The 116,881-nt window shown below is 38.3% G+C and overlaps 2 protein-coding genes across 2 annotated transcripts; one reads left to right on the top strand and one right to left on the bottom strand.

Moving 5' to 3' along the window:
• Positions 1-797: 797 nt before the first annotated feature.
• CIAO2A (cytosolic iron-sulfur assembly component 2A) lies at positions 798-22,420 on the bottom strand. The gene is made up of 5 exons (XM_003755630.4): positions 21,732-22,420; positions 11,375-11,539; positions 3,834-3,883; positions 2,942-2,987; positions 798-1,311 (listed from the first exon to the last, which is right to left on the bottom strand). Exons 1-5 carry the CDS (start codon positions 21,853-21,855, stop codon positions 1,214-1,216), a joined length of 483 nt encoding a protein of 160 aa, XP_003755678.1. The 5' UTR covers positions 21,856-22,420; the 3' UTR covers positions 798-1,213.
• Positions 22,421-24,799: 2,379 nt separating this feature from the next.
• On the top strand, positions 24,800-83,287 carry SNX1 (sorting nexin 1). The gene is made up of 15 exons (XM_031955410.1): positions 24,800-25,119; positions 54,202-54,310; positions 59,523-59,656; positions 60,227-60,293; positions 62,229-62,272; positions 63,361-63,502; positions 64,204-64,282; positions 64,932-65,007; positions 67,316-67,429; positions 68,802-68,895; positions 70,366-70,571; positions 80,715-80,858; positions 81,650-81,730; positions 82,091-82,162; positions 82,846-83,287. Exons 1-15 carry the CDS (start codon positions 24,952-24,954, stop codon positions 82,894-82,896), a joined length of 1,581 nt encoding a protein of 526 aa, XP_031811270.1. The 5' UTR covers positions 24,800-24,951; the 3' UTR covers positions 82,897-83,287.
• Positions 83,288-116,881: the final 33,594 nt, after the last annotated feature.

Here is a 116,881-nt window from a genome sequence, read left to right as displayed (position 1 = left end):
AAAGTTCTGAAAGCAGTAGATTAGAAGGAATAAAGGATATGGAGATTGACGGAATGATGTGAGGAAGGATCTGAAATCTGTACTGAGAAAAAATGGTTACTTTGGCAATCACATCTTCAGTTTTGTGGAGAAAAGGGAAAATAGCAAGCATTTGATTATTCAGTTGGGTTTGACTTTTCCACTTCATGGACTGTAAGTCCTTCTACCCTCCATTATCTCCTGAAGTCTGTCCAAGCCCATGTTCATCGCTTCCATGATGCTATTTCATCCTCTGCTATTTTTTGCCTTCAATTTTTCTCAGCAGCAGGCTCTTTTCCAATGAGTCTCATCTTCTCATTATGTAGCCAAAGTATTTAAGCTTCAGCTTCAGCATTTGTCCTTCCAATAAATAGTCTGAATTAATTTAAGTATTGACTGATTAAGGATACGATAATTAAGAATTCTCCAAACTGTGAATAAAAGGAGCTCAAAGGGAAACACTAGTGATATCACCCAAAGCAATGAATTGTGAGACATAGGAGACATGGAGAAAGATGAGGTGAGAGAGGAAGAATCTGAATACTAGAATGAGAAAAACTGGTCACTTTGAAGATGCTCTCCATTCCTCTGAGATATCAAATGTGCTAAAGTCAAATGCAGATCTCATTGACTCGTTTGTTTTTAACTACAATCACTGCTGCTACTTTGAGGAACTGATTGCTGGATTCTAACTTCCTGAATCATAAATAAACAAATCAGCAGAGCCACCATTTTAGAAATATCTTCTGATTGTTAATATTAAAATTATTGTTCAAAAATTCAATAAACATTGAAATGATACAACAGTTTTATTATAAGAATCATCTATATTTTATTTCTATTTTTACAGAGTAATGATTAAAGCCTGATTTGTTTGTGTATAGTAGGGATAGTTGATCTGTCAAAGAAGAGTGTGGTGTCAGAATGGTCATCTGAAAAATAGTCATGTGTCTTTTCCACAGTAACTAGAAAATATTCTTCTGTTTGATCAGCAAATGTGATAAAACCTGAGAATGTTACATACATTAACATAATAGGTGCCACCTTATAATTAAGTCTTGTTTGGGAAATGATCTTTTAAAAAAGTAATTGGAGGTACAAATTGTCCAAGTAATAAACAAAAGGGTATTCTATTTAACAACAAGTTAAACAAATGTATCAAATGATTACAATTTGATAACTTTCAGAAAAGCTGCTAATCAGGCTCAATGACGCACTGTTCAACAATTTCCCGTAAGTTGGGGTTCTCCATTGCAGCTGCTACTCTCTCTTTGTCATTGATTTGTTTATTTACTGTAAAAAACAAAACAAAACAAAACAAATAAAGTTAACAGATAACCTCAACAAGCTGAGGCAATCAACATTGTTTATACTCATGGAATCAGAAATCTTAACTATCTGGACATTTATAATTTAACTGTTGACTTCAGTTTTTACTACATCATGCAATTGCTATAGAAAGTCTTCTTGATGGAGTAGTCTAAGTAGAATTACTCCTTTTCTTTTTTTTTGCTTTAGACAACCAGTTCACAGGCATTTATTAAACACCTACTATGTGCCAGATACTTGACAAGATCTGCCATTCCAGCAGGTACGTGATTTCATTGGTTCAGGAATTTAATCAATAGTTTTCCTATCATTGATTGGATTTCATGGATTTGTGGTAAAAGTGAAACAAAATGTAAGAGCATCTAGGTGGTGCAGTGGATAGCACACCAGCCTGAATTCAAATCTGCCCTCCTAGCTCTGTGACCCTGGGCAAGTCACTTAACCCCAATTACCTCAGCAAAAACAAAACAAAAAAAAAAAAAACCAGCAACAAACCAAAGTATAACCAACCCATCCAGCTAAAAGATTATCATACACACTGTAGCCCCAAAGGCAGACTAAGTGGAGAGAACAGCAGGAGAGGACAGCAGACCTGGATTCCAATACTGGCTCCAACATATCGTGGCTGTGAAGACCACTGTAAAATCATTTAACCGTAACCTTTTGAAGTCTAGTCCTTTCTTTTTTGCAAAATGGAGATAGAACTGGCTCTATTTATTTCATAAGGTCATTGTAAAGAAAATTATTTGCAAATCTTAAAATGACATGAATACAGGTGGTTATTCTTACTATCACAAATGTGGTATTTAAAAAAAGGTACATTCTAGTATATTCTGGGCCTGAGTCACATGGATTCACTTTACTACTGTACTGTTATCAGATTTTCTGTAAGATTAAATTAAAAAAAACAAAAAACACATAACAGCCTGAATGGACAATGGAAAACCTGAATTCTAACAAGGCCCCTTAGTTTCTCTAATAAAGGGAAAGGAACCACTTCATCCTGGCATTGGTGCCTCCCAATTTACCTATGTCATTATTGAATTTAAAGGTTTCATACCAATCCTCTTTTTTTTTTTTTTTTGGAGGCAATTGGGGTTAATTGAATTGCCAGGATCGCACAGCTAGGAAGCATGAAGTGTCTGGGCTGGATTTGAACACAGATCATCCTGAATTGGGGCCAGTGTTCTATTCACTGCACCATCTAGCTGTCCCACTAAGTTTCATACCAATGTTGTAAGAAAATTGAAATTCAGAGATAAGTGATTTTCCCAGGGTCTCACAATGCATGGTACACCTCCCACTCATTAACCCCAGGACCTTCAAATTTAGCTCTCTTTCCATTCATGTCACATACCTCCTATTTGCTACAGAACTACCCAAAATTCAATTCAATCTGAGACCAGACTTAAGTCAGTCTCTAAGTTATCATGGATAAAATCCCAACTCCGCAAGTCTCTCCATCAGTGAAAAAGTAACTACTATATGCCTCTTTATTTCATGCACATAACTATCCAGTAAACATTTGCTAGTTAACTGTATGATTCAAAAGACTAAAATGTCTATTTTCATAATGTTTTACTTGTTCACTTACTATCTTCTTCTGTGGAATGGGTTCCTTCAGAAATGTAGATTTCCAACTAGAAATTAAAAAAAAATACAAATATTAAAACATTTAGGGACAATATGGCAAGGTAGGGCAAGTGATGAACTAAGAATCTGGGGATATGAATTCTATTTATGCCAATTAAGAATTATGCAATATTGGATTGCTTGTTGTATGGGGGAGGGGGGAAGGGGGAAGGATAGGGAGAAAAATTTGGAAAACACAGTTTTGCAAGGGTGAATGTTGAAAACGATCTTTGCATATATTTTGGAAATAAAAAGCTATTATTAAAAAAAAATTATGTAGTTTTAAGTTAAACTCAAATTTTTAGTACTACAATTCTTTTCTGGAAATTAATTTTTTTTAAAAAGCCAGATTTCACATAGCAATCAAGAATAATTCATTAAAATAATACAAATTCTTTGGCAAATAACAAGACAAACTGAACATGATAAACAAAAGGAATTTCTAACATGCAGAAAATCTGAGAATCTATTATTTACTTCTTGGTAAAGAATGAAAATGATTATATAAATACATGCTTTTTACCTGAGAGAGAACTACATCACCAAAGAATATTAGTGTTGGAGAGGACCCATAGGGAATGAATCTCTGGCTCAAACTTCTCTTTTTATAAGGGCTATAAGAATCTAAATGCCTTTATTGATATAACACTTGCCTTATCTCATCTTGGAGCATGGTGCACCAGATGCATAATCACTGCCCTACATGACCGATAAAAGTTCAAACTCCACCAGCTCACAAGTCACTCACATGACTGCACAACACGAGCTTTCTCTTCTCAGTTATGTAGAAGTAAACAAGACCTGACAACCTGGATGCCATTTAGAATGGTTGGTCAAAAAAAGATCTTCCTTACCTTATGTTTGAAAGGTAAACATCTCTGAAGTTTTACTCGTAAGCAAAGCCCTGCAAAAAAAGGGAATGGCTGTAGTAAATTGTACTGACAATTTACTTTTAATCTTTTAAAAAAGCAGTTAGTGATGACTTTGTGAAAGCAATTATTGTTACATGTCCCACTATCCTTATGTGATGGGGGCTGTCCCTTGAAGGACTAAAAGGAGACATGCTGTGTGGGAGCATTGGTAGTGACTAATCCCAAACGGCTTGATAAATTGAGTACATAAAAGTTAGAGACAAACAAGTAGTTTCCATGTGCTATAGAAAATAGCAAGAAATCTGTGAAAGCTGGTGTTCCCTGTGGCTACAGAGGACAAATCCAGAATTAATGCCTTCTCTACTGGATGTTCTTATGGCAAATGTTTAAAAATAAAACTCAACATTTATCTAATAAATCTAATAAAATTTTCTAAATCACATAAGGTTACTCAATGAAACAACTTTTATCAACTAAACTGCTCAAATCATGAACGGAGATGTTCAGATTGCAGAAATTTAAAGTAGATGACATGTATACAGTAACATGTATACAGACTGAGTGAAAAGGTCTCACATATCAGGCATCTGAATAGCACAGCTGATAAACCACTGAACTGCTAGTCAGGAAAAGCCGAGTTCAAATCTGCTCTCAGACACTTAGTAGCAGTGTGACCCTAAGCAAATCACTTAAGCTCTGTCAATTTCAGTTTCGTCATCTGTGAAATAGGGGAATCACAGCCACTATTGTCTAGGATTGCTGTGGTGATCAAATGGGATAAAGCAACGAGATAAAGCACATTATAAACTTTAAGGTGTTACATAAATGTGAGATTATTATACTAGCAAAGATGACTTGTAAATGAGAAGGGATGTCAAGGATACCATCACGGGACGGGGACTAGAAAAGGAAGTGGATGAGGCATTTCTGAGAATGAGAGTGTGGATCAGAGGTGGGCAGTATAGAGTATTTGTGAAATATTAAAGGAGCCAGAAAAAAAGCCTCCCGGGCACTGAGAAGATCCTTTATGGAGGATTTTTTTGTTAAATTCTTAAATAAGAATCGCGCAAGATGAGAAGGTACAAAAGAGTGGTAACCAGAGTCCTCATAATGAGATCATGCCTGATCATGAGGAGGATCAACAATAATATTACACCAGTTTCCCTTTCCCAGTCTTGTTTCTCATACATTCTTGTACTTAACAGGTGGTAGTGTTGGGATATTGTTAACCTGCTAAGAAAATTTCCAGGATTCAAACAAGCAATAAATAACCATGATAAATCCACACTGTCCTAATTCTAGGCCTGCTACTTTATAGCATCATGAAATCAATGTATATATGGTTTAATTACCATTAGCTATGCTACCAGAATCATTTAAAACAAAATGGGGAAATGAGAAAGATGAGAGCAGAGACCAACTCGGCAGAGAAATATCATTTTATGGAGGATACACATGATTAGTCTTAAAGAATGTCTATACAAGCTATTCCTTCTCCTATGTACCCTTTCCCAAATTAGTTATCCTCAGATGACATATTTTGATCATAAGTAGATTTCAACTATAGTATTTTTTTGTACAGAATATGATGAAGTTATCTTCCAATCCAAATGAATCTGTCCCGATTTTTAGCAGTTTCAAAGCAATCCTGCTCTGGTGATGTCTCCTTGGATAGCTCCCTCTTTCGAATTACTCATTAGAGTGATTACAGGAAGGCATTAACATCTACTTCCAACTCCAAAGGGCTAATCTAGAACATCAGTCATTTAAAGACAATATTCACAGCATCAAATTTCACCAGTAACCATATTACCTCACACTAAGACCCTTGAAGTACATTCAAGGACTTTACAAATATAGTCAGGGTTTAAAGGCATGTTGAAAGTGCCAACAAAAGTAACTGCACTGCTCTTTGCCTAAGTGTAAGAAGCCAAAATAGCATCTCCTTCCCAATGGTTGGTATATATGGGACTTTATCCAAGCTATGGTTTAGTGGCCTGCAGAAAGGTTTCTGATGGTTCTCACTATTCCCTTTCTCTCTTCTCCTTCCTCAGTTTCACTTCCTGCTGAAGAATTCTGATATAAATGATGATAAGAAGGAAAAGTGAAAGGACAGTCAAGAAACTATAACTATAGAGGGAACAAGAATAAAATATCAATTTGGTAAGTGCTTGTATAGACTATGTTGAAATACCAAAATTGGACCCAAAGGCACCTGTGGTCCACTCAACTATCTCACAACCTGCAACATGGCCTACTGTAGCGGAGATCACTCACCTGGGTCAATTTGTATTTGAAACAGTATATGTGATCACCTAGTCATCCATACAATTCAGACTGACCACTTCTAATGTCCTGACATGTACTCATACATCTGGATAAATCAGGGAGGCTCCTGGTTACACCCCGATCGAGGCCATAGCTTTTCCAAATTGAAGACTGACCATGGACACTACTCAAAATTTAACATTTTGAGTTGAAAAAGCCTTCTGAGGTCATCTGGTTTAACTTCATCTTATAAAAGAGAAAACTAAGACCCAGAAAGGCTAAGTGACTTAGGAACAGAGAAACATTTAGAACTCGAAGGAATCTTTGAGATCCTCCCAAGTGTACATAGGAAAATGCAGCCCAGAGAAGGGAAGAGAGGTGCCCAAAGGCGCGTGATGGCAACTACGCTGCAGCAAGACCACAGAAGTGACCCTTGGATCTCTGATCCAGTGCTCCTTGCCCCGTCCCCCCATGAGCCCCAGTGCTAGAGACTTCCCAGGGTGGTCTTACACCCCACCAATCTCTATTCACTTCTACACTGTGCAGTTTTTTCATCACATTGCCTCCCTTTCTTATTTAAGCACTTACATAACTAACACCAGAGACTGTTAGATAACAAGGGAAATACTGGTGAGCAGCTGACTGATGCAGAGCTCAAAATTTCTTTCTTCTTTCTCTGCTTCACATTCTAAGAACCTTTCTAATGAAACGAGGTGATAGACTCAAGTTGCAGAAAGACAAACATTTCTGAATCCAGTCAATGTGAGAATTTGTTTTGCTTAACTATGCATGTTTTTTTTTTTTTTTTTTTACAAGGGTTTTGTCAGGAGAGAGGGTGGGGTGGGACAATGAGAAGAGAGAGGAAAGCTACAGATAGGACTGTCAAAACCAGAAAGAAAAAGGAAAAAGGGTTATGAAAACATGTTTTTTAATGCTTTAGAAGAGAACAGAAGGAAAGCCAAAAGAAACCACAATCAAGACAGTATTTTAAATAACACATAGGATTTATTATGTAATTTTTTTTTTAAAGGAAGCTGTACATAATAGAGATGAGCAATTTCATGTATTACCCTCACTTCCAGTATTACTATTTATATACAAATGCCCATTTTAGTTACTATTTGTTAAGTTCATAATAAAAAACTTTTTTTAAACTACAGAACATTCTATAGAATAATAAGGAAGAATGCTTTAGAGAGTTGTTGATTTTGAACAGCTAAATATAACACCAGTGCAACTAAATCTGTTTAATTTTCTGTTCTAATTCTATTTAAAGTGTACAGTAGTAATTAAGCAATAGCTTAATTCTTTAAAGCTTTAGTGGCAGTTTATAATATGACAGGTGCCAAGGGCTATCAATAAAGAATATCAGCAAGTCAGGGTTGATAAGTAACTATCTACATTATATGCCGAATTAAGATATAAATAAGGGGGAGGGAAAAGCCAAAAATCTGACCCTTGGGTCTAGGAGCATAAGCTCTGACAAGTCCCACCAACCCTAAAAAACTCAGCAGGAGGGCCTGGAGATGTCTTGTAAGTCTGCTACCCAATGACCAGTCTTGCTAAAGGATAAAGAGGGTTGGTCATTACCAAAAAAGGAAGGGTACCACAGGTGATAAGTTGTTTTGGTTTTTTTTTAGTTGCAGAAACCTCCAAAAGAGGTTTTTTGGAAGTCTGCTTCCAAAGAAATCCTATTAAGGTATGAAGAGACTTAAAGTCTTTAAGGGCAAAGATGCCCTTGAAGTTAGGAGAGCATCTTAAAAAGGGTGAGAAAGAAAAAGAAAAAGCCTAGAAGCATCCCCTAGCCTGGATAAGAAAAAAACATTTCTGGGATAGAGGAAAAGAAAGCAAGAGAGGCATAAATAAAGACATAAGTAAAATAAAAAATATTTTTGTTATGGAGAAATTTCCTTAGAAAGAAACAAACCATGTAAGAGTCTAATTCTTCCTTACTCCTGCAAGCTATGCCTCTTTTAATGGCACCCAAGATTGAATTAGCTTTTGTTTTGAAAGAAAACAAGTTTAGTCTTGCTATCTTTAGTCTGATTATTACCTCTATTTTTCAATATATTCTTTCCATCTCCTCCCTTAAAAATAAAGACAAAAAGAAAAAAGAAAAAAACACAATTCATTTGGTTCTGCTCACTTTACTCTGAATCACTCCATAGACATCTTCCTATGATTCTCTATATTTGTGATTCCCTATATTCTTCCAAGTCATCATTTCTTGGAGACCAGTAATATCCCATTACATTCACATCCTGAAATCAATGGTTATCATTATCCTTTCTGGCTGCCACATTATACATTATACACTGAGCTTCCCCCAACTCAGATCCTTGACAGAAAAATTGCCATTAAAACATACCATTGACATCTCTACTTGGACTCCAAGCATAAGGCTTCACATTTCTCTCCATGAAGTTTCATGGGAAGGGCAGCTAGATGGCACAGTGGATACCAGTCCTGGAGTCAGGAGGACCCAAGTTCAAATCTGGCCTCACACACTTAACACTTAATATCTTGTAACCCTGGACAAACCACCTAATCCCAATTGCCTTGCATAACAAGACAAAAAAAAATGCCACAGGATTCGTTTCAGTCTAGATTTCAGACTAGATTTTCTAGTCCATCAAGATTTTTAAAGATACTGACTTTGTCATTCAGAGGATTGACCACACCTCCCAGCTTCATGTTCTCTGCCCACCAGCTATACCTTTAGCCAAGACATTAACATATTAAACTGCAGAGGTCAGAGACGCCAGTCAGGCTGACACTGAAGCATTTAAAACTATTCTGAACTGAGCCATTCAGCCATTCTCTATTCATCTAATTGTACAATTACATTCTCTTCATCTCTTCAATTTTTCCACAAGAATAACATAAGATGTATTATGAGAAGCTTTATAAATAATTTCTCCAGCACTACACACCTACAAGCTCAGTAAGCCTATCAAAAAAGAAAATAAGATCAGGTTTTCATGACGTCTTCTTGATAAAGTCTTTATAATTATAGTTTCTTTATCTTGATATTCACATCCTTTTAATGATTCGTTAGAATTTTCCTAGGAATTGAAATCCAGGTCACTGGCTTTTATCCTATAAATTCTGTTGTCTTTCCTTTTTTTTTTTTTTTTTTTGGAAAATCAAATTCTTAAATGTTACTTACCTCCTGAGAGAGAGCTAATGAACTCTGAGTGCAGATTTTTTTAAACTTTCTTTTTTCTTGAGGCTTGTGTGTGTTCCTTTACAAAAAAAGCTAATATGGAAATGCTACATATGACTTCACATGTAAATTTGATATCATATTCTTTGCCTTCTCAAGGGATAAGGAGGGAGAGAATATAGAACTAAACATTTAAAAATGAATATTAAAACTTTTATATGTAATTGGAAAATATTCAACAAAATAAAAATATATTTTAAAAAAGAAACTCAAGCTATTTGCTCTTCTCCAATGTTATGATATCTTTCCCATTTTCCATCACCTTCCAAAAACCACTGTCAATGATTCAGCTATTATACCTACTAGTTCTTTCAGGGACATGTAACTTGAATTTATCAAAGGTAATTAGATGTTCTATTGCTGTTTCCTTAATTATCTTGGGTGTTAATTCCCTATTAGCTATCTTTGTTCTATTATTTCAAGTCAAAGGTCTTTCTCTTTGGCAGAAAACTGAAATGGAAATAAGAAATGACCAGCGTGGTCATCTTTGTTGTTGATTTTCATTATCCCATTTATCTTCCAAGCAGAAGTCTTATCCTCTTTCTCTCCAAATAGCTGTTAAAAAAATATTTTTTTGTTGTCCTGTCCTTATGTTTCCTTGGTAGCCTCTCAACTCATTCTGTGCTTTAGCACTCCTGAGACTATTTTTGCAGGATTTTGCTATGCTTACTTATATTAATCCCATTAACTGCCCTTGCATCCATCTTCTGTATATCTTAAAAATACAATTTGGTTAGTGGCTTCCTTGTCCATAACATATCTTAAAAAAAATTTTTGTTTTTCCCTTCACAATGGAATTGCTTCCCCTTTTGTCTTCAGAATTTCATTTTCAAGAGTTTTATCTCATCTGGACTAACTTCCTATGTAGAATTTATTTCATGGGATCCTGTCTATCCTTTCTATGAATTTTCTGAAATCTACTTGCCCAAAATTTCTGATCATGGGATTACAAATTTAGAATCATAAAGAACCATAAAATTCTGATCATAAAGATGATCAGAAATCATCTAGTCCAACCAGTTAATAAGTAGCTTAAATAATCTCATACCCAGGTTTTATAACTTCAAAAAGAATATTTTTAACACGATACCAGGATCTCTCAATACTGTTACAAAGATGATTCCCTAAATCAAAATACCCTTAGCATAAGATAAAGGACAAGTGCCAATCAAGAGAAGCTTTTGATTCAAAGTAAAGTTGGCGATTAAAAGGAGCCTAAAACTGCATTTATTAAGTTGGCAACAGGTATAAAAGAAAATAACTAGGAATAACCATTAAACAGACAATGGAGAAAAACTCTGAATTGAGTCTTAGATTGTAGTTAATTTAAAAATTTGTTTGCAAAATATGCACTATGACATTTATTTACATTTAACTGCATTAATCAAAATATTTATTTTTAACACAAAACACAGAAATCCATAGTCATAAATCTGTGGCAGCTCCAATGGGCACCACCTGAGTTTTGGGAAAAGTAAATTCTTTACAATTATTCAGGGCTAGTTAGCAGGATACCTAAAGTATATGGTCAGTTATCTGAAAAATAAATGAACTCCTGGAAGCTAAATCTGCAAAATTAAAATTATAAACAACAGTTCTGACATAATGTACGACAGAAAAACTATTTGAACATCAGCTCAGAAGAGATGTTCTATTATCATAAAACTTGCTACACAATTCCATTAATAACTAACCTTAAATAAGGAAATATAGCCTTGAGATAAGAAAACATACCACAATAACACAATCTGCCTTGTCATTTCTGTCCACAACTACTCTATGAAATGTAACTCTTCCCTGATAAGAGTTTACATAGTGAGAAATGGCAAGAAGGGACAGTGGTAGCAACAGTGGCAGGCTCTAGAAAAGAAAAAACACTTTTGTCTCCACTCCAACATTCAGAACTAAGAAGGGTAGATGACTCATCTCCATTTATAGGTTACTGGGTCCCCTGAGTCCAGGATGGCAGGAGGAGTATTAGCAAGGCTGTTCTGCTGCTTTAATGGACTGAGAAGGACCATAAGCTTACCAATAAGGGTGGCCAGCGAGCAATGAGGTACTGTGGGGGTGAACCTGATAATAACCAGATAATCTTCTTCATGTATCTCCTTAACTTCCACACAACTTTCTGTTACCACTTCCAGTTCTTCTAAAGTATTGGGCTTTTCTGGGTCCCGGATGGTTCGAATTAGATCTGAAAAATGTACCAAAGAAAGCATATCACATACTGACAAAAATGCTCTAAATCAAGTAACAGCTTTTTAGTTTCTGTACTGGCTTCTTCCCTGTTCTCTTAAGCAACAAATGTAATAACTAACCAGGTTTCTGGCATGCACTTTCACTGCTAATTAATTTTTAGAAGTTTGTGTTTTTTTTTTTGTTTGTTTTGTTTTGTTTTGTTTTTGCTGTTGTTGCTAAAAGTCACATTGTTTTCTTGGGCTGTTAAATTATGCCAAGTTTTTTGGTCCTTAAATTTCAGAAGGCCTTTCATCTTTAAGCTAAAAATGAAAAAATACACAGATAAGCAAAGTGTGGTTATTTCCGAGTTGTCTCAGTTTACAAAGGTACTTGACAAAACAGCAGTTTGCCATTTCTTTTTCCAGCTCATTTTACAAAGAAGACCAACAGAGTTAAGTGGCTTGCCCAGGAATATGAGACTGGATTTGAACTCATGAACATGAGTCTTCCTGACTCCAGGCCCAGCGCGCTATCTATTTTACCAATAATTGCTCAAGAGGAAATATACAATGCTAAGGATGACCAGATAATTCAAATTTAAAGGAAAGATCACTTATATCTGATGAAAAATTAAGATTTTCTACTTAGGTATAGAATTCATGGGGATCACAAATTTAGAGCTAGACAAGACCTCTCAAAAATCATCTAGTTCAGGATCTTCATGTTATAAATGAAGATAACAAAGCTCAGAAAAAAATAGTTTGCCTATAGTCAAATAAAAAGTGGAAGGGCTAGAATTCAAAAACAAGATCTCTGACCCTCAATCCAGTGTTCTACTGAAACATGATTTTTATTACACATAACTCTGTTGCCAGCTGCATAATCAAGGAACGAAGTTATGAAGTTCTCCGTGTAATAAACAAGTGTGTCAAGGAAATCTGCCTTGAGAGCTCTCTTCTTTGTAAAAAAGACTAAGAACTTTGGTCCAGGATCTGTAATATATAAAGACAATTTTACCTTGTCCTAGGAAAAGTGTTATATGGTATGCTTTCTTTTCCTGCCAATGCCAACAAAACAACTAATCAAAAAATATGGACACTTACTCTGGGTCAGTTATCTTATTAGGTACTATGGATACAAGTGCCCAGAATGAAATAATCTCTACTTGCAAGAAGCTTAATAGAGAACATAATACATATATAAACATAAAAAGAATAAATATAAACATAAACAAAGTAGTTAAGGACAAGGTAGTTGGAAAGGGAAAGCACCAACGATTGGGGGTGAATCAGGAAAGGTTTTGTATAGAAGACAATGCTTGAAGTGTTTCTTAAAAGAAGAGAGGGACTTCATGAGCCAGAGGTAAGGAGGGAGTACATCGTGGAAGTTGGCCAATGCAAAGGCATGGGAGTTGGAGTGTTATATATGAGGAAGAGTGGGAAGGCCATTGTGGGCAGATTACAGAGCACGGGAGGGAGACTAATGTCTGCTGAAGCTATAAAGATAGGTTTAGGCCAAGTTGTGTAGGGTTTTAAAAGATAAGAGGAATCTATATTTTACCTTAGTGGCAACAAGTAAAAAGCATTAATTTTTTTCAAAGAATTTGGCAGAGAAAGGGAAGAGCGACTGAAAACAGCTTGAGGGGATGGTAGAATCTCATAAAAGTTTTTTAAGGATATAGATTTGACTTGTGTTTGAAAGCAGTAAGAAAAGAACCAGGAGACAAGGAGAGATTAAAGATTTGAAAGACTGAGGATTGGGAGCAGCTAGTTAGTACAATAGAGCACCAGCCCTGAAGTCAGGAGGACTTGAGTCCAAATCTGGCCTCAGACACTTAACACTTCCTAGCTGTGTGACCCTGGGCAAGTCACTTAACCCCAACTGCCTCAGGGGGGGAAAAAAAAGAGACTGAGGATTGTTGAAGATGGCTTCAAATGCCTCTGCACAAATGTACCAAATTTATGGGCTACAAAGGTAAACTATAGCTCATAAGGCAAGGAGACAAATTTTACCTTACTGAGACCTAGCAGAATATGGCTATGGAACAATCTACCTTATTCAAAAAAATCAAACACAAAAAGCTGGAGGGGAAGAACTGTACAGGAAGAAGTATGCTTATGTAAGACAATTCAGAAATATGGTGAAAAATTTTCAGGTTAAGATCAGAGGAGGGGGAAGGGAAGCATTATCATCATGAAAATATACCACCAGGACTCGGAAGAGAAGAAATTCAGGAAACAGATCACAAGTCAGATACAAATAACTGACAGTAGTGATGAGGGGCTTCATTTATTCAGACATTTGCTAAAGCTCATTCTCTGTCAAAAGTGAAATAGGTCCAGGGATATGATTCAGGAAGTTCTGTAAGAAGTTTTTTGTTTTTAATCAATGTGAATTGGCTCCTGTTCTGCAACTTAAAAGTCTTAGAGAACTTAATATACATTCTTTACTTGTTTTAATGATAATTTCATTCTTCAGAAAAAAAGGGGACCCATTCTGAGAAATAAGGAGAAAGTGGTTGCTGAAGTGTAGATAGTAGGAAACTTGAGGGAAAATTACCACCTATGATAGAATTCATTGATGAAAACTGTTGTTCAGTCACATAGATTTCTCATGATCCCATTTGGAGTTTTCTTGGAAAAATACTTGAGTAGTTTGTCATTTACTTCTCCAACTCATTTTGCAGATAAGGAAACTGAGGCAGATGGGGTTATGTGCTGTTGGAATACACGGGAGAGCTGCTGAAATACACGGAGCCACTGAACAGTGGCTGCTTGGAAATCCAACCCAGAATGGATCTCCTCTTGTGAGAGGATGTGAGAGGATGATACGAGGAGACTGAGAGGCAGTTGCTGTTCTCTGACCTTTCTCCTCTTTCCTCTGCCTCCAATTTATCTCATTCCCAATCCCCAGCACCTGTGTCAGCAAAGGCTGCCTTGCCACTCCTTCAGATGTTTTGATCCACAGCTGTGGAGGCTCTCAGAGAATTAACCTGATAACAATTCCCTTTTTTTTGCTGTTATTTTCTCCCCACAGCAAGGTCTGCACACTGAGGAATGCAAGCAGCACTATCACTTCTGGATGGTCGTGGCAGGTGTCTATCGAGGCAAACTTTCCAGTGGAGAAGAGGACTATAGTCAGAACAGGCATTTAAGTCTCTCATCAGTCTCCTGGCTCGGTCCTTTGACATGCTGGCCCATTTAATTACCCCGATTAAAAACTCTTACGGGGCTCTTCTTCCTTAACTCTGGAAGGATCCTTCTCACGAACAGCTTTGGTTCTTCTTGTAATTTTTCTTATCTTCCACCTCATACTCGGGCACCGTATGTTGGAATACACTGGAGCCACCTGACAGTGACTGCTGGAGATCCAACCCAGAATGGATCTCCTCTTGTGAGAGGATGACACAAGGAGACTGAGAGGCAGTTGCTATTCTCTGACCTCTCTGACTGAGAGGCTGTTGTGTTGTCTGACCTCCCTCCTCTTTCCTCTGCCTCCAATTTATCTCATTCCCAGTCTGCAACACCTGTGTCAGCAAGGCTGCCCTGAAGCTCCTTCAGATGTTATGATCCACAGCTGTTGAGGCTCTCAGAGAATTGACCTGTGCCTTAACAAAGTGGCCTGCCCAGTGTCACACAGCTCTGTATCTGAAGCCAGATCTGAACTCAGGAAGGTGAGTCTTCCTGACTCCAGGCCCAGCACTGCATATACTATGCAATCTAGCTGCCCAGAGGGGAAGAAAACCAGTATACTGCCCGACAAATATATTACCTTTTAGCAAAGAAGATTTCAAAGGACTTAGAGGAAAGACAGCTAAAACCACCAGTGTAAAAACCTGCAGAAATCAATCCCTCAAAACCAATAGCCCTCAAGAGTGAAATTCTGAAGATACAAAGAGAAATAACTCAAGAGAGAAAGAAAAGTTGAGACGTTTAGCAAGACTAACATACAAGGAACTCAGCAACTAACTTGGGTCTTTAAAAAATAAGCACAGAACAGAAAAAGCAAGGATAAGTAATGGAGGATAAGGACAACAGTGTGCCACAAACAGGCACAGAACAATGTTAGGAGCAATATACTTCAGACTGAGTGGAGGGGGTGGAGAAATGTTTGCTGATTGGCTGCTGTTTTCCTTCCTTCTCCAAGAGGACCGAGATGACTTCACCCCATTAGAGTGAGTTACAGTCCATATGACTGTGACTGACAGACCAACATGAGCTCAGAAGGCTCCACCACAGATCGAGCCCAGTCCATGGGAACTCTTGGGGCAGACCCTCTTAATCTGCAGGGCCCATGTTCTTTCTGAGCTCTTCCGAGCACACCGCCTTCTGATGAGGACATGACCCGCTGGCCAGTCCTGTACCAGTGTTTCCCACATCTCCCAATCAATTCCAAAATTCTTAGGAAAGACTTAAATAGAGAAAAGGTGGATCCAACCATGGAAGGGCTGCACTGACACATTAGTGGAGGGGTGTATTACTGTACCACAAGAATCAAAGAATATGAATAAGTCAGAGAAACCTAGGATGAGCTCTGATTGCTATTTTAGTACTGGAAACAATTATATTAGTTCATAGTGTGAAACCACTCATCCAATTGTTCCTTAGGATCTTTAGATCGGGTTCTAATAAAATGAATTAACACCTTATGCTTTGCATGTACAGATGTATGTATAAAGAGACACGATTCATCACATCATTTCATCTAACTCTCTTCTTTTCCAGATGTGGGAACAAATACTAAAAAGATGAAGCAAACTTCAATTTAACAAGTATATGGGAAGCACTTACAGTATGATAAGTAATGGCCTCGAGGCTGAAGATGCAAAGACAAAAAGAAAATGAAATGGCTCCTGCCCTCAAGGAGCTTATAGTCTGCTGAAAGGAAATGATGTGCATAGAGGACATTATCTTTTGGAAGACTATAAGCATGGAAGGAAGTATGGCATAGTCAGACAGGGTCAACGTGTCGATTCACTTTTCTTAAATATAATTATTATGACAGAACAGTGCGGAAGAATCAGTTAGAATCAAAAAAAAAAAAAAAAAAAATTTAAGAGCTAAGGATGACCCAAAAAAAGCCTTTGAGACAATTTTGAGGAAATGGAAAAAAAAATATGGGAAAGTTCAGGGTAAATAAGAGGATAAGTAAGTAGGGACTATTTGAAGATGGAGCTCCATAACTGGACTCCAAGGACTGGAAAAGGACAAATGTCCGAATTTTTTAAAAAAGGGAAGAGAATGAAATATGCAAACCATAGGAAAGTGAGCATGACTTTGCTTCCTGGACAAATTCTAGAATGTATTATTAGAAGGTTAGTTTGTGAAGATTTAGAAAAGGAAATTTCAACCAACCTCATTTCCGTTTTTGACAGTCATCAGATTGGTAAATCAGAAGAATGGCAGCTTATGGATATAGACAGAGTATACTTAGATTTTAGCAAGCATCTAATGCTGTCTTTGTGGACAAGATCTCTAGAAAGCTGCAAGTCAGAAGACAATACAATTAAGAGCATTTAAAATGAATTGAAAAAATAAATCAAAAGAATAGTCATTAATGGATTGATATCAGACGATTCCAGATCCCATGCTCTACCCATTGGTATTTTGTTGATTCCAAACATGATTTATATGTTTTCTCCTTCATGAGACTGTGAGCTCTTTCACAGTAGGGAGTGGTTGGGGCTTTTTTGCCTTTTGTTATATTCCCAACACTTAACACCGTGCTTATCCTACAGTAGGCACTTAATAAATGCTTGTGGATTTACTATCCTTCCACTTAATTGCTCTCAAATCTAGTCTTCATCCTTATCACAATCTCTAGGCCCTCTCTACTCTTCATCATTGTTTCCCAACATGTCTGCTTCAGCCTCAGTACCCTCCCACTGATCCTATGACTGACTAAATCACTACACATGTATTTATTCTTGATCCCCTTACTCAATCACAAATTTCACCTTACTAACACTCATCCCTAGTTTGCTACCCTTCCATTCCATCCCTTTTTACTATTCCTAATCAACTATTGCCCAATGATGCTGGAGAACATTATACAACAATGCATCTGGGTTCACTACAATTTTGTTTTGTATGGACCTGGGATTTCATTGCTATAGGGAAGTGCCTAGGTTATAAACCCCATTTGTCAACAGAAATCAATAATTCACCTTACAGAGTTGCCTGAAATACTGAGAGGTTGCAAACTAATCTCAACTGGGTGATCATTGCTGCATTATTCTTGAATGACCCTCCATTATATTCTCCACAGCAGCTGTTCCAAATCTTCTTCCTCTCTCCCTTGGAGCTACTGACCACTGCTTCTTCCTGTGTTACAGAACTTTTTCTTCGGCTGCTGTGATACTGCTATAACTTGGTTTGCCTTTTTTTGAATGATCCTTCTCAGGTTCTTTTGCCAAGTCTTCATCCTTATCTCAATCCCTTCTTAGGGGTATTCCTCAAGATTCTATCTATCCTCTTTTTTTTTTTCTCTCTACAACCTTCCCTCTGGTGATTTCATCAGTTCACATGGGTTCAATTATCCTTTCCATAAAGGTGACTTCAAAATCTATGTATCTAGACCAACTCTTTCTCCCAAGTCTGATTTTGCATCACTAACCCTCCTCCTGCCAAAATGTTTCCAAAGAAAATAATCCCATCTTTCCTCAAAAAGTCCCTCCTCCATCCTTCCCCTTATTCAGGTTTAGTACCTTGAAACATTTGACTCTTCTCAGCCTCTGGATCTAATCAGTTACCAACTTTTTTTGATTTAATCTCCACAATTTCTCTAAAATTCATCTCTTCACTCAAATAGCAGCTCCTCTAGCTAGCTATTTCTCCCTTGAACTATACAGATGACTCATAGTCACCATCCTCTTTCCAACTTGTCTTCCCTATGGCTGCCAAACTACAATGAATAAAACAAAGATTTTACCATGTAAATCCCCTACTTGAATAATTTCAGTGACTCCCTAGTGCCTCTAGGACAAAGTCTTAGCCTGGCATGTAAGGTACTTCACATTAAAACTCCCAACTACCTTTCCAAACTAATTCCATATCACTTTCTTCAATAAATGTTTGGTTTCAAACTGGCATCCCCCTTCTTCTCTGTACCTGACGTTCCATCTTCTGTCTCAGTGCCTCAGGTTGCTCTGTAGCTACATTCTAGCTGGAATGCTTTGCTTCCTCTCTTCTATCTTGAAGAATCTCTACTTTCCTTCTAAGATGTCATCTTCTATAGAAGAAATTCAAAATCCTACCAGCTGCTAATTCTTTCTTCCTGAAATCTCTTTAACTTACTTTTCTGTATATATGTGGTATCCCTTCCAGTAAACTGTAATCTTCTTGAGAGCAGGACTTTCTTGTCTTTTATTTCCAATGTCTAGCAGTGCCTTCCTTATAGCATGTGGTTATTAAGTGTTTGTTGAATTGAAAATCACAAGTCAGAGCAATTTAGACTAGACAACAGATTATATGAAAAAACATCTAGAAATTTTAATGAGCTGCAATTCTATCCAGTCTTCTAGCGGCCTCCAAAGAAACTAATGCAATCAGGCTGCATTAACAAACCAATAACATGATAGTACTCTTCAAGTTTCCAAAGGCCTGTCACTTGGAAAAGGGAAAAGATTTGTTCACTTAGCCCTACAGGACAGGAGCAGAAGCAATTAGCAAATCCAAAGAACAGAACTTGGAGCAAAGGAATGTGGGGAATTGAATCAGGAAAATTTCCTTACCATTAAAAATAGGATGGATTTTTATATGACTGGTAGTATGTATTTTCGTCTCAGTTTCAATACTGTCTAGGTGTATGACCTAGAGCAAGTCACTTAACCTCAATATTTTCCCAGTAGGGGTCTTATTATTTTATCAACTAATCAATTATTATGCATCGGGTGCTCCTATGTGTCCAAGAGTTTTGTGCTGAGGGAATACAATGAAGAATTAGATATAGTTCCTGCTTTCATGGAACTTACCATGTAGTTTGGAAAATAAGACAAACACAGAAAATTAACAATTGAAGGCATGATATGCCCTAATATTAGATAAGTTAAATTAGAGTTTAAGGAAGGAGGGAGCACTTTATGTGATAAATTGATTTACAAAAGTATTCTGAAAGTGAAAAGTACTATTATTTTTAAGAGATTCTAAATTACAAAACAGTGGGGATTTGACTAGATGAATCTCTACTCTCTTACCTCCTCACCCCTTTCTAGGTCCCTTCTAGCTTAGCATTTATGATCCTATAATTAGTCACTTTCTCACATAAAATACTCTCCTGCCCTCAACTTCCAGTGGTGCTTTCCAGCATTCGAATCCTAGAATTTACAATTCTTAGCTAAGATAAAACAACATTATTTTCACTGAAGATAAAAGGAAGCTGTTGGATTCACTATAGGCTATAAACATCAAATCTCACCTAGATCACAGGTCCAGAGAAATTAAGTGACTTACTTGTCCAAAGTCATTCAAAATAAGGAACAAAACCAGGATTTGGATTCCAAATCTGGGATTTTTTCTACTGGACTACACTGCCTGCTCACTTCAAGTCTCTTCTCTCACTTGCTAAATAAAATAAGCTTCCTAAAGCACTGGTGTTGGGCCAGGTCAGTGACTTAGAGCTGGAAGGGCCTACAGAAGTTATTTAGTTCAGTCGCTTCACTTTGTAGGTGAAGAAATGGAAGCCCAGAGAGGTGAAGAACAAGCAACTACTAAGTGGCAAGGGCCAGGATTTAAGCCCAGCTCATGACTCCATGACTCCTACTACCCACTGCACTCCCAAACGACTAAATCTCTCCTCTGTTCAAAAAGCTTAAATGGTGATGGTTTCCAGCACTGATATTCAAGCCTAGCCACCTTTCTACCTTAAATCCCTCCACGTTTCTGTCAACCCGGCCTACTTTTGGCTCAGAGGATTTGGCAATATATCTCATGCCTACACACCTTTTGAAAAGGCTGTTATGAATCCCTGGAATGGAATCCTCCCGGCCACCTTTTAGAAACCTTAACTTCCTTCAAAATCCATTTCCAACTAAAATGATGACAGAGTTACAGGTTGCACTCCCCTGCAGAATGTAGCTTGTTTGGGCAAAGACTTTTTATCATTTCTGTCTTGGTACCCTTAAGCACATCTGACCATCTCATTCTCTCCCTCTCCCTCCCTCTCTCTGTCTCTCTTTCCTTCTCCCTCTCTCTGTCTCTATATATCTATATCTATATATCTATGTATATATAGAGAGAGAGACAGAGAGAGAGAATAAGAGAGAGAAAGAGACAGAGAGACAGAGACAGAGACAGAGAGACAGAGACAGAGAGAATAAGAGAGAAGAGAGATAGAAAGAGAGAGAGAGAGAGAGAGAGAATAAGAGAGAGAGAGAGAGAGAGACAGAGAGACAGAGAAAGACAGAGACAGAGACAGAGAGAGAGACAGAGAGAATAAGAGAGAAGAGAGATAGTGAGAGAGAGAGAATGAGAGAGAGAGAGCGAGCGCGAGAGCGAGCAAAAATAAAATGCTCTCCTTGGCATTCAAAGCCGCTCTCCTTGGCATTCAAAGCCTCTCTCCACCTGGCCCTCCTCACCTAATCAGAGGCGGGGACTCTGCCCTCCCGGCTGCCTCTCCACAGCTCTGCCGCATTTTCACCGACTCTCTCATGCCTTGACTTCTTTCCTTCCTGTCTCCACCTTGTGCTTTCCTTCAAGTCCCGGCTAAAAGCCCCCTTTCCAAGAGAAGCCCCAGCTAGCACCGACAGCGCCTTCCCTCTGCCGATTATCCCAATGCATCCGGTCTCTATAACTTTCTATTTATTTTATTTTGGGGAAATTATTTTCCCATGACAAAGTGAGCGCCTAGAAGGCCAGGAATCTTTGCTTTTCTTCGTTTCCCTTGACGCTTAACTCGGCACACAGCAGGCCCTTAATAAATCTTGTTGCCCGAGAGCGCATTGCCCATAGTAGGAGCTTAAACGTGGTTGGAGTTCAACGGAACGCCAGAGAATGCGCCTGACCCCAGGAGACCCCCAGCTGTGGATTTGGTGGCTGGGGACCCCTCCCCCCCAGCCCAGGGCGGCTGGCGTTCTGCGCCCCTAAGCACCCGGGCAGAGCTGGGGGAAGGGACTTCCCGGCCCCTGCCCCCACCCTCCCCCTTCTTTCTCTGTCCCCCCCAACCCCGAAGGGCTCAATCCCGCCCAGCGCAGCCCGGGAGGAGAGAGTTACCGTAAACCTCTAGCGCTTTCTCTTCCATGATCCGGGGCTGCCGGGCAGCTCCCCGCTCAGAGCGACCCGAGAGCCACAGGACTCTGCTCAGCGCCCAGGAAAGCAGCCCGGACACTTGCTCCATCCTCCCGCTCCGCCATCCCTGGCGTCGGTCCCTCCCGAGCCACCGTCTTCCCGCTACCCCAGACCAGATCTTTCAATTTCCTGGTCCCAGTGCGGTGAAGCGTGGAAGCCTAAGGGTCGTGAGGAGGGGAGTATGGAGGTTCGGGCGCGCTAAGGACATAGGGAACAGTTCTACGGGGGACTACAGATCCCAACATGCTTTTCTTCATTTCAGCGGGGACCCCGGGAGGGAGGGAAGTGGGAGAGGGAAGGTTCCTATCAGGAGCAAAGCGTGACGGGGAAGCGCGAGGCTCTTCCGGAGGCGCCGGCCGAAGCGGTGTATTCTGGGACTTGTTGTTTCCACCCTGAATAAAATTTAGCTTTTTTTCTATTCCTATCATCAGCTCTCAAATTCCAGGATTCCAAGCGCCTACACACCATTATCAAAGGCCGAAAGTACTGTAAAAAAGGATGCACGCTGCTCTCACTCTATTTCATGGATCCTAGGAATCTCACTTCCAAGCCAACAATAGGAGACAAGCATCCGCTGTGGAACTTCGAGGAAGCCAGCCGCTCCATCTCTGAGAGCCATTTCCGGGAATCTTTTTACTCAGTTCCTGGCGGGGCCGGAAGTGGGTTTCCGTTGCTAGGCTAACTAAATCTTTTGGGAGCCAAGCTAGCCAACCGGAAAGAGGAAGATTTGAGAGCATCTCTTTGTCTTTGTCCTCCTTTAGTCTCTGGATCTCTGCCACCCTACTCCGTGGGTCCCTTGCTATTTCCTTGAGCCTCCTCATCTAATCATCCGGATTGCAAAAATAAACAAAATGCCCTTCCTACCCCCAGCCCCTGAGACCTAACATTTTAACTTATGTAGTCTCAATAGCTATTTTAACCATTATTAGAAGATTTTGCGATTGGGAACATATGCAACATTTCAAAAATTCATTTCAGTAAGAATTTGTCAAGAGCTGGGGAGACAAAAACCAAAATGAAAACAGTCCCTGCCCTCAAGAATGTGACATTCTCCTAGATTTTCCCCCTATGATGGTGCAACTCTCCTGTTATTTTTGCTTCTTTAATTACAAGGCAAGCTGGAGCCATGTATCAAATTCTACTGGATTTCCCATCTTGGGGCTGCAATCTGTCTCTTAATTTTGCTTATTTTGGTCACAAGTAGATTATGCAAAGAGGATACTGGAGTATCTTTAACATGGGGAATGCAAAGAATAGATTAAGTGTAATAAAATTACAAATTACAATAAAATTAAAAATAAATAACTTTACCCCCAATTCATGGTATTCCAATTACACTTGAAAAAAAGTTTAAAGATAAATATATTTCATTATGAAACTATTCTAAACTGTTCTTTTAAGCAGAAATGAGATGCTGATTATTAATTTTATAGAGAACCATTAAATACATATTAAAAGTCTACTTTATGCTGCACTTTAAAAAAAAAGTAGAATAATAATTAAAGGACTGGCTTTTCTGGATTCAAATCCTGCCCTTAACACATAATAGTTTTGTGATTCTGGAAAGTTACTGTTCTACATAACTTGCTAAGACTAAGTTGTAGAGAAGGTATAGACCTGTTTCAGTAGCTTTTTCATCATCTCGAATTCCCTTTCTTTCGGAAATCATAACTCTAATTCCTATTCTAACTAGTATATAGGTTTGGTGAAAAGGCACTAAAGTAGGAGTTTGGCAGAACAACTTTTAGAATAAAATGAACTTTTATTAAGTGCCTGTTATGTGCCAGACACTGCTAAATGCATTATACATATTTGGTCCTCACAACAGCACTTTAGGTGCTATTACAAAAACTTTTTGCAGATCAGGAAACATAACCGATTCCCTCGGGACTCATACAGTTAGTCTGAAGTTTGATATGAACTCAGGTCTTCCTGATTTCAAGCCCAAAATTTAAGCCACCGTGCCACTTAGCTGCCTCCATTAACTAGTTATACAAACTTGTGCCAATCAATTCTTTTGTGATTCAGTTTCCTCGTCTACAAAATAATGCAGTTAGACTAGGCTAGATGTTCTCCAAGATCCCTTCCATTTCTGAAAATATAAGCCCCCGTGGAACTTAGAATTTACTGACTTGATTTGCTAAAGGCTTTCAGCAGTTTTGGTTCCTTTTTCCGCTTGCCCCACCTTTTCCTTGAGACAAGATCCAGTGACTTCACGCCCCCACAAACTTCCCCCACACGTGTGCTCGCGGTTCCGGGGGGGGGTTGCGCTTCTCTACAAAGAAGCTCTGCCCTTCTCTGGGGTCTTAACAGTGTCAGCAAACGGGAAGCTTTCCCCAATTCTTCAACCTAGTTTCTTGCGTCTGCTAATGACGTCCTATTTATCCCGTATATACCTTACACCTTTGTTTGCACATTTCTCTTTGCATGCTGAGACTCGGCTTCTGAACGCAGACCCTGCTTCAAATACTTCCTAGCTCTGCGGCCCTGGGCAAGCCACGCAACCCCTCTGCCTCAGTTTCCTCATCTGTAAAACGAGCTGGACGAGAAAACCACGCCGGCAGCTTTGTCAGGAAGATCCCAAATGGGACTCCGAGTGCGGCAGGACTCGCCGCCACCACCGGTTGCGCACATAGTTCCTCATACATGCTTATTGTCGGAATCTTCATTGTGGTGCCCTCCCTCTGGGAGTTATTCCTTTCTTCTGTCTACGGCTTGTTTGTACTTGTCTCCCTCCACTAGATTTTGAGCTCCTTGAAGGCAGGGATAGTTTTTTCCTCTTTTTGTATCTTCAGCACAGAACCCGGCGCATAGTACGACTTAATAAAGATTTATCAGCGAAGGCTAGCTCCCGCAAAGCCGCTTCCGCTGCAAACTCAGTTTCCTCCTTCGCGACTCCGACCTCCCCACCCAACTAGAGGACGCGAGTCTCTCGCCCCGCCTCCTTGGCTAGGCCCCGCCCCTCCGGCCCAGGCCCCGCCCCTAGGCTCTGGGCTCCTCCCTGGCCGCCCGCCCCTCCGCCAGGCTCGGCGGTTCGTGCCGGGGTCCTTGCCTCGCTCTCCCTCCACTCTGGAGCGGGCACTCGCTGCTGCTCCCGGGGCTTCCTCCCTAAAGTTGTTGTGGCTTCCGCCGCCGGTGCGAGAAGATGGCGTCGGGCGGCGGCGGCGGCGGCTGTAGTGCCTCGGAGCGTCTCCCCCCACCCTTCCCGATCCCGGAGCCCCCGGGGCCCGAGGGGGCGGCCGGCGGGGGCGGCTCGGAGCTCGAGGCCGGGGACAGCGACGCCGAGGGCGAGGACATCTTCCTGGGCGCCGCCGTGAGTCACGGGGCCTGCGGGGCCTGGCCGTAGTCCCCGGGCTGAGGCAGGGGAGGGTCGGGGTCGGGCGCAGGGAGCCCGAGGCCTCGCTGGGGTCCCCAGAGGCCCGGCCCCGCCCCTCCCGGAAGCGGGCTGCGAGAGCCTTTGGACTAGCCTGGCCGGCTCGGGGGGCGGGCGCCGGGCCCCTCGGAGGAGCCGCAACTTTGTAGGGGATGCCCCAAGTTGTCTCCGGTCCGAGGCCGGAGGAGAGGCTAGCGGGGGCCCAGCACGGGAGCCGCTGGGCCGCTTCCCTCCCTCCTTCTGCCTGGTCTTTTTTAACCCTTCCTTAAAACTGTGTGGGGGAGGGGCGCGGAGCCGCCGAGTCCGTGCTGGGGACGGAACCGGATCTGGGTTTTGTTCGGGATTCCCCGTGTGGAAACGCCCTCCATCCTTAATGTGCCATTTAGAGGATTGCTTAGAGCCCTCAGCATTTATTAAGCGCTCGCTGGGTGCCTCCGAACACTCTTCAGAGTTCTGAGAGGTGAAGTCTTATACAGTCAACAAACCGTTCACTAATGGGAAAAGACGGCACATAAAAGGGGAGCGGGGAGTAACTTGCTGGCTAACTGAAGAATAACGAATGGGGTGGGCCCTGCTCCGCACCAGGTCCTGGCAACGAAGCGGGGAGGAGGGCCCCTAAGAGTTGAGCAGGGGGGCAGCCGAGGCACAGTGGCCAAGGGCGGCGAGGGGTGCAGGGACGACAGCCTCTGTGTGTCCGATGCGGGACTGGAACTCGCTGCCTCCTGCTTGGAAGCCAGGCTGAGCTCTCTGCAGTGTTGCTGCCGCTCATGCATGACATTCGCGAGCAGGCGGAGAGGCTTGAAATAGGCAACAGAAATGGGGCTCATGAGTTGGGACGGTGCGATGTTCCATAGTAGACAGCCCTCCGAAAGCAGCATCTGCCTTGACATACTTCCTGTAGTGCCTGACACAGTCCCTCTTACACCGAAAGAAAACAATAAATACGTTTTTGTTGGATGAACTGTTAGGAAAAGGCTCAGTCCTAGTCTTCGTTTTTGGTCAGGCTTATAATCGGTGTAATTCTAATTACAAAAAATACCCACTAATATTTGGTATTATCCCAGGATTTAATAACCGGGAAGTTAGATTTCCTGAAACACATACACTCATCAATACTATTTTTCTTGATGATTTTAAAACTTGGCTTGTATGAAAGTTTTAAAAATAAATTTACTTTTATCCTCCCAGAGACGTGTGGGAAAGGAAAATCTTCCAATGGCAGCATATTAATGGTTTGAAGCATTGTATGCTTGGAAAATTGAGGCAGTTTGGCAATAAACGAATGGAATTTATCCAGTTACCATTTCCCATACACTTTTACCAAAGTACCCTACATCTAGAGGAATCTTCTAGTTTGGGCCTCTGCTCTAAATGGAATCTCTATTACACAGGTACCATGATTACACAGGCCAAACTAGACCAAGGTACCATGTTAGCTGTCTCTTGACAGATGGTAACAATCCTTGGGCTAATCTCAGACTAGAACTGGGGGCGTTGGGATGACCTTATTCTACCACAGCTTAACTAAATTTATTTAGAACTTTGATTCAGGGGAAATGAGTTGCTAAGGTAACTAAGATGCCACCTACAAGTCATTTTCAGAGTTTTCTACTTCAGTTTTAATTTGTAGGAAGCCACCACCTCATCTGCTTCCTGGCTTCCTTTAAGTGCCAACTACAAGTCTGCCTTTTATAAGAAGCTTTCCCCAACCCCTCTTAATTCTAGTGCCTTCTCACTGCTAATCATGACCTATTTAAATAGTATATAGTTTGTTTGGATATTGTCTCCTCCATAAGATTACAAACTCCTTTGGAGCAGCAACTTTTGCCTCTTTGTGTCCCGAGCATGTATGTAACACAGTACCGGTGGTCACATAGTAGGCATTTAATAAGTTTTTATTGACTGATGATACCTAATCCTAATTACTTGAGCTATGTAAGCCTGTAAGTACAAATGGTACCCATGTGAAGGCAGGAGATTGTGGAACTTCTGTTTTCCTTGTTTAGTTAGCTCCCAGACTTTTTTCAGCACAGTGGTGAACTCTGTAGAAAATTTCACATACCTGATGTGTTCGTGAATGTTCTATGATGCTGGCATCACAAACTTAGCTAATAAATCACATTTCTAATTCAAGCTTCTTACCACTTCCTCATATTCAACATGTCTTGTCTGAATTGATTAGCTCTCATTCTTTCTAATTTTGATGTTGAATATGAAGTACACAGAAACTAAAAAAAAACAGGCTAAATTACTAAGGGTTAGTTTTAGGAGGGATTTCTTTTGCCTCCAAATTAACTTTGGGTGTTTCTGGGGGGAAAATTATATTCCATATGTTTAGCATTTTGATCTAAATTTAGGAATATTTAACTATATGCTCTTCTATCCTTAAAAAACCCTACTCTTTTGCCTCTGCTCTCTTAAGACAGTGGTGTCAAACTCATTTGGAAATGGAGCCCTGTAGCCCACACATTGACTTAGAAAACCACATTAATTTTTATTTATTTTGTCAAATATTTCCAATTACAATTTAATGTGGTTTGAGCCGCATTCTGGAATGGTCTTTTGTGACCCCTCTATCTTAAGACTTTTTTCTGGGTTATAGAAATGGAAGGGACTAGATCAAAGGCTCTTTTTTTTAACTCTCTAAGGAGTCTATGTATAGATTTCAGAGGACCATGAACTTGAGTATATATAACATTTTTATAACTGTATCCTATTTTATTGTGTTCATTTAAAATGCTATGAAGTAGTTGATAGACTTCCCCCTATGCTAAAAAAGGTCCATTACACCGGAAAGGTTAACCATGAAGAAACTTGAGTCCCAAATAGATTTGAGCCTAGATTCTCTTTTGATTCCAGAGCATTCTGTTCACTATTATTACTTCCTGTAGTTTCCCCATTTCCTCTTCTTCACTTCCAATCTAAAGTCATTTTCAGCCTGATTTCTCTCTACCATCCTTTTGAAATTGCTCTCTTTGGAGTCCTCTGTGGCCCCTTTAGCCAAACCTAATCCAGTGGTCTCTTATCTGTCCTTAAGCTTGGTCTCTCTTTGGCATTCACCATTTTCTTCTTGATACTGTTCTCCCAGGAATTCCTATTGTACTCTGGTGGTTCTCCTACCCCTCTCTTTTCTGCCTCCTCTACTGTATACTCCTAGTCTGTATTTGCTGATGTCCTCCAACTGCCCTTCAGTTATTATCTTTAGGCACCTCCTTGTTTTTAATCTCTACTCCAGTCTTTTATTGTCCCCTGGAGGCATTTGGAAACTACCACTTTGCTATCCCAAACCAAACTACTTTTTCTTCGGTTGCTGCTTCTGACAATTTTTCTGTTTAGGATCAGAGATCAGGAGTTGGAAAGAACCTTAAAGTCATCTAGTCCAGGATTCTTCTGTTAGGGATTAAGACCTAGAGAGGGTATAATAAACCCCCACCCCCAAGATCATAAAGGGAGATAACATTTTTATAACTGTATCCTATTTTATTGTGCTCATTTAAAATGCTATGAAGTAGTTGATGGACTTCCCCCTATGCTAAAAAGATCCATTACACCAGAAAGGTTAACCATGAAGAAACTTGAGTCCTAGATTCCCTAACTCCAAATCCAGTATTCTTTCCAATGTACTATGTGATGTTTTTTAGACTCTTCCTTGATTTTTCTTTCTCCTAAACAACCCTATTTTCTGTCAATGACCATACCTCTTGAATTTTCAAGACCTTGAAAATGTGTCTCCTCACTGCAACCAACCTAAGTTTTTGTTAACTCTTTTCTTTACCTGGATTATTATAATAATCTAATAAATTATCTTGCTTCTCTCTATAACCAATCCTTCACACTGCTCTTTGAGCAATATTTCTAATTAAGCTGTCTGATAGCCTACTCAAAGGCATAATATTGTAGCATTAAAGACCTTTCATGATTTGGCTCCAGTCTGGCATTCCAGCTTTACTTGAAACTACAAACTATACTAACTACCCACTGCCATTTGTTCTCTCCTTCTTTGTTGTTCTTTTGACTTTTTAGTTCATCTATTTATGTTATCCCTCCTGCCTGGAATGAAGCTGCTATCATCAGTCTATTAAAATTCCCTCCTTCCAGGCCTGGATTTAGTTTCTACTCATCCTCTCCCTATTTGAAAATGATCTCTTCTCAACGTTCTCAAATCATTTTATTCCTGCTTTTCTTTGCATTTATTACATTTTGCCATGTATTTATGTACATTTCTCTTTCTGTCTTATTTCATAGTAGGTACTTTAATAAGTGTTGGTTGAATTGTATTCACCTTAAACAAATTTATCTATGTTAAGTTTGTTTGGTTATTTTTTTAGCTAGTAGGCATATCCCAGTTAGGCCAGAGTATTAGAAAGGTGAGTTGATAAAAGATAATGCAGCTCAAACTTGTACAATTTTCATACTATCAGTATATATGTCATTTCCATTCCATTGATGCAGCAGTTGTTGGTATTAATCACCACATCTAGGAAATAGGTTTGGAGGGATTGTAGAAATATCTTCATACTAATTCACTGCTAGTGGAGTTGTCAGTCCATCCAGTCTAGAAAGAAATTTATAGTTATTAAAGGAAGTCACAAAAATGCAATAGCTTTTGACCTGCAAATTTCCAATATTGGTGTATACCCCAAGGAGGTTAATATTAAAAAAGAAGGGTCCCATCTGTACTAAAATATTTATAGCTTCCCTTTTTTGTAGTAGCAAAGAACTAGAAACAAAGCAGGTATCCATCATTTTAGTGACTCAGTAATTTGTGGTATATGTAATATCACTGTGCTGAAGATATGGTGCCCATTATGAATACAAAGGAGGAAGACTTAGATAAACTAATACGAAATGAAATAAACATATCCAGGAAACAGTATACATGACTACCATGGTGTAAATGGAAAGAACAACAAAACAAATGAAAGCTATGAAATGTATGACCAAACCTGATCCCAAAGAGGAGAATTATATAAGAAAACCCCTTCTTCCTATCTTTATAGAAGTGTGTATGTACACAAACACACACACACTAAAAGGTATACATACGACTCACTGTGTGGCTCACAGAGGTGAGTGACCACTATATAATTGAGGGAAAAAAATCTGGAGATCTCTCTAGGAGCAAGACTCAGGTTTATTCTAAGTTCTTTAAGAAACAGGCATCACTCCAGTCTGAGCAAGCAATCCAAGGGAGGAAGCACCTTAGGGACAGAACAGCAGATGAAATAGTTCTTAACACAAAAACCCCTCTGGCCACTGACCCTCATCATCCTTGGCTGAGGGTCTTACATTCTTAAAGGGAAACTACCCAGGAAATTGAACTTTGGCCGATAAAAGCATAGCTGCCCATATTTAATTTAGGTTGAGAAAAAAGCCAATGATGTCACGGAAGAATAGCAAGAAGAGAAAGTAGGTGTCCCAGTGGGTGTTGGTTCAGGCCTACACCAACTCTGTTGTTGGTGAAGTCTTGCTCGATTTTCACAACTGTCTTGAAAGATCTCACTCCATCTTGTTCATTACCCAGGTAGTCAGGGTCTTAAATCTTTATTAAATGTACTTTGTGCCAGACATTATGTTGAGATTACAAAGAAAGGTGGCAGATTGACCCTTCTCTTGAGGAATTTGAAATCTAATGAAGACTATCAGCAAATAACTATGTCTTTTGTTTATCATTATTTTGTTGTTCTCTAGATAGAACACTACCATAACTTAATGCAAAACACATTTCCATGTAAATCATTCTATGAAATAAAAAGATCTTGACCCCCCCCCAAAAAAAAAGAAAGAAGAATTAGTAAAGAAAAAGTATCTTTGATCTAGACTCAAACTCTCTCATTAGTTCTTTCTCTGGAGATAGTACTTTTCATCCTATAGAATTGTCTTGGATCATCATATTGCTGATAATTGCTAAATTATTTGTAGTAGATCATCATATAATATTGTTCTCACTATGTACAATGTTCTGATAAAAATTGTGTTATTCTGACTGTGGCTCCACTATACTTGAATTGTTTCTTTTTGGCTGCTTGTGGTATTTTCTCTTTGATATAAAAGTCCTGGAATTTAGCTACAATACTTCTGGGCATTTTTATTTGGGGATCTCTTTTAGAAGGTGGTTGATGGATTTTTTTTTCAATTTCTATTTTACTACTTGGTTCTGGAATATCAGGACAGTTTTCTCTGCTTATTTCTTGAAAGATGATGTCTATTTTCTTCTTTTTTAATCATAATGAATACAAAGATATTCAGGTAAGTCCAGTAATTCTTAAGCTATCTCTCCTGAATTTTTTTGAGGTCTCATAAATTCATTAGTTCCATTTGCCCAATTCTAACTTTTAAGGAATTATTTCCTTCAATGAACTTTTGTACCTCCTTTTCCATTTGGCCAATTCTATTTTTTAAGGAGTTATTCAGTGAATTTTTGTATACTTTTTCCATTTGGCCAATTCTGCTTTTCAAGACATTCTCGTCATTGGATTTTTGTGCCTCTTACCATTTGGCCTATTCTGTTTTTTAAGGTCAAATTTTTTTTGTGTCTTCTTTTACCAAGTCATTGACTTTTTTTTTCATGATTTTCTTTTGCATCACTCTTATTTCTCTTTCTAGTTTTTCCTTTATCTTTCTCACTAAATTTTAAAATCCCTTTTGAACTCTTCTATGGGCTGAGACCAATTCATATTTTTCTTTGAGGCTTTGAATGGAGGAATTTTGACTTTGTTGTCTTCTTAGTTTGTGTTTTGATCTTCTTGTTCCCATAGTAACTTTCTGGGGCCAGGACTTTTTTTTGCTCATTTTCCAGCATATTATTTGACTTTTAACGCTGTACTAAAATTGGACTGCTTCCTAAGTGGAGAGGGCACAGTCTCAAGCTTCAGATTTTTGTGTGTGGCTGTTTTCTGGGGTCTTGAATTTTTTTGGCTCTTTCAAGGTGACTGAGGAAAGTGGAAACTAATGAATTTATGAAACTTCAAGAAACAAACAAAATCAAAAGAATGAAAAAAATAGAAGAATAAGTGACATATCTCATTGGAAAAAAAATGACTTGGGGGGGGAAGATTCAAGAGAGATAGTTTAAGAACTATTGGATTTAACTGAATGAATACCTTTGTATTCATTATGATTAAAAAATAAAAAGATCTAGAGAGAAGTAGGTGTGTTCTCTGTATACTTTTTCTGTTCTATAAACTGGTTTATGAAACCCCACAATCAATTTTTTCAACCCTGGAACAATGAACTGTGACCAAAAATCTCTTCTCCCTCCCCCACAACAAAAGCAAAAAACAAAACAAAACTCTGCTGTGTTAGACCCAAGCTGCAACCCAGATCCAGGTATGGATAAAAGAGGCCTGGCCCCGAGGCCATCATAGGGTTTTCTATAAATTTCTCTCTGACCTGTTGGCCAATAATCCCCTTGGGCTAGAAACTGCCACTGCTGCCATTGATTCAGACCTAAGGCCTGCTCCTGGTTGTGCTGGGGTGGGGGTTGTGCTGCACTCCCACCCTAGTGCAACAGAGCTTTTCTAAGTTGCCCTGGGATCGAAAATTGTTTCACTCTTCTCCAGAATTTGTTTAGAGTTATAATTTTAAAAAATTTTGGAAGAGTTTGGAGGAGAATTCTGGCAAGGCCCTGACTTTATTCTGCCATCTTGGTTCTGCCTCCACCATCCGTTTAAAAATTAATTTTGATGTTTTGTCCAGTAAGCCTTTTTTTTTTCTTCCTCCTTTTCCCATACACCTGCCTCCCATTGAACATTAAAAAAGAAGAAAAACAAAAAAGTATAACCAATATGCATAGTCAGACAAAACAAATTTCCACATCGACATTGTCCAAAAATATACCTCTTATTCTTCATTTAAGTTCATCACTTTGAGACATTTTGCCACCATCTTATATACTATATAGCAAGTTACTTCATTTCATCTTTTCCCCCGCTTCTCACCTAGGAGCAACAAGATCACTAAAGAACAGGTGCAAAATGTTTATTAGAAAGCACTTTGTATATAGTTCATAGGGTCACAGATGTAGGGCCAGAAGGAACCAACCCTTCATTTTACAGATAAAGAAACTGAGGTTCCAAGACGGTAAGTAAATTGCCTGCAGTTGTGTAGATGCTGAGTGTTAGAGGTGGAATTTAAATCCAGTTCTTCTGATCCCACAGCCAATGTTCTATTTAAGGTCCTACACTGCCTCCCTGTAAAAATGAGTGATGATAGTAGCCTATTGGACACAAATTATAGATATGTATTTTCAGAGACTAGGTCAGGGTCTGGCACGTTTACTGTGACTATATAAGGACTTGCTCTGTTCCTATGTTGTTCAGTTTTAGTGCATCTCAGATAACTTTATCATTGTGGCTATGTTGAGAAAAGACACTGGACTCAAAACATTTTTCTTCTTTAGTACTCTGTTGTTATTTTTGTTTTTCTCCCAGGCTTAAGTCATCTGGGCATAAATAAGGCATGAAAAGCTGGTTGTACATTTGGGCTTGTGATCAGAAGCACATCTTAAGACTAAATTTTTTTTTTCTAGAAATAATTTTTTCTTAGTAAAGCAGACAATCATATTAGGGCAGCATTCTGTTTTCATTGCAGATTTTAATTGAGTTTGATTTTTTTTCTGATTTCGTTGAGAATATGTATTCCTCATAACAGTATTTTAACCTTCATGTAACTCTGGTTGGGATTATTTTTTATATAGTCATTTAATTTGAGACCCTGCAATCTTACCGTTTGAAAAGGCTCTACTGTACTTCTTTAAATTACTTATAGTTACAAGTTTCCGTGGTATTATTTTTATTTTTTTTTAATAACTTTTTATTGACAGAACCCATGCCAGGGTAATTTTTTACAACATTATCCCTTGCACTCACTTCTGTTCCAATTTTTTCCCTCCCTCCCTCCACCCTCTCCCCCAGATGGCAAGCAGTTCTATACATGTTAAATAGGTTACAGTAGATTTTGGATACAATATATGTGTGCAGAACTGAACAGTTTTCTTGTTGCTCAGGGAGAATAGGATTTAGAAGGTACAAATAACCCGGGAAGAAGAACAAAAATGCAAGCAGTTTACATTCATTTCCTAGTGTTTTTTCTTTGGGTGTAGCTGCTTTCTGTCCATCCTTGATCAATTGAAACTGAGTTAGATCTCTTTGTTGAAGAAATCTACTTCCATCAGAATACATCCTCACACAGTATCGTTGTTGAGGTATATAATGATCTCCTGGTTCTGCTCATTTCACTCAGCATCAGCTCATGTAGGTCTCACCAATCCTCTCTGTATTCGTCCTGCTGGTCATTTCTTACAGAACAGTAATATTCCATAACATTCATATACCACAATTTACTCAGCCATTCTCCAATTGATGGGCATCCATTCATTTTCCAGTTTCTGGCCACTACAAACAGGGTTGCCACAAACATTTTGGCACATACAGGTCCCTTTCCCTTCTTTAGTATCTCTTTGGGGTATAGGCCCAGTAAAAACACTGCTGGATCAAAGGGTATGCACAGTTTGATAACCTTTTGAGCATAGTTCCAAATTGCTCTCCAGAATGGCTGGATGTGTTCACAGTTCCACCAACAATGTATCAGTGTCCCAGTTTTCCCACATCCCCTCCAACATTCCGCATTATCTTTCCCTGTCATTCTGGCCAATCTGACAGGTGTGTAGTGGTATCTCAGAGTTGTCTTAATTTGCATTTCTCTGATCAATAGTGATTTGGAACACTTTCATGTGAGTTGTAATAGTTTCAATTTCATCATCTGAAAATTGTCTGTTTATACCCTTTAACCATTTATCAATTGGAGAATGGCTTGATTTCTTATAAATTAGAGTCAATTAATTCTCTATATATTTTGATATATTTTGGAAATGAGGCCTTTATCAGAACCTTTGACTGTAAAAATGTTTTCCCAGTTTATTGTTTCCCTTCTAATCTTGCCTGCATTAGTTTTGTTTGTACAAAAACTTTTCAATTTGATATAATCAAAATTTTCTATTTTGCGATCAATAGTGATCTCTAGTTCTTCTTTGGTCATAAATTCCTTCCTCTTCCACAGGTCTGAGAGGTAAACTATCCTATGCTCTTCCAATTTATTTTTTATTTATTTATTTTTTTTTTTCCAAATTACTTACTTAATTTTATTTTATTATTTTTTTTAATAGCCTTTTATTTACAGGATATATACATGGGTAACTTTACAGGATTAACAATTGCCAAACCTCTTGTTCCAATTTTTCACCTCTTACTCCCCCACCCCTCCCTAGATGGCAGGATGACCAGTAGATGTTAAATATATTAAAATATAACTTAGATACACAATAAGTATACATGACCAAAACATTATTTTGCTGTACAAAAAGAATCAGACTCTGAATTATTGTACAATTAGCTTGTGAAGGAAATCAAAAATGCATGTTGCATAAATATAGGGATTGAGGAATTCAATGTAATGGTTTTAGTCATCTCCCAGAGTTCTTTTTCTGGGCATAGCTAGTTCAGTTCATTACTGCTCCATTAGAAATGATTTGGTTGATCTCGTTGCTGAGGATGGCCTGATCCATCAGAACTGGTCATCATCTAGTATTGTTGTTGAAGTATATAATGATCTCCTGGTCCTGCTCATTTCACTCAGCATCAGTTAGTGTAAGTCTCTCCAGGCCTTTCTGAAATCATCCTGTTGGTCATTTCTTACAGAACAGTAATATTCCATAATTTTCATATACCACAATTTATTCAGCCATTCTCCAACTGATGGACATCCATTCAGTTTCAGTTTCTAGCCACTACAAAAGGGCTGCCACAAACATTCGTGCACATACAGGTCCCTTTCCTTCTTTATAATCTCTTTGGGATATAATCCCAGTAGTAACACTGCTGGATCAAAGGGTATGCACAGTTTGATAACTTTTTGAGCATAGTTCCAAACTACTCTCCAGAATGGTTGGATTAGTTCACAACTCCACCAACAATGCATCAATGTCCCAGTTTTCCGCATCCCCTCCAACAATCATCATTATTTTTCCTGTCATCTTAGCCAATCTGACAGGTGTGTAGTGAGTATCTTAGAGTTGTCTTAATTTGCATTTCTCTGATTAATAATGACTTGGAGCATCTTTTCATATGACTAGAAATAGTTTCAATTTCTTCATCTGAGAATTGTCTGTTCATATCCTTTGACCATTTTTCAATTGGAGAATGAGCGATTTTTATAAATTAGAGTTAATTCTCTATATATTTTGGAAATGAGGCCTTTATCAGAACCTTTGACTGTAAAATATTTTCCCAGTTTATTGCTTCCCTTCTAATCTTGTCTGCATTAGTTTTGTTTGTGCAAAAACTTTTCAGTTTGGTATCTCTTCCAATTTATTTATGATCTCATTCTTTATGCCTAGATCATGAACCCATTTTGACCTTATCTTGGTGTACGGTGTTCAGTGTGGGTCAATGCCTAGTTTCTGCCAACTAATTTCCAATTTTTCCAGCAATTTTTGTCAAATAATGCATTCTTATCCCAAAAACTGGGGTCTTTGGGTTTGTCAAACACTAGATAATTAAAGTTATTGGCTGTTTTGTCCTTTGAACCTAACCTATTCCATTGATCAACTAGTCTATTTCTTAGCGAATACCAGATGGTTTTAGTAACCGCTGCCTTATAATATAATTTTAGATCTGGTACAGCTAGGCCACCTTCATTTGATTTTTTTTTTTCATTAATTCCCTTGAAATCCTTGACCTTTTGTTTTCCATATGAACTTTGTTGTTATTTTTTCTAGGTCATTAAAATAGTTTTTGGGAAGTCTGATTGGTATAGTGCTAAATAAATAGATTAGTTTAGGTAGTATTGTCATCTTTATTATATTTGCTTGCCCAATCCAAGAGCATTTAATATTTTTCCAGTTGGTTAGATCAGACTTAATTTGTGTGGAAAGTGTTTTGTAGTTTTGCTCATAAAGTTTCTGATTTTCCCTTGGCAGATAGATTCCTAAATATTTTATACTATCAGTAGTTACTTTAAATGGAATTTCTCTTTGTAACTCTGTTGGATCAGTGATATTATTTTTAAAAGAAAATAAAACTATAGTGATCCATCTTAACCATTTGTCATCATTTGGCAAGACCATATTAAGTGGCTGCTATTTTTCAGGCACTGTCTTAGGCACAAGTTGTGAAAAGGTAGTGTATTCTAGGAATAGGAGACAGGGCTTGCAAAAAAGCAAGTGAAACAGATGAGTTTGGGTAGTATTTTCCCCTTAATATTTACCTTATATTCAAATCTTCCTCCTTTTCCTACTATCTGTTAAGTCCTTTTAATCCATATAGAAGGCAATATTTTGATTATTTAATCACATTCACAAACTCATAATAAGTCTACCCAGATCCTATTGAAGGGCAGCTGGAGTTGAGGAGAAAGAACACTGGATTTCAAGCCAGAATACCTGAATTCAATTGTCAGTGTTTTTACTTTTTAGTTATAGGTTTGAAGAAGTTGCTTTACCTTCCTGAGCCTGGGTTTCCCTTGTCTGTAAAAATGCTGCTGTTTCCTGACCTACCTATTCAAAGTATTTTTTTGAGATCAAATGAGAGCTTATATAAAGTACTTTCTGAACCTATGAAGTGTATAAACATCATCAGTTCTTGATGATTCTCAATCTCTAGGGATTTTGAATTTTAAATTAATGTCATTTATTCTTTTTTTTTTTAAAAGCTTTTTATTTTCAAAGCATATGCATGGATAATTTTTCAATATTGAGCCTTGCATAGCCTTGTATTTCAGATTTTCCCTTTTTCCCCCCAACCCCTTCCCCTAGATGGCAAGCAATCAAATATGTTTGTCATCTGTTCTTCACAGTAACTATTGAAGTATAATGTATAAAGGGATTGTTACTCCATCTTAAAAAGTAAATTTGTTAAAAGAGTATTCCTTGCCAAAATCGACCAGTTTTCATTTTTAAAATCTGTGACTGTCCTCTACTCATTTGGGAGGTAGCCTCTGGAGCTCTGAGAGGATCAACTCACTGATTTAAAAAGTTGTCCTTGCACTCTGCAGTAATAGGGTCTGCTGAACTCTTGGGGGTAGGCGGTGTGGAGGGGAATGTTGGGCATGCCTATAGTACAGATAGACATTCCTTGAGACCCTTCTCCTTGCCCAGGCAAATTCCTCCACAAACACAAGAGATGCTTTCCATCCCATTTTTCTCTAACTAACTGCCCCCTTGATTATTCCCATTTTCTCACAAAAGTTCATTCGCTCCATGTCTACTGCCTTAAAAAAAACACTTGATCCATTCATCCTTGCTGGCCATTATTCCCCACTCGTTCCTTTGTAGCTGAATTCCTTGAGGTCATTGGCAGCTGGTGCCTCTATCTCTTTTCCTCTCACTCATTCTGAGAGCTGCTTATCTAACCTTATCCCCTCTCCTAACTCCCAGATCAGCATCTCCAGCTGGCTATTAGACATCTCAGATAGGGTGTGTCATAGACATTTTAAACTTACACATATTCAAAACTGAATTAATTGTTTTTCCCTCTAAATTCTCCCTTCCTCCATATTTTCCTATCACTGTATAGGGTACCACCATCCTCCCAGTGTCCCAAGCTTGCAACCTGTGCATCAATTTTGACACTATTTTTTCTCATATCATTTCCACCATGTCCCACCATTTCTAGGTGTCCCAACTTCTTTTAAGTCACAACTAAAATCCTACCTTCTACATCAAAACTTATTAGTCAATCTGATGGGTGTAAAGTGGGATCTTACAGTTGTTGTTTGTTTGTTTTCAATCAAAAGGTATTTAATAAGCATTTACATTGGAACACACACACTGTGTTAAACCCTAAGGATACAAAATCAGACAAAAATACATAGTGACTTAGGGCAAGAGATTATTGTATTATTTGTTTCATTGCACATAGCATATTTGTTTTTTTCATTTTATAAGGCAGACTAAGATACTGGGTTAATATTTGCTCCGATTTCTTATATCAGCTTAAAAAAAAAATTTATATTCCTATTGGTCTACCTAAGGTTCAAAAACACGAGTTATATTTGCCCCGTGATACACTTTTTAAAAAATTATTATTAAAGCTTTTTATTTACAAAGTATATGCATCGGTAATTTTTCCAACATTGACCCTTATATAACCTTTTGTTCCAAATTTTCCCCTTTTCCCCCACTCCCTCCTCAAGCTGGCAAGTAGTCCAATCCATGTTAAATATGTTAAAATACATGTTAGATCCAATATATGTATACATATTTATATAGTTATCTTCACAGTTGTTTTAATTTTTATTTCTCCAATCCATAGTGATTTATTTACAGCATTTTTTTTCATATGACTATAGATCATTTCTTTATCTAAAAACTGTCTCTTCATTTTTTTTTAACCATTATTTTTGAGGAAATGACTTTCATTCTTATAAATAAAGTCTTTAATAGAGGTATTTCCTGTAAAATTTCCCTCGGGGGTTTTTTGCTTTCCTTCTAATTTTATTTGAATTGGTTTTGTCTGTGAAAATTTAAATTTTATATAATCAAAACTATGCACTTTACATTTCATAATGCTCTATAGATTTTATTTAGTTGTATATTCTTTTATCCATAGATCTTGACAGTAAACTATTCCATGCCCTGTCAGTTTGCTTATGATAGTACTTTTTAATGTCTAAATCATGTAGCCATTTTGACCTGTCTTGGAATGTGGTTATGAGACCTAGTTTTTGCCATAATGTTTTCTAGTTTTCTAGTTTTGGCTTTTGTCAAATAATGAGTTTTTGCCCCCAAATCTTAGATTTATCAAACGCTAAACTATAATCGTTTATTTAGTACGATGTTTTATGTTATCTAATTACCACTCTATTTCTTAGTACCAGATAAGTTTTGATGATTATCACTTCCTAATAGTTTGAATTATGGTATGGCTAGGCTGCCTGCCCTTTTTGCATTGATTCCCTTGATATTTTTGACTTACTGTACTTCTAAATGATTTTTTTTTCTAGCTCTATAAAATAGTTTTTTGGTAGTTTATTGGCCTTTCACTTAATAAATAGATTTATTTAGGCAGAATTGTCATTTTTGTTATATTGGCTCAGCCTACCCACAGATTATGGGGGCTTGAATTGCTCTTGTTGGAAAACACTTCAGATTCCCAGAGAGCTTTTGACAGCAGTGGGGAGGACCAGGCCAGAGACAGACCTGCTGTCTACAGATTTGTATGTCTTGAGTCTCTCATTTGAGAATAGCCAAATAAATATACATGTTTGCCAGAGCAAAAGTGAAAGTAAAGTTATTAATAAAATGATGCTTGAATGTTTGAAGTTGTGAAAATGTGCAGATATTGAGGACTGATTGTTATTTTCATGTTGTCTCCCCCATTAGTCTGTAAGCTCCTTATGATCAGGGACTGTTTCTTTTTATTTCCAGCGCTTACCAAAGTTTCTGACACATTGTAAGACCTTAATAAAATGCTTGCTGACTGGTTGAAGAAAAGATGGAACTTAATAATTATCTTTGGAAGGCAATGATGCCCCAAAGGACAGAACTAGGAATAATGAGTAGAAGCTATGAAGAGGTAAAACTTAGGCTTGGTGTTAGGAAAAATTTCCTAATAGTTAAAATTGTCTAAAGATTAAATGAGCATTCTGTCAGACACTGGGCTTCCCTCATTGATAACTGAATGACAATTTGTCATATATATTGTAGTTGGGATCCCTGTCAGATATGGGTTGAATAGGTTCTGAGATTCCTTTCAACCGTAAAATTCTATGATTCTATAAAATGAAAATTTCGAAATGTCCTTTCTTTCAAAGTATCTTGGATGTAGTAAAAAATGTCCAAACCACCAAATGACATTTGAGTCATATCCAAGGCCCTATAAGTGCCAGAATTTCCAGAATTATTGAGTTTGAGAAGTCAGAAGAAGAATGTTATTTTGAAGTCTTTCTGGACCTAAGTGATTCAAAAGTATTCCTGTGGGCAGTAATTTGCATCCATGCTTCCTTATGCAAAGAAAACTCTCTCAGGGTGTCTATCCAGTTTCAGTCTTTTGAGTAAAAAGTTAGTATAATGTAATGGAAAGAATATTTTCATAACACGTATAGTCATTTTAAAGACACTAAATAGACTTTGTAAGTTTATGTGAAGTAATAATAATAATAATAACAATAATAATTAGCAGGCATCAAAATGACATGCTTTGCAAATATTATCTCATTGGATCCTCACCACACAGCCCAAGAAAATAGTTGAGAAAACTAAAACAAAGTCACCTGCCTATGTTCATATAACTAGTAAGGATCTCAGGCCTGAGTGGATTCCAGGCCTGGTGCTCTATCTAATGTGTCACCCAACTGCCCCAGAATTAAATATGCAACCTCCAGGTTTTAATTTCCTTATTTATAAAGTTAAGAGTTTGAATTATAATATTTCTCAGGCTTCTTCCCAATCTAAAATAATTCTGACTACATATTATGCAAAGATTCACGATCATCTATTACAACTAATCTGAATACTTATCTTTGTAGCTTGATATGCTTGTTCTCTAATTTATAGAATAAGTACTTGAACTTGCCAACAGAATTATCAATAGAACCACTTTTTAAAATAATTGGCCCACAGAACAAGTGCACTAATGCTCCCTTGATGATACTGTGAAGTAGTCCAACAGTTCTGAAAAGTGTCAACAGTGTCAACAGCAGCAATTTGAAATTATGCATGCAAAGTTGTAAACTTTGCATATCTTTTGACCCATCAATACTTCTAGGTTTTATTACCCAAAAGAACTCATATGTACAAAAATATTTATGGCAGCTCTTTATATAGGGACAAAGAGAGGAAGCTCACAAATTGAGCAATAATTGAACAAATTATATCATGTGAATATGATGGAATTCTATTGGGCTATAAGAAATGATGAAGGGGAATGTTTCAGGAACAGATATTAAAGATTTAAATGACTTGATGCAAAATGAACTGAGCAAAACCAGAATAATTGGTGGTCCAATAACAGCAATATTTAATAGATAATAAACTTTGAAAGACTTAACTCAGTGGTCCTCAGAGTGTAGTGCAAAGAATTGTTGGGGTCTCTGAAACCCTTTCAGAGGGTCTACAAATTCAAAATTATTTTTTATTTCTAATATAGTAAATAGCTATAAATATAACCCATGTGAACAAAAACTCTTTGAACAGATCCTCGATAGTTTTTTAACAACATGAAGATACTGAGAACAAAAGTTTGAGAACCACTGACTTAACTGATAGATACAGTGACCAACCATTATTCCAGAGTAAGATTTAGGATGAAATGATGATGTTAGATTCAAGAGTACAAATTCTAATGTATTTTTTTTCTCCTAGACATGGCTAATTTACAAAGTAGATTTTTATTGACTGAAAAAAGTAATTAATTATTGACACACAGTACAGGCATTTGTTTTTTTGACTATGCATATTTGTTAAAAAGGTTTTTGGTGTTGTTTTCTTTCTTTTTTTTCCCTTCAATAGATGTTTATGGATAAAATAGATTTTTATTCACTTAAAAACAAACTGAAAAAATAAACTCTGGCTCATAAAAACAATAAGAGTAGCTATTTTGGACTAAAATCTCACTTCTTTAAAGGAGTAGAAAAAACTGTTTTTTCCTTTTAAGTAGGGGATCAAAAAGCTATAGTTTAAATTGGTGTTTTTCGTTCTAAGTTTTGTTTAAGGATAAAGGACTTAAACCAATTAATTCAAAGCTGTTCTGAAGTTCACATTCTGATAAATTTTAACCATATTGGACTTCAAAGCAGAACTTATTTTTAGAAATACTTCTGCCTATTTTGTCATATTCAGAATATATTTTCTCATTCCATGTTTTAGGAAAAGAATTTCTCATTCTGTTTGGATGTAATTGTGAATATGTACACACAGGACCACTTTCTGAAAATTTGACTGCTTTTTTTTTTTTAATATTGGTAATTGTTTATTTGATTACTTGAATTTGTTTACGCAAGGTACTCTTGAGCCCATTTTTTTCTTGTATAAGAGATATAAACAATCAAATAACGATATGAATTTATAATTAGCACCCTGTTACCATGAGGCAAATTATCTTTTAATGTAATTATGTTATGAGCCTCTGAAACAAGGATTCTTACAATGTGTTAAGTTAGTGGAATTAATAAAGACAATGGTTATCTAATTTAGCATGGTGCTTAATAGTTCTCTAGTTCAGTACATGTACTTAGTACTTAATATAGTTCTACAAGATTCATACCTATGATAATGTAATTATAAGAGAGCATATAAGCTGGGATAAACTCAGACAGAGTGAGAGCCAGAGAAGACAGAGGACTGGAGGCGGGAGCTCAAGCTCTGGGAACTAAGGAGAGAGATTCATTCCATTTTCATCAGCACTAGGGCTGCCCTGGCCTCCTGCACTTCTCCACTGAAACCAAGTCCCCTCTGAAGGCCATGAGAAAGCTAGCCGAGCACCAGGAGAAGGAGGCAATAGACTTTTGGACTTTAACACCTGGCTATTCTTGTGGTGATTACTCAACTGAAAAGAAAGCTGCTCCAAAGACCTCTAGAAAACCACCAAGAACAGTACATAAATATTAAATTAGTATAATATTGATACTATTTATTGCTCAATTTTTATATCAAGTTTTTCTTTTTTAATCCATCTTTATCCTCCTTATTTTTTATTTTTATATATTGTATATATTATATACAAAATATGTTTATTAATTATTGTTTTCACTTAGATACTATGTGTTGTCTATGATCTTAATCATATAAAATACTTTTGTACATTACTGTGATAATTCAGACCTGTTTTTAGCTAGACAGGCCCCCTGAGACTTGGGAGTTCTTCCCATTGACAGGCTTGAATTATCATTAATAAAAACATTGTATCCTCCCACTCTGTTTGGCATTACTTTTTAAACTAGGAATGATGCAAAACATAGATTATGCTAGGTGTTATGGGATATACAAAGTTTACATGTGATAAAGTCCCTACTTGCTTTTATGACTTATCACCTTTGGTAGGAATCTTTTTCTTAATTCTAGTGCCTTCCCTCTGTTTATTATTATTTATTTATCTTGTATATAACTTGTTTGTACATATTTGCTTTGTATGTTATCTCCCTCATTTGATTGTGATCTCTTCAAGCACAGGAGTTGTTTTTTGCCTCTTTTTTATCCCTTCAGCCCAGTACCTGGCACATGCTGATTGATGACTGATTAATAGAATATAACATAAAGATACTATTTTGGCTAAAGTTAGTGGAAAAGTATAAAACAAAATGTTAATGTGAGACTAGAGGAAAAAAGCAATGACACTGGTGAAGGGAGGGCCTCAGTAAATGGAAAGAAATATATTAAGGTGAGAAAGGAGTAAATTCCAAGCATAGGAAACATCGAGAACAAAGGCATTTGGGCAAAAAAAGTACAAACCATGTTCCAGGAATGGAGCAGTGTGAAGGTTTTCTTGAAAGCAGCCTTAGTCTCAGTTGAAATAAATAATTACTCCAAAATCGCAACCAGCTGATAAAAGTGCAAACATTTATTTCTCCTTCCAAATTAGTCCAGTTAGTTGAGGCCTATCTCTCTGCCTGGCTCCAAGAGATCTTGCAGCTTTGTCCTTGGCTTCTGCCTCTGCTTTCTTCAGCCTCCAGCCAGCATCAAGTTGGAAGATGCAATGAATCTCTCTGTACCTCCAGTCAGTTCCACCAGAAGAAGTAACTTCAAGCTTCAAAAGCTCGCTATATTTATGTGATCTCCCAAAGGTTAACTCCACCTTCTGGAGGGAGAGGGATTCTGGGTTATCTCCTAGAGTGCTCTCTGGTCCTAAGGAAGGTGTGAATTCAGATATCTCTTTCTAGACCCTGAATCTCCTAAACTGTGAACTCCATTGAGTTCTTAGATACTTATGAGCTCTCTAAAGGTGTGAACACAAGCATTGTTTCCATCAGTTGTACTTAGTACCTAGTTCAAGTTCTAGCCCAAAATATCTTCTTCTAAGATCAAATCAACTCCAATGTCTTTGTAAAGAAATGTCTTAACACTTTAGTAAAGATTCCAACAGAGCAGGCCAGCTTATCTTGAATATAGAATATTATGGAGATCAATATAAGATACAGCTGGAGGCAATATGATAATGCTAGACAAAGAAATTTGAATTTTGTTCAGAAGTCATTAAGAAGCCACTGAAGATTTTTGAGTATAGAAATGATGTGATCAGAGACATGCATAAGGAGAAGTGAGCTGAACATCAGATGGATTGGAGAAGAAAGGAATAACCAAAACCTTTAGAAGGCTATTGGCAGTTGTCCATGAGGGCAAGTACTTGAACTCATGCTATGGTTATTGTAACAAAAAGCAAGGAGGGGATGAATATGAGCTGTGGTAGGGGTAGAACTGATAGGATATTATAGTATCTGTTATGGTGATCTGTGATGTTACTGTTGTAATAGTTTTGGAGCACCACAAACTGTGGCCATGAAAAACAATAAACTTAATCTATAAATGTTATATGTATTTAACTACTCTGCTGATCAGTATTTTAAGATTTGAAAAATGCTTTATGAATACAACCTATTTTATCTTCACATCAACTTTGCTTTTATGATTCCCATTTTACCTTTGAGGAAGTGGCTGAGGCCAGATTTGAATTTAGTCTTCCTAACTCTAGGCACAATCTTCTAGTCACTAAAAAGGGAGGGGAAAGCAAGAGTCAATATAGGTATGTTTCATTTTATTGCACTAAACAGATATTGCTTAAATTGAATGTGGCAACCCTGTATTGTACAAATCTGTAGGCACTGTTTTTCCAACATCATGCGCTCGCATCATGTCTCTATGCCACGTTATGGTAGTTCTTGCAATATATCAGATTTTTTTCATCATTTTATCTGTTGTGGTGATCTGTGATCAGTAATCTTTAATGTTACTGCTGTAATAATTTTGGGGCACCGCAAACTCTGGCCATGTAAGACAGTGAACTTAATCTAGAAATGTCATATGTATTCTAACTGCTCTGCTGATGAGCTATTCCTTCATCTTTCTCCCCTGTCTTGGGCTTTCCCATTCCCTGAGACACAAATTATATTGAAATTTCTGTGTGTTCAAATAAAAGGAAGAGTCAATCAGTGTGGCAGCCGTTCTTTTATTTTAGGAAACTGCCATAGCTACCCTAGTCTTCAGCAACCATCCCTCTGATCAATCAGCAGCTGTCAACATGGAGGCAAGACTCTCCATTTGCAAAAAGATTATGACTTACTGATTGCTCAGATGATGATTAGCAATTTTTAGCAATAAAGTCTTTTAAAATGAAGGTATATCCATTTTTATTTTAGATATAATACCATTGTATTGTATTACTGTACTATTATGTAAGAGACATAATGTTTTTTTTTTTTAATAGCCTTTTATTTACAGGATATATGCATGGATAACTTTACAGCATTAACAATTGCCAAACCTCTTGTTCCAATTTTTCACCTCTTACCCCCCCACCCTCTCCCCTAGATGGCAGGATGACCAGTAGATGTTAAATATATTAAAATATAAATTATATACACAATAAGTATACATGACCAAACCATTATTTTGCTGTACAAAAAGAATCAGACTCTGAAATATTGTACAATTAGCTTGTGAAGGAAATCAAAAATGCAGGTGGGCATAAATATAGGGATTGGGAATTCAATGTAATGGTTTTTAGTCATCTCCCAGAGTGAGACATAATGTTTTTATATGGTTATGTCTATATAACTTTTACATGCACTGTGATTTTTCACTTTATTGTAGTGATTTAGAATTGAACCTGCTATATCTCAGATATGTCTATTCCTGTTTATTAAGGAATTTTCTTTCTTTTTTAGTAGTGGTTGAAGGAGGTCTGTGAGGGAGGGAGCAGATTTTCAATGATTGAAGAAAAAATAAAAAATTATGGTTTTGATCATTGGAGATGGGGTGAGTGGTGAGACTGCTGATAGAATTGTTCCGTTAGAACAATTTAGGGAGAAGGATAGTAAATTCAATTTTAGATATTTTTGAGTTTGAGTGTTAGAAGGAAATCTAGGTAGAGTTGTCCCACAAGGATTTGGAGATTTGGGTTGGAGATCAAGAAAAAAGATCAAGGCTAGAGATAATTTTTAAAATTAATTTATTTTTACAAGCAATTATTATCTATTTCTACTACCCCCCCCCCCCGAATGGGTGGTGCTATTTTTCTTAATGAAAAATTAAACCTTCATAAAACCACACATTTCCAGCAAAACATTCTCACATTAGACATACCCAAAAAGTTTTGGTGTATAGTGCATTTCATTACTCCATCATTTCTGGCAGAAAGTGAGGTATTGTGTGTTCACTCCTCTGTACTCATGATTTACCATAGCATTGATTGGAATTCTAATTTTTCAGAGTTCTTTTTCTTCATAATATTGTTGTCATTGTATAAATTGTTGAAGAATGTATTCAAAGTCATTAGAGGTGATAATTGAAGTCATGGGGATTAGATTACCAGCAAAGAGTTTAAAGAGTAATGAAGATCCAAAAACAGAACCTTAGGAAGCTTCACTTGCAGTTAGAACCAAAGAATTATTGATCCAAGGAGCCAAGAGAATATCCTTTACATGGAAGAATTCAAATGTTGTTAACTCCTACAAAGGAATTGGATGTTGAGACTAGATAAAGCCATTGGATTTGATGATTAGGAAAGGTTTCAGTGATTTTCAGAAAGCAGTGTGAGTGGAATGTTCTTAAGTAGAAGCTTTAAAGAGAACACTTGAAGAAGTGAAGATAGGATGGGAACCACTTTTTCCAAAAAATTTAAGAAGTCTGATAGTAAAATAAAAGGTTTGGGGGTATTTGTTGCTGTTTTTTATTTCTTTCAGTTTGCAGTGACCTGAGGAACCAAAGGAGAGGAAAGATGAGAGAAGGGTTAACTTGAAATTCTAATAAAGTGGCTCAGTAGAGTAGGTCTTTTTCTTTGGGGTGCTTATCGTTTGGGAGACATTAGTATTCATTCTGTAGCCAAAATGTAATGCAGTAAGGCTCAAGTGAATACTTGGACTGTGAGTGATTCATTACAGGTTCCATTCTTAGTGTAACAGGAGAATGTTCTTTCTTCCTCATTGAGGTCATTGCCTGGCTCACAGTCTTTCTCCATTGCAACTCCTATCTTCATACTGGGCTACATCAACATATCAATATGTAGTCCAGTTTGCTACTTCCTCATCTACTTAACTCCCATGCTCTCTGCTTTATTTTTGCCATCATCCAGAAGTGTTACACTTTTATATTCTTAAATTCTAAAATTCTTTGATCTGATCATAATCTTTTACCATTTATATCTTTCTTTATTCCTTATGACCCTTGAATCAATTCTTCATCCTTAGATTATTTCTAGTCCCTCCAACTTTGCTTTCTTTTATAGGCATAGGCTATTGTCCCTGCAATAACTGTATTTCTCTCTTTCCTTCCCTGTCTCAACCTCTTGGTAAATCAGTTCAGCTCTACATTATCTTCTATACTCTAATCCTGGAACTCTTTACTGGTGTCACGGATCCCTTTGGTAGTGTGGTAAATGTTTTTAAGTGCATAAAGTACAATGAAAACTATTTACGTGGAAATGTAAATTTTTTTTCCTATCCAAGTTCTTAGACCCCCTGCAATCCCTTATGAGTCTGCGGAGCCCACTTTTAGAGATCCTGCTTTAATCCCTTGCCCTTCCATAACCTATGATTATTCCCCCATACCCTTGATTATTCCCATTAACTTATTTACTCTTCCTCTTTCCCATTTATGTACTACTAAGAGGAGTTAGAGAAAATCACAAAATTGTTGACCAGCTTAACAATTGATTTACATAATCTCAACCGGGTCCTTTGATATAGCTGGGCAGTCCTTTTATACTTCATCAGTTTGTTATATTGTTTACCATAGAGACTGTTTCCATCCTTTTCATCCTCTTAGTGCTCCCACAGTCCTCCCACCCTCTCAGCTGAGGAACTTATTCTTTACTCCCAAAAATCAATGTCATTAATTAAGAGAACTCTCCTTTCCTCTTATCTCACATCACTCTGATATCTTTTTCTTCCTCCCTCCTCTCACCCTTTATCCTATCCCCTACTGTCTTTTCTACTTAATACCCATGCTCTCTGCTTTATTTTTCCTTTCTCTTTAATCTTGAATCTCTTCCTACCCACTCTGTCTCCAAACCAGTCTGTCTCCCGATATTAAGAAGTTTGCACTTGACCCTGGCTCTCTTTCCTTCCCTTCTTGCCTGTGTTCATGGGGTGCCTCTCTTTCCACTTTCCTTTGCTTCTAACTCTTCTATGGTCTTGCTTCAGATGTCATCTTGCAATTGAAATTGCTTTCTCCAAAGTTGCCTGTGATCTCTTCATTGCCAAATCTAATGGCCTTCCAGTCTTCATCTTTCTTCCAACTTTTGGTCCCCATTTCCTCCTCCAAATTCTCTTTGCTAGGTTTGTGCACAGTGCTCTCCTGACTCTCCCTCTATTATGACTGCCCTGGGTCTCTTTACTAAATCTTCTCCATCGTCCTCAGCCTCTCCCTCCTTCTGTGCAGTCTGCTTGGTAACTCGCCAACTCTATCCATTCATGGCTACCTAGATGGTTCTCATCTGTGTGACAAGCCCTCAGCTCCCTCCTGAGCTCTGTTTTGCCTTCACCAACTACCTTTTGAACGTCTGCAGCTGGCCTGTAGATATTGTAAGTATGTAAAATGCAGCATATCTAAAGCAAAGAGAGAGAGAGAGAAAGAGTTTTTCTCCAAAAACCTCCCCCTTGCCAACTTCTCTTCCTCTTCAGGATCCTCACCCAGGCTGCTAGTCTCCTTAGGCACACCCCACATATCCATTCTGTTGCCAGGTCTTGTTTCTACTTTTGAAACATAAATATCTTGTTTTCTCCATTCACACAGCTACCATCTGAACTGTTTCAGAAGGCTTCTGGTTCATCTCTCTCTCTGCCTTCAGTGTCTCCCTGTTTCAGTCCATCTCAACTGCCACAAACCTCACTTCCCCTCATCAGTGATCTCCATGCTCTGTTTGCTATTTAAAACCTTCCTTAATGTGTCCCTCCTTACCTTTCCACTCTTCTTTTTTGTTTGTTTTTGTTAATCGAGGTTAAGTGACTTACCCAGGGTCACACGACCAAAGCATTAAGTGTCTGAGGCCGGATTTGAACTCTAGTCCTCCTTACTCCAGGGCTGGGGCTCTATACACTGCACCATCTGGCTATCCCATTTCTACTCACATTCTAAGTACATTGACCTTTTTGCTATTCGTTGCATGCAGCATTCCATCTCCAGGATGTCTGCCTTTTTACTTGTCCCTTTTTCCTGGAGTGTTGTTTTGTTAACTCCACCTCCTGGCTTCCTTAGCCTCCTTCAGGACTCCGTTAAATATCTTTCCCTGTATCTCCACATAAATTTCTTCCCTCTTGTTTCCCTCAGTTTACTCTGTATATATCTTAGATACTTAATTGTTTGCTTGTTGTCTTTTTCCCTTAGAATATGAGCTCCCTGATGGCAAGGACCCTGTTTTTGCTTCTCTTTGAATCCCTAGCACTTAATACAATACCTAGCACATACTAGGTGCTTAATGATTTCTTGTTGGCTGATGGCTGACTAGACTCTTTTTATCAGATTTTTATTCTCTCCTATTCCTTGGCAATTTTATACCCATTACCATAGTGATATACAGTTTTATTAAAATCTGATTTAGCTAACATCCTTAAAAAAAATGTAAAATTAAAGGGTTGGACAGGATGATTTCTCAAGTTTCTCAATATCTTTAAAAGTCTATATTGTTATAATTCTTTCCATTGCATATTATTGTACTACCAGGTGATTCAGTCAACCCTTGCTTGTTGCTCCTCGGTTAAGAACAGCTAATCTGCACACACAAAAAAGTAACATTTTTGTAATAAGTGTTCATCTTTCTTGAATAGAAAAGTCTTCCCATAGAAGGAAATTCTGCTGACTTAACACTATCTTTAAACTTTCAAGATTTATTTATTGAGCAATTCTCAGTGAAATGAGAATTAACTATTTTATTTGCAATTTTAATGTATAATGGCCAGCTTGGAAGTTAGTATAGTATAATGGATCACCTGAATTCAAGTTCTCCTACTAATGCATATGTTATCTGTTACACCAGACTGTCTTTTACCCATCAGTGTCCCAGGCAATACTGTAAGCTACAGAATACTTGTATTCTATAAAGGGATTTCTTCTGGGAGGGAGTTCTTCATCTGAGAGTTACACTGTTGAAAATACAAGCCAGAATCAATCTTTCTTCTCACTCCCACCCCAAATTGCATAAGGTTACATGCATTAGCATTTGCCCATTTGATTTAGTAAATGGGTTTTGGGGGTAGGGGGGAGAGGAGAAACAGTACTAGATTTGGCATGAACATCTGGATTCAAGTTCTGGCACTGGTATTTACTAAGTTTGTAAATGTGAGTCACTATTTCTTCAATTTTGTTTCCTAATTTGTAAAGTGAGTGAATTGGACTAGATGATATATCTTCCAATTTTAAATCCTTAATCATTCCATTTCTAAATTCCAAAATGGCCACATGTAGCATAAAAAAAATAACCCTGTTATAATTATAGAATTGACGAAATCAAGGCAAAAGAGTGTTGGAATTGTAGTATATCAGTCTGTCCAGCCTTGTTATAATTTCATAAAGGAAGAATTGCTTTTCTTAAACTCATATACCCCAGAGGATCACTTGCAACCATGTCCTCTCCTATTATGCTCCCCACCCCATCAATTTTTTTTTTTTTTTTACTTTTTTTCTGATGCATTTAGGTCTTCATTATCCACTTCCAGAATGTAAGCTCTATGAGGGTAGGGACCTTTTCTGTCTCTTTTAGTGCTCTGCAGATAGACACTTAGGAATGGTCTTTGAAGACTTCAGTTTCAGTAGACCAGTTTTAGTAGACTACTTCTTTAGGTAATTTGTCAGGTTTCCTGAGTGAACACAGACCCTTCTGACTTTACATTTTAAAGTCCCTATCCTAAAAAGAAGCCCCCAAAACGGGGCTAAAAGAATAGTTTCTAACACATCTGACATGGCCTACTTCAGTCATTGGTGCCTTTTTTCCCCCTCTGTAGTATAAAGAAAGGCTTAAACATTGCCTTGTTTTTTGTTTGTTTTTAATTTTTAGGCTTAACCATTCTAAGGCTGTCCTTTGAAAATTTACTTTGGTCCTTAGACAATATATCTAGGAAAACTGGTTTTATTAATGTAATAGGTAGTAATTTGAGGTCATAAGAATTAGGTTTTAGGTTGGTCACAAAACTTCCATTATTTCTCTAAATCTTTCTCAGATTGCTGTTTTGTGGTGTTTTTATTGTGCTGTATTCCTTACTAATACATGCATCTTATGTTATCTTTTGTTATATAGCTTGAAGCTAGCGATAGTGGACTATATATCAACCAGATCTCATGAAATTGTGACTTGGACTATACTTCTTTTCCATAGTTACTCCCTTTACCATATGTGCGGAGAAGTCATTGTCAGTGAATTAGATGAAAAATGTAATCATCAGTTATTTCCTGTATCTGTCCTTTCAGTTGCTACTTTAAAATATAGTTAGTCTTCAACTTATTCCAGATGTCATTAATTACAGTATTTACCCAGTGTGCTTTGTTCCCTGTGTTCTGCTGTGTGACTTTTTTATCTTTTTGTATAATAGTGACCCATATTATAAAGTACTTAGAGATTTTCCAGAGAACTTTCCTCATAGCAGCCTTGTGAGGTAAATAGTTTAAGTATTATCAGTATTTGACAGGTTGAGAAAGCTAAGGATCAAAGATTGTGACTTTTCTCAGAATCTGTGAGCTAGCATGTGACAAAAGGATTGGTGTTCAAGTCTCCTGACCTCAAGTCCAGTGTTCTACCTTATTTCACTGCTCTCTTAGCATCATTGTCCTTCTGAACAACAGTCCCTCCTAGAGGGGAAGGGCCATATAATTTTTAAATTTCTGTGTGTATTGGTTGGTTACAGTCACCAGTTAAGGGACTAGAATGTCCTTTTTTTATTATTATAGAACATGTAAAAGTAGTACAAGGTTAAATAAATGCAGTTGTCTGTCCCCAGTAAGTGATATTAAAGATGTGTTATTTCTAAACCAAACATAGAAAATCCAGTGGTTGTTCTCTGAAAAGTGGACCGTTCTAACTTGTCAGAACAAAATTCCCTCAGATTTTTTCAAAGAGATCTTGAACAATGGATGACCCAATAAGTCTTTTCAGTGATTCAAACTGTTTAATTTCAAAGCCTTGTAACACAGTATTGCCAGCTTTTGAAGTAAAATTTCTAGCTCTCTGTTCATCATCTAAACAATACAGCTTTGTTCACTTTGAAAGTATTTTAAGGATACACCACAGCCTTGTTGTACCCAGTCACTTTGTCTCTTGAATAAAGACCATGGATAAAAATGTGCCCACTAGGAAGAGAAGCCAAGATATAGAAACTGTGCTGGATATAAAACTTTACAACATTCCTACTTAGTCAGATGAGACAGTGTTCTCTCATAGACTGTCAGTAATTTTCCCAAAGTCATAGAGTAAATTGGAATTCGAGTTTGAATTCTAGGCTTTAATGCTGTGGTTTTTTTTACATCATCAGCATTTCAAAGGATAAAGGTCATGGGCCAAGTTCTAGAAATATATCTGGATATTTTTGTGAAAAGGATCTCTAGGTAGAGTCATCATATTGGCATATACAGTTGGATTGTAGACTTTAGGAAAGTGAGTATGTTAGGAAATTAGGAGCCACAAGTATAGCAACAGTGATGGCTGTTTTATAAGAATTGCTTATTTTGTTGGAGATTAAAAAGTTTGGCCATCTTAATGGTGATGCAACTGATCTCCTAAAAAGCCTAGAGATACTAGGGAAAGTTAAGCATTTGGGTATTTTGCCTTCTCAGTATATCGGTACTGTTCCTAATGGAAATACTTACTCAAACTATTTCTTTGCTTTCAGAGTAAATCCCTGTCAGTGAAGCGAGTATCCCCTCCACCAATCACTAGCAACTCCAAAGAGAATGGAGTCCATGAAGAACTAGATCAGGATCAGCAAGACCTTTTTGCAGGTAAGTGTGAACTCTTTCAGGCTACTACACTGAAAGCTATTTTGGCCTTGTCTTCTGTATACAAATTTCTGACTTGAATTACATTAAAACAATACACGGTGTCCTAAAAGTCTTATCAGCTCAGTTAGAACTGAATCAAGCATTTTGGGACCCCCACTCTTTGTTGAGCATAGCAACTTGTAAGTTAAATAACTTATAAATTCTATATTTTCACATTGCTTACAATGTTGTAAGAACAATATGTAAGAATATGAAATGCTAAATGATAGGAGTACAGGATAAGTTGGATAGGAAAAGGCTAGAGGCAGGAAGATTAATAAGTAGTCTTGCATTAGTCTAAATGTAAAAACTGAGACTGAATTAGAAAGTGATGATATTTATTATAAAAGAAAAAGACAAATAAAAGACATGTTAAGGAAGAATTGACAAGATTTGGTGACTGGTGTCTTAAATATAGCAAGTAAGAAGGAATTAAGATTGAAAAATAACAAGATTTTTTATCCTGGATGGGAAACTGAAACCCTTACCAGAAATTGCATGTGAAGGTAAAGCTGATTTAAGGAGGAGAAGAGTAAGTGATAGGTTATACAGAAATTAAAATTGAATTGATAAGTTATCAAAGAAAATGTTCAGCCAATAAAAATATGGGAGCAACACTTTTAAAAGTTCAGGAAAGGTGATGTTGATGTGAGTATTATCACTTCCAAGTACAGGCAAAATTATGAAGTCTTTAAGAAAGAGATCATGTAGAGGGAAAAGAACTGAATACTATGAGCTAAATCTTAGGGAATGCCCACATTCAATGAGCAGGAAGAAGGAAAGACAATCATTAGAGATTTAAAGTTATATTAGAATCTCTACCAGGATTTTTAAAGAATTTTTTAAATCATTTCCCTTATGGAACTTAAAATGCTCTTGGGAGAGAAGTGAGAAAAGTTAATAACTTTTGTCATTATTTCCTATGAAACTCAGTGGGGAAAAAAATGCTTAACTTTCTTGGCTTTGAGTCTAAGCTATTTGTGTGATGTTACTATATAAGAAAACAGAATCTTTTTGGATTTTATTCATTAACTTCCATCTGTGTGGAAGTGTAGACAGACTTTTATTAGACATACACTTTTGATTGACTGTGATATAATAAGCTAAATTGGAATAATAGACAATAATTCTTAAAACTCAAAAAAGGAAATACCTAAAGTAAAATCCTAAAGGTTTATATAAGTATAGAAGCCTACTAATTTTTTTGGCATCTTTGATGATGGGTTTTTTTCCTTTCTTAATAGTAATAGTATTTTATTTTTTCCAATTACATATAAAGATCATTTTCAACATTTATAAGATTTTGATTCCCTCCCCCCTCCCATCCTCTACAATATGGCAAGCAGTCTGATATAGATTATACTGTATAATCATATTAAATATATTTCCACATGAGTCATGTTGTGAAAGAAGAATCAGAATAAAAGCAAAAAAATCACAAGGGAGGAGGGAGAGTGAAAATCATATGCTACAATCTGCATTCAGACTCTATTGTCCTTTCTTTGGATGTAGATAGCATTTTATGATGGTAATTTTGAAATGTAAGTGAATGAAAGCTTTTATAAGCTAGAAATTTCTAGCAAATTATGAAGCTTTTGAGCAATGCACAAAAAAGTAAAAAACTAAAGATGTTGAATTAATTGTATTTCCAAATTCATATTCACATGTTGAGTTAGAGTTTAAACAATTAGGCTGAGGCAGAGTATACTAAAGAGCCAAACTTGTTGCAGGTAGAAGATTATTTGTCCCAGGCATTCTTTAATGCCCAAATTATTCTGTCTTTGTGTAATTTTTTTTCTTTCCTCCGTAGTTGACTCTGTTTGGACCTATATTGTATATTTTCTCCTTCTTCCCTCCCTTACAAACCATTGTGAGACTGAGGGATGTTTTTTTTATAACTTTCACCACAGGTTACAATCTTATTTGTTAATATGATCCATATTAAATGGCCTAAATGCTGTGTTAGGATCTTATTATTCGAGCTACTGGCTAAAACGAAAACTACAGGATCGTAGTGCTTGCTTGCTTGCTTCCTTCCCTTCCCTTTCCCTTTCCCTTTCGCTGCCCTTTCTTGCAATTGGGGTTAAATGACTTGCCCAAAGTCACACAGCTAGGAAGTGTTATGTGTCTTAAACCAGATTTGAACTCAGGTCCTCCTGACTTCAGGGCTGGTGCTCTAACCACTGGGTCACCTAGCTGCCCCTGCTTTCTTTATAGCATCTATTGAAAAGCATTTTATGTCCTAGGCCATAAGAGAACTTTTTCTTTGATTTATTTACAAAGACTTAAAGAGAATATCATCTATTCAAGTAAGTGACTAGAATTCATTAATGGAGTGATCTAGATATGTTGATATACAGAGTATTTACTTTGTTTGGATTCTGCACTTTTAGTCCTTTTATTCTAGTTCTAAATAGATTCGTTTTAATAACCTAAAACTCTCAGTCCTTTAAGTTTGAGCCCTCAGTGTGTATTTATACATGCACGCTCTCATATGTGTCTGTGCACACATACATCCTTGATCTTTGATTTGATTAATGCTCCCAGTGAGATCTCTTAATGTAGATTGTTGATTGCTCTGTAATTTGTCTTAAAGAGATATCCGAGGCATTGAAAAGTGAAATGGCATATAACCATTATTTATTTAGTATTTTATTTCTCCAATTATATGTAATTTTTAACATTCATTTCTAAAACTTTGAGTTTCAGATTCTTTCTCTTCCACCCTCTTCACTCTTACCCCATTGGGAATGCAAGCATACATTCTCATGCATGCAAAAACATGCCAAACATTACCATGATATTGATGTGAAAAAAAACAGACCCCCCCCCCCTCCAAAAAAAAAAACTCAAGAAAAATAAAGAAAGTAAAAAAGTATACTTCAATATGAATTCAGATACTATCGGTTAAGGATAAGTCTCAGAGTTGTCTTGGATCATTGTATTGTTGAGATTAGTTAGTTATTCACAGCTGATCATCTTACAATATTGCTGTTACTTTGCACACAGTACATTTCACTTTACATCAGCTCATGGAAGTCTTTCCATGTTCTTCTGAGAGCATCCTGCCCATCATTAATTATAGCACAACAGTATTCCATCATAAACACAAAATACCATGGTTTATTATTCAGTTTCCAATTCTGTGTCCCCAGAAAAGAACTGCTGTAAAATTTTTGTGTGCATATGTATTCTTTTTTCTTTTTTTTTTTTTTTTAAATCTTTTTTGGGATATAGACCTAGCAATAGTATTGCTTGGATCAAAGGGTGTGCATAATAGTCATTATTTATCAAAAGCAGGGCTTAAACAAGACTTGTTCTGTTGGATTCTCTCCATCTCATATTTAAGCTATCCAAAATCAATTAATCAAATGGAAAAAAAAATTATTAAAAACCGGCTATGTGCCAGAAACAGTGCTAAGTGTTGGAGAAACGAAAAGAGACCTAAGACAGTTCCTGCCATCATGAAATTTTCTTTTTTCTTTTTTTTTTTTTAAATTTCTAGTATGTTTGTTTTTTCAAAATATCTATAAAGATAGTTTTCAACATTGATTTTTGTAAAACTTTATTTTCCAAAATTTTCTCCCTTCCCTTACTTGCCCTCTTCCTGAGACGGCAAGCAATCTGATATAGGTTAAAAATGTGCAAAATTCTTGTAAGCATCATTCTACTTGTCATGTTGTGTAGTCAGACCAAAAGGGGGAAAAACATGAAAAAGAAAGAAACAAAAAAGGTGAAACTGTTATGCTTTGATCTACATTCAGTCTCCATTGTTCTCTCTGCATGTGGATGGCATTTTCCATTTCAATTTTTTTGGAATTACCTTGAATCACCATATTGTTGAGAAGAGCCAAGTCCATCACAGTTGATCATCACATAATCTTGTTGTGCATGATGTTCTTCTGGTTCTGTTCACTTCACTTAGCATCAGTGTACCAGGATTTCCTGAAATTACCCTGCTTGTCATTTTTTATAGAGCAATAATATTCCATTACATTCATATATCATAACTTATCTAGCCATTCCCCAACTGATGGACATCCCCTCAATTCCAAGTTCCTTTTGGGATTTTTTTGGCAAAGATACTGGAGTAGTTTGATGTTTTCTTCTCCAGGTCATTTTACTGATGAAAAACTGAGGCAAACAGTGACTTGTGCAGGGTCACACAGCTAGTGAATGTCTGAGACCAATTTTAATTTCAGGAAGATGAATCTTAACTCCAAGCCTGATGCTCTATCCATTGAGCCCCCTCTCACCCTCCCCCCATATAAATATATAAACATATACATATATATGTAAAATGTCTATAAAAATATATAAATATAAACAGCTACATACAGGATAAATAGGAATTAACAGAGAGAAGCCACTAGAATTAAAAGGTATTGGGGAAGAGTTCAGGGAATAAAGAGTTAGTGGGTAAATTAATTTTAATAGTTAAGGCTTTTTTCCCTTGAAGCACAAAGGGAAGCTGAGAAACTTGTACTTTGGGGGTAGAAATATTCCTAAAATATATTACATTTCTTGCTTCTTAAAATAAGTTAACTTTGAATTATGAAGTATTATTATGAAGATATTCTCAAAACCTGTGAAGCGGGTGAAGCTCTTTGTCATTCTATACAATGGCTCCAGGCCACTGTGTTTTTTGAGTTCTTGTCTCATTTTTGTACTTTTCTGTTTTACTACCAATATCTGTCTGCTTGTAAATAGTTCCTCATTCCTCTTGTGATTTACTATTTCTAATCAATATGGGTTTAGAGACCATATAACCAAGCTTCTAATAATTAACTGTGTGTGTGTGTGTGTGTGTGTGTGTGTGTGTGTGTGTGTAGGCATAGGTGTGTAGGCCCTGACTGTGGACATGTGTACATGAGATTTGGAGCATGGTTATAGATTTGGACGTCTTCGGTGTCTAAGATGATCAGCTTTTGCTTCATGGCAAATTAATGTGTGTCAGTTCAAGAGAGTTGTGATACTGCTTCAGGAAGCCATAACTAATGTGACTATTACCCCCTTCTTTCTGCTTTCTACTATAGCCTTTTGAGCACATAGAATCTCTAAGCATTAGAGGTAAAGAACTCTGGCGATTCTTTCTTGTAGCATTCTCTTAGAATTGGATCTGTCACTTTAGCAGTAAGGGCTGCAGTGATTGGATGCATTAATCTGTTTGTAGATGCCACGGTAGAGCTGTCTCTGGATAGCACACACAACCACCAGAAGGATGAGTTGGCCAAAGCACTTCCTTCATCCTCTCTCCAAGAAGTCACAAATTCTTCATGCAAGTCACAGCCAAAGAACTATGAGGAGGTAAGAGTTTGGACTTGTTGAATTATAGAATGAGCTGCTGTTAATCTAGATCAAGAGGATTCTTTGACAAATTTTCTGTGACCTTAATGAAGGCTCATATAGTTAATGTGCAACAAGAGAGTTCAGTACAAGTTCTAGTTTCAGCAAGAAGGTATATTAGCCAAGTGTCAATATAATGGCTTTTATTTTTTTTATTGGCACAGTAATAATTAGCACCTGGGATTGGTAGGTGGGATATAGGCATTTTAATTGTTTTATTTTGAATCCTTTTTTGGTTTCATCAAAGTGTTTTTGAAAAAAGACACAGTTTAATATTATGAGAGAAATCTATTTAGCACTTTTTTCTTTTCTTTTCTTTTTCTGAGGCAATTGGGGTTAAGTGACTTGCCTGGGGATCACACAGCTAGGAAGTGTTAAGTGTCTGGGACTAGATTTGAACTCAGGTCCTCCTGACTTCAAGGACTGGTTCTACCCCTGTGCCACCTAGCTGCCCCTATTTAGCACTCTTATTAAAAATACAAGGTAAAATTCTTTTGCATTTTAACCCTCATAAATTTTTTTTCCAAAAAGCTGGAGGAAGAAGAACAGGAGGACCAGTTTGATCTGACAATTTGCATAACAGATCCAGAAAAGATAGGTGAGTACCCTCAAATATTGTAGACCAGAGGGATCAAACATGAGACCATAATACTCTATACTGCATTCCAACCATATTAAAATGTAATTGGAAAATATTTAATAAAATAAATAAAGATGCAATAAAAAATAGATGATATGATGACTTAAAGGGTAGTTCAAAGGGCCCCTTCCTCGTGGTTTAATGTGTTTCTTCTCCCTTTTTCTTGTTCTATTTGAGCTTCACACTTCTGTTGTAGAGTACTTACTCCCATTACTGTGCTGTGGAAATGTTTTCATGTTATGAATAAGGAACAGGTGCATCAAGGTGGAGATTTGATCAGGTTAGATTTTCTCAGTCCCTGGAGAAAAAGCAAAGTATAATAGTTTGTTCAGAATTAAATTCCTCCTGGTTATGTATAGTATTTGGGGGCTCATTCATAATTGGAAAAGTAGATACTTCTCCTTTTTTCAAATTGCTTTTAAGTTTAAATGATCAGCAGAGAAGCACAAAACCTCTGAAAGACACAAGTGGTACAGAGACAAAGTGGCAGAGAGAAAATAAAATGGGATCTAGAAAACTAGTATTCGATTGCTAAAATTTTTTGAAATTTTCACTTAACCTCTCTGAACATCTGTGGACATCTATAGAGGTTAGAAATATGGGTTAATTGGGGGCAGAGGAGCAGAACAGGGCACATATATAGCATTTTAACTGTATTTGTCCAGTTAGCCTAAAGAAAAAAATTAGTGAGGAATAGAGATGCTAAGTGGTATAAAATTATTTCTAAGGAATTTATAAAGGTTAAAAAAAGAAAAGAAAGCCACCTTGTTTTTCTTCACTAATTTTTGAGTATATTTGACAAAAAGTTGTCACATCTGGTCATTTACTTTGAGATCAAACTGAGACAATTCCTCTTTCTTATCTAGAACAAGTCTTTCACTCTCTATCCCCTTTCAGCATTGATTAAGGAGCTCAGATCACTGTATCTCTTTGTTAACTAGATTTTCCTGTTTGGTATGGGGAGAGAGAAAATAAAACCTCTGGTGGGCAAAAATAAATAAATAAAAATAAAACCCAATTCAGGACTGGAACTGTGTCTGCCTAGATTCTAATATATATTTTTTCTGTGTTCAAATTGTCAATGGTTTCTTTATATGTCCAAATGAACTAAGTCAGATCTATTTTTCAGAGAATACCAGTCTCTTGAATCTCAAATCATTTAGCAGTCAAAGGCTTTTTGAGAAAAATGACACCCTCCCCCCCCTTCTTGTCTCCCTACTAAAGGGAGATTTGTATGACATTACTCTGTCAGAAAAATCTCCTCTTGCTCTGGGCAAACTTCATAAATCAGAGAGGTCAGTGTATTATAGCATCAGTGGAGAGAAATGAGACAAATATCTGAAAAAGAAGATCTTCCATAAAGTTGGACTAAGGTTAGAACCACTTGTTTCCTTTTACATCCGTTGCTTCCTTCTCCTTATTTTTGATACAGCCAGCAAATTGTTTCATTTTAGCAGATGTGTGTAACCAGCCCAAATATTGGCAGGGCAACAACCAATTGATTGTTAAGGTCCAATGCAGATCTTGGAGTATAAATAAGGCCTGGATTCAGAACAAAAAAGCTGAATCTATTGTCTTCCATCAAACTGGAACAGGCCCAGCATCCGCTATGACATGTGTGTACAAGTCCTAAGGCAAAATGGAATTCTGTTTCTAGGAGGCTTTGTTAAATTTTGTAGCATAAGAAGTATCTTTTGTGGTTGGTTGTTGTTGTTGTTGTTTAATTCTCTTTTATTTTCAGACCTGCATTATTTCCCTCCCTCTGTCCCTTTCCCCAAGGGTCTTTGTTAGAACAAAGCTTCTATGGCTTTCATTTCAAGTTGAAATAACATAGATCTTAGCGCACTTTAAATGTTAAATTGGTCAGAAAACTGACTTTGGCTTCCTCCGTAGGAGATGGGATGAATGCATATGTGGCCTACAAAGTTACAACACAGGTGAGTCTGAGACAGCCTGATTCTTTAGACTTTTTGTAGATATGTGTTCTCATAGTAAATGTGGTTGGAAAGTTTCCATTGTATATGGAACTGTTGATTTGTTTTTTCTTCTCTCTGATACAAAATGGAGCCAACTTTTATACTCCAATAGCTCCCTTACATACTCCTTAGCAAATTTTCTCTGAGGTCTGGGAACTTACTGCAGAGTTTGAAATGAAGTTTATATTTGAGTGTTAGAACTGAATTGTTCTGGGGGACACCTGAGTGATGCAGTGTGCATCACACCAGCTCTGAAGTCAGGAGGACCTGAGTTCAAATGTGGCCTCAGACACATGACACTTCCTGACTGTGTGACCCTAGTCAAGTCACTTAACCCCAATTGCCTCAGCCAAAAAAAAAAAAAAAAGAAGAATTGAATTATTCTGTCATTTCAGTTGTGTCCAATTTTTAAGGATTCCATATTGGGTTTTCTTGGCTGATTCTGCCATTTATTTCTCCATTTTACTGATCAGAATATAGAGGCAAACAGGGTTAAGTAACTTGCTTAGGATCATACAGATAGTAAGTGTCTGGGGATAGATTTAAGTTCAAGAAGATGAGTCTTCCTAATCCAGGCCTGGCACTTTATCCACTGTACCACCTGTTTCTTTAAGTGTGGCAGTATTTTTGAGACTTTGGGTGGGCCTTACCAAAGTAATGCAGCAACCCATTTTAATGTCACAAACGTCACAAAGGAAACTGACATCTTTCCTTCTATGTCCCAGTGGACTCGGTCTTTTCATATAAATTTGACTTCATACTGACTTCATGCATGTTAGGGAGACCACAAGGTGGGGAGAGAGGAGAAAGAAAGAGAGAGTGCATGTATTTTCATTATCTAGATATGATTCTTTGACACTAGGAATTATATCCTTTTAATCAATAGACAATGGATGAGTATGATTAGATGGCTTCTGAATTTGATCTCTAAGTTGGAATTGGGTATTTGTTTCCTTAGACAAAGTTTTTCTCTAAAATAAGCAATTTAGAAAGAAGAAATTTGTATCGTTAATTTCTCATTTTCAGCTAATCTTGTTTTTATCCCCAAGACCAGCTTGCCAATGTTTAGAAGTAAGCAATTTTCAGTGAAAAGAAGATTTAGTGATTTTTTGGGACTCTATGAAAAACTTTCAGAGAAACACTCACAGAATGGATTTATTGTCCCTCCTCCTCCAGAGAAGAGCTTAATAGGTGAGTTTTTTGTAGCCTATGGCCTTCTAATTTTGTTGAGTTTTTTCCTATGCATAAAACAACTTCAACAACAAGATTTATATAATGCTTATCATCATCTCCCTTTTTCAGAGGAAACTTTTTTTTTTTAAAGAAATAATTATCTAATGTATACATTTAGCAACATCACAGCTTCCTTCTAGGTGAAAGGCCGTCTTCAGTGATTTCTTAGAAATCATTTGAACGATTTATTCAACATACATGTATTTGTTCTTTTAATTTGGGGGGGTGTTTGAAGATTTTGACCTAAAATTCCAGTATTTGTCTATGACATTATCAAAGGCTAGAGAACCAGAAATTTTGCTTTTAGATACCATTAGAGATCAGGAATTGCATAATTTACTATACTCCTTGCCTGAAGTAAAATGGATGAAGACATCATTTAACATTTGCCCTGTGGGGTAAGCTAGTATTGCTTAATATTTAAAAGGTTCAGGTTATGGAACAAAAAGTCAGTCCTTGTTCTTGATATATTCAGCCTAGTTAAGGAGTCACTTTAACATTTAACCTTTAAAAAAAAATGGTGTTTGTTTGATTACATAATTATGCTTTTGGGATTTCATGTTGAAGTGTTACATTTTTATTATTGTTCTGCCCATTGGCTTTGTCACAAACTTATCCTGTTGCATGCTTATTTATCATTTTTTCAAATTCTACTCCAGGAATGACTAAAGTAAAAGTTGGGAAAGAAGATTCTTCTTCTGCAGAATTTCTAGAAAAAAGAAGGGCTGCTCTAGAAAGGTACTATTAAGAGCAGATGTCTTCCTGCTTGGTGTAAGGACTAAGATTTTTAAAAGAAATGATTTATAAATTTCAATCAGAATTGAGATCTATTCTTAGCAGTGACATTTTGGCTAAATGAGTGGGAAGTAAATGACTTGAGATGGATACATCAAGTCTGAGTATATGAGATTTTTTTTGTTTCTGTTTTAGTTTTTTTCTAAACATTTCTTCCTGAATTAGAGTAGGCAATGAGGGAAGCCAAATTATCACTCTTTGCTGATGATATGATGGTATACTTAGAGAACCCCAGAGATTCTACTAAAAAGTTATTAGAAATAATCCACACCTTTAGCAAAGTTGCAGCATACAAAATAAAGCACTATTTCTTCCATCTATCCCAGGGGGGAAAGTACTGTTTTGCTCTGCCTGTCCTGAGTTCAGAAAGCTTACTCACATCCTGCTTTTTGAATGATGTTTCACCTGGTTGGTTGTTAATAATGTAATCTAGAATGTGTTTACTAGCTCAGGCATGTCCAAGTATTTAATCAGAATGGGAACAGTTTAAGTGAAGGAAAAAGTTGTGGCAAGGAACAGAATGGTTTTAGCTACATATCTAATCTAAAACCTTTAATTCCTGTAAATTAATGGAATGTATTACTTTTCCTAGGTATCTTCAGAGAATTGTGAACCATCCTACCATGTTACAGGATCCTGATGTCAGAGAGTTCTTAGAAAAGGAAGAGGTAAGTATTGGGTAGATCAAACTGTACTTCAGTGGGATATCTGCCTCTGGAGTATATTCATTAACTTATTCAATAGATTTCTTTTTGGAGCATCTAGTATGTGTATATATACCATATAGTAGGCTATATATCTTAGTCCTGTTCTTACTCCAATATATATATATATATATATATATATATATATATTTTTTTTTTTTTTTTTAATATAGCTTTTTATTTACAAGATATATGCATGGGTAATTTTTCACCATTGACCATTACAAAACCTTTTGTTCCAATTTTTCCCCTCCTTCCCTCCCCCCCCCTCCCCCAGATGACAGGTTGACCAATACATGTTAAATATGTTAAAGTATAAGTCAAATACAATATATGTATATGTGTCCATACAGTTATTTTGCTATACAAAAAGAATCAGAATCTGAAACAGTGTACAATTAGCCTGTGAAAGAAATCAAAAATGCAGGTGGACAAAAATAGAGGAGTTGGAAATTCTATGTAATGGTTCTTAGTCATCTCCCAGAGTTCTTTCTCTGGGTGTAGCTGGTTCAGTTCATTATTGCTCCATTGGAACTGATTTGGTTCATCTCATTGCTGAAGATGGTCAGGTCCATCAGAATTGGTCATCATATAGTATTGTTGTTGAAGTATATAATGATCTACTGGCCCTGCTCATTTCACTCAGCATCAGTTCGTGTAAGTCTCTCCAGGCCTTTCTGAAATCATCCTGTTGATCATTTCTTACAGAACAATAATATTTCATAACATTCATATGCACAATTTATTCAGTCATTCTCCAATTGAGAGGCATCCATTCATTTTCCAGCTTCTGGCCACTACAAAGAAGGCTGCCACAAACATTCTTACACACACAGGTCCCTTTACCTTCTTTAAGATCTCTTTGGGATATAAGCCCAGAAGTAACTGCTGATCAAAGGGTATGCACAGTTTGATCCATTATATCTTCTAATCCCAACATATGTCAAGGATTTTACTTCTGAATAAAGAAAATAACTGTTTTGATATTGGACAGTAATCCATTGAGGCATTGTCACTGTAATATTTGTCTTTCTACACTTGACAGTGTGCTAAAAGGTGGGGGAGTTTATTAAACATTAGGTAATCATTTCAGAACTCTTCTAAATTATAAGTGAGATGGTAAAATATACTATAAATCTTTATAAGCAATTTGTGTTCTCACTAGCTAACTTTTTTCCTATAAGAATCCAGACCCTTAAAATCATTAGAAAGTGGTTGATTTCCACTCATTGATCCTATCAAGGAACATGGTTGGAGAGCAAATTAATAATGAAATTCCTAGGATAATTAAAATAGCTTCTAGATATCAAATGTCTTAGTTTTCTAAAACTGAGCTATGTCCTTAAAGATTAGTCTTACGATATTTTTCCTTTGAATGAAAGCAGAATGAGGTTAATGGGGAGCTTGTTGTTTGTAGCTTTTCTTCCCTGCTCCTTTGTCCTCGTTGAGTATATAGCATACCTTTTAAAGAGCTAAGACATGGTAAGTCCTATTTTTTATGATGTTAGTCAAAGAGAACTTTTGACTTCAAGCAAAAACATATTGAGGAGTTAGGTTGGTAGACTTCAACATAAGGTTACTTGACTGCTTAATACACATGATTGACTTTCCTTCTGTACATAATAATAGCTAGAAAATTAGTTCTACTTATTTCATATAGTCCTGAATTATTAATCTTGACTCTATATTGACAGGGACAGTTGATCTCCCTTTTAAAAAACAAAAAAAAAAGTAGTAGTTTTTGTTTGACTTTAATGGTTCGCGTACAGAAGAAATTTCTTGCAGTGGTCTCTAGAACTAAAAATCTTTTTTGAAGGGATGAAAAGTGGAGGACAGTCAGCATTAGCTTGTTATTCGCCCATGGTGTGTCACATTGTTTTCTATTTAGTACTTTTATTTTAAAAGCACTTCACCGTTTTTTGTGAAATGAACCTTTTCTAATTCTAAAATCCATATTACTTGGTCTTTTTGTAATTCTCAAGCTGAAGTATCCACTGGATGTGATTAGTTTACCCTTACCTCACAGTTTCATTGGAGAATTAAGTATGTTACAGGTTGTTAACACTTATAAAAGAAAATCTTTGTTGCTGTGAGATAAAATTAACTAACATACGTTGGCAGCTTATGAAAGAGAAATAGGGGTTTTGGGCAGGTGTCATCATTTGAAAGCTGGAATGTTTGCCATCTGTATGACACTTAATTATACTAATAAGAGTTAATGGCTACTATCTTTCAGGTATGACTTATCATCTCTGTCTACTTGGTCTTACAGTTGCCACGAGCAGTGGGTACACAGGCATTGAGTGGAGCTGGTCTTCTCAAGATGTTCAACAAAGCTACTGATGCAGTGAGCAAAATGACCATCAAGATGAATGAGTCCGACATTGTGAGTAGCCTCATGTTCCTTTGAGTCTCTTCTTTGAGGTCTGCAATCTTAATCATAGTCATTTATATAATACTTTAAATTATTTTAATAGTATTTTATTTTTCCAAATACATGCAAAGATAATTTTCAACATTCACCTTTGCGCAGAACCTTGTGTTCCAAATTTTTCTCCTTCTCTTCCCCCCTCCCTCCCAAGACAACAAGCCAACGGATATAGTTAAAACATGGAATTCTTCTAAACATTTCCATATTTGTCATACTATGTAAATAAAATCAGATCACAAGGGAGAAAAACATGAGAGAAGAAAAAAACAAGCAAACAAATCACCGCAACAAAAAAAAGTGAAAATAGTATGCTTTGATCCACATTCAGTCTCCACAGTTCTCTCTTTGGATTTGGATGGCTCTTTCCATCACAAGTCTATTGGAATTGTCTTAGATCACCTCGTTGAAAAAAGCCAAGCCCATCACAGTTGATCATCATATAGTTGTCTTGTTGCTCTCTATGATGTCCTCCTGGTTCTGCTCATTTCACTCAGCATCAGTTCATGTAGGTCTCTCTAGGCCTTTATGAAATCGTCCTGCTGGTCATTTCTTACAGAACAATAATATTCCACAATATTCATATACCACAACTTATTCAGCCATTCTCCAATTGATGGGCATCCTCTCAGTTTCCAGTTTCTGGCCACTACAAAAAGGGCCATCACAAACATTCTTGCACATACAAGTCCCTTTCCCTCCTTTAAGATCTCTTTGGGATATGAGCCCAGTAGAAACACTGCTGGGTCAAAGGATATGCACAGCTTGATAGCCCTTTGGCCATAGTTCCAAATTGCTCTCCAGAATGGTTGGATCGCTTCACAACTCCACCAATAATGCATGTGTCCCAATTTTTCCACCTCCCCTCCAACATTTATCATTATCTTTTCTTGTCATCTTAAATGCTTTAAATTCTGTGCAATACTTTACATACATCATTCCACTGGATCTTCCCAACAGCTCTGTCAAGAAAGAACTACAGATTTTATCTGTGTTTTACTGATGAGGAACTTAAGGTACATGGAGGCAAAATGATTAACCAGTGGTTATACAACTAGTAAATGTTAGAATTTACCTTTGACTTATCCTGCTATCAGGCCCAACATTCTTTCCACTCTACCCCACTGCCTGTCTTGTAGGTTTTCAGCTGTTGGTTCCTCAGTAGTCCTTAGACTTTCTGAAAATCCAAGACTGCAAACCTTGAAAGTGTTTGGTATTTACCTTATAAATTTCTAGGAAACTGAAAAATGACAAACAAAATTCTTCCCTTTTTTCAAAAAGAAAAAAATCCCAATAAAACCTCTCTGGCTTTGGCTTGTCTCTCTTTCAGTGGTTTGAGGAGAAACTCCAGGAGGTGGAGTGTGAGGAGCAACGCTTACGGAAACTACATACTGTTGTAGAAACTCTAGTCAACCATAGGAAAGGTAATGATTTCTGGAATGTACTTGGAACTGGAGCAGATTGATGCTTGGCACCTGTGAGCCAGAGACAAGGGCTGCTGTTGTTAAGATCCCTAGAACAAAGTTAAAGTGCTCATCCCATCTAGTTAGGTGAATTCAGATCTTAAAAGATATCTCCTATATTTCCTGGCAGAAGGATGACTTTTTAGTCATAGGAGTGTTGCGTATTTTCTAACTGAGAAGGCTTTAAGGAAAGGAGCCCAAACATAGCATTGTGCTAGAACATATTTTTTTCATAAAATACATGTTTTGTTGGTATCCATCTTAAACAATATTACTTACTCTCCCATTTTAATGATGTTACAATGTAGATGCATTAGAGGATGGGGGAGAAAGTACAGATATCCTAGTTTTACTTTACTTTAGATCCTGTTACCTTTTCAAGGTAAGACCTGCTAAGAACCAGCTAAATTAGTCTAATTTGATCTCTTCCTTTTCTCTTTGCTGACTGAAAATATTAATGAACAGTGTGTAACAGGGAGAAGTTATAAACTTGATGCTAATGGTCCCTTAGTAATTATTATCACAACAACCTCGGGGAGGCTTGCCCAAGCTGAGCCTGTTGGGTATCAGCTTTAGAGTGATCAGTAGCCCTGTTTGCTTATTTATTAGCTTGACTCTTGTTGCTGTACAGCATGACCCTGAGTCTTCATTAAGTAGATGCATCTGGTCTACTTTTACTGGGGTTTTCTCATTTAACCTAAGTCAGCATCTCTATCTGCTTCTCACAATGTAACTCTTCCATATATTTCAGCATATATGTTGGTTTTGGTTACCATTTGGATTGCATAGCCCTTAAGTGCTATATGTTCTAGAAGGAGTTGGGGAAGGACTTTTCCTTTAATCTCCAGAAATTCTACCATGTATTTAAACTTGCAGCCTTTGGTCTGAAGAGATCTTCATTACCAGAAGAAGATTGGCTACAAAGTGGGTGAGAGGGAGGATTTTTCTGATCTTGTTTTTGGCCATGATAGTAAATGCACATATTTAAAATCTTTTGAGGTTGTATGGTAAAATGGGAAAAACCCTCTGGAATCAGAGGCCATGTGTTCAAAGTCAGGCATAGTCACTTATTACCTGTGGAACCCTGGGAATCATCCATTTCCCTGGAACTCAATTTACTATTGATAAAATGAGCGAGTAGGATGTAGATGGTCTCTGCAGACCCTACCATCACAGGAGCTAGGATCTATATTATCCAAAGAAATGTGGAAATCCCAGATGATTCAGAACACTAAAGAGTGTAAGATTAGGAAAGGATTTTCTTTTACTCTTTTAAAAATATTTCCCGTTTTCAACCCCTAAGTAAGGAGGACCTGAGCTCAAATCTAGTCTCAGACACTTCCTATCTGTGTGACCCTGGGCAAGTCACTTAACCCCAATTGCCTCAGCAAAAAGAAAAAGAAATGTTTCTCTTTTTGTTCCTTTTCTCAGAGTTAGCACTAAACACAGCCCAGTTTGCAAAGAGTCTGGCTATGCTTGGGAGCTCGGAGGACAACACGGCCCTGTCCCGGGCTCTGTCCCAGCTGGCGGAGGTGGAGGAGAAGATCGAGCAGCTGCACCAGGAGCAGGCCAGCAACGACTTTTTCCTCTTGGCCGAGCTCCTGAGTGACTACATCCGCCTGCTGGCCATAGTCAGAGTGAGTGTCTCTTGGCGTTGCCCTCTCTCTGCCTGGGGTTTACCAGGGAAGTTGCTTTTCCTTCCTCCAGCATGCAAGTGATTAGAGTGGTAGACATGAAGTCAGGAAGAGCTAGGTGCTTATTGACAGCTGGGCTGTCACCTTGAGAACAGCCCGCTCCTATTCTTTGATTAGCTGGGATTAGCACTTACTATAAATTTGAATAGACATATTTGTAAAACGAGCCTTTTTATCAGAGAAACTTGCTCCGTAAATTTTTTTTCTATCATGAGATGGGAAAAATCTTCCTCTTGTCTTCTTTGGTTCCAGTGTGAGTGCTGCCCAGAAACAGGCTCAGCATCATAGGGAGGAATGAAAGTGGGGGGCCAAGGGCCTGGTGAGGGGTGCTGCTGCCACGGCAATAGCTGTGCCCACCCTCAAATGCACGCCCCGCTCCTGGCCTATGTCAGGTACAAACTCATAACCAGGTAACAAAGAAGTGGTTGAGAGTGTCTCCAAATGGAAAAGCAAGTACTTATTTTGAATTAAGTTTCCATTCCTGTCCATCCCATAAAAGCAGCCTTAGAGTTATTTGCTGCCTAGGCCCAGTGTCAAAGGAAGTGAACCCCTGATTTGGAACAGGCCTCTATCTCCCCCCTGGCCAGGGGCACATTATGCATGGAAGCCTCAACAGATACAGTCACTAAGGAAGCCATGGCTGACAATGACAGATACCAGTTTACATTTTGTTCAGAACAGTGAAGCTGTTTTATTAAAGTTGTGCTCATTCTCTTCCCCCATGAAATTTTATTCCTTTTTTTTTTTGGCCACTAACTAGTATTATTAAAAACTAGGGGGCTTAAAACTAACTTCCAGTGGAATTCCTAGAACTATCTGTGTCCTGATCCTGGAGCTATCTGAAAATGGAACTGTTTCTGGGCAGAGCTCCTCAAGAGTACACATTCTGTGTACTCTTATGTACTCATTTTCTGGGCTCTATTACACCCGGGAAGTCTTATTTATTGGTGGTGTGGCCAAGGAGACTCATCCATAGTTCCCAAAGTATAGCACAGTTTCTGGGGCTGTAGCACTAGCTGTCCCATGAAAACATTGCTGCTGCTCCTAGGCAGATATTCTCCTGGAAGACTGTTCTGATTCCAGCTCTGTTACCATTCAATGTTGGTTAATGTTGGGAAAATGAGAGCAGTTTCTTCTTCTTCTTTTCTGAGCCTAGAATAACAGCATCTAAAACAAAGTGGATTAGGCCCTAGCTATGATTGGTAAAATAATCTCCAGTGAAATGGTTTATTAATTTTCAGTCTACCCAGGGTCATTACACTGTGTTCCTCCTTGGCACATTCTGTGGTCCCTCCATAGTAGCTATCTTGCTGCTTCTCACATGAGCATCTGTCTTGTGTATCTGTGCCTTTGTTCAGGTTGCCTCCTGTGCCTAGAGTGCAGTCCTAGTCTCCCCTGTGTCCCGGAAGCCCAGTTCATATTCAGCCTTTTATATGCAATTATATATTGTCCTCCCCCAAACTTCTAGTTCTCTCCCAAGTACCTTATTTTGTGTGCGACAGTCTGTAGTTGTGTAAGAATGCTCTTCCCTTCCTTTAATGCAAGCACTGTTTCTTTTTTTTTTATCTTCACATCTCCATGACTGAGAATGCTGCTTAGGATGTGACTGTTTAATAAATACTTGTTATTTGATTATAATGAGGTAGGATATAAAGTTATCCCCAAAGATTTGCCTTTTCCTGTTTTACTTAGTAATGTGAACAAATATGTAGGTGAGTTGTAAGGTTATTTGGGAAGGGGGGAACCAAAGCAGACTCTGTTCTCCTCCTATCTCCTCCTCAGGAGCCAGATGAAGTCAAAGTAAGGAGGCCAGGAAGGTATCCTCCAAACTTCTGCATTGGGAAATAAGGGAGAACTCTCTTAGAGACTTGGACTGTCATTAATTAAGGGAAGATCTTTTCCTGTAAGGTACAAAAAAAGGCCAATTTCTGCTTCTTGAGATCTCTTGCAGCTGTTTGAAGTCTAAAAAATTTAAAAGTGGGGGGGGGGGGTTGCTTATAACGATGATATCTTTTGTACATGTTTTTTAGAGCCCTAGGACCACTGAACCTTGATTATGAGATTGGATATCAGGAAAAAACACTGGGTAAACATATTTTAGAACCATTGTATTCAACCCACTGCCAGAAAGTCCCCAGTGCAGCCTGCACCAGATTAAAATGTAATTGGGAAATGTTAAATCAAATAAATAAAAATACAACACAACACAGATAATATTAACTTGTAGTTTTCTTAGGCAAGATGTGGCCATGGGATTTGTTTCTGTCTGAGATTGACATCCCTGCTGTAGAACTAGATGGTTCCTCAGTCAACCTTGCTGTTTCTTCTTGAACTGTAAATCTCTGTAGTTCCCAAAGGGTAAATTCTTTACCCTTTCTCCTTTCTCTGCATTTTCTCCCCTTTGTAATATTCTTGCCTGGGCTTCAAGTATCATCTCCAGATCATGTCCCAGACTCTGAGATGGAAGGAACCTCAGCAGGCATTATATTAAGTAGTCACTTTGTGCCAGGCAAGACATCCCTTTTGAATAGCTCTGATCACTAGGAAGTTTTCTTTATATTATACCCAAACAAGACCCTTTGCAACTTCCACCTGGTGCTTCCGGTTCCATCAAAAAGAAGTCCCATCTGTCTTAATACCAGAGCTCTTCAGCTATTTGAAGACTAGTTTTAGCCCTTCCCCTCTTAGGTTTTTCTTATTCAAGCTAAGCAGCCCCAGTGCTTTCCACTACCCCCGTAACACTGTTTTGGTTGCTCTTCTTTGGATACTTTAGTTTAGCAATGTCTTTTAATGGTGGGACCCACAACTAAATATAATCCAGATTAGTCTTGGGGCGGGGGGTCTACAAAAAGACAGTGACCTCTTTATTCCTGAAAGCTACAACTCTTAATGGAGCCCAAGATTTTACATTCACTTTTTGGGCTGCCATATATCACATAACTTTCATAGGAGTTTGGGATTCACTGAAATCCCCTAGAGCTTTCTCAAACCTACTATCTAATGATTCCCTCCATGTCTTATTTTTAAAATTAACTTTTTTTAACATGGGTATAAGACTACACTGACCACTATTAAATTTTATTAACTTACATATAGATCTAACTTGTCAAGATCTTTTTAGATCTCAAGGCAGTCATATTGATAATTAGCTATACTTTCCAGTTTTGTCATCTGCACATCTGCATGAATATGCCTTTATCCAAGTCGCTGATAGAAAATGTTAGTTAACACTAAATTCACTCAGTTCCAGATGCATCTAATTGTATTAGTGTATAGTCCTTATCTCTCCATCAGGAACAGTGTGAGCCTTTTGTCAATTGTTTTGCTGAAATATAGTTAAACTATGTCTTTGTCATTTTCCTTATCTTCCTTTATAATCCTCTTATAAAAAAGGAGATTATTCTGGCATGACCCGTTCTTGATTAAGCCATAGTGGTTCTTGGGGACCATTGCATTCATCTTTCATCTCTTTCCATACTAAAGGATACAGTTCATCTGGGTCTAATGAATTCATCAAGGATCACCAGGATTTGACCCTCTTCTTATCTTCCTTGAGTATGAAGGGGAAGGAAAAGGGGGGGGGGGAGGGAAGAAGGAGATGGACATTCATAAATATAATTTCTAGTATATATATATATTTTTTTTTTCTTGAACTGATATTTGTGATATTCTGCTGGGCACATGACAATATTCTCGTTTTATTTTATTTTGTTTAGTATTCTTTTTCTGTTTTGTTTTGATTTTTTTGCTGAAGCAATTGGGGTTAAGTTGTAAAGGACTGAAACTATGAGTTGATGCACTGAGGTCAGACAGCCGAGCACTTAAAGCTAATTACTGATTGGACCATACTCTATAAGCATATGCTTGGAAAATGGCTCTTCCCACTATTCTGTGCTGGTTCAATCTTTTGGTGTATACAGAGAATTGTGGGAGGGATTAGGGGGTAGAGTAAGACAAGCCAGAGTCACTTTAACGTTAGAGGTGGAAAAGGAAGGTTTTGGAGATCCTGTGTCCATTCCAATTCACTTCTACCCCAAAAGACCAAGGACTTTTGCTTATCCTGACTCTGGCTGATTCTAAGGTATTCAGGGTGCTAACTCAGTCTTCACATTAAGTGATTTGCCCAGAGTCACACAGCTAGGAAGTATTAAGTCTGTTTCTTTAAATAAAATAAATGGGGGGGGGGGGGGGGGGGGGGGGGTTAAATCTGTTCTCCTTAGCCACAGCTGCGGAAAGCACTTAATAGTTTTCTCTTCTACTTAACTTTTTGATGTATCCCTTAGTATTTCAGTTCATGTATCCAATTGGAATATATTATATATATTATATAATATAAGGTATTGATTGGTCTGACTAATTTTTTATTAGTTTAATTTCCAATAATTTTTCTTTTCTTGTTTTATCAAACACTGAGTTTTCCCGAGTTCAATTTATTTCCAATTTTTCCTTATCTAATGTATTTCACTGATTTGTTATCTTTCTTAACTATTTCTAAATAGTTTTAATATTACTGTTTATAATGTAATTTGAAGTCTGGTAAAATTATTCTTACCTTTTTCAACATTTCCCTTGAGATTCTAAACCTTAGGTTTTTATCAATCGAATTTTATTATTTTGTTGTGTTCCCTCTGGTAGTTTGGTATAGCATTAAATAGTAAAACTTAATTTAGGTGGTATGTTGTTGTCTCAGCTCAGTCATGAATGATGGATATCTGTTCAGTTACTTCACTCATTCTTAATTCTTATACTTTTTTTTTTCAATTAACAACTGTATTCTCTCTTTTCTACCTCTTTTTTCTGGTAGTTGGGAAAAGCCTTTTTAACAAATATGCATTACCAACTAAAACAAATTCCATATGTTTTAAAAACATGTGCCTCATTCTATAGCCCAAGTCTTTTACCTCTTTGTTAGAAGGTGTTATACTTTGGCATCAATCTTCTGGACTCATGGGTAATAATTGTATTGATCAGGAATCTCAAGTTTTGCAAAGCTGTTTGTCTTTACAATGTTGTCATTTTCCTGGTTTACTTCACTCTGCATCAATTCAAACAAGTTTCCAGGTTTCTTTGAACCCATCTCTTTGGTCATTTCTTATGGAATAACAGGATTAAGTTACCATTCTTCAATTGATGATTACCCCCTTAGTTTCTAGTTTTTTGTCATTACAAAAAAAGAATTGCAAAGAATATTTTAGCATATAGGAATTCTTTGATCTCTTTAGGATATTTATGTGCCACAAGGGTGGGCTTTTCGTTCATAGTTCCAAATTACTTTCCAGAATAATTGAAATAATTCACAGCCCCTCCAATAATATATTATTTTAAAGTGTTTTGTAATGTGCCTTGGTAGTATAAGTATTTTATGCATTTTGTTTTTAAAACAAATGTTTAAGATGATTTTAAATGTAACTGGGGAAAATATTAAATAAATTTTGAAAAACTACTTTGAATAAATAGAAAGTGGGGGAGAAGGGGGTAAAGTCTTTATTTAGAAACCTACCCTTTTAATTTTCCTACTTTAGTTAAAACTACTACTAGTCTTCTAGCTAGGCTTCAAAACATCAGAGACAAGACAAGCATCAGTTGCCAAATCCTATCAAATTTTGATTCAATTCTAGTTCAGGCTTTTATCACACTTTTCCTGGACAACTGGAATAATCTAGTATCTAATCTTTCTCCCAAACACACTTTAAATACTGCTGTATAAATAATATTCCTGCAACACCAATTTGGTCTTTTAACAACACCCCTCCCCCCTGCCCCCCAATTCAGAAACCCTTAGTTCCTTACCTTCCTTGAACCCCTCTAGGAATCATTTATTGGATTTCTAAAATATAAACAACCCTGTACTCTGCTCCTTGGTTTCTTCTACAGTCTGGTTGCAGCCTATCTTTCCAACCTTAACTACTTCTCTTCATATATTTTCCATCTTCTCTTTTGCTACCTTTTGCTACAGCCATATGCCTGTACCCATTTACCTCATATCTGTGTCAAAAATCTTTCCCTTCCCAGGGAAGTCATTTAATTTTGTGCCTCAGTTTCATAATTTATAAAATGGAGGAGTTAGTCTTGATGGCCCCCAAGATCCCGTCTAATGCTAAATCTATTATTCTTTCTCTCTTTTCCTGTCTGTCTCAGCACATGTCTTAAAGGTTGTTCCAAGAAGGTAGCACGCAGGTGTCTTAGAGTTTTTTGCCATGGTGGTATTGGGGTTAAGGTTTGAAATATATACCCAAGAAAACCAACAAGCTGTACATGGTAGAGGTTGTTTCCTGTTTGGTTGTTTGTTTTCTGCCCTTTTCCACAGAATAAGCATGGAGAAGAAACTTTATTCATTGTCCCTCTCTCTGATCATTAATGCTATGAGTTATTAACCAGGGAAAAATACACTCTTCAGAAGGTACTGTCAGTGATAAGGAGATACAGCATAGAGCATGAAGTGTAAAAGGACTGCTCGTGACTGGTGAGGGCCCGCAGCTGCTCCTTTTTACCAATGCTGTGGTGCCCTGGAACGTCTGAAAGAGAGGCTGTATTCACCCAGGAGTTTGGTCTCTCTTCACATAGGAAAAAACAACTGGCTGAAGAGTGCCAGTTGTCCATATCGTGATAAAATTGTTAGGCTGGACAACCTGTGGCTGTCAGGATTTGTGCCTTGCTTGGACTGAAATTGCAAAAGATGATTTAGCATCTTATACAAAAGAAGAAAGGGCTAGATTGCTTTTGGGAAATCAGTAAGATTTTTTAGTGACTCCAAACTTCTCACAGAAAAACTGATCGATTTTTTGTTGTCAGTGTCTTCCACTGATATTGCAGAGTTGTGAGTCTAGAATGCTACAGTTTGAAAATTGAATTAAGAATTACCCAAAAGGATGAATCCTGTAGTGGATATGAATGGGCCATAACACTCTAATAACAAGGAATTATGGAAGTGAAATCATATAAAGATGTTACCGACAGAATGTATGAGCACAAAAGAGGGTGGGTTAGTTACACATGGCTGGGGGGAAGCATTGTGGACCATGTCAAGAGAGCTTGTCCAGGACCCGAAGGTGAGGTAGCATTCCCCTTAGATGGATGGTGAGAGGACAGCAAGTTCTGCAAGGGGGCCATTCCCAGAACTAAGGAAATGCTGAGGTGGAGACCCTCATTACACTACTGACCACATACAAACGTGGGGAGGATGAGGTCATTGCATTCAGCAAACAGTTATAAAGTACCTACTGGCTGCCAGGCAGGAGGCTGTGGGCCAGTATGGTGAGTCCAGATGGCTGGAGTTTGAGTTCTGCCTTGGACACCCACTGACTCTGCAATAATTGTGCAAATTGCATCCTTTTTCTGTGCCCAGGAAACTCTAAGTTATCTTACAGAACAGCTGTAGTATTGTCAGTTAGCCTTGTTTCTTCACCAAGGAGCTCTCTTACTCTCAGAAACATTCTAGGCCCCTGGGAGCACAAAGAATAGTGAAACTGTCCCTATGCTAGAAGGAAAGGTACCCAGAAATCAGGAGAAAATAGCGATGCTAAATGATGTGGCAAGGGGATGGGAGGAAAAGCCCTTACTTAACAAGAAAAAGTTCCTTTTTGGAAGTGACATTTAAACCAAGCCTAGGAGAGCTTTATAGACTCTAAAAAGCAAAGAGGGAGGAAAGACAGCCTGTACTATGTTAAGAGGGCTGATGAAATGTCTTACACATGGAACAGAAGGAGAGCACACAAAAGAAGGGAATTGTGAAATCCATTTGGAAAGGTAAAAAGAAAGTTACTTGTTACAAACATGCATAGCTAAGGAAAACAAAATTCCCTCATTTGCTCTGTGTGTGTGTGTCTTTTTTCCTCCTGTATCTTAAATCCATTCTTTCTCTTGGAGAGCATGAACCAGTTGGAACTATGAAGGGTCATTGCATCAATCATAATTTTTTCTGTTTTTGAATTATTGTTTTTGTGGGGTTATTATTGTTCTCATGGTTTTCCTTAATTCTTCATTAACCTATGAAAATCAAGTTTCGAATTCCAAATCTGTTCCTCCTTTCTCTTCCTTCTCCCTGAGATAAGTAATCAGATATACATGTTTAGTTATGTGAAACGTTTATATGTTAGCCATTTTGTAAAGAATGCTTGAACAAAAGAAAAAAAAGAAAGAAAATGAAAAATAACATGCTTCAGTCTGTCTTGACAGATTTTTGTGGCTGAGGATATCGAAATCATTCACAATTTTTGACTGAATAGTATTGCTAGTTCTTGTTCACAGTGTTCTCCTGGTTCTGTTCACTTCACTGTTCATCTAAGTCTTTCTAGGTTTTTCTGAAATAATCCTGATTGTCATTTCTTACAGTGTGATAATATTTTCAGCCTTTCCCCAATTAATAGGCATCCTTTTGATTTTAAAATAAGTCCTTTTCACCGTTTTTGATGTCTTTCGGATTCAGACTTAGTAGGGTTTTACTGAATCAAAGGGTGTGCACAGTTTTATAATCTTTTATGCATAATTCCAAATGGCTTTTTGGAATGGTTGGATCAGTTCACAGTTTTACCACCAATGCATTAGTCTTTCCCATATCTAACATTTTCCTTTTTTGTCATATAAGCCAATCTGATAGATATGAGGTGGTATCTCAGTTATTTTAATTTGCATTTCTCTAATCAGTAGTGACTTAGAGCATTTTCCCCCTCACAGGATTATAGAATTCCATGTCTTTTGGAAATCATCTGTCTCCTCATTTCTTAGCCATTCTTCAGTTGGTAGACATCCTGTTATATATTTGAGCTTTTCCTCTGTTTTTTTTTTTTTTTAATCTCTTTTAAATATAAGCCTACTAATTATATAGTTGGGTCAAAAGGCATACACTATTTAGTCACTTTTATTTATAATTCCAAATTGCTTTCCAGAATGGTTGTGGCCCTCAATAATGCCTCAGTGTGCCTGTTTTCCCAGTCCTTTCAGTATTTAACATTTCCCATTTTTTAGTCATCTTTGATACTTTAATGGGTGGGGAGAAATTTCAGAATTGCTTTAATTTGAATTTTCCTAATTAAGTGATTTGGAGTATTTTTTCATATGGATATAGGTAGCCTGGGTTTCTACCCTTGAACTGCCAATTCATATCTTTATACCTTTTATTTATTAGGAAATGAGTCTTATAAATTAAGTCACTTCCTTATCTTGGGAAAGGAGATCTTTATCAGAGAGACTTGACTCAAAGATTTTGTTCCCAGCTAATTGTTCTTTTAATCTTAGTGTTCAATGGATTTATTTGGGTAAAACCCATTCAATTATATTTAGTCAAAACTTTCCATTTTATCTTTTCTAAACTGGCTAGCAGGAACTGATTATTAAATTTTTATTGTGAGCGTTTATACTGCAGTCAACAAATGTTACAAATAAGGGTTTGATGCAGTTTTGTGTGCTGTCTAGACATAAGTGGTAGAGAAAATGATGATGCAGATTAAATTTAAAAGTATGTTGTGCATACCGCGTGTAGATCTGTAGATTTTTAAACATTAACCAGCACATCATTCTAATATTTGGTCACAAACTTTTCTCCTATTGCAAATGTTTTATTATTTTATTATCAGTTTGAACTAGGGATGATAGCTGTGTGTACAGAGAAAGGAGGCGTATAGTGATACAGGCAACAGGACATTGGATCAATCACTGGACATGGTGGGTGAAGGACAATGAAAAGTTGAGGGATTACTCTGAAGTTGGGAACTTGAATAACTGAAAATATGGTGTTGCCCTCAACAGAAATATAGTTCCGTTTCAGATGTGTTTCATTTGTGGTATCTATGGTACCCTAATCGGAAATTGCTAGTTTCAGACAGAAATGACCACTGGATATATTATTGATACCTATCATAGCACTTCATTAACTTTAAAAAAAAAACCTACTTGTAGAATTCAGAATAAAAATCCTGAATATTTTGATATTAAGCTCTATGAGCTAATTAGGAGGGAGGGCTCTGTGTTTTGAGACAGCCTGGTTACTTGGTTAGAGCCCTGGGATACTTGGGGTGTCCTGTGGGCCGGCGCGCCCCGCCCCAGGACTGCGGATCACGGCCAGCGTTTGGTTTCCGCTGTTGTTGGTAGGGCGCCTTCGACCACCGAATGAAGACCTGGCAGCGCTGGCAGGATGCCCAGACCATGCTGCAGAAGAAACGGGAAACCGAGGCCCGGCTGCTGTGGGCCAACAAACCTGACAAGCTGCAGCAAGCCAAAGACGAGATTGCAGAAGTGAGTTCTGGGGAGAGGGGAGTCCTCCATTCCTGCAGCTTGGGCCAAAGGGGTCTCATCGTGGCTTTAACATGGGGGCCGCTGAGGGCTGCTGGAAGTGCCCGCTTTTTGAGTTAGTGTTTCCTGTCGGGGCTCTCCGAGCTTCTCACAGGAAGTGTTGTTGGCCAGTTTTGCCACTTGTTCTGTGACCCCGGGCAAGTCACCTGGCCCTGCCTGCCTCGACTATCTCATCTGTAAAGTGAGCTGGCGGAGGGAACGAGAAACCAGGCCGGTGCGTTTGCCAATGGGGTCACAGCCAGCCACCACCACCCAGTCTGTAGCAAACCTCCTCCATTGTTATCCCGAAGCAGGCTCAAGGTAGAGAAGTAAGGACCTAACCGTTCAAGGCGTGTCTCTCAAAATGACAGCTTGCCAGCTCAAGATGATTGTGTTGTTTTCTGGATCTTCTTTCAGCCTGTGTCTGGCTCTGTAGTAATGACAGGACCACCTCTTGTAAGAAGTCCCTTCCCTAGGCCCTACTGGAGTTATTTCCGCCCCGGGTAGATTTATCTCCTGACACTTTGGCCCGTATTCTCTGGGACTGGTTTTATAAGTGGGATCTGAACGGCCCCGTGTCGTGCCCCATAGTCAAGCATTGGCAAAGGGGACGGGCCGGCAGCGCCACTTGGTGCACTCCATGCCAGATACTTCCTTGCATCCTTGCTGATGCACAGTGACGTGGGAGGGAGAAAGGAGGCGGGAGGGACGGCCAGCTCACACTGAGAGGAACTTTTTCCCCTTTTTCTGCCCAGTGGGAGTCTCGTGTGACTCAGTATGAAAGAGACTTTGAACGAATTTCAACTGTGGTGCGCAAAGAAGTGATAAGGTTTGAGGTATGATGTGACTCCGTGTTCTCTCTCGCTTCTGCTCTCTGGTTTGGTTTGATGCCCTCTGATTTGTTTCTCTCTGATGTTCCTCTTTTGCCTCCTTAGAACCTAGTGCAAGGAGCTTGGGGACTCTGAGGGCTATGATGAGGGGGTTCTTTGCCAGACTCCTCAGGAGCTCCCAAGAGCATCATCCTCCCCCTCCTGCTGCTCTCCTGTCCTCAGAGGACTTAGCGCAGGAGCCCCCATGCTGACCATGGGACTGACCCACATTCTGGTTCTGTTTTCTAAGCTGGGGTCTCTGGAAGCCTCTCCCATGTGGAGAGGAGGAACTTCTGGAGCCTCAGGGCAGTGTCTTGTTTCATACAGAAAGAAAAATCCAAGGACTTCAGAAACCATGTGATCAAGTACCTTGAAGCCCTTCTCTTTTCCCAGCAGCAGGTGGGTGAATGTTCGTGTCTCATGCCTTGTGTTCTTTTGCTTCCTTCCTTTCAGAGCTTAGTTTGACTCTTCCCAGGACCTTCCCAAGGGGCAGGTTTTGTCACAGACCCTGGAGAGGGGAGCTACAAAGGGTGTGTTGTCAGCCTCACACCTTTACTAGGCAGGAGGCCCCCAGTTACCAAGTTCTTTCTTGTACCACCCTTAGCCCCTTGCACTGTAGGTGTTCATTCTTGGACGTTTCCTCATGAGAACAGATTTCTAGTCAGATTTGTGCCGAATGGCTCCTTGATTCCAACCGCTCTCTGATCCGTATTGCCCAGTATCACACACAGGCTCTCAGATGGCCCTGCCTTAGGCAGGGAGAAGGGTCCCAAGACCAGACTGGGTGCTCGGGAGCCTGATGGCAGGCTGGCATTGGGACTGAGCCCTCCGGAAAGCAGGCTCCTTCCCGGGCGTGGGGACCGCCGGGGCATTGGTGTCTGGGACAGGGGTCAGGCCAGCTTGTTCTCTGCACCCTTCCTTTCGCTGTGCCTCCTTTCTTAGTGAACGAGTCACTAAGAGACTGCAGGTAGAAGGGAAGCTCTCGGGTTCCAGTGGTCATCCTCCTTCCTGCTTGGGAGGTGCTTGGGAGGCAGCTCTGCTGGGGTGCTTGTTCACTCTCCCCTCCCCTGGCTTCTTTGCAGCTGGTGAAATACTGGGAAGCCTTTCTCCCTGAGGCGAAGGCCATCTCCTAATGGACCAAGAAAGCCAGAGCCCACCTGAATTTACGCTGCCTTTTTATACATTATACCTCTCCACCTTTAATGGATCCCAGTTGCACATCCTGCTGAGCCTAGAGACTTAACTCCTTTACCCCTTCCCAGGACCAAGCTGCTCCAGTAATTCTTCTAACTGTATTTTTCATTTAGCTTCCATATATATTTTCTTACTGAAGAGAATAGTTTCCTGCTTTAAGCAAAAGATCTACAGTTAGGTGGTGGTATTGTGGGGTGGGGTATCATTAATATAAATATATAAATAAAATGTATATTTTTCAGGATGTGGTTTAGAAACTGGGAATAACGTTTTCTGTTACTCCTGATGGTGCCATGAAAAGATTATGTAATAAAATATTTAAAAATCTGGTCCTGTGGATTCCTCTTTGTGGTGCTTCGTGCTTTGGGCTAGGGTAACCATTTTCAAGAACTGTACTGTGAAGTGTGGGTGGGTATCAGCCTGGTTGGGAAAGAAGAATTTTAATAATCCTTCCTTACTAAAGATGAGAGAATGGAGGGAGTTGAGAGGACCGTAACACAAGTCCCGACTCGGACACTGAGACCAAGGTAAAGTTGCCCGCATTCAGTTTTTCTCCCAAGCCAGTTCCCCATCCTTATGAAGTCAGAGTCATTTCTATCAGCAGGAAGAGGCTAATCTAGGTTTTTGTTGCTCCCTCCATAACTTTCCTCCAGAGCATTTGTGTGAGCTTTATTCCCCTATTGTGCACCCCTGTAAGAATGGCTAAAAGCAGGGATCCTGGGAATCCAACCATTTTTTATACCTTCTTTTTTTCCAACTAGCCAGGATTCATCTGGCCCACACATCGAAGCCTGTTTCCCACCCATCTTGCTCTCTCTGGATGGAGTCCTAGGCTCTGCCCCTCTCGTCAAAACGTGCTCCTGCTAACTGGTCTTGATAAACAAGTTTACACTAAATGTTAGTGACCAATAGAATTGTAGTGCAAAATCCAGCTTAATGTTTTGTACCAGGCTGGTCACCCAACTCTGTCGGAACTAGTTGTATAGTCGGGGCAAGTTACACATTAGGATCTTTCTTCCTTACAGTGGGAGTTGGACTAGTTGCTTTCTGAGATTCCTTTGGGCTCTAACCTCGGCCCAAACATATGTTGCACTAATAGGGAGTATCCATGATATCAGGTAAGCCTTGGGTCAGCCATAGCAGAGTCTCTGTTCTAGGCTCTGCAAACTCTCATTCTCCCTGCTGTCTTCCATCATTCTCTCACTTCTTTCCCAGGGAGCAAAAGCACATTTAGAAAGCAAAGGAAACAAGTAGAATCATGGTGTTTATTTTCATCTCCATGTAAACTCAGAGCAAGGACCAGGTGTTACACATTTTTATGTTCCTAGGCATGTGAGTGCTTTTTAAGTAGTTCTTTGGTTTAATTATGCCTTTCACTTAGCCGCCACCAGTTCCCTTCCAGGATTTGAGTGAACCAGATAAAAGAATAAGGGCTCTGTCCTCCCATCCTGCACACAGACTTTGTGGATGTTAGGATGTTTGTTTTGTGTTTTATTGCTTGTTCCCTCTATTCTTTATCTGAACTTAAAATTGTTGGCCCCTAAAGGGAATAGGCTTCATGTCTGACTTGCTTGTACATTATCACAGGAAAATAGGTTCATAATATGTGTATCAAATGATGACTATACCTTTAAAGGGAAGATCTGCTGGCTTGTTGAGAGATGAAGCCCATGGAATCAAGCTGGAAAAGGAGTTAACTTGGGCAGTAATTATTGCCTCAATCATAAATTTGAACTGTTTGTTTTAGGGGGAAGAGGGATGGCCTTTTTCTAATTTTCTTTTCTTTTTTTTTCCCCAAACATAGTGTTCACCTTCAAGGGAGCTGGGTAGTAAACTCAGAATTGTCTGGAGGGGATTTCTTCATAGGGATCTGGTAACTGCATCCAAATGGTATTCCTTGCCATATTTTGTTTAATGGGAGGCAGATAGGAAACTGCTCATGTCCTTTTTCAAATTAAGTATATCAGGAAACTTGACAGGATTCGTTTAACTGAATTTACTCATTGCTTAACCAATGAGTCCTAGTTTTGTTTTTCTGATATTCCATAATGTCTCTAGGTAGGTCATGGGATTCTGTAAAAATCTCAAAGTAAAATTAACTTTTTTCCCCATAAGTGACAGATCCATGATTCCCATGGCATTCACTGATGCAGTCCCCTCTTTGTAGACAGTTTTTAAAGGCTAAGGAGGTCAATGATGATAGAATTTTTGTACAGTTCTTTTTATAGTACCAAAGAAGTAGAAACAAAGAAGATGCTCATTGGGGATTATTACTGTGCTGTGAAAAGCAATGAATATGATGAATATCAAGAAGACTTACAAGGACCGATGCAAAGTGAGATAAGAAGAACCAAAAACTATATAGGACTATAGCAGTATTAATGGAAAGAATAACTCAAACTCAAATAATACTTGAGGGAGGAGAATGATAAAAAAAAACCTCAAGGAAGAAGGGAGAGAAAGCAGCCTCCTCCCTCCCCCTTTTCAGAGATGGGAACCTGGATAGTGAACACTAAAATAATATTAGACTTTCTGGATGCATTGTATTAGTTTTTCCTAAGCTGTGTTTTTTCTTATTCTTTATTATAAAAGATAGCTCTTAAGGGGAAAAGAATTCATCAGAAAATATAAATGATGTAAAAACAAAAAAAAAATATTTTTTCAAAAGCACATGAGTTAGATGCTAGTTGCTAATAAATTCCATGTATTATGCTATGTTTTTACCAATAAATATCATGCCCCAAGCAGTTTCCAAATATATCAGAAACATGTCATCTGTTTTAAAAAAAAAAAAAAAAAAAAAAAGTTGTTCCCCTAGTGCCACTGATAAAAAGACCTCTCAAACTTAGGCTGGTCCTTGAGCAGCTTTCACAAAATCTCTCACCAGGCCCAAGTTCAAAGACTTTCCAGCTTAATAGGATTTGCCAAGATAGGCACTCTCTTGGCATGGCTTTTGGGAATTCCCCAGTTACTTCCATGGCAAAAGGAAGACAAGGAGACTTTAGCAGACGAATTTTAATTCACTTCCACATAAAAAACAAAATTGACTGTCTTGCTGCCAAACTGAACAAAGATCATATTTTCATGCTCTAGAATGACCACTGCTCGACATAATAAAGGCACATTTATGTCTTTGTTGAGCCTATAACGTATCAGTTCACAAAATATTAGATTTAGGGAAAGGGACCTTAAAAATGATTTACTCCAATCCCCTTGTTTATTTTTACAGCTCCCTTTTTTTATGGAGGAGTTAATTAAAGGCCAGCAACCTTATGTAGTTTGAAGGCTAGGTAATACAATGGTTCTTGGAGTTGGAAGACCTAAATTCAAATTTATAAATACAAAAATGTGGACACTTTGAAGTCTGAGAAACATGAGAACACAATTCAATATGAATCACCAATATAATACAATGGCAGCTAAAAAATAAAGTTAATATATACTGAGAATCAGTATCTAGACTGACGAAGACCATGGTGACCAAGATCCAGCCTTCCCTGAGCAGACCATTTGGGGATCAGTTTTAGATCTTTAGAAAGGGCATTAACAAGCTGAAACAATGGTTTAAAGGCTGAATTAAGACTAGAATCGTATTCCTAAAACCTAGTTTGGAGTTCTTTTTACATCCACATTTGTGCTAGAGCAATTGATCTCTTGATACAGTGGAGAAAGGTCCAGAGTCAAATACAGATTGCAGAGGAGCTAAATATATAGCTGGAGGGTTGCTTCCAGGACTGGGTGTGGGGGAGGTGCTATCTTCTCCCTTATCTGGGTAGGGCTACCTGGGGCATCACCAAGATAGATCAGCTTTGAGGACTGGAGGTGTGGGTCCTGGAAGCCGAGTCAGCACTCTGCCCTGAACTGGGCTCCCAAATGCATTAACTTGCAAGCAGGTAGATTTGCAACTCTCAGGACTGGGTCATTTTCCTAAAACACTCCTTTCGAAGGGGTCAGCTTGGATTTATTAATCACCTGAGAGCCAGTTCTGGTGCTTTACATACAGAAAGCCAAAAGTTGGTCCCCACTTTTAGGGAAATCAGTCTAAAAAGCAAAACAAACAAAAAACCTTTGTACAAATAATATATTCAGGATAAATTGGACAATATGAACAACACATAAGTTGGAAATAAGGCACTAAGGAAAATAGGAAAGACTTCTCAGAAAAAGTAGGATTTTAGAAGGGAAGCCAGAAGGTGGAGATGTGGTAGAAAACCCCAGCATGAGGGACCAAGGAAAATCCATGTACAGTGTGTAAACACTTGAGGCAGGGAGACCAACCACAACCTAGAGCAATCAGGGCTTTGTCAGGAGAAAGGGAGGTATGTGTGAGAGATTAGATTTGTAGAATTGAGAGGGATAAGCAATTAATTGGATGGAGTAAGAAGTCACGGATGACCCCTAGGTTGTAATCCTGGATCACTGGAATGATGATGATACTCCCTAAGTTCTTAGAAAGAGGAGAGGGCTTAGAAGAGAAGGGTGAGTTCAGTTTTGGACATGTTGAGTTTTAAATAACTAATAGTAATTATTTCTAATACTAAAACTCTTTCAAATTAAGTATATCAGGAAACTTGACTGGATTCATTTAACTGAATCTGGCTGAAGCCCATCTTTCTAAACATTTTGTTTTGCTATTTTTCATGCAATCCAGCAGGACTGGCCCATTCTCACAACCCAATATTCTATCTCCAGAAAATCCATGCAGGATTTATTCAGTCCATAAGTATTTGTACAAACTATCCTTATGCTTGTAATAAATTATTTCCTCACCCCTGCCTCGAAGAACCCCCCATCTTACATTTAAAGCGCAGTTCAAATACAACATGAAACATTATATCTTCCCTGATGCTTCCAGCTGCTAAGCATTCCATTCCACCAAATTTCTTTGTGTATTTTTCATATTTGCTTTTTGTGAATTTCAAAGTGTTTTATGTATATATAATATATAATATATATTTTATGTATATATATATATATATATTTTTTTTTTTTAAAATACATGTGCACCATGTTTCCTTTGATAAAATGGAATCTCTTCAAGGGCAAGGGCCATTTATTTTCTGTTTTTGTATCCCTTGCAACAGAGTGCAAGGTACGTGGTTGGAGTCTAACAATAATAATAGTTTGTTGAGTGATTAAGTTGATAGGACCTAAAACCTATTTACTGAATATTGAAAAATGAGGTATATAGAGGAGGGGTAGATCCCAAGGTTTCAAATATTAGAAGGGTCAGGGTGGAGAAAGAAACAGGTTAATGAAGCTTAGTACCAAACATGTTGAGTTCGTTGTGTTTAAGACATCCAGGTAAAGATGCCCTATAGAAAGAGATGCAGTTTTAGACTAGAGATACAGATTTGAGAGTCATTCACATAGAGGTAATAATTGAAACCAAAGGAGTGAATAAAATAGTTAAGGGAGGGAATGTAGAAAGAGAAGGCTAACAAGACAGAACTTTGGGGGAAGACAGGGTGCTATGGGCTATACTTCAAAAAGCAAAATCAACTCAGGAAGATGGGGGCTCTCAACTGAAATTCTGAACACAATTCAACTGCCGGGCTAAAAATCAAATAAGAGATATTGAAAAGACCAAAATAAATAAAATAAAAATCATCCAAGAAAAACCAGGTTATGAAAAAAAAAAGTTAACTAGAAAAGGAGATAGAGTTTCAAAGACGATGAAAATAATTATTTGAAAAGTAGAATTGGGCAAAGGGAAGCCTTTGAAGCTATTCCCTGAAATTATCAGGGAATAACAAAACAGATGATAAAGAATAAGAAAATAGAATATGAAACATCTTAGAAGAAAAATTACAGATTTGGAGAACAGATTAAGAAGAGAAAATACAAGAATTAACTGGACTGCCTGAAAGTTGTGACCAAAAAAAGAATCTTGATACAATAATGCAGGAAATAATCCAAGAAAATTGTCCTGGAGGGGTGGAACATGACAGGAAAGTAGAAAGAGAAAAAAAAAAAATCCATCTATCCCTCTCAACAAAGTTCTTTGTGGAAAACATACACAGATATTATTATCAGATTTCAAAAACCCCAGATCAAAGAGAAAAGTTTGCAAGAAACAAGGGGAAAAAATGCAACTCTGTAGCTACAATTAGAATTGTACAGGACTTATTAGCAGCTACAATAAAAGATCACAAGTTCTGGAATCATATCTATCAACAATCAAAACAAGTAGGCCTACGGCCAAAAATATATCCTGCAAAATCATCTTTAATATTGAATGAGAAAAAAATGGACATCAATGGACTTGCAGATTTTCAGAACTATCAATCAAACTTGAATGTAACAGAAAATGAAAACTATAATAGCCAATATCAAACATCATTTTCAAGGAACTCAATATGCAAACTGTTTAAACATGGATAAGTTGTTTATTTTGTTTTACATGGGAAATGTACATTATATGTTTAAGATTCACATCAACAATAGGGCAGCTTGGGAGCAGCTCAGTGGTGCAGTGGATAGAGCACCAGCCCTGAAGTCAGGAGGACCTGAGTTCAAATGTGACCTCACACACTATCTGTGTGACCCTGGGCAAGTCACTTAACCCCCATTGCCTCAGCAAAAACAAAAAACAATAGGGTAGCTCAAAAGAAAGACTGGCAGAGTTAAAGTAAAAATAGTAATTATGTTATACAAATGAAGTACAGTAGAAGAATAGACACAGAAGCAGTAGAGGGGGCAGGAGGGATTGTAGTTCTGAAAACCTACATCAGGAATGGGTTTAACAGGCAACATTACCATATTACCAATATGCCATGAAGGGTATAGCACCCTCCAAAGTCTATAAGGAATAAGGGGGGGGGAGAATGGGGGGGGGGATGGGAAGCAAAGGATGAGGGAAGAACTCAAAGGAGGGATCTTTGGGAGGGAGAAGGTAAAATAATAGCAAGGCAAGAAGCAGAATTAGCAAAGTCATCAGGGATAGGAGAGATGTGTGTGTGTGTGTGTGTGTATTTATCTACATATGTATACATAAATATGTCTTAACTACAGCTTGCTTGGGGTGGAGGGGTACAGCAGAGAACAAAAGACCAATTTACAAGGAAGTAAAGAAAAAATGGACATTCATGAATATAATTTCTTCTACCGATATATGTGCTTTCTTGATCTGGTAATTTGTTATATACTGAATCCTCCCTGATGTTCTGCTGAACACATGACAATGTTCTCTTTTGTTCTGTTTTATTTTCTTTGTTTTGTATTCCTTTTCTATTTTTCTTTTTTTCTTATTCTGGTTTTTCAAATAAAATAATAAAAAAAAAAATTTTTTAAAGAAAAACCTTCACCTCAAGGATGGAGTGGGGCCAAGCACAGCAGTGCAGAGAGACTTCTCCTGTGAGGATGCCTCCAGGGAGAAGGAGTGAGATTTGGAGGAGAGGGACAGTCTCCCTCCCCCTGCCCCCTGCTGTCTGCGGGCACCTGCCGCTGAGCAGAACCCCTGGTTTCAGTCCCAAGGAAGAGGGCACAACAGTAGTCTGCAGCCACCAGAGGGACCCCTGGGAGTTCCGGATCAGCCTGGCTGGCAGTGGAGGGGAGAGCCCAAGGTTGGGCCGCAGGACAGACCTCAGAAAAGAACAGTAGGAAAGACCTGAGATTGGCAGCGTAATGAAGAGCTTGCAAAGGAGAAAGAACCCAACCGTAGACAGTTACTATGGGGATAGAGAAACTCAGGGTTCATATCATAGGAGGATAACTGAGCTAGAAAAGCCGCCTCTTTCTGATGAGAAATGTCAAATAATAGCAAGCATAAAAAGATTTCTTAGAAGAAGGAAATTTTTTTTAAATCAGAGACAACAAGGAAAAATTAGGTGGGGTGGGAATCAAGAAAATTATAAAAAGTCAACCAACTTGAGATAGAGAAGCGAAAACTTACAGAAGAAAATAATTCCCCAGGCCATCCTCAGCAACGAGATCCACCAAATCATTTCTAATGGAGCAGTAATGAACTGAACTAGCTATACCCAGAAAAAGAACTCTGGGAGATGACTAAAAATCATTACATTGAATTCCCAATCCCTATATTTATGCACACATGCATTTTTGATTTCCTTCACAAGCTAATTGTACAATAATTCAGAGTCTGATTCTTTTTGTACAGCAAAATAATGTTTTGGTCATGTATACTTTTTGTGTATTTAATTTATATTTAAATATATTTAAGGTCTAGGGGTCCTCCGGGCAAGGTGGGGGGGGGGTGGGGGGGGGGTAAGAGGTGAAAAATTGGAACAAGAGGTTTGGCAATTGTTAATCCTATAAAGTTACCCATGTAAATATATCCTGTAAATAAAAGGCTATTAAATTAAAAAAAAAAGAAAATAATTCCCTGAAAATTAGAATTGAGCAAAGGGAAGTCAATGGCATTCTTAGACACAAAAAAATGATAAAAAAAAAAAAAAAAAAAAAAAAAAGAATGGAAAAAATAAAGAATGTGAAACATCTCATCAGAAAAAAACTGATCTGGAGAATAGGTTTAGGAGAAATAAGAATAGACTGCCTGAAAATTATGATTAAAAAAGAATATTGAATTCATATTACAAGAAAAATATCCTGAAGTTCTAGAACAAGGTCAAACAGAAATGGGGGGGGGGGGGGAGGAAATCTACCGATATTATTGTCTATAAGAAATGACAAACAGGTTGATTTCAGAAAATCTTGGAAAAACTTACACGAACTGATGCTGAATGAAGTGAGCAGAACCAAGAGAACACTGCACATGGTAACAAGAAGATTGTGTGATCAACTATGATGGACTTGGCTTATTTCAACAATGCGGTGATTCAAGGCAATTTGAATAGACCCCGGATAGAAAACGCCATTCATATCCAGAGAGAAAATTATGGACAATGAATGTGCGTCAAAGCTTAGTATTTTCACTTTTTTTTTTTCATTTTTGTGTTTTTTTTTCTTTTTGGTCTGATTTTTATTGCACAACATAAGTATGAAAATATGTTTAAAAGAATTGCACATGTTTAACATATCAGATTGCTTGCTCTCTTGAGTAGGAGACAGGAAAGGGAAGAAGAGAAAAAATCTGGAACACAAAGTCTAACAAAAAAATGAATGTTGAAAACTATCTTTAAATGTACTTGGAGGGGGCAGCTAGTTGGCGGAGCAGATAGAGCACCAGCCCTGAAATCAGGAGGACCTGAGTTTAAATCCAGTCTCAGACGCTAAATACTTCCTGTTGTGTGACAACTAGATCACACAACCCCAATTGCCTTAGCAAAAACCCAAAAAATGTACTTGGAAAATAAAATACTATTGAAAAAAAAAAAAAAAGGAAAAAATCCACTAATCTTCACCTGAAAGAGATCCCAAAAGGAAAACATACAGTAATAAATATCAGCCAAATTTTACAGCTCCCATGTTGAAGGAGAAAATATTGGAAGCAACAAGGAAAAAAAAACTTAAATATTGTGGAGCTTCAGTAAAAAAGACTAGCAGCATTATGTAGATCTTCAAATACTGTTTTTCAAAGAGCCAGGGTTAGGACCAAGGGTAAGTTACCCAGCAAAGTTAAGTATGATCCAGAATGAAAAAGAAATGGATACTGAATGAATTTTTAAAAAGACAGGGTTTGGGGACAAAAATAACAGAACTTAAGGGGAAATTTGACAGAACATCCAGAAGAAATATGAAGGTAAACATTAAGGACCAATTACACAGGACTCAAAAGTCACACATTTACTTTTTTATATATGAAATTATCAGTTCCTTTATGACAACATTTTTATTGGGTAGTTTGAAAGAAAAAGCTTAGGCTGAGTGAGTTAAGTAAGGTGGGGTGAGCAAAAAAAAATGTGTCCAAAGAGATAAAAAGAACTAATTATCTCATAAAAATTTTGGCAAAAGAAGGATTTTTCCCCCCTGAGGCAATTAGGGTTTAAGTGACTTGCCCAGGGTCACAAAGCTAGGAAATGTTAAGTGTCTGAGGCTGGATTTGAACTCAGGACCACCTGACATCAGGGCTAGTGCTCTATCCACTGTACCACCTAGCAGCCCCAAAAGAAAGAAAATTAAATACAAAAGAAACTAGTAGAGGGGAAGGTCAGTAGTGTTGAAACCTTACTCTCATCAAGCATCAGTTAAAGAGGGAACAACCTATACATATAGAAAGGTGTAAAAATCTTCTAAATTCAAAAAGAAATAAGAAGTCAAGAGGATAAGGATGGGATTCTTGGAGGAGCAGGTAGGTTAAGGAATAAGGGCAAGGTAGAGAATAGAAGTAAACCAAGGAATAAGAAAGGACAGAACTAAGAGTAAGAAGGACAGAGAGGGAAAATAAGGTAAACATATAAGAAGTACTTATACCTTGGAATGCAAATGGGATGTTTATCAAAGTACAAATATAAACAAAACTTTTTATACAAATAAAATTATATCTAAGCAATTAAAGTAATATTTATTGTTCATGGATAGGCAAAGAGTATAATTTTAAAAGTGAAAGTTTTACCCAACTATATAAAATCATCCCAATTGAATTAATAAAAAATTATTTTGAGTTTGAAAAAAAAAATAACAAAGTTCAATTAGAAGAACAAAAGGTAAAGAACTTCAAAGAAACCAGGAGAAAAAAGATGTAAAGGAAATAGATTTAATAGTATTCATATCTTAATTCATATTATAAGGTGAAAGCATTGTTGAAGTATAAAATGGATAATTTTTATTTATTTTAAATTTTTCTTATAAGAAATAAAACCCATACAGTCAAGAATAAAAGGAATGCAGAAAATAAGGGAGGAAAGCTTTTATGGACAATCTTTCAGGTAGAATGTGGTTGGGTTGGAATATTGTTGTGGTCTTGGAAAAATGATGGCCTGGTTGATTTAGAAAAACACAGTATGACTTGAATGTATGAAAGATGATGCTATCTATCTTGAGAGAAACATGACAAGTGGGAACAAGCATAATACAATCTTACATATACAAGTATGAGTGGGTATGTGGAAATATATGTTACCTATGAGTACATAGCTATTAATATCCATCTAATTACAACCTTCTTTGGGGATGGGGGAGTGGGGAAAATACAGTAAAAAGTGCACAGCAGAGGGCAAAAGAAAACATACAAAGGAAGCAAAGAAAAGAAGATAGACAACTATGAAAACGATGTAGTATTTATTATATAGGGTTTCTTGACATGGAAATTTATTGTTTTATATTGAATCCTCTCGTGTTTTCTTGTATGCAGGGTAAAATTTTTTCTTTTCATATTTTGTACTTTTAAAATTAAATTAAATTTAAATAAATAAATGAAATAATTAAATAAATAAATTATACTAATAACAACAACAACAACAAAACCCCACCAAAAATAAAAAGAATAAGTAATGTGGCCACTGAGCCACTGTCGATAAATTTTAAGACTATAGAGAACAAGAACTGAAGGAGGGAAAATATCTAGGTTTTCAAAAAAATTTTTTTTAAGTAAAAGAATGGAATCTGCAAACTTATACTTCAATTCCTGGTAAATAACTCATGAAAGAGATAGTTAATGGACATCTGGAAAAGAAAATGGTGATCACAAAGGTCGATATGACTTCATCAAGAACAGGTTAAGCAACACCTAATCTCATTTCTTTTTTGACAGTTTCTAGAGCAGTAGCTTGGGGGAATGCTTTAACTACTTTATCTTACTTTGATTTTAGCCAAGTATTTCATATTAGTCCTGTAGAAAAGATGGAAATAGGAGCATTATACAGTAATACTATTAAATGGTTTTGGAACTGGTTGAAAGACTGAATCTCCATTGGTCTGATGTCAGCCTGGAAGAACATTGATCATGGAGGAGTCCAAGGGCTGGTACTTGGTCCCCTGCTGCTTAACGGTTTTATCAGTCACTTTCATACATATATAAGCGACACGCTTATCAAATTTGCGGATGACAAAGCTAAGCAACAAAAAGGTCTTAGCAAGTAGAAAGCTGCTGAATCGAATAAGATGATTCAGTAGGGAAAACATGATCACCATTTCCTTTTTCTAGATGTTCATTAACTATCTCTTTAATAATTTCCTAGATTTTTTCTCTCACTTGTCTATAGTTTGCAAATTTCCACTTTCTTCCCTATTCTGCAGTTTGAGACACGGGTCAAAAACTGACTTGACAAGTATAAGATACAGGAAACATGCTAGAGAGGATTTTGTCAGAAAAAGTTTGGGGCATTTTAGTGGACTTCAACCTTAATAAGAGTCCACAGTCCTATAAGACAGAAAAAAAAAAAAAAAAAAAAAAGATAATCTTGAGTTCCAATAGAGAGTTTCCATGAAAAGAATGCAATAGTTTCAAGGTCAGAACACTTCTGAAGCTCTGCGTTCATTGGGGTAACCACATACAGCAATGGATAATGATAAGCTAGAGAAGATCCAGACAAGTGCTCCCCAAAATGAGGAAGACCCTTGGTACACCAGAATTTGTAGAAGGAATTGGGCATTTTCAGCCTGAAAAAGAGAAGATTAAGAGGTGAAATGATGGCTAGGTTCAAGTATTTGAAATGCAGGTGTTTTGTTTGTCCCCAGAGAGAATGATTAGGAGCTCTAAGCGGAAGACCCAGACACAAATTGAGGGTTGATGGCAGAAAAATTTGTCTTTACAAGATCCTTGCAGAAATAGAACGGCTGCCTAAGTGGACCGTATGTTCCTCCTTGATGAGGGTCTGCGAGCAAAGGATGGAGCACCCCTGCCACAGGAAGGTCCCATCCAGTCCTGAAGTTGTGGAGTTCTGTATGAACCTCCCACTTTGAGAAGTTGGGAACCCACAAAGAACCAGCACAGATGGAAGGAGCCAAGGAATAATCTTAGTGTTGGAAACCTCAGAAGTTATCCTAGTCCAACCTGGACTGGACTGGACTGAACCTCTTTGTCAGAGTAGGAAAACAGGAATTGTAAGGCACGATTAGTGGGGCAATAAATTGGTCCACCCGTTCTACAAAACACTCTGGGATTCTCCTTAAAAGTGCCTAAGCTCAAGATGCAGGATAAGACATATATAAGGAAAAGGGCATTGAGACATTTTTTTAAATGCAGAGAAAAGAGTTTTAAAAAGAAAGAAACAGTGATTGATAAGCAGGGCAGCTTTGAAAACCAGAACTAAGTTATATATAATTCAGACATAGTTTCATGTACAGTCCTCTTTTCTATTCTGTTTATGGAAATGTCGATTTTACCTGGTATCTCAAGTTCAGAATAAAAAAAATAAAAAGTACCTAAACTGTCCAGACACTTTGTTTTCAAGATCTCATTACGAGGCAAAGAACCCCAATGGTCCTATATACCAGAAAATATTTTATATAGCATGGGTTGTTTGGTTTTTTTGGTGTTATAGCAAATAATTGGAAACAAACCCAGGGATCAGGAAATGGCTAAATGAATTATAATAGTAATACAATAGAATATATTACTAATCACTATGAGAAAGGATAAATACAAAGAATTCAGAAAAGAATAGGAAGATTTAGATGAACTAGTGAAGTGGAGTTAACAGAACCAGGAAATTTGAATATCTACATACAGATATACATACTCATATCACACATACAGATGTAGGTATCAGTGTAATCTGAAATTAAAGCGACAACTATGAAATTATAATGATGAAGCCTTAGAGAAGAGTTGAGAAAATTATGTCTTCATTGCAAAAGTGGGAGACAGCAGGTGGGGAGTATTGTATATACTCTCAGACTTGCTAAATAGGTGGCTTGGTTTTGCTAAAATTTTGTTTCTTTTTTAAGGTCTCTGTTATAAGATAAGGCGGCTTTCTGGGCAGCAGGCACTGGGATGGAAGAGAACATGTTCAGAAATGAATGTGATATAAAAACTAAAGACATCAATTTTTTAGGAAAAAAGAATCCTCCGTTACAATATACCTTTTATCTGGTCTTTACTTGAAAATCTCTTGTGGAAGGAAACATCTTCACTTTGGAACAACTCTCCTGGTTTCAGTTTTTCTTGAAGTCAACCCTAAATTTGTCAGTAAAGTGTGATGTGTCTACACAGAAATATTAAGAGATATATTCTCCCGTTCTTTGCAGGGGTGGGATCCTACGTGGGACACTGTACAAAATGTTGGACTTTGTAGATAGTGTTTGTTTTGCTGACGTGGATTTTTTCCTCTCTTTTTTTCTTCTTTGTTACGTGGAATGGCTCTCTGGGAGGGAGAGGGGGAGTCTATGTTGGGAAATATAAAAACATGTCAATAACATGTCAAAAACATATCAATAAAAATGTTAACATGACAAAATAAGTTTTAAGAAAAACTTAACAGTGAGGAGGATAGGAAGCAATCTGGCAGAAAGTGGGTTTAGATCAACTTTACAATATATTCCACAGTACATTCTGAACAGATGAATATCTACTCTTAATATTAAAAATTATTTTAAAAATTTGAGATAATCTCTCAGCTATTTGTAAGAGATAGATTCATAAACTGAATGGATGTCCATCAGTTGGAGAATGGCTGAATAAATTGTGGTATATGAATATTATGGAATATTACTGTTCTGTACCAAATGACCAACAGGATAATTTCAGAAAGGCCTGGAGAGACTTACACGAACTGATGCTGAATGAAATGAGCAGGACCAGGAGATCATTATATACTTCAACAACAATACTATATGATGACCAGTTCTGATGGACCTGGCCATCCTCAGCAACGAGATCAACCAAATCATTTCCAATGGAGCAGTAATGAACTGAACCAGCTACGCCTAGAGAAAGAACTCTGGGAGATGACTAAAAACCATTACATTGAATTCCCAATCCCTATATTTATGCCCGCCTGCATTTTTGATTTCCTTCACAAGCTAATTGTACAATATTTCAGAGTCTGATTCTTTTTGTACAGCAAAATAACAGTTTGGTCATGTATACTTATTGTGTATCTAATTTATATTTTAATGTATTTAACATCTACTGGTCATCCTGCCATCTGGGGAAGGGGGTGGGGAAAGGAGGGGAAAAATTGGAACAAAAGGTTTGGCAATTGTCAATGCTGTAAAGTTACCCATGCATATAACCTGTAAATAAAAGGCTATTAAATAAATTTTAAAAAAAGAGATAGATTCATAACTAAACAATATAAGGGCAGTCATAAAAATAAAATAGATAATTTTGATTACATAAACTGAAAAGCTTCTGCATCTACAAAATTAATGTACTTAGGATAAGAAGGGAAGTGGCCAAATGAGGGAAAAATTGTGTCATATTTCTTTCGTAAAGTTTGGTATTTAAGATTTATATATTTTATACACACACACACATGCACACACACACATATATATAATGTAAATGCTATATATGTGTGTATATGTATTCAATCACCATTCCCCAATACATGAATGGTCAGGAGATATTAACAAACAGTTCTCATAAGAACTGCAAACTACTCACAATTGCATGAAAGAATGCTACAAATCACTAATAAATAATAAAGAGAAATGCAGAGCAAAACGACCCTGAGCTTTCACTTCACACTCAGCAAATTAGCAAAAATAACACCAAAAAAAATCATAATACTTAATATTGGAGGGATTGTGGAATGACAGACAAATCAACACATCATTGGTGGAGCTGTGAAATTGCATGACCATTTTGGAAAGCAATTTGAAATCATGCAAATAAAATGACAAGGATGTCCATACCCTTTGAACCAGAGACTATTACTGGGCTTATAACCCAAGGAAACAATTGAGGAGAAAGTCTACATATATTCCAAAATACATATACTAGCACTCTTCATGACAGCAGTGAATTAGAAACAAAGTAGATACTCACTGATTGTACAATGGCTAAACAAATGTTGGTACCTGAATGTAATAGGATATTACTGTGCTGTAAAAAAATAATGTGGGTGATGAATACAGAGAAATGTAGAAAGATCTACATGAACTAATACAGAACGAAGTAAGCAGAGCCAAGAAAACAATATACACAGAAACTACAATGTAAATGGAAAGAACAATCACACAAAAAAATCAAAAGTGAGTGTAACAAAATTATAAAGATCAAACATAAATGAAGAGATATGAGAAAATACCTATCCCACCTCCCACTCCACAACACACCAACTTTGTGGAGGTAGGAGGTCCATCTTCAACAATGAGATGATTCAAGGCATTTCCAATAGACTTGTGAGGAAGAGAAGCATCTGCAACTAGAGAGAGGACCGAGTGTGGATCACAATATAGTATTTTCACTTTGTTGTTGTTTGCTTGCTTTTTTTTTCTTTCTCACTTTTTACCCTTTTGTGCAGTATGATAAATGTGGAAATCTGTTTAGGAGAATTGCACATGTTTAACCTATATTGGATTACTTGCTGTCTAGGGGAGGGGTGGGAAGGGAAGGAGGGAGGGAGAAAAATTTGGAACACAAGGTTTTGCAAGAGTAAATGTTGAAAACTATCTTTGAGTATATTTTGACAAATAAAAAGCTATTATTATTTTTAAAAATTCAATACATATAAAAAAAGGGTGTGGAGGGAAAAGAAAAAGTTTTTTCATTGAAAAATAAAATATATGAATGACATGAGGGGAAAAAAGGGGGTGTGGCACTGAAAATAGGGAAAAGAACACTGAATTCTAAGTGTAATTCCAGGGATTCAAAAAGACAGTTCCTGACTTTTCCACTTAGTAGCTATATGTCTTTGAACAAGTCATTTTCTCAGGCCTTAGTCTTCACATGTATAAAGAAGATAAATGTAAAATGAAGTTTAAAAAATCTGCCTAGAATACACCGATGAGAATCTAATGTGAAAAGGAACATGAAAGCATCTGTGAATACCTAAGTGCTCTACAAATGTGTAGTAGTACTACAGCTAATAATGAGATTATCCTCAAGTGCTAGATGCTGTGACATCCTGACCTCCCACTGGAAGGATGCTGGGCCCAGTACAGACCCATCATGAATGAATGATGCTTCTCACCGAGTCCACAGGCTGTCCCAGGGACTCCCATACCCAGGGTCCCAACCCCCGGCTCATTTTTTATCCAGTGCAGAGCTGAGGTGGGAACTGGCTTTGGGGGAACCCCCAGGTGGGAATGGCCACAGGGTCTGTGGAGCTGTCTCACCCCAAACCCCGGCAAGTGCAGACCCGGAGGCAGATAACATAGCTGGAGCATTGAACCCAGGAAGAATACAGCCTTTGTGTCAGCAGTCCCAGGGCTCCGGGCCCACGGTTGTGTTTGTTTTCTTTCTTTTTTTTTTCTTTTTATTTAATAGCCTTTTATTTACAGGTTATATGCATGGATAACTTTACAGCATTGACAATTGCCAAACCTCTTGTTCCAATTTTTCACCTCTTACCTCCTACCCCCTCCCCTAGATGGCAGGATGACCAGTAGATGTTAAATATATTAAAATATAAATTAGATACACAATAAGTATACCTGACCAAACCGTTATTTTGCTGTACAAAAAGAATCAGACTCTGAAATATTGTACAATTAGCTTGTGAAGGAAATCAAAAATGCAGGTGGGCATAAATATAGGGATTGGGAATTCAATGTAATGGTTTTTAGTCATCTCCCAGAGTTCTTTCTCTGGGAGTAGCTGGTTCAGTTCATTACTGCTACATTGGAAATGATTTGGTTGATCTCGTTGCTGAGGCTGGCCTGGTCCATCAGAACTGGTCATCATATAGTATTGTTGTTGAAGTATATAATGATCTCCTGGTCCTGCTCATTTCACTCAGCATCAGTTCGTGTAAGTCTCTCCAGGCCTTTCTGAAATCATCCTGTTGGTCATTTCTTACAGAACAATAATATTCCATAATATTCATATACCACAATTTATTCAGCCATTCTCCAACTGATGGACATCCATTCAGTTTCCAGTTTCTGGCCACTACAAAAAGGGCTGCCACAAACATTCGTGCACATACAGGTCCCTTTCCCTTCTTTATAATCTCTTTGGGATATAAGCCCAGTAGTATGTGTTTGTTTTCTTAAGGGGGTTAACCCAGTCCCAGCCACACAAGGGTGGTGCTTAAAAAACTTTTTTTTTTTAAATAAACTTTTCAGTGAAAAGGGTTTTGTAGGCAGAGAAGGACTGAGAGGAGGAGGAAGAAGAGGAGCCTTCATCCTGAGACAGTCAAGCCAGACCAAGCCCTGAGTAACAGCTGTCCCAGAAACCCAGGCTGCCCCAGGCAAGAGGGGCCTTCTCACCCCCACTCTCATAGCAAAGGAGGTGGCAAGAGAAGGGTGGGATGGCCCTCAAGCCCTTCTTCCTCTGAAGGCTTTCTCTGCTCAGCCCCCTGCCCCCCAGCAGGCTCCCCACTGCCCCATTTCCCAAGCACTCCCCAGGATGCAGCTTGAGGGCTGCCCAGGCAGGGAGAGGGACAGACTAAGTCTAGGCTGACTGCCTGCCTCCACCTTCTCCTGGGCAAGCTGGGGCAGGAGGGCACGGTACCAGCCCTGAACCTTCTGGAGCAGGAAGCTGAGGGGAGGCTGGGAGGAACATTATCTGTTACGGGAGCTGAGCTTGGGGCCTAACCAGACCTGGGAAGGGATCCTAGACTTTACAGAAGGAGAAACTGAGTCCAGCAAGATGGTGAACAAGGTCACAAGTCACCAACCCCCGGCTGTATGGACAAAGAAACAAGCCCTGGGAAGTTAAAGGATTTCCCTAAATTTTATTTTATTTTCTTAATTCTGAACTTACATGTACAAAACTGAGAAAGAGCATTTCCCTATATACAGCAAAAAGAGGATTCTATATGAAATCTTGAATTTCCATTTCACGGAACTTGCTTTTTTAAAAATATAAAAAAAACCACACATTACTTTCAAAATTCTCTGCTTCCTTTTGACTTGTCTTTCATTGACTGATGTGCATTTTTTAAAATGCTACAATATTCTTTTTTATTGGGGGGGGGATACAGTATTTTGCTATTCTCCCCTCCTCTCTTGAATAAGCTTAAAAAAAAAAAAAAAGACAGGAAAAGACTCTCACTCTTGGAACAAATAAGCAAATGAAAAGCAAAACGAATCCACACAGTGGCATATGTTTTTTTCCTCCCGTATCTTTTTGTTAAGAGGTGAATTACATATCTGTCATAGGTCCTCCAAAGGCATTAATCAAAGTTCTTAACCCTTTCAAAGTTTTTTTCTTTACGATGTTGTTGTCTTTGTACAATTTGGTTCTGCTTGATTCACTCTGCATCGATTCCCAACCCCCAGGGTTCTCTGAAGTCATTTCTTTCATCATTTCTTGCATCACAGTAACATTTCTTTATGTTCATTGCCCCAGTGTCTAAGAAGCAATCTAAAATAACCCCTTAGATTTCAATTCTTTCTTCCCACTCATCCCTTGGGTTGATCACCCCTGGAGGGTCAGGAAATTTTTATTTATTTGAGTTTTTTTATTTTCAAAACATATACATGGATAATTTTCAACATTCACCTTTGCAAAACCTTGTGTTCCAAATTTTACTCCCCTCTTCTCCCCACTTCTTCTCCCCTAGATGGCAAGTAGTCCAATTTATGTTAAACATGTGTAATTCTTCAATACATATTTCCACAATTATGCTGCAGAAGAAAAATGAGAACAAAAGGGGGAAAAATGAGAAAGAAAACAAAATACAAGCAAATAATGACAAAAAGAATGAAACTACTATGTTGTGATTCACATTTAGTCTCCAAAGTCCTCTCTCTGGGTGTAGATGGTTCTCTTCATCACAAGACCACTGGAACTGGGATGAATCACCTCATTATTAACAAACAAACAAAAAAAGCCATGTCCATCAGAATTGATCTTCATATAGTCTTGGTGTTGAAGTGTATAATGATCTCCTGGTCCTGCTCATTTCACTCAGCATCAGTTTATGTAAATCTCTCCAAGCCTTTCTGAAATCATCCTGTTGGTCATTTCTTACAGAACAATAATATTCCATAACATTCATATACCACAATTTATTCAGCCATTCTCCAATTGATGGGCATGTACTTAGTTTCCAGTTTCTGGCCACTACAAACAGGGCTGCCACAAACATTTTGGCACATACAGGTCCCTTTCCCTTCTTTAGTATCTCCTTGGGGTATAAGCCCAGTAGTAGCACTGCTGGATCAAAGGGTATGCACAGTCTGATAGCCCTTTGAGCATAATTCCAGATTGTTCTCCACAATGGTTGGAGCCATTCACAACTCCACCAACAATGCATCAGTGTCCCAGTTTTCCCGCATCCCCTCCAACATTCATCATTATCTTTTCCTGTCATCTTAGCCAATCTGAGAGGTGTGCAGTGGTATCTCAGAATTGTCTTAATTTGCATTTCTCTGATCAATAATGATTTGGAGCACCTTTTCGTATGACTAGAAATGATTTCAATTTCTTCATCTGAAAATTGTTCATATCCTTTTACCATTTATCAATTGGAGAATGGCTGGAATTCTTAGAAATTTGAGTCAATTCTCTATATATTTTAGAAATGAGACCCTTATCAGAATCCTGGAATGTAAAAATTTTTCCCAGTCTGTTGCTTCCCTTCTAATTTTGTCTGCATTAGTTTTGTTTGTACAAAATTTTTTTAACTTAATATAATCAAAATTATCCATTTTGTGTTCAATAACGTACTCCACTTCTTTGGAACGGCCTTTTCTTAAAAAAAAAAAAAAAATTGTTATATTTAATTCTAAGCTATTTCCCTCCCTCTTTTTTCAAGCCTGCATGAGAGAAGGTCAACATTTGACACATAGAGATAGACAGAAGATACAGAAAAGGCCATTATCCTTGGCAATTAAGTCATTATTAGTAACTTTGCAGAGAGTTGTTTGGATTGAATAATAAGGTTGAAAGTCACAAGAAAGTGGAAGTACCTATTCTGCCATCTTTCTCGAGGCGCTTCTCCGACTGAAACTACGCAGTGCACAGCTCCACTGTCAGTTTCTCTGGAGGTGGATAGCATCTTCCTTCATGGCTCCTTGGAAGTGGGTCAGAATATTCAGAACAGCCAGTCCTTCACATTTACTCTTCCAATAGCTGTTCCTGAAGAAGTGATGTAAGGCATAGGGACATGTAATAGTCTTTTCTTGACCTCTGCAGCCCCTGACCCTGCTGATCATTCTCTTCTTGATATTCTCCTTCTTCTCAGCTTTCAGGATAGAATTCTCTCCTGCTTCTGCGGTTCCCACTGCAGCTCGTGCCCGATGAGCACGGGCGCCGTGCCAGGCTCAGCCCTGGGTCCCCTTCTAGGTTATTTCACTTGGGGGTCTCCTCAGTGCCCGTCTCTCTGCTGAGGGTCCAGCCCTAATCCTCTCTGCTTGACCTCCAGTCTCAGAGTTCCACATGGCATTAAACATATCCAGTGGGATTTCTGGTGGACATCTTAAACTCAACATGTTTAAAACTGAACTCATTATCTCCCCCACACATGCACACTGCCCTCCACCCCAATTCCTCATGGCTTCAGAATTTCCCTGTTACTGATGACAACACCATTTAACCCCCCTTCCCCTTACAACCCAGTTGTCCTCTCTTCCCACCCCTCTCTAACTAGTGAGGTCCCGTCATTTCTACCTTTTCGGCTTCTCTCTGCTGAACTGCTGCCAACGTGGCACCTCAAACCTGGACTGTTCCAGCAGCCTCTGATTATCTCCCATTTATCCCTGTATGGCCTGTCTGTACAAAACTGGCAAGTTGGCTCACTAATTAGATTTTAAGCTTCTCAAAGGCAGACCCTGTCTTTTGCCTTTCTTGCGTGTTTGGCACTCTACTTGCTACAAGTTGTACAGGCAAGCTATTCAGTGTTCAGGCTTAAAGGACAAGATGGATTTTCCACAGGGACTATATGAATACCTAGGAGAAATGAAGCAAAAGGTAAAAAATGACATAAAGGACTAGGGAAAATAATCAGAAAGAAGCTAATAGCTTAGAAGAGAGTGACAAAAACCTCACCCAAGTAACAGCCTCTCCCAAAACTAGAATAAAGGAAAGTCAGTGACTCTATTAGACAACAAGAAATATTGGATTAAATCAAAAGACTGAAAAAAATGTAAGATATTTGATATAAGAAAACAAGTGACTTTGAAAATAGGTCAAGGAGAGATAATTTAAAAAGCACTGGAGTACTTGAAAACCACCTTTTTTTTTTTTTAACAATAAAAAAGTCTGGATACCAATGATTTTCCAATAGTTTGAGTGTGCAAGTTTTAAGCTTTAGTAGTTTAAAACTGTATTAAGACTTTTGGATACCTTGTATTTCAAGAAATCATAAACGACAATTGCCCAGATCTACTGAAACACAGAGGAAAGAAGTAAAGATAAAAAGAATCCCCTGATTTCCTCCTGAAAAAAATCCCAAAAAGAAGTCTTACTAATACAAGTATCACTATTAGCCAAGATCAAGAACTCCCATATGAAAGAAAAAATTCTTCAAGCATTTAGAAGCAGTTCAAGTTGAACCAGCTATGCCCAGAAAAAGAACTCTGGGAGATGACTAAAAACCATTACATTGAATTCCCAATCCCTATGTTTTTGCCCACCTGCATTTTTGATTTCCTTCACAGGCTAATTGTACAATATTTCAGAGTCTGATTCTTTTTGTACCGTAAAATAACGTTTTGGTCATGCATACTTATTGTGTATCTAATTTATATTTTAATATATTTAACATCTACTGGTCATTCTGCCTCTGGGGGAGGGAGTGGGAGGAAAGAGGGGAAAAATTGGAACCAAGAGGTTTGCCAATTGTCAATGTTGTAAAGTTACCTATACATATAACCTGTAAATAAAAGGCTATTAAATAATTTTTTAAAAATAAATTATTAAAAAAAAAAAAAGAAAAAAGAAACAGTTCAAGTACCAAGGAATCACAAGTACACAAGGACTCATGCAAAACCTGTTAATCTCCTAAAAACCAGAACTCTTGGAATACACTATTCCAAAAAACAAAAGTCTTAAGCTTACAACCAAGAATAATTTATCTTGCAAAGCTCAATAGCATTATAAAAGGATTAAATTTTTTTAATATAATAGAGATCTTTCATACATTTCTGATTAAAAGAACAGAGGTAAACAGGAATACAAACACAGGGGTCCAGAAAAATCTGTAAGGGTAAAATTATTTGAGCAATTAGAAACATATATGAAGATGCAATGCTAACATTCTAGGAGGGGAAGAAGAAACTATTGTCTCTTGAGAACCTAAATGTCTAGAAAGAGTATGGGAGGGAATTGAAAAAAGAAAAATCAGAGATCCTGGAGAGTGGTCTGCTTTTTTCCTGACAGCTTGAAGTTCTCCTCAAGGGAGGATTAAAAAGGAAGAAGGCATATGTATAATAAGGAGAAAGAAGGGAGTATATAATCTATCTGCTCTTTCTTTTAATTGGTATTGTGAAAGGAAGGGGAGGGAGACGGGGAGAAGGCTTTAGACATGAATCTCATTTTTATCTTAAATGGATAAAGTTGAATTAAATATACATACAATTAATTTGATATAGAAATAGATGTACAACAGGGAAAACTGGGATAAGTGGAGGGGAGGAGGATAAGAGGGAGGATTATTTAGGAGAGTAAATAGTCACAAGCAAAGAATATTTCCTGATACTGAAAGAAGGAATTGGGGCCGGGGGTGGGGTGGGGTGAAGAGAGTAAAAAGGAAGGAAAAGAGAAAGAAAGAAGAGAAAAATTAGAAGGAGGGAGAGGAAGGATGGAGGAAAGGGAAAGACAGGAAAGGAGAGAAGGGGAAAAGGGAAAAAAGAAGGAAGAGGAGAACTAGAATCTAAGGGTGGGTTTAGATTATTTCCTAGACAATTGGGGGAATAGCTGAAAAAACTGGGTATATAAATATAATGAAATATTATATATTATTTTGCCAGTCAAAACAAGAGACAATTTCAGAGACTCCTGGACACTATGAATTGATGCAGAGTAAACTGAAGAGGTCCTGAGTGGTGGGTTGGACAGAGAGAAACTAACTAAAGAATTGACCCCAAGGCAAGGAGGGAATGAGATCAGTTTAGCTCCCAGGTCCCACCCTCTGGAGAGGTAATCCCACTAGAAATCCAAGCTGTATCAAAACTCTGAGACCCACCCTCTGAAGGGGTCTCCAACAGACTCACCTTGCCATGTCCTGTCAGAAATCCCAGCCAAACGCTTAAGGTTAAATTTTCCCTATAAAATCTAGTTATTGGCCCCGGCTCCCTCCTTTGGGTCAGTCTGTCCCAGCACTCTGCCTCGTGCTGTCTTCTGACCCCACTTCTGCCCCTCACAGCTAATTCCTTGGGGTGCTCAGTCCCTTTCAGGATGTAGCCTGCCAGCTAAGGAAATGCCCCATCTTCATAGATGCTCCCTTTCCACTGGGTCATGGTGAGCTCCACTGGGGAACTTGTCTTTCCTGTGTTCTCCCGCTCTATTTCATATTTACCATTCCTGGTGTCTATTGTATCCCTTCATTTTGTCTGCAACCTATTCCCCTAAATAAATCTACCTCTGGCAAGAGAATTCTTCCCATGACCGATTCCTAATTATAGTGTCTGCCATCATCCAGTGCTTACACGACCCACATCACCGGAAAAACAATTGATACATGGGCAACAATATTGTTTAAAAAAAACAACTTGGAGAGACTTTAGAACACTGACCAAGGCCTTAACTTCCTCACCTGTAAAATGGAGATAATTATAGATCGACTTCAAAAGGTTACTGTGAGGATCAAATGAGACAAAGTGCAAACCTGCACAGCACTACATGTCCTTGCTGCTCACTCACTGCAATCGTGTCCAGCTCTTCATGGCCCCATTTGGGGTTTTCATGGAACGGTTTGCCAGGTCCTTCTCCTGCTTATGCTACAGATTTGGAAACTGAGGCAAACAGGACTAAGTGACACGTCCAGGATCACACAACTAGAAAGTGTTTGAAGCCATATTTGAACTCAGGTCTCCCTGACTCCGGGACCTGAGCTCTGTATAAATTTTAGCTTTTATAATCAGTGAAACGACCAACAGGTTTCCAGAAGATGGAGGGCTAGGCCACCTGAGAGGCGATGGTCTTGGGAGAAATGCTGAAAAGCTGGGTTCCACAGTGGTGCAAGCTTTAGGTGGTGTGGGATAGTGGGTACCATTGACCTAGACGTCTTCAGGTGTGAGAGGAAGGTTAACTAGGTAAGACCCCCCTGGGAAGAGCGTTCCCGTTAATTTCAACGGTCCTGGAGGTCAAACCCCGTTCCTCGGGGAGCCAGCCAGCAGACCCCGCAAGTGCATATATGGAAAGGTAAGAGCTGGGGCGTTCCTTTCTAGCGGAAGGAGCGGGCAGCTTTGGGCTGCGCCAAAACTTGCTGGACTTGCAGTTGGGAGGAACAGGTTCTAGGTCTAAGGAAAGGGGAGGAATCCCAGGCAAGGGATTGGGAGGATGCTCCCAGGAGGAAGGGCAAGGAAAAGAGACAAGTCTTTGATCTCCAGATCTAATTTAAGAATTAAATTTCTTCCCAACAGGTTTATTCCTGCTTCTGGGACAAATAAAAATATGACAGTAGTTTGTTTATTTCTATACCAAATAGTTGTTTCATTATCAGAATTATTAGTCTCTACCAATACATACAATTTGTTCTGCAATTACAAATATCCCTATGGCCAAATTTTCTTACTTTTTTTTCTTTGTTAAACACTTCTTCAAAGTGTTTTCTTTCACTTTGTTAAAAGTGCCCAGGACACTTTTGGAGAAGGCAAGACAAACCTTCAGATTCCTATTCTAAATAACTTTGGACCAAATTTCACAAAATTTATACCACATATCCAGCAGGGCTGACAAAATGTTACAGCACAGCTCATACAATTTTTGTTCTGGTTACAGCCCCAGTACCAGCCCTGCCTCTCCTTAACAAATCCTTCCATCTGTTTGTTACTGTAGATAAAGGAACTGCCTTGAGGGTTTGACTCAATGGGCTGAAGAAAGGCAGCCTGTTGCCTTCTCCAAAGTACTGGGTCCACTCTTGAGGAAGGCCTGAGTGTATGCAACTGCCTTGTTGGTAGCAGAAAGTGGAAAATTGACTTTGGGGAGAATTGATAGTAAGCCCCCTTCCCCATCAAGTTAGGACCATCCTAACCCAAAGGGCAGGCCATTGGCTGACTGATTCAAGAATCTTGAAATATGAATCATCATTGCTGGAAAAAGATGACTTGGTTTTAAGCCCCGAGAACGGTATCAATCCAACCACCTTCCCACAGAAAGACCTCCAAACCAGTTAGATCGGATCTGAGTGATCTTCCTTTTGAAACAGGAGATGATTGTTTATAGATGGGTCTTCAGGAGTGTGGAAGGAAAAGAAGGAATAGTTATGCAATCGTAAATGGAAAAGGTTGGTTAGTCCAAGAGTCCGGATCCCTGCCAAAGAATTGGTCAGCACAGACTTGCAAACTCTATGCTCTGAATCAGGCCCTTAAGAAGAACTCCACATGCCTGTGGGGTAGTCTGTACTTTTGGGAAAATTTGGGAGGAACAGGGCCTCATAAATGGTAAGGGAAAGGATTTGGCTCATGGTGAACTAGTCAAACAAGTGTTAGGGAATTTATTGTTGCCGTCAGAAATAGCGGTGGTACACATCAAAGGTCACCAAAAGGGAAGCTCCCCAGAAGTAAGGGGAAAGGGGCTGGCAGATGAGGAAGCAAGGCGAGCTGGGCTAAGTGACAGAGAAAACCCGATGTTAGTCTTAATACTTGAAACAGATCATCCCAAAGTGACCCTGTCTTTAATCAAAGGGAAACAAAAGAGTTGTCTAAATTAGGGACTACTAAAGATGAGAAAGGATGGCAAAATGTTGAGCAAAGGGATAGATAACCAGAAAACTGATGGGAATTCTCCATAGGGGGAATCATTGGGGAACCCAGGCACTATGAGAGATGATTCTTAAACAGTTTGGGTGTATTAGGATTTATACGGGGGCAAAACCAATCATAGAAAGATGTATGATATGGCAGAAGATAAAGGTCTTGAGGAAACAAGTGAAGGGGGGAAGAGAAAGCTTACTGAGACCCTTCCAAAGTATTCAGGTGGATTTCACTGAAATGCCACTATTTGGGAAACTTAAACATTTACTGGTAATGGTAGATCACTAAACTGGACAGGGGAAGCCTGTCCTTTGAGCCATGGCCACCGGGGTCAGCAAAGTCCTTCTAGAACCGATCATACCTCAGTTTGGGTTAGTGGAAAGGACTGACTCGGACAATGGAACCCATTTTACTGCTAGGGTATGACAGAATGTCATGATGTGTTTAGGAATTAAATGGGAATTCCATACCCCTTGGCATCCACGTTCCTCAGGAAGAGCAAATGAACCAAACTTTGAAATAACAGATCATTAAACTGGGCATTGAAACAAGGTTATCTTGGATGAAAAGTCTGCCACTAGCACTTCTCAGAGTCTGAAGGTCCCCTAGGCAGGAGGCTGGATTATCACGCTTTGAAATGTTGTATAGACTACCTCACCCAGGTGGGGAAGGAGAGGTCCCATCCTTTCACAAGAAGGATAGGTTTCTAAGAGACCATATACTGGCAATATCACTTGCCTTTCAGAACTTGGATTGAAAGGACTCCTCACTCAGACTCTTGAATTTATTATTGCCGTCAAAAATCTTAAAATTTGAATTGAATTCACCGTACATTCACCTAAATTCACTGTATATCCATTCAAACCAGGTGACTGGGTACTGATAAAATCTTGAAAAGAAAAAAAGTTACTTTCTATCTGGGATGGGCCATTCCAGATCCTGCTAATCACTGAGACTTCTGTAAGAACTGCTGAACGAGCACAGTGGATAAAGCACCAGTCCTGAAGTCAGGAGGACCTGAGTTCAAATCTAGTCTCAACCCAGGGCTGGGTGACCCTGGGCAAGTCACTTAACCCCAACTGCCTCAGCAAAAAGGAAAAAAAAATGTTGTTAAGGAACCTGCTCCTGAACCAGGAGAATTGGAGGAAACTAAACAAATTCTAAGTGGGAGGTAATTCCTACCAGGAAACCCTATACAGGTAAAATTGAGGAGGAAGATTTAAAACAGAAAACTCTTCTGACTCAAGAACTTACTATTATTAATATAAGACTGTAGTCAATACTTATTTAGGATATGTGATCCCTGAGAGCTAAATTCATCCGAAACTTTGATTTATGAGACTTACTATTTGAGATAAAATCTCTTGGGACGGTAGCTGATATTGTTTAGAGTTCTGAATTGTCTAACAAAGTCATCAAGACTGTAATCCACCAGGAGAGAAATGTGCCACTATCTACTCAGAGGAATGTGATCTTGAATTGTTATAGGTGGAGGTTAATATCTGGGCAAAAGTTGGGAAGACAACCTTGGCCTCTGCTTAGGTGGGATCCTTCTGACTCAGTTTCCTAGGGGAGTTTCATTCAATAAAAACCCACCTGATTATTCCTGAGCGGCTCTGAGGTGGAATTGTTACTGCATAATTGGTTATCAACAATAAAACAAAGGATGCTTTATCCTGTCCTATATGTGCTCTCAGCCTGAGGCCTGAAGGGCCAGTTTCTGAATACTAATTATGTCCCAGCTTTTTCCTCTTAAGGCAAGCCTCTTTAATTAGAGTAAGCGATCAACAGAAATTATGAGTACAATACAAGTATATAAGATCTTGCAGTTTTCAATCTGAAAAATATAGTTCATTGTATCCTAAATAAGGAGGTAAATGAATATTTGGCCTCATGAATATCTGTTGATAGATCTGTATAAGACAAGTTCCTTAAAGGTTACCCTATAAAATTTCTCAAACTCTACCCTCCTCCTTTCCATTGAAGTAGTCATGATGCCTGTATTAGACTGAGATCTCTATCCCTTGTCCCCAGAATTCCATCACCCCAAAAGACAGAAGGGGGATGATGGGTTCAAGTTGAGGATCTACTCAGAACCATGTACCTAATTAAGGATTGTGGAACATATTATTGTTTTCTCTTGTTTGGGTCACGTTTGTTGTATTCCTTTGTTAGTTTTATTCCTTTCAGGTTACAAGTTTTTAGTTTAAAGAGAAATGTTAAATTTGAATGGAAGTTCTTTGAGATCTTTAAGGAAGATCCAAATATAGATGAGGAATGTAAAATGATGGTAAAAGGTTTGAAGAAGGGGCAAGACAAAAGATGTGGAAACCAAATCCTTATTAAAAAGGAAATGGGGAAATTGTGAGAAATGCTGAAAAGTCAGATTTCCACAGTGTTACAAGCTTTGAGGTAGTGTTGGATAGAGGGTACCACTGACCAAGAGGTTTTCAGAATGTGAAAGCATTAGGGAAGGTGAGGGTTCACAGAACAATTAAGTGATCAACAGAAGCCTTGAGCAAACAAGGAATTGGGGGGCTAGGAAGGCACAGGTGGATTCAGCCAATCAGAAAGAGTCTTGTGATTTTGAGAAAACCACAAACTTAAGACAATAGCAGATCCAGCCCAAACTAGCTGGGGTCAATGAAAGGACTTGACCAAATCACTACTGCCTCTGCTTAATAGGTTAATTGAATATTAACACCCCCCCCCCCCAGGAGTTCTCCATCATTTTTGAACATGGAATGTATGAGGAAGGGGAAAACATGTTTTATATATATATTAAGGGCGCCCACAAGTAGTGGGTGGATCAGTAAGACTGTAACCTGGATGAAATGGAGGGAGGGGCTGCTCCACACTAGCAAATATAAAGGTTCCCCCACTTCTGTGCTCTGCATTCCCTTTTCCAGAAGAAGAGTGGGACCCACTTCTGGCCAGAAACGGTAAGAGGATTCATTAAGATTCTTCTTTAATAAATTTTCCTTGATATCTGATTTTTAGTGTTAAGAGTGTATTTCTAACAGTCTCAAGGTACTAAAAGAGACACTTTTGGACATGACTCCTTTGCCTAACTATATTTACTTATTCCAAAGTTTTTCTTTTCTTTTTCTCAGTTTTTCATTCAGGGCAGATGATGGAAGGGAGAGAGATTAGCTACAGTGACGCCCTAAAAGGACACTGCAAATTTTTTTAATGCATAGAACAGCATGAAGTTCAGAATGTGGCTAGACAGGCAGCACAGTTTAAAAAGTAGCATGTAAAATTCATCATATATTTTTTAAGCTACTGAGTCTCCATTTTCTCAACAAATCCTCTTTTTGGGTTCTGTTACGTTTGGAAATGTGTGCGTGCATGTGTCTGTGTGTCTGTCTGTATGTGTCTGTGTGTGTGCCTGCTCACAAGCGAGTTGCCAGGTGGACACCCAGGGGCAGTGACCCCCCCCCCCCAGTCAGAGCAGCCCTGGGCAGGAGCAGGGTAGGGCCCCCAGCTCTCCTGGCCCCAGGCCAGCCTGGCAGTCCCTCCACCACACCCCAGGAGGGCCGGCCCCACAGAACAGAGCAGCTCCTCTCTCCTCATGGCCACCACACCCATGCAGACTCTATAGCAGACACGGAAGCAGGGCCTTCTGGGCTCTGGGGCCTCCACGCTGTGTCCCTTCCATGGGCCCTTCTCTGCCCCCCGCCCCTGGCTCGCGTCCATTTTTGCTCTCCCTTAGCCCCCATCCCCAGTGCACTGGCCCCATGCCTCGGGAGGGGGAAAGGCTGCTCGCAGTGTCCTGAGCACACAAAGGCTCCAGAGTGATTTTCTTCCCTCGGTAGGAGCCCAAGGGCTGCTGGGCCCAGGTTTGGGGAGGATAAGGGCAGAGGTCAGGGAGGAAGAGGGAAATCAATAGGCATGTAGGGTTATAGGGGAAAGGTGGGAAAGAGACCAGATTCATGGAACAAGGATCACAAGGGCCCGAGTTTTTTAATTTCCTGCAGACTGAGATTGTTCTACCCTATGTTCTGGACAGGGCCTGGCTGGCTCGTGCCCAGACTGTGCCAGAACGGGGCACAATCACACCGAAATCAGCACAATGTTAACAAGAATCAAAAGCTGCCGTGACATAACGAGTTACATACAAGTTTGAGCCTCACCACAACCTTGTGAGCTGGTTATTACGGGTGAAGTTCGCAGCCTGAAAGGTGAGGGAAACGAAGGTCAGAAAGGTGGATTATGCAGTAGAATTTCCTTGACTCCAAATCCTGCACATTACTCACATTCATATTCATTCCCTCTGTCTCTGCTTCTCTTGTGTCCGTCTCTGTCTCTGTCTCTGTCTCTCTCCTTCTTTGAGGTAACAAACGCTAAGTGAGCCTCCCAGGATCACACAGCGGGTAAGTAGCTGAGGCTGGATTTGAACTCGGGCCCTCGGGCCTGGGCCGGTGCTCCGTGCTCTGCAGCGCTGGCCGCCCCGTTTCTGCCCCTTGGAGATTCCATCTCTCTGTCCTGCCCAGACTGGAAGAAAAGGACCATTCCTGAGCCCAGGGCTACAGCCGACCCGGGAACTTCTCCCAACACCTTCAGGCAGCCCGATGCTCCCAGGGGCTCTCCAAACTGGTGGATTCTCCCCCACCAGGCTGTGGGGCAGGGGCCTTTCCCTCCTATTCTACCCCCATGCTCAGTGCCCGGCACAAAATGCATGCTTACTGCAGACGGACTGCCGGAGTTCCTAGCACAGAGCAGGCCTTCTGGGCCCAAACAGCCTGGCCCCTCAGTCTCTCCTGGGGCAGGGTCAGGGGTGTGTCCCCGTTATCTAACAATCCCTCTTTCACAAACACCGGGCTACACGGGGAAGAGATCAGACAACCCCACAAGAGGAAGCTGCAGGATTTGAAGTAAGAAAATGAAACCAGCTGCTTCTCCTGACCGTTGGTCATTCCCTTCACAGGGAGCAGGTTCAGCGCTGATGCCGGGGCTGCTGCAGGATGCTGCTCCTGGGGGTAAGGGAAGCGTTTATGGTAAGAGGAACAAAGGCAAAGTATAATTCCCCCTCCTCCCCATGCACCCCTTGCTGGCACACTGGCACATAGCAGGGACTGAATAAATGTTCGATTGAATTAAGGAGATAAGAGACATCAGGACATTCTTGCTTTGGTATAACTAGGGAAGGCAGAGGGTGTGGAAGTAGAGCAGTGGACCAAATGAGGTTGGTGGAAAGATCTGGGCTCAGATTCTGAGTGGGGATCCTACCACCTTGGACAATCCCCCTCCCTTCCTGGGCCTCAGTTTCCCTGGCTGTAATGAGGAGTTGGATTAAGGTGATAACAAGAACTCTTATAGGAAGGTGAAGACAGCCTAAATTTGGGTTGAGCCCCCAGATCCCAACCTACAAATTCTTCCCCAGTGAGAAAGAATCTCACCAGGAGTCTGAGCCTTCACTGATTGACACTTATTAGCTGTGAGAACCTAAGTAAGTCATTTACCTCCATTTCCTCATTTGTAAAATGAACTGGGGAAGGAAATGGCAAACCCCTGCAGTATCTTTGCCAAGAAAACCCCAGCAGGGTCAAGGAATGAATGTCAGGCACAAGACTGAAGTGACTGAACAATAACAGACAAAAGACGGAAAAGCTCAATCAACCAATTAACAAACATTCTTCAATGCCAAGTATGTGCCCTCAAGAAGCTTACATTCAATTAGAAGGAACAATATTCATATGTGTGTGTACATACAAAATAAAGGTAGGGCAGTTTGGAGATTGAGGAGCTGGGGCAATCAGGAAAAGCTTGTGGAGGACACGGTGCTCAGAGTGTTTTGAAGGAAGGGATAAAGAGATTCCAAGAAGTAGGGAGTGGATTCTAGGCTTCCAGAAAGGCTTGGAGAGGGAAACGGAGTGCCGTGTATGAGAAAGAGCAAGAAGGCCAGTTTTGTTGGACCACAGAATATGGAAAAGCCAGTAATAGACTGAAAAGGTTGATTGCATTCAGGTTAAGGCTTTAAATGACAAATAAAGGAGTTTTTGTTCCTAGAGTAAAAGAGAATTCCGGGGTTTGAGGAGGACCGTGAAACAGTCAGATATTTTATTTAGGAAAATTACTTTGACAGCTTCATAGAGAATGAATTGGAAATAGGAGAGACTTAGGAGGCTCCTTCAATGCTCTAGGTGAGAGCTGATATAGATGAGTATCAGAATGATGGCCCTGTAAGAAAAGAGTAAGGGAAAAATTGTGAAAGATGCTGTGGAGGGAGAAAGGACTATATTTGGTTAGTCACTGGATATGTGGGAATGCAAATTTCCAGACATAATCCTAGCCTTTCTTTTCCTTTGTTTCCTTTCCTACCTTTTACCCCTGATCCCGGAACAAGCAGACTTCTGTGGGCTTTTCCCTTCTTCTCACAACCTGCACACAACAAAGCTGGAATGTTGAACATTCTTTTGAGGGCAGATTTTAGAAGACAGGCAGGGGTTGTGCAAATGCTGAAGTGTAGAGTTTGATAAATCTATTCTCTAAGAAGATCAATGACAAAATATTTTATACCAGCATCTTTTGGGGTTGACACAGAAATGGGAAACAAAAGGAGATGCAAAAGGATTGGGAAAGGGCTAAAGAAGTTGTGGCCCATGAATGGAATGGAATTCTACAGGCCAAAAAGAAATGATAAACACTAAGAGTGAAAGACTCATAGGAACTGAAACAATGAATAAGAAGAACCAGAAAAACAATGTGTCAAACAACTACAATGACTTCAATGGAAACAACAACAAAAAAGCAATAAAAATTAAATGTTATGGAATTACAATGCCCAATCTTGGCCTCCAAGGAAAATGTTAAGACATCTCCCCTCTTCCCTTTGAAGAAGTGAAGGATTCCACAAATAAACTTTTTTGATACACTGTTAAGTTTCCTGGACATTTTTCTTTTCTTTCAACTTTATTCTAAGAGATCCTTTTTTTGGCTAGTAGGGATGGAGGGAGGAATACTGTAGGAAATAAAAGATGTAAAAACAAAGGATATCTATCTCTCTGTGGATACAGGATCAATATTACCTGATTTATATAAATTACACATACACACACTCACATTTAAGGCCAAGGGGAAGGAGTGGAAAGAAAAGATTCTCCAGGAACACTGATAAAACCAGAACTAGTGTTTTTCCTGCCTGGA

The sequence above is a fragment of the Sarcophilus harrisii genome, chromosome 2, assembly GCF_902635505.1.
Source record: "Sarcophilus harrisii chromosome 2, mSarHar1.11, whole genome shotgun sequence".
Lineage (NCBI taxonomy): Eukaryota > Metazoa > Chordata > Mammalia > Dasyuromorphia > Dasyuridae > Sarcophilus > Sarcophilus harrisii.
This window is presented reverse-complemented; position numbering and strand designations above follow the sequence as displayed.

Bases quoted from the DNA above. Each gene is read 5' to 3' on its own strand.
- CIAO2A (XM_003755630.4), bottom strand. From the start codon at position 21,855: ATGGAGCAAGTGTCCGGGCTGCTTTCCTGGGCGCTGAGCAGAGTCCTG. The intron at 11,540-21,731 runs GTAACTCTCTCC...TACATTTTTCAG, and splicing joins GAAAGCGCTAGAGGTTTACG to ATCTAATTCGAACCATCCGG. The intron at 2,988-3,833 runs GTAAGGAAGATC...TTTAATTTCTAG, and splicing joins GTTTACCTTTCAAACATAAG to TTGGAAATCTACATTTCTGA.
- SNX1 (XM_031955410.1), top strand. From the start codon at position 24,952: ATGGCGTCGGGCGGCGGCGGCGGCGGCTGTAGTGCCTCGGAGCGTCTC. The intron at 65,008-67,315 runs GTAAGTATTGGG...TTGGTCTTACAG, and splicing joins AGTTCTTAGAAAAGGAAGAG to TTGCCACGAGCAGTGGGTAC. The intron at 70,572-80,714 runs GTGAGTGTCTCT...TGTTGTTGGTAG, and splicing joins GCCTGCTGGCCATAGTCAGA to GGCGCCTTCGACCACCGAAT.